Source organism: Microcebus murinus, chromosome 23 (genome assembly GCF_040939455.1).
Source record: "Microcebus murinus isolate Inina chromosome 23, M.murinus_Inina_mat1.0, whole genome shotgun sequence".
NCBI lineage: Eukaryota > Metazoa > Chordata > Mammalia > Primates > Cheirogaleidae > Microcebus > Microcebus murinus.
The window spans coordinates 99-139,142 of record NC_134126.1 but is presented as its reverse complement, the minus strand read 5'-3'; the positions used below and the strand labels follow the sequence as shown (position 1 = coordinate 139,142).

The 139,044-nt window shown below is 61.5% G+C and overlaps 17 non-coding genes and 1 pseudogene across 17 annotated transcripts; all 18 read right to left on the bottom strand.

The window, feature by feature from the left end:
* Positions 1–33,306: 33,306 nt before the first annotated feature.
* On the bottom strand, positions 33,307–33,426 carry LOC142863999 (uncharacterized; annotated as a pseudogene).
* An 11,751-nt stretch (positions 33,427–45,177) lies between these two features.
* LOC142863896 (5S ribosomal RNA) lies at positions 45,178–45,296 on the bottom strand. The gene has a single exon (XR_012914561.1). It is a non-coding gene; the product is annotated as a 5S ribosomal RNA (ribosomal RNA).
* Positions 45,297–78,298: 33,002 nt separating this feature from the next.
* Positions 78,299–78,417, bottom strand: LOC142864001 (5S ribosomal RNA). The gene has a single exon (XR_012914604.1). It is a non-coding gene; the product is annotated as a 5S ribosomal RNA (ribosomal RNA).
* Positions 78,418–82,264: 3,847 nt separating this feature from the next.
* Positions 82,265–82,383, bottom strand: LOC142864009 (5S ribosomal RNA). The gene has a single exon (XR_012914608.1). It is a non-coding gene; the product is annotated as a 5S ribosomal RNA (ribosomal RNA).
* A 3,792-nt stretch (positions 82,384–86,175) lies between these two features.
* Positions 86,176–86,294, bottom strand: LOC142864003 (5S ribosomal RNA). The gene has a single exon (XR_012914606.1). It is a non-coding gene; the product is annotated as a 5S ribosomal RNA (ribosomal RNA).
* Positions 86,295–90,087: 3,793 nt separating this feature from the next.
* LOC142864002 (5S ribosomal RNA) lies at positions 90,088–90,206 on the bottom strand. The gene has a single exon (XR_012914605.1). It is a non-coding gene; the product is annotated as a 5S ribosomal RNA (ribosomal RNA).
* Positions 90,207–93,987: 3,781 nt separating this feature from the next.
* On the bottom strand, positions 93,988–94,106 carry LOC142864000 (5S ribosomal RNA). Its single transcript, XR_012914603.1, has one exon. It is a non-coding gene; the product is annotated as a 5S ribosomal RNA (ribosomal RNA).
* A 3,781-nt stretch (positions 94,107–97,887) lies between these two features.
* Positions 97,888–98,006, bottom strand: LOC142863990 (5S ribosomal RNA). Its single transcript, XR_012914602.1, has one exon. It is a non-coding gene; the product is annotated as a 5S ribosomal RNA (ribosomal RNA).
* A 3,787-nt stretch (positions 98,007–101,793) lies between these two features.
* Positions 101,794–101,912, bottom strand: LOC142863979 (5S ribosomal RNA). The gene has a single exon (XR_012914601.1). It is a non-coding gene; the product is annotated as a 5S ribosomal RNA (ribosomal RNA).
* A 3,782-nt stretch (positions 101,913–105,694) lies between these two features.
* On the bottom strand, positions 105,695–105,813 carry LOC142863968 (5S ribosomal RNA). The gene has a single exon (XR_012914600.1). It is a non-coding gene; the product is annotated as a 5S ribosomal RNA (ribosomal RNA).
* A 3,784-nt stretch (positions 105,814–109,597) lies between these two features.
* LOC142863957 (5S ribosomal RNA) lies at positions 109,598–109,716 on the bottom strand. Its single transcript, XR_012914599.1, has one exon. It is a non-coding gene; the product is annotated as a 5S ribosomal RNA (ribosomal RNA).
* Positions 109,717–113,497: 3,781 nt separating this feature from the next.
* On the bottom strand, positions 113,498–113,616 carry LOC142863946 (5S ribosomal RNA). The gene has a single exon (XR_012914598.1). It is a non-coding gene; the product is annotated as a 5S ribosomal RNA (ribosomal RNA).
* A 3,781-nt stretch (positions 113,617–117,397) lies between these two features.
* On the bottom strand, positions 117,398–117,516 carry LOC142863935 (5S ribosomal RNA). The gene has a single exon (XR_012914597.1). It is a non-coding gene; the product is annotated as a 5S ribosomal RNA (ribosomal RNA).
* A 3,787-nt stretch (positions 117,517–121,303) lies between these two features.
* On the bottom strand, positions 121,304–121,422 carry LOC142863924 (5S ribosomal RNA). The gene has a single exon (XR_012914589.1). It is a non-coding gene; the product is annotated as a 5S ribosomal RNA (ribosomal RNA).
* A 3,782-nt stretch (positions 121,423–125,204) lies between these two features.
* Positions 125,205–125,323, bottom strand: LOC142863913 (5S ribosomal RNA). Its single transcript, XR_012914578.1, has one exon. It is a non-coding gene; the product is annotated as a 5S ribosomal RNA (ribosomal RNA).
* A 3,787-nt stretch (positions 125,324–129,110) lies between these two features.
* Positions 129,111–129,229, bottom strand: LOC142863902 (5S ribosomal RNA). The gene has a single exon (XR_012914567.1). It is a non-coding gene; the product is annotated as a 5S ribosomal RNA (ribosomal RNA).
* Positions 129,230–133,019: 3,790 nt separating this feature from the next.
* Positions 133,020–133,138, bottom strand: LOC142864074 (5S ribosomal RNA). The gene has a single exon (XR_012914667.1). It is a non-coding gene; the product is annotated as a 5S ribosomal RNA (ribosomal RNA).
* A 3,793-nt stretch (positions 133,139–136,931) lies between these two features.
* On the bottom strand, positions 136,932–137,050 carry LOC142864063 (5S ribosomal RNA). Its single transcript, XR_012914656.1, has one exon. It is a non-coding gene; the product is annotated as a 5S ribosomal RNA (ribosomal RNA).
* Between the last annotated feature and the right edge of the window lie 1,994 nt (positions 137,051–139,044).

Sequence of the window (139,044 nt, the reverse complement as noted above, 5' to 3'; positions counted from 1 at the left end):
TTTCCTCCAGCGTGTCGGTTCCCACAGACCAGACCTTTGGTCTGAGACCTGACAGTCCAGATGGCACGCATGCTGCCGCGTGGCGGCGGTGCCGCGGCTCGGGACAAGAGGAGGCCCCACGGTGTGGGCTGTGGTGGCAGGCACCCCGGGGGGCGCTGAGGGTGGGGGTGACCCGCGGGGCCCGCCGCCGCCACCGCAGTAGCACTCCCAGAAAGGGGACAGAATGAGAGGCAAAAAAAAAAGAAAAGTAAAGAAAAAAAAAAGCCTCCGGCACCCGGTATTCCCAGGCGGTCTCCCATGCAAGTACTAACCAGGACGGAAGCTGCTTAGCTTCGGAGATCAGAAGAGATGGGAAGCGTTCAGGGTGGTGTGGCCTTAGACGGCGGAGGGCGCCCCTGCCCCGCTCAAGAAGCCGAGTCTCACTGCACTTCCCCGCGATAGCTCTGCCCCGCGCCGGGCCGGGCCTGTTGAGTTGGCCGGTCGGACAGGGCCTGTTGAGTTCGCGGGACTGAGGTGAGGGACGGGGCGGGGTGGGGGGCTGTCTCTCCACACACAGACACACAGACACACAGACACACAGACACAGACACACACACACACACACGATGTGCCTCCACGGCTGGACCCGCCAAGGTGGGGACCTTCCAGCCCCCCTCCTCTCCTCACCTCGCCTCCTTCACCTACCCGCTCCCCACTCCCAGGGCGCCGGCCGCCGCTGACTGCGCACGCGTGGGGCGCTCGCCCTTTGCCCCCAGCCAGGGGCCGGCCTCGCGCACAACCCCTTTCACCTGCGCCTCCAGCCCTGTGGGTGGGCTGCCGCCTATTCCCCCGGGCCAGGGCTGCGGCACAGCGCATGGGGGAGGCGAGCGAGTGTAGGGGCGTCTCTCGGGATGTGTCCCATGGGTGGGGTGGGGTGGCGTGGCCTGTGGGGCGCTGAAGAAACCAGTCCCCTCCATCTCCTACCTCTGGAAAACCCCCAAGCCCTTGGAGAATGCCGGCACCGCGACCGTGGGGGCCGGGACCCTGCTCTGTGTCCTCCTGTGGCCCAGTCCAAGGGGCCTGGGCCTGGCCGGGGCTGCATTGGACCCCAACCACCCTGGGGTGTGGACTTGCTAAAAGTCGGCGATTAGATATTGGATTCGAGCTTCATTGAGGTCTTTTCACTAATGAATGCACCGAAAAGAGTTTCCTAATCCATCTGTGAGGGTGGCAACTGAAAGAGAATTTTAAAGCTGACAGAATAGGCGAGGAAAGGCATAGGAGATTTCCAAACCCAGTAAGGAAGCCTTTCCCGAAACGGAAGAAAGAAACGAGCAAACAGAAACACCGGTAGCCCGCCCGGATCAGAGTCTGCCCCTGAGAGAAAGTACCCTGACCAGGTTCACCCGTGGGTGGGTGGCGAGCTAGCGGCATTCAGAAGAGCGAGGCCCGCAGTCTGTGCAGAAGACACCTGCACTCGGGTGTGTGTGGCGGCACAATTCCCAAGCAGCTCCAAATGGTAATCGAAAGAGAAGCCAGGGAGTTCCCAACGCCCCAGGTGTCCGCAGCCCACGACTGGCTGCTGTGGGAATGCGAAGCCCGGCTCCTTGTCTCAGAGCGGGACAACCAGGAGGTGTGATGTCCACTCCGGGGGTTCCCAGGAGGATGAGGCTGAAGCTGGGACTTGGCCTGAAAGTGTCCCCTCGCATGGGCACCCCCTTCCGCTTCCGGCTCCTCTACCCCTGGTGCCCCTCCATCCAGGGGCCAGACCTTAAAAAATCACCCGCAAGAGAATCCTGGTCCCAAAGAAGCCCTCTGGGGGACCCGTGCTGAGAGAGCTTGTGGGCATGGCCCGCTGGGGCTCTGCCCGACCCAGGGCTGGGAGATGCAACCTCCCAGCTCTGGGTCCCTGCAGGAAGTGTTGGCAAGCACTGGGCCAGTCCTCCAAAGGCCCAGGTGCAGGGAGCCCAGGCCAAGCAGCCTGTGCAAGAAGCCACATGCCGTGCCACCCCGGGAACACGACTGCAGGTCACGGCCCCTCCCTCCCCCCACTCCTCTTCCTCCTCCTCCTCCTCCTCCTCCTCCTCCTCCTCCACCTCCTCCTCCCCACCCCCGACATGGCGCAGGGCTCAGAGACACCTCAGACGCTGCTACCAAAGTCCACAGGGCATCGGTTGCTACTCCAAAGCACCCGAGCAGACCGCGTTGTCCAGCCAGCCCCTGGGCCTCCCTGGGGTGCCCACACAAAAGTGCAGACAACCACCGGACTCGCAATGTCAGTTTGAGGATGTTTCTGCCACTCTAAGGACCCGCAGGCCAGCTGGGCCTTCGGGCAGGACAGAGAGCCCCGGAATCCGACGTGGAGAGCTGCGTGTACGTCCCCATCAGGAGGCGGTCCCCACCTCCCCGGCTCTCCCCTTGCGGGGAGCGGCAGCTGCAGGGCCTCAGGGAAGACACCAGGCTGGGCCCCCGCGGCACAGCGGGGCACCTGAGCCAGACTGCTGAGGCCGCCCTGCTGCCGGGTTCCCGGAGGGCTTCCTGGAAGCAGCGTCCACACCAAGCCCTTGGAAGGCCCAGGCGATGGAGGAGCCGGTCAGGCAGGGTCCTAGGAGGGTGACGGGCGGGGAGGAGCGTGTAAGGCAGGGGCAGAGGACGGTGACAGGCCGGGCGGGAAGGAGCCGGTCAGGCAGGGGCCCAGGACGGTGACCGGCCGGGTGGGGAGGAGCGAGTCAGGCAGGGGCCGAGGTGAGGGGCCGAGCGGGGAGGAGGGTGTCAGGCAGGGGCAGAGGACGGTGACAGGCCGGGCGGGAAGGAGCCGGTCAGGCAGGGGCCCAGGACGGTGACCGGCCGGGTGGGGAGGAGCGAGTCAGGCAGGGGCCGAGGTGAGGGGCCGGGCGGGGAGGAGGGTGTCAGGCAGGGGCAGAGGAAGGTGACAGGCCGGGCGGGAAGGAGCCGGTCAGTCAGGGGCCCAGGACAGTGACGGGCCTGGCCGGGGAGGAGCGCGTCAGGCAGGGGCAGAGGAGACGGGCTGGGTAAGGGTTAGGGTTACAGTTAGGGCACAATTCACAATCGCAAAGATGTGGAAGCGACCCGAGTGCCCATCCATCCAGGAGTGCATTAATAACATGTGGCGCGTGGACACCACGGAGTGCTATTCGGCTGTGAGGAGCAGCGGTGAGAGGGCGCCTCTCGTGCTCTCCTGGCCAGAGCTGGAACCCGTTCCAGTAAGCCAAGTATCCCAAGAATGGACACACGAGCACCACGTGAGCGCGCTCACCAGCAAATTGGTAGGAACGGATGGACACCTAAGTGGACTGAGGGGAATCACCTTCATCGGGTGGGTGTCGGGCGGGCGTGGGGAGGGGGTGGACATACACATCCATTAGGGAGGGGGTGGGTGCGCACCAACTGGGGGATGGGCGCGCTTGGAGCTCTGACCCGAGGGGGGAGGCGGGGAAAGAGCAATGCACCTGACCTTAACCTTGGTACCCTCACAATAGGCTGGGAGAAAATGAGAAATAAATGAATAAGAAAACAGGGGCTGGGGGGCAGGGGCAATACATGTCACCTCAATGCTTGGACTCCCATCATCTGCTTGGAAAGAGAGAGAAAAGAAAATGCAATAATAGAGATAAGAGACACTTTTTAAGAAAATGAATCCGAAAAGAAAAGTAAAAGGAGGCCTGTGGAGCAGGTCTGGGTGTGACTCCGGATCCCCCAACATCTGGTGCCACCACCAAAGATTCCTAGGTGTAGCCCATAGAACCCCGAAAGCAACGGGACGAGTTCTGGTCACATACTCCCTCAAATTACATCCTGGAATGCTTCCGGAACTCCCTCCCCTCTCAGACTCTCAAGGTTTCCTCCAGCGTGTCGGTTCCCACAGACCAGACCTTTGGTCTGAGACCTGACAGTCCAGATGGCACGCATGCTGCCGCGTGGCGGCGGTGCCGCGGCTCGGGACAAGAGGAGGCCCCACGGTGTGGGCTGTGGTGGCAGGCACCCCGGGGGGCGCTGAGGGTGGGGGTGATCCGCGGGACCCGCCGCCGCCACCGCAGTAGCACTCCCAGAAAGGGGACAGAATGAGAGGCAAAAAAAAAAGAAAAGTAAAGAAAAAAGAAAGCCTCCGGCACCCGGTATTCCCAGGCGGTCTCCCATGCAAGTACTAACCAGGACGGAAGCTGCTTAGCTTCGGAGATCAGAAGAGATGGGAAGCGTTCAGGGTGGTGTGGCCTTAGACGGCGGAGGGCGCCCCTGCCCCGCTCAAGAAGCCGAGTCTCACTGCACTTCCCCGCGATAGCTCTGCCCCGCGCCGGGCCTGTGGAGTTGGCCGGTCGGACAGGGCCTGTTGAGTTCGCGGGACTGAGGTGAGGGACGGGGCGGGGTGGGGGGCTGTCTCTCCACACACAGACACACAGACACACAGACACAGACACACACACACACACACACACACACACACACGATGTGCCTCCACGGCTGGACCCGCCAAGGTGGGGACCTTCCAGCCCCCCTCCTCTCCTCACCTCGCCTCCTTCACCTACCCGCTCCCCACTCCCAGGGCGCCGGCCGCCGCTGACTGCGCACGCGTGGGGCGCTCGCCCTTTGCCCCCAGCCAGGGGCCGGCCTCGCGCACAACCCCTTTCACCTGCGCCCCCAGCCCTGTGGGTGGGCTGCCGCCTATTCCCCCGGGCCAGGGCTGCGGCACAGCGCATGGGGGAGGCGAGCAAGTGTAGGGGCGTCTCTCGGGATGTGTCCCATGGGTGGGGTGGGGTGGCGTGGCCTGCGGGGCGCTGAAGAAACCAGTCCCCTCCATCTCCTACCTCTGGAAAACCCCCAAGCCCTTGGAGAATGCCGGCACCGCGACCGTGGGGGCCGGGACCCTGCTCTGTGTCCTCCTGTGGCCCAGTCCAAGGGGCCTGGGCCTGGCCGGGGCTGCATTGGACCCCAACCACCCTGGGGTGTGGACTTGCTAAAAGTCGGCGATTAGATATTGGATTCGAGCTTCATTGAGGTCTTTTCACTAATGAATGCACCGAAAAGAGTTTCCTAATCCATCTGTGAGGGTGGCAACTGAAAGAGAATTTTAAAGCTGACAGAATAGGCGAGGAAAGGCATAGGAGATTTCCAAACCCAGTAAGGAAGCCTTTCCCGAAACGGAAGAAAGAAACGAGCAAACAGAAACACCGGTAGCCCGCCCGGATCAGAGTCTGCCCCTGAGAGAAAGTACCCTGACCAGGTTCACCCGTGGGTGGGTGGCGAGCTAGCGGCATTCAGAAGAGCGAGGCCCGCAGTCTGTGCAGAAGACACCTGCACTCGGGTGTGTGTGGCGGCACAATTCCCAAGCAGCTCCAAATGGTAATCCAAGGAGAAGCCAGGGAGTTCCCAACGCCCCAGGTGTCCGCAGCCCACGACTGGCTGCTGTGGGAATGCGAAGCCCGGCTCCTTGTCTCAGAGCGGGACAACCAGGAGGTGTGATGTCCACTCCGGGGGTTCCCAGGAGGATGAGGCTGAAGCTGGGACTTGGCCTGAAAGTGTCCCCTCGCATGGGCACCCCCTTCCGCTTCCGGCTCCTCTACCCCTGGTGCCCCTCCATCCAGGGGCCAGACCTTAAAAAATCACCCGCAAGAGAATCCTGGTCCCAAAGAAGCCCTCTGGGGGACCCGTGCTGAGAGAGCTTGTGGGCATGGCCCGCTGGGGCTCTGCCCGACCCAGGGCTGGGAGATGCAACCTCCCAGCTCTGGGTCCCTGCAGGAAGTGTTGGCAAGCACTGGGCCAGTCCTCCAAAGGCCCAGGTGCAGGGAGCCCAGGCCAAGCAGCCTGTGCAAGAAGCCACATGCCGTGCCACCCCGGGAACACGACTGCAGGTCACGGCCCCTCCCTCCCCCCACTCCTCTTCCTCCTCCTCCTCCTCCTCCTCCTCCTCCTCCTCCACCTCCTCCTCCCCACCCCCGACATGGCGCAGGGCTCAGAGACACCTCAGACGCTGCTACCAAAGTCCACAGGGCATCGGTTGCTACTCCAAAGCACCCGAGCAGACCGCGTTGTCCAGCCAGCCCCTGGGCCTCCCTGGGGTGCCCACACAAAAGTGCAGACAACCACCGGACTCGCAATGTCAGTTTGAGGATGTTTCTGCCACTCTAAGGACCCGCAGGCCAGCTGGGCCTTCGGGCAGGACAGAGAGCCCCGGAATCCGACGTGGAGAGCTGCGTGTACGTCCCCATCAGGAGGCGGTCCCCACCTCCCCGGCTCTCCCCTTGCGGGGAGCGGCAGCTGCAGGGCCTCAGGGAAGACACCAGGCTGGGCCCCCGCGGCACAGCGGGGCACCTGAGCCAGACTGCTGAGGCCGCCCTGCTGCCGGGTTCCCGGAGGGCTTCCTGGAAGCAGCGTCCACACCAAGCCCTTGGAAGGCCCAGGCGATGGAGGAGCCGGTCAGGCAGGGTCCTAGGAGGGTGACGGGCGGGGAGGAGCGTGTAAGGCAGGGGCAGAGGACGGTGACAGGCCGGGCGGGAAGGAGCCGGTCAGGCAGGGGCCCAGGACGGTGACCGGCCGGGTGGGGAGGAGCGAGTCAGGCAGGGGCCGAGGTGAGGGGCCGAGCGGGGAGGAGGGTGTCAGGCAGGGGCAGAGGACGGTGACAGGCCGGGCGGGAAGGAGCCGGTCAGGCAGGGGCCCAGGACGGTGACCGGCCGGGTGGGGAGGAGCGAGTCAGGCAGGGGCCGAGGTGAGGGGCCGGGCGGGGAGGAGGGTGTCAGGCAGGGGCAGAGGAAGGTGACAGGCCGGGCGGGAAGGAGCCGGTCAGTCAGGGGCCCAGGACAGTGACGGGCCTGGCCGGGGAGGAGCGCGTCAGGCAGGGGCAGAGGAGACGGGCTGGGTAAGGGTTAGGGTTACAGTTAGGGCACAATTCACAATCGCAAAGATGTGGAAGCGACCCGAGTGCCCATCCATCCAGGAGTGCATTAATAACATGTGGCGCGTGGACACCACGGAGTGCTATTCGGCTGTGAGGAGCAGCGGTGAGAGGGCGCCTCTCGTGCTCTCCTGGCCAGAGCTGGAACCCGTTCCAGTAAGCCAAGTATCCCAAGAATGGACACACGAGCACCACGTGAGCGCGCTCACCAGCAAATTGGTAGGAACGGATGGACACCTAAGTGGACTGAGGGGAATCACCTTCATCGGGTGGGTGTCGGGCGGGCGTGGGGAGGGGGTGGACATACACATCCATTAGGGAGGGGGTGGGTGCGCACCAACTGGGGGATGGGCGCGCTTGGAGCTCTGACCCGAGGGGGGAGGCGGGGAAAGAGCAATGCACCTGACCTTAACCTTGGTACCCTCACAATAGGCTGGGAGAAAATGAGAAATAAATGAATAAGAAAACAGGGGCTGGGGGGCAGGGGCAATACATGTCACCTCAATGCTTGGACTCCCATCATCTGCTTGGAAAGAGAGAGAAAAGAAAATGCAATAATAGAGATAAGAGACACTTTTTAAGAAAATGAATCCGAAAAGAAAAGTAAAAGGAGGCCTGTGGAGCAGGTCTGGGTGTGACTCCGGATCCCCCAACATCTGGTGCCACCACCAAAGATTCCTAGGTGTAGCCCATAGAACCCCGAAAGCAACGGGACGAGTTCTGGTCACATACTCCCTCAAATTACATCCTGGAATGCTTCCGGAACTCCCTCCCCTCTCAGACTCTCAAGGTTTCCTCCAGCGTGTCGGTTCCCACAGACCAGACCTTTGGTCTGAGACCTGACAGTCCAGATGGCACGCATGCTGCCGCGTGGCGGCGGTGCCGCGGCTCGGGACAAGAGGAGGCCCCACGGTGTGGGCTGTGGTGGCAGGCACCCCGGGGGGCGCTGAGGGTGGGGGTGATCCGCGGGACCCGCCGCCGCCACCGCAGTAGCACTCCCAGAAAGGGGACAGAATGAGAGGCAAAAAAAAAAGAAAAGTAAAGAAAAAAGAAAGCCTCCGGCACCCGGTATTCCCAGGCGGTCTCCCATGCAAGTACTAACCAGGACGGAAGCTGCTTAGCTTCGGAGATCAGAAGAGATGGGAAGCGTTCAGGGTGGTGTGGCCTTAGACGGCGGAGGGCGCCCCTGCCCCGCTCAAGAAGCCGAGTCTCACTGCACTTCCCCGCGATAGCTCTGCCCCGCGCCGGGCCGGGCCTGTTGAGTTGGCCGGTCGGACAGGGCCTGTTGAGTTCGCGGGACTGAGGTGAGGGACGGGGCGGGGTGGGGGGCTGTCTCTCCACACACAGACACACAGACACACAGACACACAGACACAGACACACACACACACACACGATGTGCCTCCACGGCTGGACCCGCCAAGGTGGGGACCTTCCAGCCCCCCTCCTCTCCTCACCTCGCCTCCTTCACCTACCCGCTCCCCACTCCCAGGGCGCCGGCCGCCGCTGACTGCGCACGCGTGGGGCGCTCGCCCTTTGCCCCCAGCCAGGGGCCGGCCTCGCGCACAACCCCTTTCACCTGCGCCCCCAGCCCTGTGGGTGGGCTGCCGCCTATTCCCCCGGGCCAGGGCTGCGGCACAGCGCATGGGGGAGGCGAGCGAGTGTAGGGGCGTCTCTCGGGATGTGTCCCATGGGTGGGGTGGGGTGGCGTGGCCTGTGGGGCGCTGAAGAAACCAGTCCCCTCCATCTCCTACCTCTGGAAAACCCCCAAGCCCTTGGAGAATGCCGGCACCGCGACCGTGGGGGCCGGGACCCTGCTCTGTGTCCTCCTGTGGCCCAGTCCAAGGGGCCTGGGCCTGGCCGGGGCTGCATTGGACCCCAACCACCCTGGGGTGTGGACTTGCTAAAAGTCGGCGATTAGATATTGGATTCGAGCTTCATTGAGGTCTTTTCACTAATGAATGCACCGAAAAGAGTTTCCTAATCCATCTGTGAGGGTGGCAACTGAAAGAGAATTTTAAAGCTGACAGAATAGGCGAGGAAAGGCATAGGAGATTTCCAAACCCAGTAAGGAAGCCTTTCCCGAAACGGAAGAAAGAAACGAGCAAACAGAAACACCGGTAGCCCGCCCGGATCAGAGTCTGCCCCTGAGAGAAAGTACCCTGACCAGGTTCACCCGTGGGTGGGTGGCGAGCTAGCGGCATTCAGAAGAGCGAGGCCCGCAGTCTGTGCAGAAGACACCTGCACTCGGGTGTGTGTGGCGGCACAATTCCCAAGCAGCTCCAAATGGTAATCCAAGGAGAAGCCAGGGAGTTCCCAACGCCCCAGGTGTCCGCAGCCCACGACTGGCTGCTGTGGGAATGCGAAGCCCGGCTCCTTGTCTCAGAGCGGGACAACCAGGAGGTGTGATGTCCACTCCGGGGGTTCCCAGGAGGATGAGGCTGAAGCTGGGACTTGGCCTGAAAGTGTCCCCTCGCATGGGCACCCCCTTCCGCTTCCGGCTCCTCTACCCCTGGTGCCCCTCCATCCAGGGGCCAGACCTTAAAAAATCACCCGCAAGAGAATCCTGGTCCCAAAGAAGCCCTCTGGGGGACCCGTGCTGAGAGAGCTTGTGGGCATGGCCCGCTGGGGCTCTGCCCGACCCAGGGCTGGGAGATGCAACCTCCCAGCTCTGGGTCCCTGCAGGAAGTGTTGGCAAGCACTGGGCCAGTCCTCCAAAGGCCCAGGTGCAGGGAGCCCAGGCCAAGCAGCCTGTGCAAGAAGCCACATGCCGTGCCACCCCGGGAACACGACTGCAGGTCACGGCCCCTCCCTCCCCCCACTCCTCTTCCTCCTCCTCCTCCTCCTCCTCCTCCTCCTCCTCCACCTCCTCCTCCCCACCCCCGACATGGCGCAGGGCTCAGAGACACCTCAGACGCTGCTACCAAAGTCCACAGGGCATCGGTTGCTACTCCAAAGCACCCGAGCAGACCGCGTTGTCCAGCCAGCCCCTGGGCCTCCCTGGGGTGCCCACACAAAAGTGCAGACAACCACCGGACTCGCAATGTCAGTTTGAGGATGTTTCTGCCACTCTAAGGACCCGCAGGCCAGCTGGGCCTTCGGGCAGGACAGAGAGCCCCGGAATCCGACGTGGAGAGCTGCGTGTACGTCCCCATCAGGAGGCGGTCCCCACCTCCCCGGCTCTCCCCTTGCGGGGAGCGGCAGCTGCAGGGCCTCAGGGAAGACACCAGGCTGGGCCCCCGCGGCACAGCGGGGCACCTGAGCCAGACTGCTGAGGCCGCCCTGCTGCCGGGTTCCCGGAGGGCTTCCTGGAAGCAGCGTCCACACCAAGCCCTTGGAAGGCCCAGGCGATGGAGGAGCCGGTCAGGCAGGGTCCTAGGAGGGTGACGGGCGGGGAGGAGCGTGTAAGGCAGGGGCAGAGGACGGTGACAGGCCGGGCGGGAAGGAGCCGGTCAGGCAGGGGCCCAGGACGGTGACCGGCCGGGTGGGGAGGAGCGAGTCAGGCAGGGGCCGAGGTGAGGGGCCGAGCGGGGAGGAGGGTGTCAGGCAGGGGCAGAGGACGGTGACAGGCCGGGCGGGAAGGAGCCGGTCAGGCAGGGGCCCAGGACGGTGACCGGCCGGGTGGGGAGGAGCGAGTCAGGCAGGGGCCGAGGTGAGGGGCCGGGCGGGGAGGAGGGTGTCAGGCAGGGGCAGAGGAAGGTGACAGGCCGGGCGGGAAGGAGCCGGTCAGTCAGGGGCCCAGGACAGTGACGGGCCTGGCCGGGGAGGAGCGCGTCAGGCAGGGGCAGAGGAGACGGGCTGGGTAAGGGTTAGGGTTACAGTTAGGGCACAATTCACAATCGCAAAGATGTGGAAGCGACCCGAGTGCCCATCCATCCAGGAGTGCATTAATAACATGTGGCGCGTGGACACCACGGAGTGCTATTCGGCTGTGAGGAGCAGCGGTGAGAGGGCGCCTCTCGTGCTCTCCTGGCCAGAGCTGGAACCCGTTCCAGTAAGCCAAGTATCCCAAGAATGGACACACGAGCACCACGTGAGCGCGCTCACCAGCAAATTGGTAGGAACGGATGGACACCTAAGTGGACTGAGGGGAATCACCTTCATCGGGTGGGTGTCGGGCGGGCGTGGGGAGGGGGTGGACATACACATCCATTAGGGAGGGGGTGGGTGCGCACCAACTGGGGGATGGGCGCGCTTGGAGCTCTGACCCGAGGGGGGAGGCGGGGAAAGAGCAATGCACCTGACCTTAACCTTGGTACCCTCACAATAGGCTGGGAGAAAATGAGAAATAAATGAATAAGAAAACAGGGGCTGGGGGGCAGGGGCAATACATGTCACCTCAATGCTTGGACTCCCATCATCTGCTTGGAAAGAGAGAGAAAAGAAAATGCAATAATAGAGATAAGAGACACTTTTTAAGAAAATGAATCCGAAAAGAAAAGTAAAAGGAGGCCTGTGGAGCAGGTCTGGGTGTGACTCCGGATCCCCCAACATCTGGTGCCACCACCAAAGATTCCTAGGTGTAGCCCATAGAACCCCGAAAGCAACGGGACGAGTTCTGGTCACATACTCCCTCAAATTACATCCTGGAATGCTTCCGGAACTCCCTCCCCTCTCAGACTCTCAAGGTTTCCTCCAGCGTGTCGGTTCCCACAGACCAGACCTTTGGTCTGAGACCTGACAGTCCAGATGGCACGCATGCTGCCGCGTGGCGGCGGTGCCGCGGCTCGGGACAAGAGGAGGCCCCACGGTGTGGGCTGTGGTGGCAGGCACCCCGGGGGGCGCTGAGGGTGGGGGTGATCCGCGGGACCCGCCGCCGCCACCGCAGTAGCACTCCCAGAAAGGGGACAGAATGAGAGGCAAAAAAAAAAGAAAAGTAAAGAAAAAAGAAAGCCTCCGGCACCCGGTATTCCCAGGCGGTCTCCCATGCAAGTACTAACCAGGACGGAAGCTGCTTAGCTTCGGAGATCAGAAGAGATGGGAAGCGTTCAGGGTGGTGTGGCCTTAGACGGCGGAGGGCGCCCCTGCCCCGCTCAAGAAGCCGAGTCTCACTGCACTTCCCCGCGATAGCTCTGCCCCGCGCCGGGCCTGTGGAGTTGGCCGGTCGGACAGGGCCTGTTGAGTTCGCGGGACTGAGGTGAGGGACGGGGCGGGGTGGGGGGCTGTCTCTCCACACACAGACACACAGACACACAGACACAGACACACACACACACACACACACACACACACACGATGTGCCTCCACGGCTGGACCCGCCAAGGTGGGGACCTTCCAGCCCCCCTCCTCTCCTCACCTCGCCTCCTTCACCTACCCGCTCCCCACTCCCAGGGCGCCGGCCGCCGCTGACTGCGCACGCGTGGGGCGCTCGCCCTTTGCCCCCAGCCAGGGGCCGGCCTCGCGCACAACCCCTTTCACCTGCGCCCCCAGCCCTGTGGGTGGGCTGCCGCCTATTCCCCCGGGCCAGGGCTGCGGCACAGCGCATGGGGGAGGCGAGCGAGTGTAGGGGCGTCTCTCGGGATGTGTCCCATGGGTGGGGTGGGGTGGCGTGGCCTGCGGGGCGCTGAAGAAACCAGTCCCCTCCATCTCCTACCTCTGGAAAACCCCCAAGCCCTTGGAGAATGCCGGCACCGCGACCGTGGGGGCCGGGACCCTGCTCTGTGTCCTCCTGTGGCCCAGTCCAAGGGGCCTGGGCCTGGCCGGGGCTGCATTGGACCCCAACCACCCTGGGGTGTGGACTTGCTAAAAGTCGGCGATTAGATATTGGATTCGAGCTTCATTGAGGTCTTTTCACTAATGAATGCACCGAAAAGAGTTTCCTAATCCATCTGTGAGGGTGGCAACTGAAAGAGAATTTTAAAGCTGACAGAATAGGCGAGGAAAGGCATAGGAGATTTCCAAACCCAGTAAGGAAGCCTTTCCCGAAACGGAAGAAAGAAACGAGCAAACAGAAACACCGGTAGCCCGCCCGGATCAGAGTCTGCCCCTGAGAGAAAGTACCCTGACCAGGTTCACCCGTGGGTGGGTGGCGAGCTAGCGGCATTCAGAAGAGCGAGGCCCGCAGTCTGTGCAGAAGACACCTGCACTCGGGTGTGTGTGGCGGCACAATTCCCAAGCAGCTCCAAATGGTAATCCAAGGAGAAGCCAGGGAGTTCCCAACGCCCCAGGTGTCCGCAGCCCACGACTGGCTGCTGTGGGAATGCGAAGCCCGGCTCCTTGTCTCAGAGCGGGACAACCAGGAGGTGTGATGTCCACTCCGGGGGTTCCCAGGAGGATGAGGCTGAAGCTGGGACTTGGCCTGAAAGTGTCCCCTCGCATGGGCACCCCCTTCCGCTTCCGGCTCCTCTACCCCTGGTGCCCCTCCATCCAGGGGCCAGACCTTAAAAAATCACCCGCAAGAGAATCCTGGTCCCAAAGAAGCCCTCTGGGGGACCCGTGCTGAGAGAGCTTGTGGGCATGGCCCGCTGGGGCTCTGCCCGACCCAGGGCTGGGAGATGCAACCTCCCAGCTCTGGGTCCCTGCAGGAAGTGTTGGCAAGCACTGGGCCAGTCCTCCAAAGGCCCAGGTGCAGGGAGCCCAGGCCAAGCAGCCTGTGCAAGAAGCCACATGCCGTGCCACCCCGGGAACACGACTGCAGGTCACGGCCCCTCCCTCCCCCCACTCCTCTTCCTCCTCCTCCTCCTCCTCCTCCTCCTCCTCCTCCACCTCCTCCTCCCCACCCCCGACATGGCGCAGGGCTCAGAGACACCTCAGACGCTGCTACCAAAGTCCACAGGGCATCGGTTGCTACTCCAAAGCACCCGAGCAGACCGCGTTGTCCAGCCAGCCCCTGGGCCTCCCTGGGGTGCCCACACAAAAGTGCAGACAACCACCGGACTCGCAATGTCAGTTTGAGGATGTTTCTGCCACTCTAAGGACCCGCAGGCCAGCTGGGCCTTCGGGCAGGACAGAGAGCCCCGGAATCCGACGTGGAGAGCTGCGTGTACGTCCCCATCAGGAGGCGGTCCCCACCTCCCCGGCTCTCCCCTTGCGGGGAGCGGCAGCTGCAGGGCCTCAGGGAAGACACCAGGCTGGGCCCCCGCGGCACAGCGGGGCACCTGAGCCAGACTGCTGAGGCCGCCCTGCTGCCGGGTTCCCGGAGGGCTTCCTGGAAGCAGCGTCCACACCAAGCCCTTGGAAGGCCCAGGCGATGGAGGAGCCGGTCAGGCAGGGTCCTAGGAGGGTGACGGGCGGGGAGGAGCGTGTAAGGCAGGGGCAGAGGACGGTGACAGGCCGGGCGGGAAGGAGCCGGTCAGGCAGGGGCCCAGGACGGTGACCGGCCGGGTGGGGAGGAGCGAGTCAGGCAGGGGCCGAGGTGAGGGGCCGAGCGGGGAGGAGGGTGTCAGGCAGGGGCAGAGGACGGTGACAGGCCGGGCGGGAAGGAGCCGGTCAGGCAGGGGCCCAGGACGGTGACCGGCCGGGTGGGGAGGAGCGAGTCAGGCAGGGGCCGAGGTGAGGGGCCGGGCGGGGAGGAGGGTGTCAGGCAGGGGCAGAGGAAGGTGACAGGCCGGGCGGGAAGGAGCCGGTCAGTCAGGGGCCCAGGACAGTGACGGGCCTGGCCGGGGAGGAGCGCGTCAGGCAGGGGCAGAGGAGACGGGCTGGGTAAGGGTTAGGGTTACAGTTAGGGCACAATTCACAATCGCAAAGATGTGGAAGCGACCCGAGTGCCCATCCATCCAGGAGTGCATTAATAACATGTGGCGCGTGGACACCACGGAGTGCTATTCGGCTGTGAGGAGCAGCGGTGAGAGGGCGCCTCTCGTGCTCTCCTGGCCAGAGCTGGAACCCGTTCCAGTAAGCCAAGTATCCCAAGAATGGACACACGAGCACCACGTGAGCGCGCTCACCAGCAAATTGGTAGGAACGGATGGACACCTAAGTGGACTGAGGGGAATCACCTTCATCGGGTGGGTGTCGGGCGGGCGTGGGGAGGGGGTGGACATACACATCCATTAGGGAGGGGGTGGGTGCGCACCAACTGGGGGATGGGCGCGCTTGGAGCTCTGACCCGAGGGGGGAGGCGGGGAAAGAGCAATGCACCTGACCTTAACCTTGGTACCCTCACAATAGGCTGGGAGAAAATGAGAAATAAATGAATAAGAAAACAGGGGCTGGGGGGCAGGGGCAATACATGTCACCTCAATGCTTGGACTCCCATCATCTGCTTGGAAAGAGAGAGAAAAGAAAATGCAATAATAGAGATAAGAGACACTTTTTAAGAAAATGAATCCGAAAAGAAAAGTAAAAGGAGGCCTGTGGAGCAGGTCTGGGTGTGACTCCGGATCCCCCAACATCTGGTGCCACCACCAAAGATTCCTAGGTGTAGCCCATAGAACCCCGAAAGCAACGGGACGAGTTCTGGTCACATACTCCCTCAAATTACATCCTGGAATGCTTCCGGAACTCCCTCCCCTCTCAGACTCTCAAGGTTTCCTCCAGCGTGTCGGTTCCCACAGACCAGACCTTTGGTCTGAGACCTGACAGTCCAGATGGCACGCATGCTGCCGCGTGGCGGCGGTGCCGCGGCTCGGGACAAGAGGAGGCCCCACGGTGTGGGCTGTGGTGGCAGGCACCCCGGGGGGCGCTGAGGGTGGGGGTGATCCGCGGGACCCGCCGCCGCCACCGCAGTAGCACTCCCAGAAAGGGGACAGAATGAGAGGCAAAAAAAAAAGAAAAGTAAAGAAAAAAGAAAGCCTCCGGCACCCGGTATTCCCAGGCGGTCTCCCATGCAAGTACTAACCAGGACGGAAGCTGCTTAGCTTCGGAGATCAGAAGAGATGGGAAGCGTTCAGGGTGGTGTGGCCTTAGACGGCGGAGGGCGCCCCTGCCCCGCTCAAGAAGCCGAGTCTCACTGCACTTCCCCGCGATAGCTCTGCCCCGCGCCGGGCCTGTGGAGTTGGCCGGTCGGACAGGGCCTGTTGAGTTCGCGGGACTGAGGTGAGGGACGGGGCGGGGTGGGGGGCTGTCTCTCCACACACAGACACACAGACACACAGACACAGACACACACACACACACACACACACACACACACACGATGTGCCTCCACGGCTGGACCCGCCAAGGTGGGGACCTTCCAGCCCCCCTCCTCTCCTCACCTCGCCTCCTTCACCTACCCGCTCCCCACTCCCAGGGCGCCGGCCGCCGCTGACTGCGCACGCGTGGGGCGCTCGCCCTTTGCCCCCAGCCAGGGGCCGGCCTCGCGCACAACCCCTTTCACCTGCGCCCCCAGCCCTGTGGGTGGGCTGCCGCCTATTCCCCCGGGCCAGGGCTGCGGCACAGCGCATGGGGGAGGCGAGCGAGTGTAGGGGCGTCTCTCGGGATGTGTCCCATGGGTGGGGTGGGGTGGCGTGGCCTGTGGGGCGCTGAAGAAACCAGTCCCCTCCATCTCCTACCTCTGGAAAACCCCCAAGCCCTTGGAGAATGCCGGCACCGCGACCGTGGGGGGCGGGACCCTGCTCTGTGTCCTCCTGTGGCCCAGTCCAAGGGGCCTGGGCCTGGCCGGGGCTGCATTGGACCCCAACCACCCTGGGGTGTGGACTTGCTAAAAGTCGGCGATTAGATATTGGATTCGAGCTTCATTGAGGTCTTTTCACTAATGAATGCACCGAAAAGAGTTTCCTAATCCATCTGTGAGGGTGGCAACTGAAAGAGAATTTTAAAGCTGACAGAATAGGCGAGGAAAGGCATAGGAGATTTCCAAACCCAGTAAGGAAGCCTTTCCCGAAACGGAAGAAAGAAACGAGCAAACAGAAACACCGGTAGCCCGCCCGGATCAGAGTCTGCCCCTGAGAGAAAGTACCCTGACCAGGTTCACCCGTGGGTGGGTGGCGAGCTAGCGGCATTCAGAAGAGCGAGGCCCGCAGTCTGTGCAGAAGACACCTGCACTCGGGTGTGTGTGGCGGCACAATTCCCAAGCAGCTCCAAATGGTAATCCAAGGAGAAGCCAGGGAGTTCCCAACGCCCCAGGTGTCCGCAGCCCACGACTGGCTGCTGTGGGAATGCGAAGCCCGGCTCCTTGTCTCAGAGCGGGACAACCAGGAGGTGTGATGTCCACTCCGGGGGTTCCCAGGAGGATGAGGCTGAAGCTGGGACTTGGCCTGAAAGTGTCCCCTCGCATGGGCACCCCCTTCCGCTTCCGGCTCCTCTACCCCTGGTGCCCCTCCATCCAGGGGCCAGACCTTAAAAAATCACCCGCAAGAGAATCCTGGTCCCAAAGAAGCCCTCTGGGGGACCCGTGCTGAGAGAGCTTGTGGGCATGGCCCGCTGGGGCTCTGCCCGACCCAGGGCTGGGAGATGCAACCTCCCAGCTCTGGGTCCCTGCAGGAAGTGTTGGCAAGCACTGGGCCAGTCCTCCAAAGGCCCAGGTGCAGGGAGCCCAGGCCAAGCAGCCTGTGCAAGAAGCCACATGCCGTGCCACCCCGGGAACACGACTGCAGGTCACGGCCCCTCCCTCCCCCCACTCCTCTTCCTCCTCCTCCTCCTCCTCCTCCTCCTCCTCCTCCTCCACCTCCTCCTCCCCACCCCCGACATGGCGCAGGGCTCAGAGACACCTCAGACGCTGCTACCAAAGTCCACAGGGCATCGGTTGCTACTCCAAAGCACCCGAGCAGACCGCGTTGTCCAGCCAGCCCCTGGGCCTCCCTGGGGTGCCCACACAAAAGTGCAGACAACCACCGGACTCGCAATGTCAGTTTGAGGATGTTTCTGCCACTCTAAGGACCCGCAGGCCAGCTGGGCCTTCGGGCAGGACAGAGAGCCCCGGAATCCGACGTGGAGAGCTGCGTGTACGTCCCCATCAGGAGGCGGTCCCCACCTCCCCGGCTCTCCCCTTGCGGGGAGCGGCAGCTGCAGGGCCTCAGGGAAGACACCAGGCTGGGCCCCCGCGGCACAGCGGGGCACCTGAGCCAGACTGCTGAGGCCGCCCTGCTGCCGGGTTCCCGGAGGGCTTCCTGGAAGCAGCGTCCACACCAAGCCCTTGGAAGGCCCAGGCGATGGAGGAGCCGGTCAGGCAGGGTCCTAGGAGGGTGACGGGCGGGGAGGAGCGTGTAAGGCAGGGGCAGAGGACGGTGACAGGCCGGGCGGGAAGGAGCCGGTCAGGCAGGGGCCCAGGACGGTGACCGGCCGGGTGGGGAGGAGCGAGTCAGGCAGGGGCCGAGGTGAGGGGCCGAGCGGGGAGGAGGGTGTCAGGCAGGGGCAGAGGACGGTGACAGGCCGGGCGGGAAGGAGCCGGTCAGGCAGGGGCCCAGGACGGTGACCGGCCGGGTGGGGAGGAGCGAGTCAGGCAGGGGCCGAGGTGAGGGGCCGGGCGGGGAGGAGGGTGTCAGGCAGGGGCAGAGGAAGGTGACAGGCCGGGCGGGAAGGAGCCGGTCAGTCAGGGGCCCAGGACAGTGACGGGCCTGGCCGGGGAGGAGCGCGTCAGGCAGGGGCAGAGGAGACGGGCTGGGTAAGGGTTAGGGTTACAGTTAGGGCACAATTCACAATCGCAAAGATGTGGAAGCGACCCGAGTGCCCATCCATCCAGGAGTGCATTAATAACATGTGGCGCGTGGACACCACGGAGTGCTATTCGGCTGTGAGGAGCAGCGGTGAGAGGGCGCCTCTCGTGCTCTCCTGGCCAGAGCTGGAACCCGTTCCAGTAAGCCAAGTATCCCAAGAATGGACACACGAGCACCACGTGAGCGCGCTCACCAGCAAATTGGTAGGAACGGATGGACACCTAAGTGGACTGAGGGGAATCACCTTCATCGGGTGGGTGTCGGGCGGGCGTGGGGAGGGGGTGGACATACACATCCATTAGGGAGGGGGTGGGTGCGCACCAACTGGGGGATGGGCGCGCTTGGAGCTCTGACCCGAGGGGGGAGGCGGGGAAAGAGCAATGCACCTGACCTTAACCTTGGTACCCTCACAATAGGCTGGGAGAAAATGAGAAATAAATGAATAAGAAAACAGGGGCTGGGGGGCAGGGGCAATACATGTCACCTCAATGCTTGGACTCCCATCATCTGCTTGGAAAGAGAGAGAAAAGAAAATGCAATAATAGAGATAAGAGACACTTTTTAAGAAAATGAATCCGAAAAGAAAAGTAAAAGGAGGCCTGTGGAGCAGGTCTGGGTGTGACTCCGGATCCCCCAACATCTGGTGCCACCACCAAAGATTCCTAGGTGTAGCCCATAGAACCCCGAAAGCAACGGGACGAGTTCTGGTCACATACTCCCTCAAATTACATCCTGGAATGCTTCCGGAACTCCCTCCCCTCTCAGACTCTCAAGGTTTCCTCCAGCGTGTCGGTTCCCACAGACCAGACCTTTGGTCTGAGACCTGACAGTCCAGATGGCACGCATGCTGCCGCGTGGCGGCGGTGCCGCGGCTCGGGACAAGAGGAGGCCCCACGGTGTGGGCTGTGGTGGCAGGCACCCCGGGGGGCGCTGAGGGTGGGGGCGATCCGCGGGACCCGCCGCCGCCACCGCAGTAGCACTCCCAGAAAGGGGACAGAATGAGAGGCAAAAAAAAAAGAAAAGTAAAGAAAAAAGAAAGCCTCCGGCACCCGGTATTCCCAGGCGGTCTCCCATGCAAGTACTAACCAGGACGGAAGCTGCTTAGCTTCGGAGATCAGAAGAGATGGGAAGCGTTCAGGGTGGTGTGGCCTTAGACGGCGGAGGGCGCCCCTGCCCCGCTCAAGAAGCCGAGTCTCACTGCACTTCCCCGCGATAGCTCTGCCCCGCGCCGGGCCGGGCCTGTTGAGTTCGCCGGTCGGACAGGGCCTGTTGAGTTCGCGGGACTGAGGTGAGGGACGGGGCGGGGTGGGGGGCTGTCTCTCCACACACAGACACACAGACACACAGACACAGACACACACACACACACACACACACACACACACACGATGTGCCTCCACGGCTGGACCCGCCAAGGTGGGGACCTTCCAGCCCCCCTCCTCTCCTCACCTCGCCTCCTTCACCTACCCGCTCCCCACTCCCAGGGCGCCGGCCGCCGCTGACTGCGCACGCGTGGGGCGCTCGCCCTTTGCCCCCAGCCAGGGGCCGGCCTCGCGCACAACCCCTTTCACCTGCGCCCCCAGCCCTGTGGGTGGGCTGCCGCCTATTCCCCCGGGCCAGGGCTGCGGCACAGCGCATGGGGGAGGCGAGCGAGTGTAGGGGCGTCTCTCGGGATGTGTCCCATGGGTGGGGTGGGGTGGCGTGGCCTGTGGGGCGCTGAAGAAACCAGTCCCCTCCATCTCCTACCTCTGGAAAACCCCCAAGCCCTTGGAGAATGCCGGCACCGCGACCGTGGGGGCCGGGACCCTGCTCTGTGTCCTCCTGTGGCCCAGTCCAAGGGGCCTGGGCCTGGCCGGGGCTGCATTGGACCCCAACCACCCTGGGGTGTGGACTTGCTAAAAGTCGGCGATTAGATATTGGATTCGAGCTTCATTGAGGTCTTTTCACTAATGAATGCACCGAAAAGAGTTTCCTAATCCATCTGTGAGGGTGGCAACTGAAAGAGAATTTTAAAGCTGACAGAATAGGCGAGGAAAGGCATAGGAGATTTCCAAACCCAGTAAGGAAGCCTTTCCCGAAACGGAAGAAAGAAACGAGCAAACAGAAACACCGGTAGCCCGCCCGGATCAGAGTCTGCCCCTGAGAGAAAGTACCCTGACCAGGTTCACCCGTGGGTGGGTGGCGAGCTAGCGGCATTCAGAAGAGCGAGGCCCGCAGTCTGTGCAGAAGACACCTGCACTCGGGTGTGTGTGGCGGCACAATTCCCAAGCAGCTCCAAATGGTAATCCAAGGAGAAGCCAGGGAGTTCCCAACGCCCCAGGTGTCCGCAGCCCACGACTGGCTGCTGTGGGAATGCGAAGCCCGGCTCCTTGTCTCAGAGCGGGACAACCAGGAGGTGTGATGTCCACTCCGGGGGTTCCCAGGAGGATGAGGCTGAAGCTGGGACTTGGCCTGAAAGTGTCCCCTCGCATGGGCACCCCCTTCCGCTTCCGGCTCCTCTACCCCTGGTGCCCCTCCATCCAGGGGCCAGACCTTAAAAAATCACCCGCAAGAGAATCCTGGTCCCAAAGAAGCCCTCTGGGGGACCCGTGCTGAGAGAGCTTGTGGGCATGGCCCGCTGGGGCTCTGCCCGACCCAGGGCTGGGAGATGCAACCTCCCAGCTCTGGGTCCCTGCAGGAAGTGTTGGCAAGCACTGGGCCAGTCCTCCAAAGGCCCAGGTGCAGGGAGCCCAGGCCAAGCAGCCTGTGCAAGAAGCCACATGCCGTGCCACCCCGGGAACACGACTGCAGGTCACGGCCCCTCCCTCCCCCCACTCCTCTTCCTCCTCCTCCTCCTCCTCCTCCTCCTCCTCCTCCTCCACCTCCTCCTCCCCACCCCCGACATGGCGCAGGGCTCAGAGACACCTCAGACGCTGCTACCAAAGTCCACAGGGCATCGGTTGCTACTCCAAAGCACCCGAGCAGACCGCGTTGTCCAGCCAGCCCCTGGGCCTCCCTGGGGTGCCCACACAAAAGTGCAGACAACCACCGGACTCGCAATGTCAGTTTGAGGATGTTTCTGCCACTCTAAGGACCCGCAGGCCAGCTGGGCCTTCGGGCAGGACAGAGAGCCCCGGAATCCGACGTGGAGAGCTGCGTGTACGTCCCCATCAGGAGGCGGTCCCCACCTCCCCGGCTCTCCCCTTGCGGGGAGCGGCAGCTGCAGGGCCTCAGGGAAGACACCAGGCTGGGCCCCCGCGGCACAGCGGGGCACCTGAGCCAGACTGCTGAGGCCGCCCTGCTGCCGGGTTCCCGGAGGGCTTCCTGGAAGCAGCGTCCACACCAAGCCCTTGGAAGGCCCAGGCGATGGAGGAGCCGGTCAGGCAGGGTCCTAGGAGGGTGACGGGCGGGGAGGAGCGTGTAAGGCAGGGGCAGAGGACGGTGACAGGCCGGGCGGGAAGGAGCCGGTCAGGCAGGGGCCCAGGACGGTGACCGGCCGGGTGGGGAGGAGCGAGTCAGGCAGGGGCCGAGGTGAGGGGCCGAGCGGGGAGGAGGGTGTCAGGCAGGGGCAGAGGACGGTGACAGGCCGGGCGGGAAGGAGCCGGTCAGGCAGGGGCCCAGGACGGTGACCGGCCGGGTGGGGAGGAGCGAGTCAGGCAGGGGCCGAGGTGAGGGGCCGGGCGGGGAGGAGGGTGTCAGGCAGGGGCAGAGGAAGGTGACAGGCCGGGCGGGAAGGAGCCGGTCAGTCAGGGGCCCAGGACAGTGACGGGCCTGGCCGGGGAGGAGCGCGTCAGGCAGGGGCAGAGGAGACGGGCTGGGTAAGGGTTAGGGTTACAGTTAGGGCACAATTCACAATCGCAAAGATGTGGAAGCGACCCGAGTGCCCATCCATCCAGGAGTGCATTAATAACATGTGGCGCGTGGACACCACGGAGTGCTATTCGGCTGTGAGGAGCAGCGGTGAGAGGGCGCCTCTCGTGCTCTCCTGGCCAGAGCTGGAACCCGTTCCAGTAAGCCAAGTATCCCAAGAATGGACACACGAGCACCACGTGAGCGCGCTCACCAGCAAATTGGTAGGAACGGATGGACACCTAAGTGGACTGAGGGGAATCACCTTCATCGGGTGGGTGTCGGGCGGGCGTGGGGAGGGGGTGGACATACACATCCATTAGGGAGGGGGTGGGTGCGCACCAACTGGGGGATGGGCGCGCTTGGAGCTCTGACCCGAGGGGGGAGGCGGGGAAAGAGCAATGCACCTGACCTTAACCTTGGTACCCTCACAATAGGCTGGGAGAAAATGAGAAATAAATGAATAAGAAAACAGGGGCTGGGGGGCAGGGGCAATACATGTCACCTCAATGCTTGGACTCCCATCATCTGCTTGGAAAGAGAGAGAAAAGAAAATGCAATAATAGAGATAAGAGACACTTTTTAAGAAAATGAATCCGAAAAGAAAAGTAAAAGGAGGCCTGTGGAGCAGGTCTGGGTGTGACTCCGGATCCCCCAACATCTGGTGCCACCACCAAAGATTCCTAGGTGTAGCCCATAGAACCCCGAAAGCAACGGGACGAGTTCTGGTCACATACTCCCTCAAATTACATCCTGGAATGCTTCCGGAACTCCCTCCCCTCTCAGACTCTCAAGGTTTCCTCCAGCGTGTCGGTTCCCACAGACCAGACCTTTGGTCTGAGACCTGACAGTCCAGATGGCACGCATGCTGCCGCGTGGCGGCGGTGCCGCGGCTCGGGACAAGAGGAGGCCCCACGGTGTGGGCTGTGGTGGCAGGCACCCCGGGGGGCGCTGAGGGTGGGGGCGATCCGCGGGACCCGCCGCCGCCACCGCAGTAGCACTCCCAGAAAGGGGACAGAATGAGAGGCAAAAAAAAAAGAAAAGTAAAGAAAAAAGAAAGCCTCCAGCACCCGGTATTCCCAGGCGGTCTCCCATGCAAGTACTAACCAGGACGGAAGCTGCTTAGCTTCGGAGATCAGAAGAGATGGGAAGCGTTCAGGGTGGTGTGGCCTTAGACGGCGGAGGGCGCCCCTGCCCCGCTCAAGAAGCCGAGTCTCACTGCACTTCCCCGCGATAGCTCTGCCCCGCGCCGGGCCGGGCCTGTTGAGTTCGCCGGTCGGACAGGGCCTGTTGAGTTCGCGGGACTGAGGTGAGGGACGGGGCGGGGTGGGGGGCTGTCTCTCCACACACAGACACACAGACACACAGACACAGACACACACACACACACACACACACACACACACGATGTGCCTCCACGGCTGGACCTGCCAAGGTGGGGACCTTCCAGCCCCCCTCCTCTCCTCACCTCGCCTCCTTCACCTACCCGCTCCCCACTCCCAGGGCGCCGGCCGCCGCTGACTGCGCACGCGTGGGGCGCTCGCCCTTTGCCCCCAGCCAGGGGCCGGCCTCGCGCACAACCCCTTTCACCTGCGCCCCCAGCCCTGTGGGTGGGCTGCCGCCTATTCCCCCGGGCCAGGGCTGCGGCACAGCGCATGGGGGAGGCGAGCGAGTGTAGGGGCGTCTCTCGGGATGTGTCCCATGGGTGGGGTGGGGTGGCGTGGCCTGTGGGGCGCTGAAGAAACCAGTCCCCTCCATCTCCTACCTCTGGAAAACCCCCAAGCCCTTGGAGAATGCCGGCACCGCGACCGTGGGGGCCGGGACCCTGCTCTGTGTCCTCCTGTGGCCCAGTCCAAGGGGCCTGGGCCTGGCCGGGGCTGCATTGGACCCCAACCACCCTGGGGTGTGGACTTGCTAAAAGTCGGCGATTAGATATTGGATTCGAGCTTCATTGAGGTCTTTTCACTAATGAATGCACCGAAAAGAGTTTCCTAATCCATCTGTGAGGGTGGCAACTGAAAGAGAATTTTAAAGCTGACAGAATAGGCGAGGAAAGGCATAGGAGATTTCCAAACCCAGTAAGGAAGCCTTTCCCGAAACGGAAGAAAGAAACGAGCAAACAGAAACACCGGTAGCCCGCCCGGATCAGAGTCTGCCCCTGAGAGAAAGTACCCTGACCAGGTTCACCCGTGGGTGGGTGGCGAGCTAGCGGCATTCAGAAGAGCGAGGCCCGCAGTCTGTGCAGAAGACACCTGCACTCGGGTGTGTGTGGCGGCACAATTCCCAAGCAGCTCCAAATGGTAATCCAAGGAGAAGCCAGGGAGTTCCCAACGCCCCAGGTGTCCGCAGCCCACGACTGGCTGCTGTGGGAATGCGAAGCCCGGCTCCTTGTCTCAGAGCGGGACAACCAGGAGGTGTGATGTCCACTCCGGGGGTTCCCAGGAGGATGAGGCTGAAGCTGGGACTTGGCCTGAAAGTGTCCCCTCGCATGGGCACCCCCTTCCGCTTCCGGCTCCTCTACCCCTGGTGCCCCTCCATCCAGGGGCCAGACCTTAAAAAATCACCCGCAAGAGAATCCTGGTCCCAAAGAAGCCCTCTGGGGGACCCGTGCTGAGAGAGCTTGTGGGCATGGCCCGCTGGGGCTCTGCCCGACCCAGGGCTGGGAGATGCAACCTCCCAGCTCTGGGTCCCTGCAGGAAGTGTTGGCAAGCACTGGGCCAGTCCTCCAAAGGCCCAGGTGCAGGGAGCCCAGGCCAAGCAGCCTGTGCAAGAAGCCACATGCCGTGCCACCCCGGGAACACGACTGCAGGTCACGGCCCCTCCCTCCCCCCACTCCTCTTCCTCCTCCTCCTCCTCCTCCTCCTCCTCCTCCTCCACCTCCTCCTCCCCACCCCCGACATGGCGCAGGGCTCAGAGACACCTCAGACGCTGCTACCAAAGTCCACAGGGCATCGGTTGCTACTCCAAAGCACCCGAGCAGACCGCGTTGTCCAGCCAGCCCCTGGGCCTCCCTGGGGTGCCCACACAAAAGTGCAGACAACCACCGGACTCGCAATGTCAGTTTGAGGATGTTTCTGCCACTCTAAGGACCCGCAGGCCAGCTGGGCCTTCGGGCAGGACAGAGAGCCCCGGAATCCGACGTGGAGAGCTGCGTGTACGTCCCCATCAGGAGGCGGTCCCCACCTCCCCGGCTCTCCCCTTGCGGGGAGCGGCAGCTGCAGGGCCTCAGGGAAGACACCAGGCTGGGCCCCCGCGGCACAGCGGGGCACCTGAGCCAGACTGCTGAGGCCGCCCTGCTGCCGGGTTCCCGGAGGGCTTCCTGGAAGCAGCGTCCACACCAAGCCCTTGGAAGGCCCAGGCGATGGAGGAGCCGGTCAGGCAGGGTCCTAGGAGGGTGACGGGCGGGGAGGAGCGTGTAAGGCAGGGGCAGAGGACGGTGACAGGCCGGGCGGGAAGGAGCCGGTCAGGCAGGGGCCCAGGACGGTGACCGGCCGGGTGGGGAGGAGCGAGTCAGGCAGGGGTCGAGGTGAGGGGCCGAGCGGGGAGGAGGGTGTCAGGCAGGGGCAGAGGACGGTGACAGGCCGGGCGGGAAGGAGCCGGTCAGGCAGGGGCCCAGGACGGTGACCGGCCGGGTGGGGAGGAGCGAGTCAGGCAGGGGCCGAGGTGAGGGGCCGGGCGGGGAGGAGGGTGTCAGGCAGGGGCAGAGGAAGGTGACAGGCCGGGCGGGAAGGAGCCGGTCAGTCAGGGGCCCAGGACAGTGACGGGCCTGGCCGGGGAGGAGCGCGTCAGGCAGGGGCAGAGGAGACGGGCTGGGTAAGGGTTAGGGTTACAGTTAGGGCACAATTCACAATCGCAAAGATGTGGAAGCGACCCGAGTGCCCATCCATCCAGGAGTGCATTAATAACATGTGGCGCGTGGACACCACGGAGTGCTATTCAGCTAGGAGGAGCAGCGGTGAGAGGGCACCTCTCGTGCTCTCCTGGCCAGAGCTGGAACCCATTCCAGTAAGCCAAGTATTCCAAGAATGGACACACGAGCACCACGTGAGTGCGCTCACCAGCAAATTGGTAGGAACGGATGGACACCTAAGTGGACAGAGGGGAATCACCTTCATCGGGTGGGTTTCGGGCGGGTGGGGGGAGGGGATGGGCATACACCTCCATTAGGTATGGAGTGGGTGTGCACCGACTGCGGGATGGGCACACTTGAAGTTCTGACCTGAGGGGGGAGGTTGGGAGAGGGCAATGTACCCGACCTTAACATTGGTACCCCCACAATACGCTGGAACGACATCAGAGGTAAATGAATAAGAACACAGGGGGGAGGGGGGCACGGGCAACACATGTCACCTGAATACTTGTACTCCCATCATCTGCTTGAAAAGAGAGAGAAAAGAAAATCAATGATAGAGGTAGAGACACTTTTTAAAAATAATGAATCCGAAGAGAAAAGTAAAAGGAGGCCTGTGGAGCAGGTCTGGGTGTGACTCCGGATCCCCCAACATCAGGTGCCACCACTCTAGAATCCTACGTGTAGCCCATAGAACCCCAAAACCAATGGGACGAGTTCTGGTCACATACTCCCTCAAAATGACCTCCTGGCCTTCTTCTGGAACTCCGTCCCCTCTCAGACTCTCAAGGTTTCCTCCAGCGTGTCGGTTCCCAAAGAGCAGACGCTGTGAGGATCTTCCCGTATCCACACACCCACGGGAGACAGGCAGGCGGGGTCGTGTGTGGAACTGGATGTGTCCACACACCTATGGGTGATGGTCAGGCAGGGCACAGTGTGGAACTTGCTGTGTCCACACACCCACTGGTGATGGGCAGGAAGGGCGCTGTGTGGACATGGCTGTTTCCACTGATTCACGGCAGACGGGCAGGTAGGGCGCTGTGTGGATCTGGGTGTGTCCACACACCCACGGGAGACGGGCAGGCAGGGCGCAGTTGGAACTGGCTGTTTCCCCACACCCATGGGATACGGTCAGGCCGGGCGCGGTGTGGATCCGGCTGTGTCCACTCACCCATGAGACGGGCAGGCAGGACTCAGTGTGGATGTTGCTGTGTCCACTCACCCATGGGAGACGGGCAGGCAGAGCTCTGAGTGGAACTGGCTGTGTCCACTCACCCACGGGAGATGGGCAGGCAGGGCGCAGTGTGGATGTGGCTGTATCCACACACCCACGGGAGACGGTCAGGCAGAATGCTGTGTGGATGTGGCTTGTCCACACACCCACGGGAGATGGGCAGGCTGGGCGCCTAGTGGATCGGGCTGAGTCCACACACCCAAGGGAGACGGGCAGGTAGGGCACAGTGTGGATGTGACTGTGTCCACTCACCCCCGGTAGACCGGCAGGCTGGGTGCAGTGTGAAACTGGCTGTCGGCACACACCAAAGGGAGACGGGCAAGCAGGGCGCATTGTGGACCTGGCTGTGTCCACTCACCCATGGGTGACGGGCAGGCAGGGCGCAGTGTGGAACTGGCTGTGTCCACACACTCACGAGAGATGAGCAGGCAGGGCTCAGTGTGGAACTGGCTGTGTCCACACACCCATGAGAGACGGGCAGGCCGTGCGCTGTGCTGATCTGGGTGTGTCCACACACCCTTGGGAGACTGGCAGGCCGTGCGCTGTGTTGATCTGGCTGAGTCCACACACCCACGGGAGACGGGCAGGCAGGACGCTGTGTGTAACTGGCTGTGTCCACACACCCATGGGTGACGGGAAGGCAGGGCACAGTGTGGAACTTGCTGTGTCCACACTCCCACCGGAGACTGGCAGGAAGGGCGCTGTGTGGACATGGCTTTTTCCACTGACCCACAGGAGATGGGCAGGCAGGGCGCTCTGTGGACTTGGCTGTGTCCACTCACCCAAAGGAGACAGGCAGGCAGGGCGCTGTGTGGATCTGGGTGTGTCCACACACCAACGGGAGACGGGCATGCAGGGCGCAGTTGGAACAGGCTGTGTCCACAAACCCTTGGAAAACGGTCAGGCAGGTTGCTGTGTGGATCTGGCTGTGTCCACACACCCAAGGGAGATGGGCAGGCTGGGCGCTGTGTGGAACTGGCTGTGTCCACTCACCCACAGGAGACGGGCAGGCATGGCTCAGTGTGGAACTGGCTGTGTCCACGCACCCATGGGGGTCGGTCTGGCAGGGTGCTGTGTGGATCTGGCCGTGTCCACACACCCACGGGAGACGAGCAGTCAGGGCACAGTGTGGAACTTGCTGTGTCCACATACCCACTGGAGACTGGCAGGAAGGGCGCTTTGTGTACATGGCTGTTTCCACTGACCCACGGGAGACAGGCAGGCAGGGCGCTCTGTGGACGTGGCTGTGTCCACTCTCCCAAAGGAGAGAGGCAGGCAGGGCGCAGTGTGGATGTGCCTGTGTCCACTCACCCACGGGAGACGGGAAGGCAGTGTGCAGTGTGGATCTTGCCGTGTCCACACACCCACGGGCGACGGGCAGGCAGGGCGCAGTGTGGATGTGGCTGTTTCCACTCACCCACGGGAGACGGGAAGGTAGGGCAGAGTGTGGAACTTGCTATGTCCACTCACACATGGGCGACGGGCAGGTAGGGCAAAGTGTGGATCTTGCCGTGTCTACACACCCACCGAGGATGGGCAGGCAGGGCGCAGTGTGGAACTGGCTTTGTCCACTCACCCATGGGTGACGGGCAGACAGGGCGCAGTGTGGATGTGGCTATGTCCACTCACCCACGGGAGACTTGCAGGCAGGGCGCAGTGTGGATCGGGCTGTGTCTACTCACCCATGCCTGACGGGCAGGCAGGGAACAGTGTGGATCTTGCCCTGTCCACACACCCACGGCAGACTTGCAGGCAGGGTGCAGTGTGGATCGGGCTGTGTCCACACACCCATGCGTGACGGGCAGGCAGGGCGCTGTGTGGATGTGGCTGTGTCCACTCACCCATGGGAGACTGGCAGGCAGGGCGCTGTGTGGATGTGGCTGTGTCCACTCACCCATGGGAGACGGGCAAGCTGGGTGCCGTGTGGATCTGGCTGTGTCCACTCACCCATGGGTGATGGGCAGGCAGGGCACAGAGTGAACTAGCTGTGTCCACACAAGCACAGGAGACGGGCAGGCAGAGCTCTGTGTGGAACTTGCTGTGACCACACACGCACGCGAGACGGGCAGGCAGGGCGCAGTGTGGATCTGGCTGTGTCCACTCACTCACGGGAGACGGGCAGGCTGGGTGCCGTGTGGATCTGGCTGTGTCCACACACCCACAGGAGACGGGCAGGCAGGGCGCAGTGTGCATCTTGCTGTGTCCATACACCCACGGGAGACGGGCAGTCGGGGCGCAGTGTGGATGTGGCTGTATCCACTCACCCATGGGAGACGGGCAGGTAGGGCGCAGTGTGGAACTAGCTGTGTCCACTCAAACATGGGTGATGGGCCGGCAGGGCACAATTTGGAACTGGCTGTGTCCACACACCCACCGGAGAGGGGCAGGCAGGGCTCTGTATAGAAATGGCTATGTCCACATACCCACGGGAGACGGGCAGGCAGGGTGCAGTGTGGATCTGGCTGTGTCCACTCAACCACGGGAGACGGGCAGGCAGGGTGCAGTGTGGATCTGGCTGTGTCCACTCACCCATGGGTGATGGGCAGGCAGGGCGCAGTGTGGAACTGGCTGTGTCCACACACCCATGGGAGACGGGCAGGCCGTGCGCTGTGTTGATCTGGCTGTGTCCACTCACCCACGGGAGACGGGCAGGCTGGGCGCTGAGTTGATCTGGATGTGTCCCCACACAGATTAGAGATGGGCATGAAGGGCGCAGTGTGGAACTGGGTGTGTCCACACACCCACGGGAGTCGGGCAGGCAGGGCGCAGTGGATCTGGCTGTGTCCACTCACCCATGGGTGACAGGCAGGCAGGGCGCAGTGTGGAACTGGCTGTGACCACACACCCATGGGAGACGGCAGGCCGTGCGCTGTGTTGATCTGGGTGTGTCCACACACCCATGGGAGACTGGCAGGCCGTGCGCTGTGTTGATCTGGGTGTGTCCACACACCCACGGGAGACGGGCAGGCAGGGCGCAGTGTGGAACTGGCTGTGTCCACTCACCCACGGGAGACGGGCAAGCAGGGCTCTGTGTGGAACTGGCTGTCTACACAGCCCATGGGAGACGGTCAGGCAGGGCGCTGTGTGGAACTTGCTGTGTCCACACACTCACCAGAGACAAGCAGGCAGGGCGCAGTGTGGATCTGGCTGTGTCCAATAACCCACGGGAGACGGGCAGGCAGGGCGCTGTGTGGATCTTGCCGTGTCCACACAGCCACGGGAGATGGGCAGGCAGGGCGCTGTCTGGGTCTGGCTGTGTCCAATTACCCATGGGTGACGGGCAGGCAGGGCGCTGTGTGGATCTGGCTGTGTTCACACACCCACGGGAGACGGGCAGGCAGGGAGCAGTGTGGAACTGGCTGTGTCTACACACCCTCAGGATACGGGCAGGCACGGCGCTTTGTGGATCTAGATGTTTCCACACAACCATGGGATACGGTCAGGCAGGGTGCTGTGTGGATGTGGCTGTGTCCACACACCCACGGGAGACGGGCAGGCTGGGCGCCGTGTGGATCTGGCTGTGTCCACACACTCCCGGGAGACGGACAGGCAGGGCACATTGTGGATGTGTCTGTGTCCACTCACCCACAAGAGATGGGCAGGAAGGGCGCAGTGTGGAACCGGCTGTGTCCACTCACCCACGGGATACAGGCAGGTAGGGTGCAGTGTGGATCTTGCCGTGTCCTCACACCCACGGGAGACGGGCAGGCAAGGCACAGTGTGGAACTGGCTGTGTCCACTCACCCATGGGTGACGGGAAGGCAGGGCGCAGTGTGGATCTGGCTGTGTCCACTCACCCACGTGAGACTGGCAGGAAGGGTGCTGTGTGGATGTGGCTGTGTCCACTCACCCACACGAGATGGGCAGGCTGGGCACCGTGACAATCTGGCTGTGTCCACTCACCCACGGGAGACGGGCAGGCAGGGTGCAGTGTGGATCTGGCTGTGTCCACTCACCCACGGGAGACGGGCAGACAGGGCGCTGTATCTGGCTGTGTCCACACACCCATGGGAGACGTGCAGGCTGGGCGCCGTGTGGATCTGGTTGTGTCGACACACTCATGAGAGACGGACAGGCAGGGCACTGTGTGGATCTGGCTATGTCCACTAACCCACGGGAGACGGGCAGGCAGGTCGCGGCGCTGTGTGGATCTGGCTGTGTCTACTCACCCACGGGAGACGGGCAGGCAGGGCGCTGTGTGGATCTGCCTGTGTCTACTCAGCCATGGGAGACGGGCAGGCAGGGTGCAGTGTGGAACTGGCTGTGTCCACTCAACCACAGGAGACGGGCAGGTAGGGCACAGTGTGGATCTTGCCGTGTCCACACACTCATGGGAGACGGGCAGGCAGGGCCCAGTGTTGAACTGGCTGGTTCCACTCACCCAGGGGTGTCGGGCAGACAGGGTGCAGTGTGGAACTGGTGTGTCCACACACCCACGGGAAACGGGAGGCAGGGCGCAGTGTTGATGTGGCTGTGTCCACTCACCCACGGGAGATGGGCAGGCAGAGCGCAGTGTGGAACTTGCTGTGTCCACACACCCATGGGAGATGGTCAGGCAAGGTGCTTTGTGGATGTGGCTGTGTCCACTCACCAATGGGAGACGGGCAGGCTGGGCGCCGTGTGTATCTGGCTCTGTCCACTCACCCACTGGAGATGGGCAGGCAGCGCGCAGTGTGGATCCTGCTGTTTCCACTCAACCACGGGAGACGGGCAGGCAGGGCGCAGTGTGGATCTGACTGTGTCCACTCACCCATGGGTGATGGGCAGGCAGAGCTCTGTGTGGATCTGGCTTTGTCCACACACCCAATGGAGACGGGAAGGCAGGGCGCTGTTTGGATCTGGGTGTGTCCACTTACCCATGGGATATGGTCAGGCAGGGCGCTGTGTGGAACTGGCTGTGTCCACTCACCCACAGGAGACAGGGAGGCAGGGCGCAGTGTCGATCTTGCCGTGTCCACACAGCCACGGGAGACGGGGAGGCAGGGCGCAGTGTGGATCTTGCCGTGTCCACACACCCACGGGAGACGGGATGGCAGGTTGCAGTGTGGATGTGGCTGTGTCCACTCACCCACGGGAGATGGGTAGGCAGGGCGCAGTGTAGATCTGGCTGTTTCCACTGACTCACGGTAGACGAGCAGGCAGGGCGCTGTGGATGTGGCTGTGTCCACTCACGCACGGGAGATGGGCAGGCTGGGCGCCGTGTGGATGTTGCCGTGAACACACACTCACGGGAGACGGGCAGGGAGGGCGCTATGTGGATCTGGCTCTGTCCACTCACCCACGGCAGATGGGCAGGCAGGGCGCTGTGTGGAACATGCTGTGTCCACACATCCATGGGAGATGGTCAGAAAGGGTGCTGTGTGGATGTGGCTGTGTCCACTCACCCACCGGAGACGGGCAGGCAGGGCGCGGTGTGGATCTGGCTGTGTCCACACACCCACCGGAGACGGGCAGGCAGGGCGCGGTGTGGATCTGGCTGTGTCCACTCACCCATGGGAGACGGGCGGAAGGGTGCTGTGTGGATGTGGCTGTGTCAACACACCCACGGGAGACGGGCAGAGAGTGTGCTGTTTGGATCTGGCCAGAAAGGGTGCTGTGTGGATGTGGCTGTGTCCACTCACCCACCGGAGACGGGCAGGCAGGGCGCTGTGTAGATCTGGCTGTGTCCACACACCCACCGGAGACGGGCAGGCAGGGCGCGGTGTGGATCTGGCTGTGTCCACACACCCATGGGGGACGGTCAGACAGGGTGCCAGACTTTTGGTCTGAGACCTGAGAGTCCAGATGCCACGCATGCTGCCGCGTGGCAGTGGTGTCGCGGCTTGGGACAAGAGGAGGCCCCACGATGAGGGCTGGCGCGCCAGGCACCACGGCGGGCGCCGAGGGTGGGGGTCACCCCCACCCCGGCCGCTGCCGCCCTCCCAGAAAGGGGACAGAACAAGAGGCAAAAAAAAGAAGAAGAAGAAGAAGAAGCCTGTGGCACCCGGTATGCCCAGGCGGTCTCCCATCCAGGTACTAACGATGGCCCGACCCTGCTTAGCTTCCAAGACCAGACGAGATAAGGGGCATTCAGGGTGGTGTGGCCACCCTCTGTGCTTCCCCGCCGCCTCCTCCAGCCCCAGGCCCCGTGGGCTCCCAGGGAAGGAAGGGGGTGATGGGCGGGGCGGGGCAGGGTGGGGGGCTGTCTCTCTATACACACACACACACTCACACTAACACAAGATGCGCCTCCATGGCTGGACTCGCCAAGGTGGAGCCCTTCCAGCCCCCCTCGTCTCCTCCCCCGGCCTCCTTCACCTACCCGCTGCCCACCCCCAGCCCGTCGCCACCGCTGACTGCCCACAGCGCGCCGCGCCAGATGCTCGCCCTTTGACCCCAGCCAGGGGCCGCCCTCCCCCACAACCCCTTTCAGCTGCGCCCCCCCCTCGCCCTGTGGGTGGGCTGCCGCCTATTCCCCCGGGCCAGGGCTGGGGCACAGCGCAAGGGGGAGGGGAGCCAGTGTATGGGGACTCTCTCTGGGGATGTGTCCCATGGGTGGGGTGGGGTGGCGTGGTTTGTGGGGCGCTGAAGAAATCAGTCCCCTCCATCTCCTACCTCTGGAAAACGCCCAAGCCCGTGGAGAACTGCCGGCACCGCTTCCTGGGGGCTGGGACCCTCCTCTGTGTCCTCCTGTGGCCCGGTCCAAGGGGCCTGGGCCTGGCCGGGGCTGCATTGGACCCCGACCACCCTGGCGTGTGGACTCGCTAAAAATCGGCGATTAGATATTGGATTCCAGCTTCATTGAGGTCATTTCACTAATGAGTGCACCGGAAAGAGTTTCCTAATCCATCTGTGAGGGTGGCAACTGAAAGAGAATTTTAAAGCTGACAGAATAGGCGAGGAAAGGCATAGGAGATTTCCACACCCAAAAAGGAAGACTTTCCCGAAATGGAAGAAAGAAACGAGCAAACAGAGACACAGTTAGCCCCCCGGATCAGAGTCTGCCCCTGAGAGAAAGTACCCTGACCAGGTTCACCTGTGGGTGGGTCGCGAGCTGGCGGCACTCAGAAGAGCGAGGCCCGCAGTCTGTGCGGAAGACACCGGCACTCGGGTGTGTGTGGCGGCACAATTCACAAGCAGCTCCAGATGTTAAGCCAAGGAGAAGCCAGGGAGTTCCCAACCCCCCAGGTGTCCTCAGCCCACGACTGGCTGCTGTGGGAATGCGAAGCCCGGCTCCTTGTCTCAGAGAGGGGTTCCCAGGAGGATCAGGCTGAAGCTGGGACTTGGCCTCAAAGTGTCCCCTTGCATGGCCACCCCCTTCCCCTTCCTGCTCCTCTACTCCTGGTGCCCCTCCATCCAGGGGCCAGACCTTAAAGAGTCACCCGCAAGAGAATCCTGGTCCCAAAGGAGCCTTCTGGGGGACCCGTGCTGAGAGAGGTTGTGGGCATGGCCCGCTGGGGCTCTGCCTGACCCAGGGCTGAGAGATGCAACCTCCCAGCTCTGGGTCCCTGCAGGGGAAGCGTTGGCAAGCACAGGGCCAGTCCTCCAAAGGCCCAGGTGCAGGGAGCCCAGGCCAAGCAGCCTGTGGAAGAAGCCACCCCGGGAACACGACTGCAGGCCACGGCCCTTCCCACCTCCTCCTCCTCCTCCTCCTGCTCCTCCACCCCCCCCCCCGACCTCCCACCCCCCCCCCGACATGGCGCAGGGCTCAGAGACACTTCAGACACTTGCTACCCAAAGTGCAAAGGGCATCAGTTGCTCCTCCAAACCCCCCCCCCTGCCCAGCAGACCGCGTTGTCCAGCCAGCCCCCGGGCCTCCCTGGGGTGCCCAGCACAGAAGTGCAGACAACCACCGGACCCACAATCTCAGTTTTCGGATGTTTTTGCCACTCTAAGGACCCGCAGGCCAGCTGGGCCTTCTGGCAGGACAGAGAGCCCCGGAATCCGACATGGAGAGCTGGGTGTACGTCCCCACGAGGAGGCGGTCCCCACCTCCGCGGCGCTCCCCTTGCGGGGGGGAAAGCAGCCACGGGGCCTCATAGAAGACACCAGGCTGGGCGCCCGCCCCAAAGTGGGGGCACGTCCCCCGCAGGCCACTTAGCGACGGCCGCCGGCCGGCGGACGGTTGGGTGGCGCGAGACGCTGCGGCCGCCCTGCTACCGGGTTCCTGGGAGGGCGTCCTGGAACCAGCGTCCACACCAAGCCCTTGGAAGGCCCATGCGACGGAGGAGCCCCGTCAGGCAGGGGCCGAGGACGGTGACGGCCCGGGCGGGGAGGAGCGTGTCAGGCAGGGGCAGAGGACGGTGACAGGAGACAGCCGGGCGGGAAGGAGTCAGTCAGGCAGGGGCCGAGGAGGAGACGGGCTGGGTAAGGGTTAGGGTTAGACTCAGGGCACAAGTCACAATCGCAAAGACCTGGAAGCGACCCGAGTGCCCATCGACCCACGAGTGCGTAAATGAAATGTGGCGCGTGGACACCACGGAGTGCTATTCAGCTAGGAGGAGCAGCGGTGAGAGGGCACCTCTCGTGGTTCTCCTGGCCAGAGCTGGAACCCGTTCCAGTAAGCCAGGTAGCCCAAGAATGGACACACGAGCACCACGTGCTCGTGCTCACCAGCAAATGGGTACGAACCGATGGACACCTAAGTGGACACAGAGGAATCACCTTCATCGGGTGGGTGTCGGGCGGGTGGGGGGAGGGGATGGGCATACACCTCCATTAGGAATGGGGTGAGTGCGCACCGACTGGGGGATTGGCGCACTTGAGGCTCTGACCCGAGGGGGGAGGCTGGGAGAGGGCAACGTACCTGACCTTAACATTGGTACCCCCACAATACGCTGGAACAACATCAGAGGTAAATGAATAAGAACACAGGGGGGAGGGGGGCGCGGGCAACACATGTCACCTTCATACTTGGACTCCCATCATCTGCTTGAAAAGAGAGAGAAAAGAAAATGCAATCATAGAGATGTCGACGGAAAAAAGCCAAACTCTGTAAAATAATTTTAAAGAGATTTATTCTGAGCCAAATTTGAGGACCATGACCCGGAGCCACTGCCAAGAGGCCTTGGGCAAGTGGACTCGCTGTGGCTGGGCTACAGTTCAGTTTTATACATTTTCAGAGAGGCAGGGGTTACAGGCAAAGTCACAAATCAATACATGAGAGGCATACATTGGTTTGGCCCAAAAAAGGTGGGACATCTCGAAGCGGGGGCTTACAGGTTATAGGTGGGTTTAAAGATTCTTTGGCTGGCAATTGGCTGAGAGAGTTAGTCTTTATCTAGAAGACCAGAAAAGATATGCTTACTTTAAGATAAGGGTATGAGCACTCTGGGAGGTCCAGACAGGAGGACACTTTAAATTTACAATAGGCGCCTGCTAGGATGTTTTAAGATGGTTTAAATTTAAGAATAGGCATCTGCTAGGATGCTTGAGTTAAGACAGGGGCTTCTTATTTTTTAGGTGATGTTAATGCCATACCAGAATCAGGTCAGGAAGTAAACCACTGCTTCGTTTGGTTAACAAAAGCCGCTTAGTGGGAATTTACTGTTTGTCAGCCTAACCCTGCTGGCCTCCTTACCATTTGCCAGCCTAACCCAGCTGGCCTCCTTAGGAAGGAGTTTTTAGCAAAAAATTAGAGTTCAGTCCTCAGTTCCCCCTGTTGGCCAAAGATCATTCCATGGAATGCATATGTAGGCCAATAACTAGCATGAGGTCCCACGGTGCTAGGAAGGCTCATTCCTAGAGATGTCTGGTCCCATGGTGCTAGGAAGGCTCATTCCTAGAGTTGTCTATCTGGTCGCATGGTGTTGTGAAATAGGCGGTGTTATATCTTAGGGGGGGGACATGACTCCACTTGATTTAATAGCCAATTGTTAAAGGGGGCCAGATAGAGTCAGGCCTCCGGCCTACTCTGAAAAAAAAACATCTTGAACCAGATCTGTTTTGCGAGCTATCATGATCTGGGCCTTTGATTGATTTTTTTCCTTTTCCTGTATCTGGTATAGCATTTACAGGAAACTTAATAAGAGTCATAGGTAGAATCAGAAGGTAACAAGCAGCCTAACCAGCCAAAAAAATCCTTTGCATGCATCATCATATTTTTTTTAATCAGACTTACAATGCGTTTACCCTCTGTATCAACAGTCAATTGAACTTTATGGTAAATTTTATTTGAGGATTACAAAACTGATACCAATTCAGAATCTAATAAATTTAATTTTTCCTCTGGACAATTAGTCTCCATAGGTATAACATCCTGAGGAGGGCATAAATTAAACTTGAGAAACATTTGATCTTTAATATTTTAAAGGCAAAGTTATAAAACTAATTTACCTACAACTTGTAGCAAAATATAAGCATTATTAACAATTAAGCTAAGGAGGAAATTTAGTAATTTATAGTAAGGTGGCTGATAAATTACTTATTATATTTCTTTTTGGATAAATCCATAACTGATAAAAATTATACTTAGTAAGTTCTAAGTCTATAGGAAGCAGAGAAAGACTTTTATGATTGGGATGGCTATCTGCAGCATGTGGCCTGAAAAGACGGAGTATCTTATTTAGTATTCCTTTAGGCTTTTGTGTGTCCCTCCTTCATCTGGAGGGTCTAAACTAATTCCATCCCTCAGAATTGGCCCTTACAATCTGGCACGCCCCCTCTTCCGCGATATTCCCTGGGCTTAGAGGGAGGACATTTGAACAGGGCTTTGGCAGATTTCTATGGTTTTAAGGTCCCAGAGATCAGGTAAACTTGCTAATTACTTAAAATTTGTCAGGACTCTGGAAAACAAAATAAAAGAGTTAGTAATGTTTTAAATAAAGAGTCTTTATATGAAAATTTAGTTCCGTCTCATGAGGTTTGAATTAGCTATACTCATGGTCATATCAGATTTTTAATTAAAGTCTTGGAATTTCGTTTTCTTTTAGTCCAGTGGTATATATAATCTCCAAAGTTATTAGAAACCAGTATTTAAGTGGATTTGTCAGTCCTTTCCATGGCCTTTACTTGAAGAAGCCAATTTTAGACTTAGCCAGAAAGAATCATTTTCTGAGATGAATCAAAGTAAAATAATAACTTAAAAGATGATAAAACTTGACCAGCCATGGTTACAGAGAGTCCAAATTGGTTATTTTGTGACATATAGCAATTTACCTAATAACCATAATTATTACTGATAACACATACCAAGACATGTCAATATTTTACAATACTAGTATATTAATAATATACTTATAAGTACAGCCCAAAGAAAGTTAAACACCATTTTATATTTGATAATGTTCCCTGGATAGTTTTGACACATTAAAATAAATCTAAAGTCTGTCTTAGACTTTTGGTGATCCTAATGTGTAAAAAGCTAGTTTAAGGTCAAAAGGCTGGATTCAGAATTTAAGTTTTGGAAAGGTTGTCAAATATCAAAGGCTTAAAGCATTTGTGCATATATAATCACAAACCACTATAAAATAATTTAACAAAGAGATAGATATCAAATAAATCTAAAGGTGATAAAGTTATATGGATACAAATCTTAACCCTTTTTTAGTTTTTCTAGTTAGTCAAAACCTAATAAAGAGAGCACAGAGATTATCTGACAAAGTATAAAATGTTTTACCAAAGCATAAAATGCCAATTACCAAAATTAAACAAAAACCTTTTGTACTACACTACCTTTTATATTAAGAGGAAAAAAAACATGTTATAAAATCAAAATGAGTACACATCATGTTATTTCATTAAGAGTAAATTAATATTGACAGAAATCTTTGTTTTAGCCAAAATTTTTTAATAAATTTTTTATAAACTTCATCCTCACCTGCACGTACCACAAACCATTTACAAAACATACCTTAAAACTTTCGATTTTGTCCTAACATTCCCTTTTTCTAAATAACCATTCATTTTAGGACAAAAATTTCATGCAAGATCCTTTCTTTACATTATTCTTTCTGTTTAACCTTTCTTACCAAAATATATTTCTATATTCATTGTCCCTTTACATCTTTTTCTTACACAAGTGGAATTTTGTATTTTCTTTCTAAATTTATTTTGATTCAGCCCTTATTAGACAAAGTTACACATTTTAATAAGAACATTCTGTTTTATATTCTTTGGTACACCTTATATGTAGAATTACATACAATGACTAGAATTTTTATTTTTAGTAACTTTAAATTTTAGTGAAAACTTTAAAAAGTAGGAAGTCATGAATTGTTTATCCTAAGACACTTGTCATGAAACAAGATTGTAGGTTACTGTAAAATTATAGCCAAATTAATAATTCAAATATATATATATTTTTTTAAGTGCCAAAATCCTATTTTTTTAGAGAAAGGAGACTCAGTGTCTCAAACAAGTATAAGACCTAAATAGACAGACTGCAGTACAAGTTAATAAGGAAGCTGAATCTGTGTCTTTTTTGCAGTTTATTAAAAGATGAATAAAAAATCTTGTTATTCCTATTAATATCATATGACAATCTAGTTTAAAAGAGAAAGCCAAATTTCATTGTGTTAGTGTACTAATCATCAAAGTTAATTTTAATAAAATCTTATAAACAAATCAATCTAATTTTAACCTATAAGACTATAAGACTTTTATAAACCTTTTATAACCTTTAACTTTTATATCTACTTAATTTTTAATGATCATTTACATATTGGATAAGTAGTTTCAAAAAACCAATTAAACAAAATAATGGACTTAAACAGAACTCTAGAACAATTGGGCCTGACTTACATTTTATAGGACATTCTACCTCAAAACCACTGAATACACATTCTTCTCATTAACTCATAGGTCATTCTCTAAGATTGACCATATCCTAGGACAAAGCATATCTCAAACAATTTTTTTTTTTTTTAAAAAATAGAAATTATACCGTGTCTTTTTTCAGATCACAATGGAGTAAATGTAGAGATCGACCCTAACAGGAACTCTCATTTTTACACAAAATCATGGAAACTAAACAACCTTCTACTAAATGATCACTTCATAAATGAGGAAATCAAGATGGAAATCAAAAGATTTTTTTTTTTTTTAACACAAGTTATCAAACACAAGTTGTCAAAACCTGTGGGACACAGCTAAAGCAGTCCTGAGAGGAAAGTTTGTTTCCATAAATGCCTATAAACAAAATTATCTTTTAACAAACTAATACTTATGCTGTATAACATTTTATTAAAAGAATTTTTGTACAGAGTTGTTCTTCTTTTATCTAGAAGTTTTAATTACACGTACTAATCATAATGTCAACTCTTAGAAAAACTTAGGAAGTTAAATTAACTTTGAACTATTAGTCACCAATTGTATTAGTATTCCTAAATATAAGGCTATGAAGGTATAAACTTAAACTTATATTTAAGAACTGATGTTCTAGTACTTTACCTTATAAATGACCCATTTCTAAGGGACATATAATGACATTTTATGATTATTTTTTAACTTAACATGACTTTAAGATTTATTTGTATTTATTGCATTTGTATTTACGTAATTCATCTATATTAGCAGCTTACTTAGATCCTAGCTATTAAAAGTTTAAGTTACTTTATTAACCATTTTTATACCCTGTAAATTAGATATATATAACAGAACACGGATTAAAATACAAACTCAAATCTTATCAGAAACAATAAGCATTTAAATAAGACTTGTTATTTTAAACAAAATATAACATCACTTCTAAATTTTGTAAACATAGTAGTCATTTTAGAATATCTTGTTTAAAGGTATTTGCTAATTAGATCCTTCCAAAACATCACATCCCCAAACAAAATCTATTGGCATCATAGGGGAATGTCTCTGGCACCCAAAGTTTGGGAGCAAAGGCCACTGTTCTCCTAAAGGCTTGCTGAAAATCTACTGACATTAAAAGTAATAGGATTAATAAGAGAAGGACTTAAAACTTATACATGGACGTTTTTAGAATGAACACAAAGATGCAGGGGAAATTGTCCATTTTTTATGTTTAAAGTATGGACAGCTGTGTAGAAAGATGATTGGACAAAAAGGATATGAGCTAATTCTAACAGGCTTAGTGGCAGAACCAGCAAGGCATTTTATATTTAGATTTTGCTTGGCCTCTTGAGTGTGCATTTTTCCCTTTTGGGTGTAGGACAAAGCCCTTTCTGGCATGGGGTTTTACAGTAAAACAAAGTAAAAACAAAGTAGGTCAGATAATTGCTTTATGGGCATTTTACATGAATAATTTTAGGTTTTATGGCTAGCTTTAGGGAAGAATTGGCACAAGAGGTGAGCAAGGTCAGAAAATTTTGCTTTTGAAGCCTTTATTTTAAGCTAGTTTTTTTTTTTTTTTTAAATCCCATCAACATAAGATCTCCTGGCTGTAGACTGAGGAAAAAAACTTTCAGCACCATTTGTTAGCACCTCAAACAATGATACAAAGTGGTAACATGCTTTTTACATGAGGTTCAAGATTAAGCTGTTAAAAAAAACAAACTATCTAAATGATCTCAAAACAATGTTTAGTGCATAAACTTTAGCACATTTATAGAGTAAGATTACTTTGAGAGTCTCATGGATTTTAACCATCAGTCACTTTTTATCTTAAATTGCTATATAAAAATTAATAATTTAGAATTTTTTTTTAGGCAAAAACTCTATTACAGTAACACAATGTAATCATAACCAGCTAGATTGTAAAGAGTAGGACAAAAATGGACAAGACCAAGGTAAAACTAAAGCTTTCAATTTAAGTTCTTTACAACTTTCAGGACAACTTTGAATTCCTAACAGTACTGTTAAATGAGTTGAACACACCTTGTGCACCTCTCTACAGGCATTGAATGAGTGGAGGTAAACTATTTCTGCAGTTAGGATTAAAAGACCAAAACCAAAATGTTTTTTTTTTTTTATACACCTTTAACAATTAAATTTGGATTTTTTTTTCCTCTACTTGGTGTTTTATTTATTCTAATTTGTTGACTCAGGTACATTTGCATTTTTACCTTAAAGTTAAACACATAAGTATTTTTGTTGGTAACCCAGATTCAGTTAATATCATTTGACCAAATATTAAATTTACTTAACAAAAATCACCCATTACATTTTTATCAAACCTTTACACCTCAAGAACTTAAAAATGTCCAGTAAAAGCCAGGCAAAAACAAATGTATGCTGACAGTTTGAAAGCATTTTTACTATTACTTTACTAATAACACCTTATTTATTAATAATAACACAGCTTATTTACCAACAGTTACTAAATTCACATGAAGCATTTGGGTTTAATTTATGAGCGCTTCCTTAATTTTAAAACAGTCTGAAACCTATAAGCACAAACATGTGATACATGGACAGACATAAAACATACCCAAACATATACACTCTCTCAGACGCATACATACACACAAAGTTTCTGATAAATTTTACCTTAGAATGTTAGCCATGAAATGGTAACACAAACTCACCAGTCTGTAACAGAAAGCTGGATCTAAATTTCTTCTGATGAGACTGGAACTTGTACACCTGGCAAACTTTAGTTGACCTGATAGGTAACTTAATTAGACCTGTGGATCAAAGTTTTGGGTAAAGCAGTTTCTATGGCAGTTTGATTTTTTTCTTCAGTGCAAAATGAGTATTCTGTGTTAGCATTTTAGCTAGAACTGGCTGCAAGGTCTCCAGGCAGCCTTTCAATTGTAAATACCACAAACAATGAGTTATCTTAACATCACTAGAAAAAGTTAGCAGATTTTAGAGTAGCCAGAAAGGAAGAGAGATAGCTTGAGACATTTTAATAGTGGGGGGTCGACCATTTCAGCTCTGAATTTTTCTTGATGTAATTTTGCCCTTTCTTAAAACCTTGTGCACAAGAATTAGCTATAACCAGCTGGAGCCCTAGAAAACCTGGCATGCCTTTGAATCTTTTTGTTTACAAAAATACTTGCAAGTAGAGGTACCACAAACCAACTGGGGTGCCCCCAAAAGAGTCATTTTCCTTGCCCTTCCTCTTCTTTTTTTTTTCTTCAAGGAACCGAACTGCGGTCTAGGGTTTGGTGTCCTGGATCACAGTGTGCTGCTTGTGGGTGGGGCTCCTCAATGTTTCACCATTGAGTCGGTCCCACCCTCTTAGGTGTCTCAGTTTCTCTCTCGGGGGTCTAGTACCTCCGAGAGGGCTCAAAACGCTGAGTGATCAGCTCTTATGTGCGTTTCCTGAACGAGCCTTTTTTTAATTAATTTGTTGGGGGGTTCCCTGTGGGGCTACTCACGCCTTGGGGAATCGCCCCAGGCAACTCCCATTCAGGGCCCTGGTCACCCAGAGCTGCCTTAGGTCTGGGAGGAGAAAGCTGCCCCTTTTCTTCGGAGCTGAGAAACTCAGTCTCTCATCTATCTACAAATAGGACAGTTGGGTTCCTTGCCAAATGCGCAGACAAGCCAATTGAAACTAGTTTTGAGAGGAAAAAAAAAGGCAACGGAGAAAGCCCTTTAGAGTGCACCTCCAAACCTAAATTAGGATCCCAAACAACAATTCCTAGGAAAAGAACCAGCTCAGAATAAACCAAGACCATCAACCAAAAGCGGGAGGTCCGGATCTCAGGAGGACTTACCAGTCCCGCTGAAGGAGAAGCTCGGAGTCGGAGGCCTAAAAGGGCCGTGCCGGTACCTGGCGCCGAGTCCGCGCTGCTCCTTAGGCGGTCCTGAGTCTTCTCTGAGATCCTGCCGGCTACGCCAAAATTGTCGACGGAAAAAAGCCAAACTCTGTAAAATAATTTTAAAGAGATTTATTCTGAGCCAAATTTGAGGACCATGACCCGGAGCCACTGCCAAGAGGCCTTGGGCAAGTGGACTCGCTGTGGCTGGGCTACAGTTCAGTTTTATACATTTTCAGAGAGGCAGGGGTTACAGGCAAAGTCACAAATCAATACATGAGAGGCATACATTGGTTTGGCCCAAAAAAGGTGGGACATCTCGAAGCGGGGGCTTACAGGTTATAGGTGGGTTTAAAGATTCTTTGGCTGGCAATTGGCTGAGAGAGTTAGTCTTTATCTAGAAGACCAGAAAAGATATGCTTACTTTAAGATAAGGGTATGAGCACTCTGGGAGGTCCAGACAGGAGGACACTTTAAATTTACAATAGGCGCCTGCTAGGATGTTTTAAGATGGTTTAAATTTAAGAATAGGCATCTGCTAGGATGCTTGAGTTAAGACAGGGGCTTCTTATTTTTTAGGTGATGTTAATGCCATACCAGAATCAGGTCAGGAAGTAAACCACTGCTTCGTTTGGTTAACAAAAGCCGCTTAGTGGGAATTTACTGTTTGTCAGCCTAACCCTGCTGGCCTCCTTACCATTTGCCAGCCTAACCCAGCTGGCCTCCTTAGGAAGGAGTTTTTAGCAAAAAATTAGAGTTCAGTCCTCAGAGATAAGAGACACTTTTAAAAAATAATGAATCCGAAGAGAAAAGTAAAAGGAGGCCTGTGGAGCAGGTCTGGGTGTGACTCCGGATCCCCCAACATCAGGTGCCACCACCAAAGATTCCTAGGTGTAGCCCATAGAACCCCAAAAGCAACGGGACGAGTTCTGGTCACATACTCCCTCAAAATGACATCCTGGCCTTCTTCTGGAACTCCCTCCCCTCTCAGACTCTCAAGGTTTCCTCCAGCGTGTCGGTTCCCACAGAGCAGACCTTTGGTCTGAGACCTGACAGTCCAGAAGCCACGCATGCTGCCGCGTGACGGCGGTGTCGCGGCTTGGGACAAGAGGAGGCCCCACGGTGCGGGCTGGGGCGCCAGGCACCGCGGCGGGCGCTGAGGGTGGGGGTGACCCCCACCCCGGGCCGCCGCCTCGCTCCCAGAGAGGGGACAGAACAAGAGGCAAAACAAAAAAAAAAAAAAAAGAAGACGCCTACGGCACCCGGTATTCCCAGGCGGTCTCCCATCCAAGTACTAACCAGGCCCGACCCTGCTTAGCTTCCGAGATCAGACGAGATCGGGCGCGTTCAGGGTGGTGTGGCCCTAGACGGCGGAGGGCGCCCCTGCCCCGCTCAAGAAGCCGAGCCTCTCTGCGCTTCCCCGCCGCCTCCTCCCGCCCCAGGCCCCGCGCCGGCGCTGACCCGCACCGGGCGGGCCTGTTGAGTTCACCGGCCGGGTCCGGCGGGCTCCGAGGGACGGGGGTGACAGGCGGGGCGGGGCGGGGCGGGCAGGGAGCGGCGGGCCGGGGTGGGGGGCTGTCTCTCTATACACACACACACACACACACACACTCACACTCACACTCACACAAGATGCGCCTCCACGGCTGGACTCACCGAGGTGGAGACATTCCAGCCCCCTTCCTCTCCTCGCCTGGCCTCCTTCACCTACCCGCCCCCCACCCCCAGCTCGTGGCCGCTGCCGCCGCCGCCGCCGCCCCGATTGCGCATGCGCGGGTCGCCCGCCCTTTGACCCCAGGCAGGGGCCGCCCTCCCCGACAACCCCTTTCAGCTGCGCCCCCCACCCTGTGGGTGGGCTGCTGCCTATTCCCTCGAGCCCGGGCTGGGGCACAGCGCATGGGGGAGGGGAGCGAGTGTATGGGGCGTCTCTCTCTCTCTCTAGGGATGTGTCCCATGGGTGTGGTGGCGTGGTTTGTGGGGCGCAGAAGAAATCAGTCCCCTCCATCTCCTACCTCTGGAAAACGCCCAAGCCCTTGGAGAACTGCCGGCAACGCGACCGTGGGGGCCGGGACCCTCCTCTGTGTCCTCCTGTGGCCCAGTCCAAGGGGCCTGGGCCTGGCCGGGGCTGCATTGGACCCCGACCACCCTGGCGTGTGGACTCGCTAAAAATCGGCGATTAGATATTGGATTCCAGCTTCATTGAGGTCATTTCACTAATGAGTGCACCGGAAAGAGTTTCCTAATCCATCTGTGAGGGTGGCAACTGAAAGAGAATTTTAAAGCTGACAGAATAGGCGAGGAAAGGCATAGGAGATTTCCACACCCAGTAAGGAAGCCTTTCCCGAAATGGAAGAAAGAAACGAGCAAACAGAGACACCGGTAGCCCGCCAGGATCAGAGTCTGCCCCCGAGAGAAAGTACCCTGACCAGGTTCACCCGTGGGTGGGTGGCGAGCTAGCGGCATTCAGAAGAGCGAGGCCCGCAGTCTGTGCAGAAGACACCTGCACTCGGGTGTGTGTGGCGGCACGATTCACAAGCAGCTCCAGATGTTAAGCCAAGGAGAAGCCAGGGAGTTCCCAATGCCCCAGGTGTCCTCAGCCCACGACTGGCTGCTGGGGGAATGCGAAGCCCGGCTCCTTGTCTCAGAGCGGGACAACCAGGAGATGTGACGTACACCCCGGGGTTCCCAGAGGATCAGGCTGAAGCTGGGACTTGGCCTGAAAGTGTCCCCTCGCATGGCCACCCCCTTCCCCTTCCTGCTCCTCTACTCCTGGTGCCCCTCCATCCAGGGGCCAGACCTTAAAGAGTCACCCGCAAGAGAATCCTGGTCCCAAAGGAGCCTTCTGGGGGACCCGTGCTGAGAGAGGTTGTGGGCATGGCCCGCTGGGGCTCTGCCTGACCCAGGGCTGAGAGATGCAACCTCCCAGCTCTGGGTCCCTGCAGGGGAAGCGTTGGCAAGCACAGGGCCAGTCCTCCAAAGGCCCAGGTGCAGGGAGCCCAGGCCAAGCAGCCTGTGGAAGAAGCCACCCCGGGAACACGACTGCAGGCCACGGCCCTTCCCACCTCCTCCTCCTCCTCCTCCTGCTCCTCCACCCCCCCCCCGACCTCCCACCCCCCCCCGACATGGCGCAGGGCTCAGAGACACCTCAGACACTTGCTACCCAAAGTGCAAAGGGCATCAGTTGCTCCTCCAAACCCCCCCCCCCTGCCCAGCAGACCGCGTTGTCCAGCCAGCCCCCGGGCCTCCCTGGGGTGCCCAGCACTAAAGTGCAGACACCCACCGGACCCTCAATCTCAGTTTTCGGATGTTTTTGCCACTCTAAGGACCCGCAGGCCAGCTGGGCCTTCTGGCAGGACAGAGAGCCCCGGAATCCGACGTGGAGAGCTGGGTGTACGTCCCCACGAGGAGGCGGTCCCCACCTCCGAGGCTCTCCCCTTGCGGGGAGTGGCAGCTGACAGCCGTAGGGCCTCTGGGAAGACACCAGGCTGAGTCCCCGAGGCACAGTGGGGGCACGTCCCCCGCACGCGTCTTAGGGACGGCTGCAGGAGACTGCTGCGGCCACCCTGCTGCCGGGTTTCTGGAGGGCTTCCTGGAAGCAGCGTCCACACCAAGCCCTTGGAAGGCCCAGGAGACGGAGGAGCCGGTCAGGCAGGGGCCGAGGACGGTGACAGGCCAGGCGGCAAGGAATATGTCAGACAGGGGCAGAGGACGGTGACAGGCCGGGCGGGAATGTGTCGCTCAGGCAGGGGCCGAGGAGGGTGACGGGCCTGGTGGGGAGGAGCGAGTCAGGCAGGGGCAGAGGATGGTGACAGGCCGGGTGGGAAGGAGCAGGTCAGGCGGGGGCCCAGGACAGTGACGGGCCTCGCCGGGGAGGAGCGCGTCAGGCAGGGGCAGAGGAGACGGGCTAGGTAAGGGTTAGGGTTACAGTTAGGGCACAATTCACAATCGCAAAGATGTGGAAGCGACCCGAGTGCCCATCCATCCCAGAGTGTATTAATAAAATGTGGGGCGTGGACACCACAGAGTGCTATTCGGCTGTGAGGGGCAGCGGTGAGAGGGCACCTCTCGTGGTTCTCCTGGCCAGAGCTGGAACCCGTTCCAGTAAGCCAAGTATCCCAAGAATGGACACATGAGCACCACGTGAGCGCGCTCACCAGCAAATTGGTACGAACGGATGGACACCTAAGTGGACAGAGAGGAATCACCTTCATCGGGTGGGTGTCGGGCGGGTGGAGGGAGGGGATGGGCAGACACCTCCATTAGGAATGGAGTGGGTGCGCACCGACTGGGGGTTGGGCACACTTGAAGCTCTGACCCGAGGGGGGAGGTTGGGAGAGGGCAATGTTACCGACCTTAACATTGGTACCCCCACAATACGCTGGAACAACATCCGAGGTAAATGAATAAGAACACAGGGGAGAGGGGGGCACGGGCAACACATGTCACCTGAATACTTGTATTCAGGGCGCAGTGTGGATCTGGCTGTGTCCACTCACCCATGGGTGACGGGCAGGCAGGGCGCAGTGTGGAACTGGCTGTGACCACACACCCATGGGAGACGGGCAGGCCGTGTGCTGTGTTGATCTGGGTGTGTCCACACACCCATGGGAGACTGGCAGGCCATGCGCTGTGTTGATCTGGGTGTGTCCACACACCCACGGGAGACGGGCAGGCAGGGCGCAGTGTGGAACTGGCTGTGTCCAGTCACCCACGGGAGTCGGGCAGGCAGGGCGCTGTGTGGAACTTGCTGTGTCCACACACTCACCAGAGACAAGCAGGCAGGGCGCATGTGGATCTGGCTGTGTCCACACAGCCACAGGAGATGAGCAGGCAGGGCTCTGTGTGGGTCTGGCTGTGTCCAATAACCTATGGGGGATGGGCAGGCAGGGCGCTGTGTGGATCTTGCTGTGTTCACACAGCCACGGGAGTTGGGCAGGCAGGGCGCTGTGTGGGTCTGCCTGTGTCCAATTACCCATGGGGGACAGGCAGGCAGGGCGCTGTGTAGATCTGGCTCTGTCCACACACCCATGGGAGACGGTCAGGCAGGGCAGTGTTGGATCTGGCTGTGTCCACACACCCACGGGAGACGGGCAGGCAGGGCGCTGTGTAGATCTGCCCGTATCCACACACCCACGGGAGATGGGCAGGCAGGGTGCAGTGTGGATGTGGCCGTGTCCACACATCCACGGGAGATAGGCAGGCAGGGCGCAGTGTGGATGTGGCTGTGTCCACTCACCCACGGGAGACCGGCAGGTAGGGCGCAGTGTGAAACAGGCTGTGTGCACACACCAAAGGGAGATGGGCAGGCAGGGCGCAGTGTGGAACTGGCTGTGTCCACACACCCATGGGAGACGGGCAGGCCGTGCGCTGTGTTGATCTGGGTGTGTCCACACACCCACGGGAGTCGGGCAGGAAGGGCGCTGTGTGGAACTTGCTGTGTCCACACACTCACCAGAGACAAGCAGGCAGGGCGCAGTGTGGATCTGCCTGAGTCCACTCACACACGGGAGACGAGCAGGCAGGCGCTGTGTGGATCTGGCTTTTCCACACACCCAAGGGATACGGTCAGGCAGGGCACTGTGTGGATCTGGCTGTGTCCATTCACTCACGGTAGATGGGCAGACAGGGTGCTCTGTGGATCTGGCATGTCCACTCACCCACGTGAGACGGGAAGGCAGGGCGCAGTGTGGAACTGGCTGTGTCCACTCACCCACGGGAGACGGGCAAGCAGGGCTCTGTGTGGAACTGGCTGTCTACACAGCCCATGGGAGACGGTCAGGCAGGGCGGTGTGTGAATCTGGCTTGTCCACACACCCACGGGAGTCGGGCAGGCAGGGCGCTGTGTGGAACTTGCTGTGTCCACACACTCACCAGAGACAAGCAGGCAGGGCGCAGTGTGGATCTGGCTGTGTCCACTAACCCACGGGAGACGGGCAGGCAGGGCGCTGTGTGGATCTTGCCGTGTTCACACAGCCACGGGAGATGGGCAGGCAGGGCGCTGTGTAGATCTGGCTCTGTCCACACACCCATGGGAGACGGGCAGGCAGGGCAGTGTTGGATCTGGCTGTGTCCACACACCCACAGGAGATGGGTAGGCAGGCACTGTGTGTATCTGGCCATGTCCACACATCCACGGGAGACAGGCAGGCAGGGCGCAGTGTGGATGTGGCCGTGTCCACACACCCACGGGAGACGGGCAGGCCGGGCGCTGTGTGGATCTGGCTGTGTCCACTCACCCACGGGAGACGAGCAGGCAGGGCTCTGTGTGGAACTGGCTGTGTCCGCACACCCACAGGAGATGGGTAGGCAGGGCGCTGAGTGGATCTGGCTGTGTCCACTCACTCACGGGAGACGGGCAGGCAGGGCACTGTGTAGATCTGGCCGTGTCCACACACCCATGGGAGATGAGCAGGCAGGGCGCAGTGTGGATGTGGCCGTGTCCACTCACCCATGGGTGAAGGGCAGGCAGGGCGCAGAGTGGAAATGGCTGTGTCCACACATCCTTCGGAGACGGGCAGGCAGGGTACCGTGTGGATCTGGCTGTGTCCACTCCCCCACGGGAGATGGGCAGGCAGGGCGCAGTGTGGATGTGGCTGTATCCACACACCCACGGGAGACGGGCAGGCTGGGCGCCTAGTGGATCGGGCTGAGTCCACACACCCAAGGGAGACGGGCAGGTAGGGCACAGTGTGGATGTGACTGTGTCCACTCACCCCGGTAGACCGGAAGGCAGGGCACAGTGTGGAACTGGCTGTGTCCAATGACCCAAGTGAGACGGGCAGGCCGGGTGCAGTGTGGATGTGGCTGTGTCCACTCACCCACGGGAGACCGGCAGGTAGGGCGCAGTGTGAAACAGGCTGTGTGCACACACCAAAGGGAGATGGGCAAGCAGGGAGCATTGTGGATCTGGCTGTGTCCACTCACCCATGGGTGACGGGCAGGCAGGGCGCAGTGTGGAACTGGCTGTGTCCACACACCCTCGGGAGACGGGCAGATAGGGCGCTGTGTTGATCTGGGTGTGTCCACTCACCCACGGGAGATGGGCAGGCAGGGCGCAATGTGGAACAGGCGCTGCCCACTCACCCATGGTAGAGAGGCAGGTAGGGCGCTCTGTGGGACAGGCTGTGTCCACTGACCCACGGTTGACGGGCCGGTAGGGTGCTGTTTGGAACTGGCTCTGTCCACTGACCCACGGGTGACAGGCAGGTAGAGAGCTGTGTGGAACTGGCAGTGTCCACTCACCCACGGGAGACAGGCAGGCAGGTCGCTGTGTTGAACTGGCTGTGTCCACTCACACACGGGACACGGGTAAGAAGGGCGCGGTGTGGAACTGGCGCTGTCCAATCACCCATGGTAGAGAGGCAGGTAGGGCGCTCTGTGGGACGGGCTGTGTCCAATGTCCCACGGGTAACGGGTAGGTAAGGCACTGTGTGGAACTGGCTTTGTCCACTCACCCACGGGGGACGGGCAGGCAGGGCGCTGTGTTGAACATGCTGTGTCCACTCACACAGGAGAGATGGGCAGGCAAGGCGCTGTGTTGAAATGGCAGTGTCCATTTACCCACGGGAGACGGGCAGGCAGGTCACTGGGTTGACCTTGCTGTGTCTACTGACCCACGGGAGACTGGCAGATAGGGAGCTGTGTGGAACTGGCTGTGTCCACTCACCGACGGGAGACGGGCAGGCAGGCCGCAATGTGGAACAGGCGCTATCCACTCACTCATGGTAGAGAGGCAGGTACGGCGGTCTGTGGGACGGGCTGTGTCCACTGACCCACGGTTGATGGGCAGGTAGGGCGCTTTGTGGAACTGGCTGTGTCCACTGATCCACGGCTGACAGGCAGGTAGGGAGCTGTGTGGAACTGGCATGTCCACTCAGCCACTGGGACGGGCAGGTAGGGCGCTGTATTGTACTGGCAGTGTCCACTCACCCACGGGACACGGGCAGGCAGGGCGTGGTGTGGAACTGGCAGTGTCTCCTCACCCACGGATGACGGGCACGTAAGGCGCAGTGTGGACCTGGCTGTGTCCACTGACCCACGGGTGACAGGCAGGTAGGGCGCTGTGTGGAACTGGCAGTGTCCACTCACCCACGGTTGATGGGCAGGTAGGGCGCTGTGTGGAACTGGCTGTGTCCACTGACCCATGGGTGATGGGCAGGTAGGGCGCTGTGTGGAACTGGCTGTGTCCACTGATCCACGGCTGACAGGCAGGTAGGGAGCTGTGTGGAACTGGCAGTGTCCACTCACCCACTGGGACGGGCAGGTAGGGCGCTGTTTTGTACTGGCAGTGTCCACTCACCCACGGGACACGGGCAGGCAGGGCGTGGTGTGGAACTGGCAGTGTCCACTCACTCACGGCTGACGGGCAGGTAGGGCGCTGTGTGGAACTGGCAGTGTCCACTCACCCACGGGAGTCGGGCAGGCAATTCGCTGTGATGAACTGGCAGTGTCCACTCAACGACGGGAAACGGACAGGCAGGGCCCTATGTGGAACAGGCGCTGTCCACTCACCCATGGTAGAGAGGCAGGTAGGGCGCTCTGTGGCACGGGCTGTGTCCACTGACCCACGGGTGACGGGCAGGTAGGGCGCTGTGTGGAACTGGCTGTGTCCACTGACCAACGGGTGACAGGCAGGCAGGTCGCTGTGTGGAACTGGCAGTGTCCAGTCACCCACGGGAGATGGGCAGGCAGGTCACTGTGTTGACCTGGCTGTGTCCACTGACCCACGGGATACGGGCAGATAGGGCGCTGTGTGGAACTGGCTGTGTCCACTGACCCACGGGAGACGGGTAGGTAAGGCACTGTGTGGAACTGGCTTTGTCCACTGACCCACGGGAGACGGGCAGATAGTGTGCTGTGTGGAACTGGCTGTGTCCACTCACCGACGGTAGACGGGCAGGCAGGGCACAATGTGGAACAGGCACTGTCCACTCACCGATGGTAGACAGGCAGATAGGGCGCTCTGTGGAACGGGCTGTGTCCACTGACCCACGGGTGACCGGCAGGTAGGGCGCTGTGTGGAACTGGCAATGTTCACTCACCCACGGGAGATGGGCAGGCAGGGCATGGTGTGGAGCTGGTGCTGCACACTCACCCATGGTAGAGAGGAATGTAGGGCGCTCTTTGGGACGGGCTGTGTCCACTGACGCACGGGTGACGGGTAGGTAAGGCACTGTGTGCAACTGGCTTTGTCCACTCACCCACGGGGGACGGACAGGCAGGGCGCAGTTTTGTACTGGCAGTGTCCACTCACCCACGGGACACGGGCAGGCAGGGCGCTGTTTGGAAATGCCAGTGTCCAACACCCATGGGAGACGGGCAGGCAGGTCACTGTGTTGACCTGGCTGTGTCCACAGACCCACGGGAGACGGGCAGATAGGGCGCTGTGTGGAACTGGCTGTGTCCACTCACCGACGGGAGACGGGCAGGCAGGGCGCAATGTGGAACAGGCCTTGTCCACTCACCCATGGTAGAGAGGCAGGTAGGGCGCTCTGTGGAACGGGCTGTGTCCACTGACCCACGGGTGACGGGTAGGTAAGGCACTGTGTGGAACTGGCTTTGTCCATGCACCTACGGGGGACGGACAGGCAGGGCGCTGTTTTGTACTGGCAGTGTCCACTCACCCCCGGGACACGGGCAGGCAGGGCGTGGTGTGGAACTGGCAGTGTCCAATCACCCACGGCTGACGGGCATGTAGGGCACTGTGTGGAACTGGCTCTGTCCACTGACCCACGGGTGTCGGGCAGGTAGGGTGCTGTGTGGAACTGGCAGTGTCCACTCACCCACGGGAGACGGGCAGGCAGGTCGCTGTGTTGAACTGGCTGTGTCCACTCACACACGGGAGACGGGCAGGCAGGGCGCTGTGTTGAAATTGCTGAGTCCACTCACACATGGGAGATGGGCAGGCAGGCCGCTGTTCTGAACTGGCAGTGTCCACTCACCCAAGGGAGACGGGCAGGCAGGTCACTGTGTTGACCTGGCTGTGTCCACTGACCCACGGGAGACGGGCAGATAAGGCGCTGTGTGGAACTGGCAGTTTCCACTCAACCACGGGAACCGGGCAGGCAGGTCACTGTATTGACCTGGCTGTGTCCACTCACGCATGGTAAACGGGCAGGCAGGGCGCTGTGTGGAACTGACAGTGTCCACTCACCCATGGGAGACGGGCAGGCAGCGCGCAATGTGGAACAGGCCCTGTCCAGTCACCCATGGTAGAGAGGCAGGTAGGGCGCTCTGTGGAATGGGCTGTGTCCACTGACACACGGGTGATGGGTAGGTAAGGCACTGTGTGGAACTGGCTTTGTCCACTCACCAACGTGAGACGGGCAGGCAGGGCGTGGTGTGGAACTGGCAGTGTCCACTCACTCACGGCTGACGGGCAGGTAGGGCGCTGTGTGGAACTGGCAGTGTCCACTCACCCACGGGAGACGGGCATGCAGGGCGCTGTGTTGAACTGGCAATGTCAACTCACCCACGGGAGACGGGCAGGAAGGTCACTGTGTTGACCTGGCTGTATCCACTGACCGATGGGATACGGGCAGATAGGGCGCTGTGTGGAACTGCCTGTGTCCACTCACCGATGGGAGACGGGCAAGCAGGGCACAATGTGGAACAGGCCCTGTCCACTCACCCATGGTACAGAGGCAGGTAGGGTGCTCTGTGGGACGTGCTGTGTCCACTGATTCACGGGTGACGGGCAGGTAGGGCGCTGTGTGGAACTGGCTGTGTCCACTCACCCACGGGACACAGGCAGGCAGGGCGTGGTGTGGAACTGGCAGTGTCCACTCACCTACGGGAGATGGGCAGGCAGGGCGCGATGTGGAACTGGTTGTGTCCACTCACACACGGTAGATGGGCATGAAGGGCGATGTGTGGAACGAGCTGTGTCCACTGACCCACGGGTAATGGGCAGGCAGGGCCCGGTGTGGAACTGGCAGTTTCCACTCATCTAGACGGGTTGGACAGGCAGGGCGCGTTGTGGATCTGGCTGTGTCCACTGAGCCACGGTAGACGGGCAGTTAGGGCCCTGTGTGGAACTGGCTGTTTCCACTCACCTAGGAAAGGCGGGCAGGCAGGGCACTGTGTTGGACTGGCAGTGTCCACTCACCCATGGGACACGGGCAGGCAGGGCGCGGTGTGGAACTGGCAGTGTCCACTCAACCACGGTAGACGCCAGGTAGGGCGCTGTGTGGAAATGGCTGTGTCCACTGACCCACGGGTGACGGTCAGGTAGGGCGCTGTGTGGAACTGGCTGTATCCACTGACACACAAGTGGCAGGCAGGTAGGGCGCTGTGTGGAACTGTCAGTGTCCACTCACCCACGGGAGATGGGCATGCAGGTCGCTGTGTTGAACTGGCTGTGTCCACTCACACATGGGAGACGGGCAGGCAGGGCGCTGTGTTGAACTGGCAGTGTCCACTCACCCACGGGAGATGGCAGGCAAGTCACTGTGTTGACCTGGCTGTGTCCACTCACCCACGGGACACGGGCAGGCAGGGCGCGGTGGGGAACTGGCAGTGTCCACTCACCCACGGGACACGGGCAGGCAGGGCGCAGTGTGGAACTGGTAGTGTCCACTCACCCACGGTTGACCGGCAGGTAGGGCGCTGTATGGAACTGGCTGTGTCCACTGACCCACGGGACACGGGCAGGCAGGGCGCAGTGTGGAACTGGTAGTGTCCACTCACCCACGGTTGACCGGCAGGTAGGGCGCTGTATGGAACTGGCTGTGTCCACTGACCCGTGGGTGAAGGGCAGGTAGGGCGCTGTGTGGAACTGGCAGTGTCCACTCACCCACGGGAGACAGGCAGGCAGGTCGCTGTGTTGAACTGGCAGTGTACACTCACCCACGGGTCACGGGCAGGCAGGGCGCTGTGTGGAACTGGCAGTGTCCACTCACCCACGGTTGATGGGCAGGTAGGGCGCTGTGTGGAAATGGCTTTGTACACTCACCCCGGGGAGACAGGCAGGCAGGTCGCTGTGTTGAACTGGCTGTGTCCACTCACACACGGGAGACGGGCAGGCAGGGTGCTGTGTTGAATTGGCAATGTCCTCTCACCCACGGGAGACGGGCAGGCAGGTCACTGTGTTTACCTGGCTGTGTCCACTGACCCACGGGAGACGGGCAGAAAGGGCGCTGTGTGGAACTGGCAGTGTCCCCTAACCGACTATTGACGGGCAGGTAGGGTGCTCTCTGGAACTCGCTTTGTCCACCGACACACGGGTGACGGGCAGGTAGGGCGCTGTGTGGAACTTCCAGTGTCCACTCACCCACGGGAGACAGGCAGGCAGTGCACGGTGTGGAACTGGCGCTGTCAACTCACCCATGGTAGAGAGGCAGGTAGGGCGCTCTGTGGGACGGGCTGTGTCCACTGACCCATGGGTGAGGGGTAGGTAAGGCACTGTGTGGAAGTGGCTTTCTCCACTCACCCACGGGACACGGGCAGGCAGGGCACGGTGTGGAACTGGCAGTGTCCACTCACCCACAGTTGACGGGCAGGTAGGACGCTGTGTGGAACTGGCTGTGTCCACTGTCCCACGGGTGACGGGCAGGTAGGGCGCTTTGTGGAACTGGCAGGGTACACTCACCCACGGTTCACGGGCAGGTTGGGCGCTGTGTGGAACTGGCAGTGTCCACTTTCCCATGGGTGACGGGCTGGTAGGGCGCTGTGTGGTACTGGCAGTGTCCACTCACCCACGGGATACGGGCAGGCAGGGCGCGGTGTGGAACTGGCGCTGTCCACTCACCCATGGTAGAGAGGCATGTAGGGCGCTCTGTGGGACGGGCTGTGTCCACTGACCCATGGGTGACGGGTAGGTAAGGCACTGTGTGGAAGTGGCTTTCTCCAATCACCCACGGGCGACGGGCAGGCAGGGCGCTCTTTTGTACTGGCAGTGTCCACTCACCCACGGAACACGGGCAGGCAGGGCGCTGTGTGGAACTGGCAGTGTCCACTCACCCACGGTTGATGGGCAGGTAGGGCGCTGTGTAGAATTGGCTGTGTCCACTGACCCACGGGTGACGGGCAGGCAGGGCGCGGTGTGGAACTGTCGCTGTCAACTCACCCATGGTTGAGAGGCAGGTTGGGCGCTCTGTGGGACGTGCTGTGTCCACTGACTCACAGGTGACGGGCAGGTAGGGCGCTGTGTGGAACTGTTTGTGTCGACTGACCCACGGGTGACGGGCAGGTAGGGCGCTGTGTGGAACTGGAAGTGTCCACTCACCCACGGGAGACGGGCAGGCAGGTCACTGTGTTGACCTTCCTGTTTCCACAGACCCACGGGTGACGGGCAGGTAGGGCACTGTGTGGAACTGGCAGTGTCCACTCACCCACAGGAGAAGGGCAGGCAGGGCGCGGTGTGGAACTGGTGCTGTCCACTCACCCATGGTAGAGAGGCAGGTAGGGCGCTCTGTGGGACGGGCTGTGTCCAGTGACACACTGGTGACTGGTAGGTAAGGCACTGTGTGGAACTGGCTTTGTCCACTCACCCACGGGGGACAGGCAGGCAGGGCGCTGTTTTGTACTGGCAGTGTCCACTCACCCACGGGACACAGGAAGGCAGGGCGTGGTTTGGAACTGGCAGTGTCCACTCACCCACGGCTGACGGGCAGGTGGGGCGCTGTGTGGAACTGGCAGTTTCCACTCACCCACGGGAGACGGGCAGGCAAGGCGCGTTGTGGAACTGGCACTGTCCCCTCACCCATGGTAGAGAGGCAGGTAGTGCGCTCTGTGGGACGGGCTGTGTCCACTGACCCACGGGTGACGGGTAGGTAAGGCACTGTGTGGAACTGGCTTTGTGCACTCACCCCGGGGAGACAGGCAGGCAGGTCACTGTGTTGAACTGGCTGTGTCCACTCACACACGGGAGACTGGCAGGCAGGGTGCTGTGTTGAATTGGCAATGTTCTCTCACCCAGGGGAGACGGGCAGGCAGGTCACTGTGTTTACCTGGCTGTGTCCACTGACCCACGGGAGACGGGCAGATAGGGCGCTGTGTGGAACTGGCTGTGTCCACTCACCGACGGGAGACGGGCAGGCAGGGCGCAATGTGGAACAGGCGCTGTCCACTCACCCATGGTAGAGAGGCAGGTAGGGCACTCTGTGGGACGGGCTGTGTCCACTGACCCACGGGTGACGGGCAGGTAGGGCGCTGTGTGGAACTGGCAGTGTCCACTCACCCACGGGAGACAGGCAGGCAGGTCGCTGTGTTGAACTGGCTGTGTCCACTCACACACGGGACACGGACAGACAGAGCGCTGTGTTGAACTGGCAGTGTCCACTCACCCACGGGACACGAGCATTCAGAGCGTGGTGTGGAACTGGCAGTGTCCACTAACCGACGTTTGACGGGCAGGTAGGGCGCTGTGTGGAACTGGCTGTGTCCACTGACCCACGGGTGAAGGGCAGGCAGGACGCTGTGTGGAACTGGCAGTGTCCACTCACCCACGGGAGACGGGCAGGCAGGTCGCTGTGTTTAACTGGCAGTGTCCACTCACCAACGAGAAACGGACATGCAGGGCACAATGTGGAACAGGCGCTGTCCACTCACCCATGGTAGAGAGGCAGATAGGGCGCTCTGTGGGACGGGCTGTGTCCACTGACGAACGGGTGACGGGCAGGTAGGGCACTGTGTGGAACTGGCTGTGTCCACTGACCCACGGGTGACAGGCAGGTAGGGCGCTGTGTGGAATTGGCAGTGTCCACTCACCACGGTTGTCGGGCAGGTAGGGCGCTGTGTGGAACTGGCAATGTCCACTCACCCACGTTTGACAGGCAGGTAGGGTGCTGTGTGGAACTGGCAGTGTCCACTCACCCACGGTTGATGCGCAGGTAGGGCGCTGTGTGGAACTTGCTGTGTCCATTGACCACGGATGATGGGCAGGTAGGGCGCTGTCTGGAACTGGCAGTGTCCACTCTCCCACGGGAGATGGGCAGGCAGGGCACGGTGTGGAACTGGTGCTGTCCACTCACCCACAGTTGAAGGGCAGGTGGGGTGCTGTGTGGAACTGGCTGTGTCCACTCACCCACGGGAGACGGGCATGCTGGTCACTGTGTTGACCTGGCTGTGTCCACTGACGCACGGGAGACGGTCATATAGGGTGCTGTGTGGAACTGGCTGTGTCCACTCACCCACGGGAGACGTGCAGGCAGGGCGCAATGTGGAACAGGCGCTGTCCACTCACCCATGGTAGAGAGGCAGGTAGGGCGCTCTGTGGGACGGGCTGTGTCCACTGACCCACGGGTAACGGGGAGGTAAGGCACTGTGTGGAACTGGCTTTGTCCACTCACCCACGGGGGATGGACAGGCAGGGCGCTGTTTTGTACTGGCAGTGTCCACTCACCCACGGGAGACGGGCAGGCCGGTCACTGTGTTGACCTGGCTGTGTCCACTCACCCACGGGAGACAGGCAGGCACGTCACTCTGTTGAACTGGCTGTGTCCACTCACACACGGGAGACGGGCAGGCAGGTCACTGTGTTGACCTGGCTGTGTCCACTCACGCACAGGACACGGGCCGTTAGGGCGCGGTGTGGAACTGGCAGTGTCCACTCACCGACGGTTGACGGGCAGGTAGGGCGCTATGTGGAACTGGCTGTGTCCACAGACCCACGGGTGACGGGCAGGTACGGCGCTATGTGGAACTGGCAGTGTCCACTCACCCACGGGAGACGGGCAGGCAGGGCACGGTGTGGAACTGGCGCTGTCCACTCACCCATGGTAGAGAGGCAGGTAGGGCGCTCTGTGGGTCGGGCTGTGTCCACTGACCCACGGGTGACGGGTCGGTAAGGCACTGTGTGGAACTGGCTTTGTCCACTCACCCACGGGACACGGGGAGGTAGGGCGTGATGTAGAACTGGCAGTGTCCACTCACCCACGGTTGACGGGCAGGTAGGGCGCTGTGTGGAACTGGCTGTGTCCACTGTCCCACGGGTGACGGGCAGGTAGTGCGCTGTTTGGAACTGGCTGTGTCCACTCACACACGGGAGACGGGCAGGCAGGGCACTGTTTTGAACTGGCTGAGTCCACTCACACACGGGAGACGGGCAGGCAGTGCGCTGTGTGGAATTGGCTGTGTCCACTCACCCACGGGTGACAGGCAGGTAGGGCGCTGTGTGGAACTGGCAGTGTCCACTCACCCATGGGAGACGGGCAGGCAGGTCACTGTGTTGAACTGGCTGTGTCCACTCACACACGGGAGACAGTCAGGCAGGGCGCTGTGTTGAACTGGCAGTGTCCACTCACTCACGAGAGACGGGCAGGCAGGTCAATGTGTTTACCTGGCTGTGTCCACTCACCCACGGGACACGAGCAGTCAGGGCGCGGTGTGGAACTGGCAGTGTCCACTCACCGACGGTTGACGGGCAGGTAGGGTGCTGTGTGGAACTGGCTGTGTCCACAGACCCATGGGTGATGGGCAGGTAGGGCGCTGTGTGGAACTGGCCTTGTCCACTCACCCACGGGAGACGGGCTGGCAGGGCACGGTGTGGATCTGGCGCTGTCCACTCACCCATGGTAGAGAGGCAGGTAGGGCGCTCTGTGGGACGGGCTGTGTCCACTGACACACGGGTGACGGGTAGGTAAGGCACTGTGTGGAAGTGGCTTTGTCCACACACCCACGGGGAACGGGCAGGCATGGCGCTGTTTTTTACTGGCAGTGTCCACTCACCCACGGGAAATGGGCAGGCAGGGCGTGGTGTGGAACTGGCAGTGTCCACTCACCCACAGCTGACGGGCAGGTAGGGCACTGTGTGGAACTGGCTGTGACCACTGACCCACAGGTGACGGGCAGGCAGGGTGCTGTCTGGAACTGGCAGTGTCCACTCACCTACGGGAGACTGGCAGGCAGGTCACTGTGTAGATCTGGCTGTGTCCACTCACGCACGGGACACGGGCAGGCAGGGCGCGGTGTGGAACTGGCAGTTTCCACTCACCCACGGTTGACGGGTAGGTAGGGCGCTGTGTGGAACTGGCTGTGTCCACTGACCCACGGGTGATGGGCAGGTAGGGCGCTATGTGGTACTGGAAGTGTCCACTCACCCACGGGAGTCGGGCCGGCAGGGCATGGTGTGGAGCTGGCGCTGTCCACTCACCCATGGTAGAGAGGAAGGTAGGGCGCTCTGTGGGACGGGCTGTGTCCACTGACCCACGGGTGACAGGTAGATAAGGCACTGTGTTTAACTGGCTTTGTCCACTCACCCACGGGGGACGAACAGGCAGGGCGCTGTTTTGTACTGGCAGTGTCCACTCACCCACGGGTCATGGGCAGGCAGGGCATGGTGTGGAACTGGCAATGTCCACTCACCCACGGAAGACGGACAGGCAGGTCACAGTGTTGACCTGGCTGTGTCCACTGACCCACGGGAGACGGGCAGATAGGGCGCTGTGTGTAACTGGCTGTGTCCACTCACCGACGGGAGACGGGCAGGCAGGGCGCAATGTGGAACAGGCGCTGTCCACTCACCCATGGTAGAGAGGCAGATAGGGCGCTCTGTGGGACGGGCTGTGTCCACTGACCCACGGGTGACGGGTAGGTAAGGCACTGTGTGGAACTGGCTTTGTCCACTCACCCACGCAAGATGGGCAGACAAGGCGCTGTGTTGGACTGGCTGTGTCCACTCACACACGGGAGACGGGCATGCAGGGCGCTGTGTTGAACTGGCAGTGTCCACTCACCCACGGGAGACGGGCAGGCAGGTCACTGTGTTGACCTGGCTGTGTCCACTCACCCACGGGACACGGGCAGGCAGGGCACGGTGTGGAACTGGCAGTGTCCACTCACCCACAGTTGACGGGCAGGTAGGACGCTGTGTGGAACTGGCTGTGTCCCCTGACCCATGCGTGACAGGCAGGTAGGTCGCTTTGTGGAACTGGCAGGGTACACTCACCCACGGTTCACGGGCAGGTTGGGCGCTGTGTGGAACTGGCAGTGTCCACTTTCCCATGGGTGACGGGCTGGTAGGGCGCTGTGTGGTACTGGCAGGTCCACTCACCCACGGGATACGGGCAGGCAGGGCGCGGTGTGGAACTGGCGCTGTCCACTCACCCATGGTAGAGAGGCAGGTAGGGCGCTCTGTGGGACGGGCTGTGTCCACTGACCCACGGGTGACGGGTAGGTAAGGCACTGTGTGGAACTGGCTTTGTCCACTCACCCACGGGGGACGGGCATGCAGGTCACTGTGTTGAACTGGCTGTGTCCACTCACACACGGGAGACGGGCAGGCAGGGCACATTGTGGAACATGCGCTGTCCACTCACCCATGGAACAGAGGAAGGTAGGGCACTCTGTGGGACGAGCTGTGTCCACTGACCCACGGGTGACGGGCAGGTAGGGGGCTGAGTGGACCTTACTGTGTCCACTCACCCAGGAAAGACGGGCACGCAGGGCGCTGTGTTGGACTGGCAGTCTCCACTCACCCACGGGACACGGGCAGGCAGGGCGCGGTGTGGAACTGGCAGTGTCCACTCACCTACGGTAGACGGGCAGGCAGGTCACTGTGTTGACCTGGCTGTGTCCACTCACCCACAGTTGAAGGGCAGGTAGGGCGCTCTGTGGAACTGGCTGTGTCCACTCACCCACGGGAGACGGGTAGGCTGGTCACTGTGTTGACCTGGCTGTGTCCACTGACGCACGGGAGACGGGCATATAGGGCGCTGTGTGGAACTGGCTGTGTCCACTCACCCACGGGAGACGTGCAGGCAGGGCGCAATGTGGAACAGGCGCTGTCCACTCACCCATGGTAGAGAGGCAGGTAGGGCGCTCTGTGGGACAGGCTGTGTCCACTGACCCACGGGTAACGGGGAGGTAAGGCACTGTGTGGAACTGGATTTGTGCACTCACCCACGGGGGATGGACAGGCAGGGCGCTGTTTTGTACTGGCAGTGTCCACTCACCCACGGGAGACAGGCAGGCCGGTCACTGTGTTGACCTGGCTGTGTCCACTCACCCACGGGAGACAGGCAGGCACGTCACTCTGTTGAACTGGCTGTGTCCACTCACACACGGGAGACGGGCAGGCAGGTCACTGTGTTGACCTGGCTGTGTCCACTCACGCACAGGACACGGGCCGTTAGGGCGCAGTGTGGAACTGGCAGTGTCCACTCACCGACGGTTGACGGGCAGGTAGGGCGCTATGTGGAACTGGCTGTGTCCACAGACCCACGGGTGACGGGCAGGTAGGGCGCTATGTGGAACTGGCAGTGTCCACTCACCCACGGGAGACGGGCAGGCAGGGCACGGTGTGGAACTGGCGCTGTCCACTCACCCATGGTAGAGAGGCATGTAGGGCGCTCTGTGGGACGGGCTGTGTCCACTGACCCACGGGTGACGGGTCGGTAAGGCACTGTGTGGAACTGGCTTTGTCCACTCACCCACGGGACACGGGGAGGTAGGGCGTGATGTAGAACTGGCAGTGTCCACTCACCCACGGCTGACGGGCAGGTAGGGCGCTGTGTGGAACTGGCTGTGTCCACTGTCCCACGGGTGACGGGCAGGTAGTGCGCTGTTTGGAACTGGCTGTGTCCACTCACACACGGGAGACGGGCAGGCAGTGCGCTGTGTGGAACTGGCTGTGTCCACTGACCCACGGGTGACAGGCAGGTAGGGCGCTGTGTGGAACTGGCAGTGTCCACTCACCCACGGTTGTCGGGCAGGTAGGGCGCTGTGTGGAACTGGCTGTGTCCACTGCCCACGGGTGACGGGCACGTAGGGCGCTCTTAGGAACTGGCTGTGTCCAGTCACACACGGAATACGGGCAGGCAGGGTGCTGTTCTGAACTGGCATTGTCCACTCACCCATAGGAGACGGGCAGGCAGGTCACTGTGTTGACCTGGCTGTGTCCACTGACCCACGGCAGACGGGCAGATAGGGCGCTGTGTGGAACTGGCAGTGTCCACTCAACCACGGGATCCGTGCAGGCAGGTCACTGTGTTGACCTGGCTGTGTCCACTCACGCACGGTATACTGGCAGGCAGGCGCAGTGTGGAACTGGCAGTGTCCACTCACCCACAGGAGACGGGTAGGCAGGTCACTGTGTTGACCTGGCTGTGTCCACTGACCCAAGGGAGACGGGCAGATAGGGCGCTGGGTGGAACTGGCTGTGTCCACTCACCCACGGGAGACGGGCAGGCAGGGCGCAGTGTGGATCTGGCAGTGTCCACTCACCCATGGTAGAGAGGAAGGTAGGGCGCTCTGTGGGACGGGCTGTGTCCACTGACCCACGGGTGACCGGTCGGTAAGGCACTGTGTGGAACTGGCTTTGTCCACTCACCCACGGGGAACGGGCAGGCAGGGCGCCGTTTTGTACTGGCAGTGTCCACTCACCCATGGGACACGGGCAGGCAGGGCGCTGTTTGGAAATGCCAGTGTCCACTTACCCACGGGAGACGGGCAGGCAGGTCACTGAGTTGAACTGGCTGTGTCCACTGACCCAAGGGAGACGGGCAGATAGGGCGCTGTGTGGAACTGGCTGTGTCCACTCACCGACGGGAGACGGGCAGGCAGGGCGCAATGTGGAACAGGCCCTGTCCACTCACCCATGGTAGAGAGGCAGGTAGGGCGCTCTGTGGAACGGGCTGTGTCCACTGACCCACGGGTGACCGGCAGCTAGGGCGCTGTGTGGAACTGACTGTGACCACTGACCGACGGGTGACAGGCAGGTAGGGCGCAGTGTGGAACTGGCTGTGTCCACTCACCCACGGGAGATGGGCTGGCAGAGCGCAGTGTGGATCTTGTCGTGTCCACACTCCCACGGGAGACGGGCACGCAGGGCGCAGTGTGGATCTGGCTGTGTCCACTCACCCACGGGAGATGATCTGGCAGGACGCAGTGTAGATTTGTCGTGTCCAAACACCCACGGGAAATGGACAGGCAGGGCGCAGTGTGGATCTGGCTTGTCCACACACCCTCAGGAGACGGTCAGGCAGGGGGCAGTCTGGATGTGGCCGTGTCCACACACCCACTGTAGACGGGCAGGCAGGGCGCAGTGTTGATCTGACTATGTCTACTCACCCACAGGAGATGGGCAGGCAGGGTGCAGTTTGGATCTGACTGTTTCCACTCACCCATGGGTTACGGGCAGGCAGAGCTCTGTGTGGATCTGATTGTGTCCACACAACCACTGGAGATGGGCAGGTTGGGCGCTGTGTGGATCTGGCTCTCTCCAAACACCCAAGGGATACGGTCAGGCAGGGCACTGTGTGGAACTGGCTGTGGCCACTCACGGTAGACGGGCAGGCAGGGCGCTCTGTGGATCTGGCTTGTCCACTCACGCACAGGAGATGGGCAGGCAGGGCGCAGTGTGGAACTGGCTGTGTCCACTCACCCACGGGAGATGGGCTGGCAGAGCGCAGTGTGGATCTTGTCGTGTCCACACTCCCACGGGAGACGGGCAGGCAGGGCGCTGTTTTGTACTGGCAGTGTCCACTCACCCACGGGACACGGGCAGGCAGGGCGTGGTGTGGAACTGGCAGTTTCCACTCACCCACGGCTGACGGGCATGTAGGGTGCTATGTGGAACTGGCCATGTCCACTGACCCTCAGGTGACAGGAAGGTAGGGTGCTGTGTGGAACTGGCTGTGTCCAATGACCCACAGGTGACGGGCAGGTAGGGCGCTGTGTGGAACTGGCAGTGTCCACTCACCCACGGGAGAGGGGCAGGCAGGGCGCAGTGTGGAACTGGCGCTGTCCACTCACCCATGGTAGAGAGGCAGGTAGTGCGCCCTGTGGGACGGGCTGTGTCCACTGACCCACAGGTGACGGGTAGGTAAGGCACTGTGTGGAACTGGCTTTGTCCACTCACCGACGGGAGACGGGCAGGCAGGTCGTTGTGTTGAACTGGCTGTGTCCGCTCACACATGGGAGACGGGCAGGCAGGGCGCTGTGTTGAACTGGCAGAGTCCACTCACCCACGGGAGACGGGCAGGCAGGTCACTGTGTTCACCTGGCTGTGTCCACTCACACACGGGACACAGGCAGTCAGGGCGCGGTGTGGAACTGGCAATGTACACTCAAAGACAGTTGACGGGCAGGTAGGGCACTGTGGGGAACTGGCTGTGTCCACAGACCCACGGGTGACGGGCAGGTAGGGCGCTGTGTGGAACTGGCAGTGTCTACTCACCCACGGGAGATGGGCAGGCAGGGCACGGTGTGGAACTGGCGCTGTCCACTCACCCATGGTAGAGAGGCAGGTTGGGCGCTGTGTGGAACTGGCTGTGTCCCCGGACCCACGGGTGACAGGCAGGTAGGGTGCTGTGTGGAACTGGCAGTGTCCACTCACCCACGGTTGCTGGGCAGGTAGGGCGCTGTGTGGAACTGGCAGTGTCCACTCACCCACGGGATACGGGGAGGCAGGGCGCGGTGTGGAAGTGGCGCTGTCCACTCACCCATGGTAGAGAGGCAGGTAGTGTGCCCTGTGGGACGGGCTGTGTCCACTGACCCACGGGAGACAGGCAGGCAGGTCGCTGTGTTGAACTGGCTGTGTCCACTCACACACGGGAGACGGGCAGGCAGGGAGATGTGTTGAACTGGCAGTGTCCACTCACCCACGGGAGACGGGCAGGCAAGTCACTGTGTTGACCTGGCTGTGTCCACTCACCGATGGGAGACGGGCAGGCAGGGCGCAATATGGAACAGGCGCTGTCCACTCACAAATGGTAGAGAGGCAGGTGGGGCGCTCTGTGGGACAGGCTGAGTCCACTGACCCACGGGTGACGGGCAGGTAGGGCGCTGTGTGGAACTGGCTCTGTCCACTGACCCACGGGTGACAGGCCGGTAGGGCGCGGTGTGGAACTGGCAGTGTCCACTCACCCATGGGAGACGGGCAGGCAGATCGCTGTGTTGAACTGGCTGTGTCCACTCACACACGGGAGACGGGCAGGCAGGGCGCTGTTTTTTACTGGCAGTGTCCACTCACCAATGGGACACGGGCAGGCAGGGCGCGGTGTGGAACTGGCAGTGTCCACTCACCCACGGCTGACGGGCAGGTAGGGCGCTGTGTGGAACTGGCTGTGTCCACTGACCCACGGGTGACAGGCAGGTAGGGCGCTCTGTGGAAGTAGCAGTGTCCATTCACACACGGGAGACGGGCAGGCAGGGTGCTGTGTTCAACTGGCAGTGTCCAATCACCCACGGGAGACGGGCAGGCAGGGCTCGGTGTGGAACTGGCGCTGTCCACTCACCCATGATAGAGTGGCAGGTAGGGCGCTCTGTGGGACGGGCTGTGTCCACGGACACACGGGTGACGGGTAGGTAAAGCACTGTGTGGAACTGGCTTTGTCCACTCACCCACGGGGGACGGGCAGGCAGGGCGCTGTTTTGTTCTGGCAGTGTCCACTCACCCACGAGACACGGGCAGGCAGGGCGTGGTGTGGATCTGGCAGTGTCCACACTCCCACGTGTGACGGGCAGGTGGGGCGCTGTGTGGAACTGGCTGTGTCCACTGACCCATGGGTGACGGGCAGGTAGGGCGCTGTGTGGAACTGGCAGTGTCCACTCACCCACGGGAGACGGGCAGGCAGGGCGCTGTTTTGTACTGGCAGTGTCCAATCAACGACGGGAAACGGACAAGCAGGGCACTATGTGGAAGAGGCGCTGTCCACTCACCGTGGTAGAGAGGCAGGTAGGGCTCGCTGTGGGCCGGGCTGTGTCCATTGACCCACGGGTGACAGGTAGGTAAGGCACTGTGTGGAACTGGCTGTGTCCACTCACCCACGGGAGACGGGCAGGCAGGGCGCTGTTTTGTACTGGCAGTGTCCACTACCCACAGGACACGGGCAGGCAGGGTGCGGTGTGGAACTGGCAGTGTCCACTCACCCACGGCTGACGGGCAGGTAGGGCGCTGTGTGGAACTCGCTGTGTCTACTGACACACCGGTTATGGGCAGGTAGGGCACTGTATGGAACTGGCAGTGTCCACTCACCCACGGGAGACGGGCAGGCAGGGTGCGGTGTGAAAGTGGCGCTGTCCACTCACCCATTGTAGAGAGGAAGGTAGGGTGCTCTGTGGGATGGGCTGTGTCCACTGACCCACGGGTGATGGGTAGGTAAGGCACTGTGTGGAACTGGCTTCGTCCACTCACCCACGCGGGACGGGCAGGCAGGGGGCTGTGTTGAACTGGCAGTGTCACTCACCCACGGATGATGGCAGGTAGGGCGCTGTGTGGAATTGGTTCTGTCCACTGACCCATGGGTGACAGGCTAGTAGGGCGCTGTGTGGAACTAGCAGTGTCCACTCACCCACGGGACACAGGCAGGCAGGTCACTGTGTTGAACTGGCTGAGTCCACTCACACACGGGACACGGGCTGTCATGGCGCAGTGTGGAACTGGCAATGTCCACACAAAGACGGTTGACGGGCAGGTAGGGGACTGTGGGGAACTGGCTGTGTCCACAGACCCACGGGTGACGGGCAGGTAGGGCGCTGTGTGGAACTGGCAGTGTCCATTCACCCACGGGAGACGGGCAGGCAGGGCACGGTGTGGAACTGGAACTGTTCACTCATCCATGGTAGAGAGGCAGGTTGGGCGCTGTGTGGAACTGGCTGTGTCCCCTGACCCACGGGTGACAGGCAGGTAGGGTGCTGTGTGGAACTGGCAGTGTCCAATCACCGATGGTTGATGGGCAGGTAGGGCGCTGTGTAGAACTGGCAGTGTCCACTCACCCACGGGATACGGGGAGGCAGGGCACGGTGTGGAACTGGCGCTGTCCACTCACCCGTGGTAGAGAGGCAGGTTGGGCGCTGTGTGGAACTGGCTATGTCCCCTGACCCACGGGTGACAGGCTGGTAGGGCGCTGTGTGGAACTGGCAGTGTCCACTCACCTACGGCTGATGGGCAAGTAGGGCCCTGTGTGGAACTGGCTGTGTCCACTGACCCACGGGTGACGGGCAGGCAGGGTGCTGTGTGGTTTTGGCTGTGTCCACTCACCCACGGGAGATGGGCAGGCAGGGCGCTGTGTGGATCTGGCTGTGTCCACACACCAATGGGAGACGGGCAGGCAGGGTGCAGTGTGGTTTTGCTGTGTCCACTCACCCATGGGAGACGGGCAGGCAGGGCGCTGTGTGGATCTGGCTGTGTCCACTGACCCACGGCAGATGGGCAGGCAGGGCGCAGTGCGGATCTGGCTGTGTACACTCAGCCACGGAAGACGGGCAGGCGGGGCGCATTGCGGATCTGGGTGTGTCCACTCTCCAACGGGAGACGGGCAGGCAAGGCACAGTGTGGATCTGGCTGTGACCACTCACCCACGGGAGACGGGCAGAGAGGGTGCTGTGTGGATCTGAATATGTCCACGGACCGACGGCAGACGGGCAGGCAGGCCGCAGTGCGGATCTGACTGTGTCCGCTCACCCACGGGAGACGGGCAGGCAGGGTGCAGTGTGGATCTGGCTGTGTCCACTCACCCACGGGAGAGGGTCAGGCATGGCGCAGTGCGGATCTGGCTGTGTCCACTCACCCACGGCAGACGGGCAGGCAGGGCGCAGTGTGGATCTGGCTGTGTCCACTCACCCACGGCAGACGGGCAGGCAGGGCGCAGTGCGCATCTGGCTGTGTCCACTCACCCACGGCAGACGATCAGGCATTGCGCAGTGCAGATCTGACTGTGTCCACTCACCCACGGGAGACTGGCATGCAGGGCGCAGTGCGTATCTGGCTGTGTCCACTCACCCACGGGAGATGGGCAGGCAGGGTGTAGTGCGGATGTGGCTGTGTCCACACACCCACGGCAGATGGTCAGGCAGGGCGCAGTGCGTATCTGGCTGTGTCCACTCTCCCACGGGAGACGGGTAGGCAATGCGCAGTGTGGATCTGGCTGTGTCCACTACCCACGGGAGACGGGTAGAGAGGGTGATGTGTGGATCTGGCCATGTCCACTGACCCACGGCAGACGGGCACTCAGGGCGCAGTGCGGATCTGGCTGTGTCCACTCTTCCACGGGAGAGGGGCATGCAGGGCGCAGTGCGGATCTGGCTGTGTCCACTCACCCACGGGAGACGGGCAGGCAGGGCGCAGTGCGGATCTGGCTCTGTCCACTCACCCAGGGGAGACGGGTAGGCAAGGCGCAGTGTGGATCTGGCTGTGTCCACTCACCCACGGGAGACGGGCAGAGAGGGTGCTGTGTGGATATGGCTATGTCCACTGACCCACGGCAGACGGGCAGGCAGGGCGCAGTGCGGATCTGGCTGTGTTCACTCACCCACGGCAGACTGTCAGGCAGGGCGCAGTGCGGATCTGGCTGTGTCAACTCACACACGGGGGATGGGCAGGCAGGGCGCAGTGCGGATCTGGCTGTGTCCACTCACCCACGGGAGACGGGCAGGCAAGGCGCAGTGTGGATCTGGCTGTGTCCACTCACCCACGGGAGACGGGCAGAGAGGGCGCTGTATGTATCTGGCTATGTCCAGTGACTCACGGCAGACGGGCAGGCTGGGCGCAGTGCGGATCTGGCTGTGTCCAATCACCCACGGCAGACGGGTAGGCAGGGCGCAGTGCGGATCTGGCTGTGTCCACTCACCCACGGCAGACGGTCAGGAAGGGCGCAGTGCGGATCTGGCTGTGTCCACTCACCCACGGGAGACGGGCAGGCAAGGCGCAGTGCGGATCTGGCTGTGTCCACTCACCCACGGGAGACGGGCAGGCAGGACGCAGTGCGGATCTCGCTGTGTCCACTAACCCACGGGAGACGGGCAGGCAGGGCGCAGTGTGGATCTGGCTGTGTCCACTCACCCACGGGAGACGGGCAGAGAGGGTGCTGTGTGGATCTGGCTGTGTCCACTCACCCACGGGAGACGGGCAGGCAGGGAGCAGTGCGGATCTGGCTGTGTACACTCACCCACGGGAGACGGGCAGGCAGGACGCAGTGCGGATCTCGCTGTGTCCACTCACCCACGGGAGACGGGCAGGCAGGGCGCAGTGTGGATCTGGCTGTGTCCACTCACCCACAGGAGACGGGCAGGCAGGGCGCAGTGCGGATCTGGCTGTGTCCACTCACCCACGGGAGACGGGCAGGCAGGGCGCAGTGTGGATCTGGCTGAGTCCACTCACCCACGGGAGACGGGCAGGCAGGGCGCAGTGCGGATCTGGCTGTGTCCACTCACCCACGGGAGACGGGCAGGCAGGGCGCAGTGAGGATCTGGCTGAGTCCACTCACCCACGGGGGAAGGGCAGGCAAGGTGCAGTGCGGATCTGGCTGTGTCCACTCACCCACGGCAGACGGGCAGGCAGGGCGCAGTGCGGATCTGGCTGTGTCCACTCACCCATGGGAGACGGGCAGGCAGGGCGCAGTGCGGATCTGGCTGTGTCCAATAACCCAGGGGAGACGGGCAGGCAAGGTGCAATGCAGATCTGGCTGTGTCCACTCACCCACAGGAGACGGGCAGAGAGGATGCTGTGTGGATCTGGCTATGTCCACTGACCCATGGCAGACGGGCAGGCAGGGCGCAGTGCGGATCTGGCTGTGTCCAATCACCCACGGCAGACGGGCCGGCAGGGCGCAGTGCGGATCTGGCTGTGTCCACTCACCCACGGGAGACTGGCAGGCAGGGCGCAGTGCGGATCTGGCTGTGTCCACTCACCCACGGCAGACTGGCAGGCAGGGCGCAGTGCGGATCTGGCTGTGTCCACTCACCCACGGCAGACGGTAAGGCAGGGTGCAGTGCGGATCTGGCTGTGTCCACTCACCCACGGCAGACGGTCAGGCAGGGCGCAGTGGGGATCTGGCTGTGTCCACTCACCCACGGAAGACGGGCAGGCAAGGCGCAGTGCGGATCTGGCTGTGTCCACTCACCCACGGCAGACGGGCAGAGAGGGTGCTGTGTGGATCTGGCTATGTCCACTCACCCACGGCAGACGGGCAGGCAAGGCGCAGTGTGGATCTGGCTGTGTCCACTCACCCACGGGAGACGGGCAAAGAGGGTGCTGTGTGGATCTGGCTATGTCCACGGACCGACGGCAGACGGGCAGGCAGGGCGCAATGTGGATCTGGCTGTGTCCACTCAAATACGGGGGATGGGCAGGCAGGGCGCAGTGTGGATCTGGCTGTGTCCACTCACCCACGGGGGATGGGCAGGCAGGGCGCAGTGTGGATCTGGCTGTGTCCACTCACCCACGGGAGACGGGCAGGCAGGGCGCAGTGCGGATCTGGCTGTGTCCACTCACCCACGGCAGACGGGCAGGCAGGGCGCAGTGCGGATCTGGCTGTGTCCACTCACCCACGGCAGACGGGCAGGCAGGGCGCAGTGCGGATCTGGCTATGTCCACTCACCCACGGGAGACGGGCAGGCAAGGCGCAGTGCGGATCTGGCTGTGTCCACTCACCCACGGGAGACGGGCAGGCAGGGCGCAGTGCGGATCTGGCTGTGTACACTCACCCACGGGAGACGGGCAGGCAGGACGCAGTGCGGATCTCGCTGTGTCCACTAACCCAAGGGAGACGGGCAGGCAGGGCGCAGTGTGGATCTGGCTGTGTCCACTCACCCACGGGAGACGGGCAGGCAGGGCGCAGTGCGGATCTGGCTGTGTCCACTCACCCACGGCAGACGGGCAGGCAGGGCGCAGTGCGGATCTGGCTGTGTCCACTCACCCTCGGGAGACGGGCAGGCAAGGCGCAGTGCGGATCTGGCTGTGTCCACTCACACACGGCAGACGGGCAGGCAGGGCGCAGTAGGGATCTGGCTGTGTCCACTCACCCACGGCAGGGGGTCAGGCAGGGCACAGTGTGGATCTAGCTGTGTCCACTCACCCACAGGAGACGGGCAGGCAGGGCGCAGTGCAGATATGGCTGTGTCCACTCACCCACGGGAGACGGGCAGGCAGGGCGCAGTGTGGATCTGGCTGGTCCACTCACCCACGGGGGATGGGCAGGCAGGGTGCAGTGCGGATCTGGCTGTGTCCACTCACCCACGGCAGACGGGCAGGCAGGGCGCAGTGCGGATCTGGCTGTGTCCACTCACCCATGGGAGACGGGCAGGCAGGGCGCAGTGCGGATCTGGCTGTGTCCACTCACCCAGGGGAGACGGGCAGGCAAGGTGCAATGCAGAACTGGCTGTGTCCACTCACCCACGGGAGACGGGCAGAGAGGATGCTGTGTGGATCTGGCTATGTCCACTGACCCATGGCAGACGGGCAGGCAGGGCGCAGTGCGGATCTGGCTGTGTCCAATCACCCACGGCAGACGGGCCGGCATTGCGCAGTGCGGATCTGGCTGTGACCACTCACCCATGGGAGACGGGCAGGCAAGGCACAGTGTGGATCTGGCTGTGTCCACTCACCCACGGGAGACGGGCAGAGAGGGTGCTGTGTGGATCTGGCTGTGTCCTTTGACCCACGGCAGACGGGCAGGCAAGGCGCAGTACGGATCTGGCTGTGTCCACTCACCCACGGCAGACGGTCAGGCAGGGCGCAGTGGGGATCTGGCTGGGTCCACTCACCCACGGAAGACGGGCAGGCAATGCGCAGTGCGGATCTTCCTGTGTCTACTCACCCACGGGAGACGGGCAGGCAGGGCGCAGTGCGGATCTGGCTGTGTCAACTCACCCACGGGGGATGGGCAGCCAGGGCTCAGTGCGGATCTGGCTGTGTCCACTCACCCACGGGAGGTGGTCAGGCAAGGCGCAGTGTGGATCTGGCTGTGTCCACTCACCCACGGGAGACGGGCAGAGAGTGTGCTGTTGGATCTGTCTATGTCCACTGTCCCACGGGAGACAGGCAGGCAGGGCGCAGTGCGGATCTGGCTGTGTCCACTCACCCACGGCAGACTGACATGCAGGGTGCAGTGCGAATCTGGCTGTGTCCACTCACCCACGGGAGGCGAGCAGGCAAGGCGCAGTGTGGATCTGGCTGTGTCCATTCACCCATGGGAGACGGGCAGAGAGGGTGCTGTGTGGATCTGGCTATGTCCACTGACCCACGGCAGACTGGCAGGCAGGGCGCAGTGCGGATCTGGCTGTGTCCACTCACCCACGGCAGACGGTAAGGCAGGGTGCAGTGCGGATCTGGCTGTGTCCACTCAACCACGGGAGACGGGTAGGCAGGGCGCAGTGCGGATCTGGCTGTGTCCACTCACCCACGGGAGACGGGCAGGCAAGGCGCAGTGTGGATCTGGCTGTGACCACTCACCCACGGGAGACGGGCAGAGAGGGCGCTGTATGTATCTGGCTATGTCCACTGACTCACGGCAGACGGGCAGGCTGGGCGCAGTGCGGATCTGGCTGTGTCCAATCACCCACGGCAGACGGGCAGGCAGGGCGCAGTGCGGATCTGGCTTTGTCCACTCACCCACGGCAGACGGTCAGGCAGGGGGCAGTGCGGATCTGGCTGTGTCCACTCACCCACGGGAGACGGGCAGGCAAGGCGCAGTGTGGATCTGGCTGTGTCCACTCACCCACGGGAGACGGGCAGAGAGGATGCTGTGTGGATCTGGCTATGTCCACTGACCCATGGCAGACGGGCAGGCAGGGCGCAGTGCGGATCTGGCTGTGTCCAATCACCCACGGCAGACGGCCCGGCAGGGCGCAGTGCGGATCTGGCTGTGACCACTCACCCATGGGAGACGGGCAGGCAAGTCACAGTGTGGATCTGGCTGTGTCCACTCACCCACGGGAGACGGGCAGAGAGGGTGCTGTGTGGATCTGGCTGTGTCCTTTGACCCACGGCAGACGGGCAGGCAAGGCGCAGTACGGATCTGGCTGTGTCCACTCACCCACGGCAGACGGTCAGGCAGGGCGCAGTGGGGATCTGGCTGGGTCCACTCACCCACGGAAGACGGGCAGGCAAGGCGCAGTGCGGATCTTCCTGTGTCTACTCACCCACGGGAGACGGGCAGGCAGGGCGCAGTGTGGATCTGGCTGTGTCAACTCACCCACGGGGGATGGGCAGCCAGGGCTCAGTGCGGATCTGGCTGTGTCAACTCACGCACCGTGGATGGGCAGGAAGGGCGCAGTGCGGATCTGGCTGTGTCCACTCACCCACGGGAGACGGGCAGGCAGGGCGCAATGTGGATCTGGCTGTGTCCACTCACACACGGGGGATGGGCAGGCAGGGCGCAGTGTGGATCTGGCTGTGTCCACTCACCCACGGGAGACGGGCAGGCAGGGCGTAGTGCGGATCTGGCTGTGTCCACTCACCCACGGCAGACGGGCAGGCAGGGCGCAGTGCGGATCTGGCTGTGTCCACTCACCCACGGCAGACGGGCAGGCAGGGCGCAGTGCGGATCTGGCTGTGTCCACTCACCCACGGGAGACGGGCAGGCAGGGCGCAGTGCGGATCTGGCTGTGTCCACTCACCCACGGGAGGCGGTCAGGCAAGGCGCAGTGTGGATCTGGCTGTGTCCACTCACCCAAGTGAGACGGGCAGAGAGGGTGCTGTGTGGATCTGGCTGTGTCCACTCACCCACGGCAGACGGGCAGGCCGGGCGCAATGCGGATCTGGCTGTGTCCACTCACCCACGGGAGGCGAGCAGGCAAGGCGCAGTGAGGATCTGGCTGTGTCCAGTCACCCACGGGAGACGGGCAGAGAGGGTGCTGTGTGGATCTGGCTATGTCCACTGACCCACGGCAGACTTGCAAGCAGGGCGCAGTGCGGATCTGGCGGTGTCCACTCACCCACGGCAGACGGGCAGGCAGGGCGCAATGCGGATCTGGCTGTGTCCACTCACCCACGGGAGACGGGCAGGCAGGGCGCAGTGCGGATCTGGCTGTGTCCACTAACCCAGGGGAGACGGGCAGGCAAGGTGCAATGCGATTCTGGTTGTGTCCACTCACCCACGGGAGACGGGCAGAGAGGATGCTGTGTGGATCTGCCTATGTCCACTAACCCATGGCAGACGGGCAGGCAGGGCGCAGTGCGGATCTGGCTGTGTCCACTCACCCACGGAGACGGGCAGAGAGGGTGCTGTGTGGATATGGCATTGTCCACTGACCCACGGCAAACTGGCAGGCAGGGCTCAGTGCGGATCTGGCTGAGTCCACTCACCCACGGCACACCGTCAGGCAAGGCGCAGTGCGGATCTGGCTGTTTCCACTCACCCAAGGGAGACGGGCATGCAGGGCGCAGTGCGGATCTGGCTGTGTCCACTCACCCATGGGAGACGGGCAGAGAGGGTGCTGTGTGGATCTGGCTATGTCCACTGACCCACGGCAGACGGGCAGGCAGGGCGCAGTGCGGATCTGGCTGTGTCCACTCACCCACGGCAGACGGGCAGGCAGGGCGCAGTGCGGATCTGGCTGTGTCAACTCACCCACGGGAGGCGGTCAGGCAAGGCGCAGTGCGGATCTGGCTGTGTCCACTCACCCACGGGAGACGGGCAGAGAGGGTGCTGTGTGGATCTGGCTATGTCCACAGACCCACGGCAGACGGGCAGGCAGGGCGCAGTGCGGATCTGGCTGTGTCCACTCACCCACGGCAGACGGGCAGGCAGGGCGCAGTGCGGATCTGGCTGTGTCAACTCACCCATGGGAGGTGGTCTTGCAAGGCGCAGTGTGGATCTGGCTGTGTCCACTCACCCACGGGAGACGGGCAGAGAGTGTGCTGTTGGATCTGGCTATGTCCACTGTCCCACGGGAGACAGGCAGGCAGGGCGCAGTGCGGATCTGGCTGTGTCCACTCACCCACGGCAGACTGACATGCAGGGTGCAGTGCGAATCTGGCTGTGTCCACTCACCCACGGGAGGCGAGCAGGCAAGGCGCAGTGTGGATCTGGCTGTGTCCATTCACCCACGGGAGACGGGCAGAGAGGGTGCTGTGTGGATCTGGCTATGTCCACTGACCCACGGCAGACTGGCAGGCAGGGCGCAGTGCGGATCTGGCTGTGTCCACTCACCCACGGCAGACGGTAAGGCAGGGTGCAGTGCGGATCTGGCTGTGTCCACTCACCCACGGCAGACGGGCAGGCAGGGCGCAGTGCGGATCTGGCTGTGTCCACTCACCCACGGGAGGCGGTCAGGCAAGGCGCAGTGTGGATCTGGCTGTGTCCACTCACCCATGGGATACTTTCAGGCAGGGCACTGTGTGGATCTGGCTGTGTCCACACACCCATGGGAGATGGACAGGAAGGGCGCTGTGTGGAACTTGCTGTGTCCACACACCCACCCGAGACGGGCAGGCTGGGCGTAGTGTGGAACTGGCTGTGTCCACACACCCATGGAAGACTGTCAGGCAGGGTGCTGTGTGGATGTGGCTGTGTCTACTCACCCACCGGAGTTGGGCAGGCTGGGCACCGTGATGATTTGGCTGTGTCCACTCACCGATGGGAGACGGGCAGGCTGGGCGATATGGGGATCTGTCTGTGTCCACTCACCCACGGGAGATGGGCAGGCAGGGCGCAGTGTGGAACTGGCTGTGTCCACACACCCATGGGAGGCGGTCAGCCAGGGTGCTGTGTGGATGTGGCTGTGTCCACACACCCATGGGAGACGGTCAGGTAGGGCGCATTGTGGAACTTGCAATGTGCACTCTCCCACGGGAGACGGGCTGGCAGGTCACAGTGTGCATGTGGCTGTGTCCACTCACCCACGGGAGACGGGCAGGAAGGGCGCTGTGTGGATGTGGCTGTGTCCACTCACCCACGGGTGACGGGCAGGCAGGGTGCTGTGTGGATGTGGCTGTGTCCACTCACCCACCAGAGACAGGCAGTCAGGGCGCAGTGTGGAACTAGCTGTGTCCACAAACCAATGGGAGGCGGGCAGGCTGGGCTATGTGTGGAACTGTCATTGTCCACACACCCACGGGACACGGGCAGACAGGGAGCAGTGTGGAACTTGCTGTGTCCACACATCAAACAGACGGGTAGGCAGGACGCTGCGTGGACGTGGCTGTGTCTACTCACCCACGGGAGACATGTAGGCTGGGCGCCGTGTGGATTTATTGTGTCCCCTCACCCACGGGAGACGGGTGGCAGGGCGCTGTGTGGAACTTGTTGTGTCCACACACCCAGCAGAGACAGGCGGACAGGGGGCAGTGTGGATGTGACTGTGTAAACTCACCCACGGGAGACGGGCAGTCAGGGCGCAGTGTGTAACTGGTTGTGTCCACACACCAAAGGGACACAGGCAGGCAGGGCGCAGTGTGGATCAGGCTGTGTCCACTCACCCATGGGAGATGGGCAGGCCGTGCGCTGTGTCGATCTGGGTGTGTCCACACACCCATGGGGGACGATAAGACAGGGTGCCAGAACTTTGGTCTGAGACCTCAAAATCCAGAAGCCACGCATGCTGCCGCGTGACGACGGTATCGCGGCTTGGGACAAGCCCACAGTGCGGGCTGGGGCTCCAGGCACCGCGGCGGGCGCTGAGGGTGGGGGTGACCCCCACCCCGGGCCGCCGCCCCGCTCCCAGAAAGGGGACAGAACAAGAGGCAAAACAAAAAAAGAAAAAAGAAGAAGCCTACGGCACCCGGTATTCCCAGGCGGTCTCCCATCCAAGTACTAAACAGGCCCAACCCTCCTTAGCTTCCGAGATCAGACGGGATCGGGCGCGTTCAGGGTGGTGTGGCCGTGGACAGCGGAGGGCGCCCCTGCCCTGCTCAAGAAGCCGAGCCTCTCTGCGCTTCCCCGCCGCCGCCTCCCGCCCCAGGCTCCGCGCCGAGCCAGGCCTGTTGAGTTTGACAGCCCGGTACGCAGGGCTCCGAGGGAAAGGGGTGACAGGCGGGGCGGGGCGGGCAGGGAGCGGCGGGCCGGGGTGGGGGGCTGTCTCTCTATACACACACACACACACACACACACACACTCACACTCACTCACTCACACTCACACAAGATGCGCCTCCACGGCTGGACTCGCCAAGGTGGAGACCTTCCAGCCCCCTTCCTCTCCTCACCTGGCCTCCTTCACCTCCCCGCCCCCCACCCCTAGGTCTTGATCGCAACCGCCACCACCACGGCCGCCGGCGCCGCCACCGCCCATTGCGCACGCGTGGGTCGCCTGGCCTTTGACCCCAGGCAGGGGCCGCCCTCCCCCACAACCCCTTTCAGCTGGGCCCCCCACCCTGTGGGTGGGCTGCCGCCTATTCCCCTGGGCCAGGGCTGGGGCACAGCACATGGGGGAGGGGAGCGAGTGTATGGGGCGTCTCTCTCTCTCTCTCGGGATGTGTCCCATGGGTGGGATGGGGTGGCTTGGTTTAGGGGGCGCTGAAGAAATCAGTCCCCTCCATCTCCTACCTCTGGAAAACGCCCAAGCCCGTGGAGAACTGCCGGCACCGCTTCGTGGGGGCCGGGACCCTCCTCCGTGTCCTCCTGTGGCCCAGTCCAAGGGGCCTGGGCCTGGCCGGGGCTGCATTGGACCCCGACCACCCTGGCGTGTGGACTCGCTAAAAATCGGCCATTAGATATTGGATTCCAGCTTCCTGGAGGTCATTTCACTAATGAGTGCACCGGAAAGAGTTTCCTAATCCATCTGTGAGGGTGGCAACTGAAAGAGAATTTGAAAGCTGACAGAATAGGCGAGGGAAGGCATAGGAGATTTCCACACCCAGCAAGGAAGACTTTCCCGGAATGGAAGAAAGAAACGAGCAAGCAGAGACACCGGTAGCCCGCCCGGAAAAGAGTCTGCCCCTGAGAGAAAGCACCCTGACCAGGTTCACCCGTGGGTGGGTGGCGAGCTAGCGGCATTCAGAAGAGCGAGACCCGCAGTCTGTGCGGAAGACACCTGCGCTCGGGTGTGTGTGGCGGCGCGATTCACAAGCAGCTCTAGATGTTAAACCAAGGAGAAGCCAGGGAGTTCCCAACGCCCCAGGTGTCCTCAGCCCACGACTGGCTGCTGTGGGAATGCGAAGCCCGGCTCCTTGTCTCAGAGCGGGGTTCCCAGGAGGATCAGGCTGAAGCTGGGACTTGGCCTCAAAGTGTCCCCTCGCATGGCCACCCCCTTCCCCTTCCTGCTCCTCTACTCCTGGTGCCCCTCCATCCAGGGGCCAGACCTTAAAGAGTCACCGCAAGAGAATCCTGGTCCCAAAGGAGCCTTCTGGGGGACCGGTGCTGAGAGAGGTTGTGGGCATGGCCCGCTGGGGCTCTGCCCGACCCAGGGCTGAGAGATGCCACCTCCCAGCTCTGGGTCCCTGCAGGAAGTGTTGGCAAGCACAGGGCCGGTCCTCCAAAGGCCCGGTGCAGGGAGCCCAGGCCAAGCAGCCTGTGGAAGAAGCCACTTGCCGTGCCACCCCGGGAACAGGACTGCAGGCCCCGGCCCTTCCCACCTCCTCCTCCTCCTCCTCCTCCTCCTCCCCCCCGCCCCGCCCCCACAGGGCACAGGGCTCAGAGACACCTCAGACTCTTGCTACCCAAAGTGCAAAGGGCATCAGTTGCTCCTCCAACCCACCCCCCGGCCGAGCAGACCGCGTTGTCCAGCCAGCCCCCGGGCCTCCCTGGGGTGCCCAGCACAAAAGTGCAGACACCCACCGGACCCTCAGTCTCAGTTTTCGGAGGTTTTTGCCACTCTAAGGACCCGCAGGCCAGCTGGGCCTTCGGGCAGGACAGAGAGCCCCGGAATCCGACGTGGAGAGCTGCGTGTACGTCCCCATCAGGAGGCGGTCCCCACCTCCGCGGCTCTCCCCTTGCGGGGAGCCGCAGCCCAGCCGGCAGCCGCAGGGCCTCAGGGAAGACACCAGGCTGGGCCCCCGCGGCACAGCGGGGGCACGTCCCCCGCACTCACGCGACTTAGGGACGGCTGCTGGAGACTGCTGCGGCCACCCTGCTGCCGGGTTTCTGGAGGGCTTCCTCGAAGCAGCATCCACACCAAGCCCTTGGAAGGCCCAGGCGAAGGAGGAGCCGGTCAGGCAGGGGCCGAGGACGGTGAGAGGCCGGGCGGGAAGGAGCGTGTCAGGCAGGGGCAGAGGATGGTGACCGGCCGGGCGGGGAGGAGCCGGTCAGGCGGGGGCCCAGGACAGTGACGGGCCTGGCCGGGGAGGAGTGCGTCAGGCAGGGGCAGAGGAGACGGGCTGGGTAAGGGTTAGGGTTACAGTTAGGGCACAATTCACAATCCCAAAGACGTGGAAGCGACCCGAGTGCCCATCCATCCAGGAGTGCATCAATAAAATGTGGCGCGTGGACACCACGGAGTGCCATTCGGCTGTGAGGAGCAGCGGTGAGAGGGCGCCTCTCGTGTTCTCCTGGCCAGAGCTGGAACCCGTTCCAGTAAGCCAGGTAGCCCAAGAATGGACACACGAGCACCAGGTGAGCGCGCTCACCAGCAAATTGGTACGAACGGATGGACGCCTAAGTGGACAGAGAGGAGTCACTTTCATCGGGTGGGTGTCGGGCGGGTGGGGGGAGGGGAGGGGCATACACATCCATTAGGCATGGGGTGGGTGCGCACCGACTGGGGGATGGGCGCACTTGAAGCTCTGACCCGAGGGGGGAGGCTTGGAGAGGGCAAGGCACCCGACCTTAACATTGGTACCCCCACAATACGCTGGAACAACATGAGAGGTATATGAATAAGAACACAGGGGGGGCCGGGCGCGGTGGCTCACGCCTGTAATCCTAGCTCTCTGGGAGGCCGAGGCGGGCGGATTGCTCCAGGTCAGGAGTTCGAAACCAGCCTGAGCAAGAGCGAGACCCCGTCTCTACTAAAAATAGAAAGAAATTAATTGGCCAACTAATATATATAGAAAAACACAGCCGGGCGTGGTGGTGCATGCCTGTAGTCCCAACTACTCGGGAGGCTGAGGCAGCAGGATTGCTTGAGCCCGGAGATTGAGGTTGCTGTGAGCTAGGCTGACGCCATGGCACTCACTCTAGCCTGGGCAGCAAAACGAGACTCTGTCTCAAAAAAAAAAAAAAAAAAGAACACAGGGGGGAGGGCGGCACGGGCAACACATGTCACCTGAATACTTGTACTCCCATCATCTGCTTGAAAAGAGAGAGAAAAGAAAATGCAATCCTAGAGGTAAGAGACACTTTTTAAAAATAATGAATCCGAAGAGAAAAGTAAAAGGAGGCCTGTGGAGCAGGTCTGGGTGTGACTCCGGATCCCCCAACATCAGGTGCCACCACCAAAGATTCCTGCGTGTAGCCCATAGAACCCCAAAAGCAACGGGACGAGTTCTGGTCACATACTCCCTCAAAATGACATCCTGGCCTTCTTCTGGAACTCCCTCCCCTCTCAGACTCTCAAGGTTTCCTCCAGCGTGTCGGTTCCCACAGAGCAGACCTTTGGTCTGAGACCTGACAGTCCAGATGCCACGCATGCTGCCGCGTGGCGGCGGTGTCGCGGCTTGGGACAAGAGGAGGCCCCACGGTGCGGGCTGGGGCGCCAGGCACCGCGCGGGCGCTGAGGGTGGGGGTGACCCCCACCCCGGGCCGCCGCCGCGCTCCCAGAAAGGGGACAGAACAAGAGGCAAAAAAAAAAAAAAAGCAGCAGCCTGTGGCACCCGGTATTCCCAGGCGGTCTCCCATCCAAGTACTAACCAGGCCCGACCCTGCTTAGCTTCCGAGACCAGACGAGATCGGGGGCGTTCAGGGTGGTGTGGCCCTAGACGGCGGCGGAGGGCGCCCCTGCCCCGCTCGAGAAGCCGAGCCTCTCTGGGCTTCCCCGCCGCCGCCTCCCGCCCCAGGCCCCGCGCCGGGCCGGGCCGGGCCGGTTGAGTTCGCCGGCCGGGTCCCGCTGGCTCCCAGGGACGGGGGTGATGGGCGGGGCGGGGCGGGGCGGGGCGGGGCGGGGCGGGGTGGGGGGCTGTCTCTCTATACACACACACACACACTCACACTCACTCACACTCACACAAGATGCGCCTCCACGGCTGGACTCGCCAAGGTGGAGCCCTCCCAGCCCCCCTCGTCTCCTCGCCCGGCCTCCTTCACCTACCCGCTGCCCACCCCCAGCGCGTCGCTGCCTGCCGCTGACTGCGCACGCGCGGGACGCTCGCCCTTTGACCCCAGCCAGGGGCCGCCCTCCCCCACAACCCCTTTCAGCTGTGCCCCCCCCCTCGCCCTGTGGGTGGGCTGCCGCCTATTCCCCCGGGCCAGGGCTGGGGCACAGCCAGTGTATGGGGCGTCTCTCTCTGGGGATGTGTCCCATGGGTGGGGTGGGGTGGCGTGGTTTGGGGGGTGCTGAAGAAATCAGTCCCCTCCATCTCCTACCTCTGGAAAACGCCCAAGCCCGTGGAGAACTGCCGGCACCGCTTCGTGGGGGCCGGGACCCTCCTCCGTGTCCTCCTGTGGCCCAGTCCAAGGGGCCTGGGCCTGGCCGGGGCTGCATTGGACCCCGACCACCCTGGCGTGTGGACTCGCTAAAAATCGGCCATTAGATATTGGATTCCAGCTTCCTGGAGGTCATTTCACTAATGAGTGCACCGGAAAGAGTTTCCTAATCCATCTGTGAGGGTGGCAACTGAAAGAGAATTTGAAAGCTGACAGAATAGGCGAGGGAAGGCATAGGAGATTTCCACACCCAGCAAGGAAGACTTTCCCGAAATGGAAGAAAGAAACGAGCAAACAGAGACACCGGTAGCCCGCCCGGAAAAGAGTCTGCCCCTGAGAGAAAGCACCCTGACCAGGTTCACCCGTGGGTGGGTGGCGAGCTAGCGGCATTCAGAAGAGCGAGGCCCGCAGTCTGTGCGGAAGACACCTGCGCTCGGGTGTGTGTGGCGGCGCGATTCACAAGCAGCTCTAGACGTTAAACCCAGGAGAAGCCAGGGAGTTCCCAACGCCCCAGGTGTCCTCAGCCCACGACTGGCTGCTGTGGGAATGCGAAGCCCGGCTCCTTGTCTCAGAGCGGGGTTCCCAGGAGGATCAGGCTGAAGCTGGGACTTGGCCTCAAAGTGTCCCCTCGCATGGCCACCCCCTTCCCCTTCCTGCTCCTCTACTCCTGGTGCCCCTCCATCCAGGGGCCAGACCTTAAAGAGTCACCGCAAGAGAATCCTGGTCCCAAAGGAGCCTTCTGGGGGACCGGTGCTGAGAGAGGTTGTGGGCATGGCCCGCTGGGGCTCTGCCCGACATAGGGCTGAGAGATGCCACCTCCCAGCTCTGGGTCCCTGCAGGAAGTGTTGGCAAGCACAGGGCCGGTCCTCCAAAGGCCCAGGTGCAGGGAGCCCAGGCCAAGCAGCCTGTGGAAGAAGCCACTTGCCGTGCCACCCCGGGAACAGGACTGCAGGCCCCGGCCCTTCCCACCTCCTCCTCCTCCTCCTCCTCCTCCCCCCCGCCCCGCCCCCACAGGGCACAGGGCTCAGAGACACCTCAGACTCTTGCTACCCAAAGTGCAAAGGGCATCAGTTGCTCCTCCAACCCCCCCCCCCCGCCCAGCAGACCACGTTGTCCAGCCAGCCCCCGGGCCTCCCTGGGGTGCCCAGCACAAAAGTGCAGACACCCACCGGACCCTCAGTCTCAGTTTTCGGAGGTTTTTGCCACTCTAAGGACCCGCAGGCCAGCTGGGCCTTCGGGCAGGACAGAGAGCCCCGGAATCCGACGTGGAGAGCTGCGTGTACGTCCCCATCAGGAGGCGGTCCCCACCTCCGCGGCTCTCCCCTTGCGGGGAGCGGCAGCCCAGCCGGCAGCCGCAGGGCCTCAGGGAAGACACCAGGCTGGGCCCCCGCGGCACAGCGGGGGCACGTCCCCCGCACTCACGCGACTTAGGGACGGCTGCTGGAGACTGCTGCGGCCACCCTGCTGCCGGGTTTCTGGAGGGCTTCCTGGAAGCAGCATCCACACCAAGCCCTTGGAAGGCCCAGGCGACGGAGGAGCCGGTCAGGCAGGGGCCGAGGACGGTGAGAGGCCGGGCGGGAAGGAGCGTGTCAGGCAGGGGCAGAGGACGGTGACCGGCCGGGCGGGGAGGAGCCGGTCAGGCGGGGGCCCAGGACAGTGACGGGCCTGGCCGGGGAGGAGTGCGTCAGGCAGGGGCAGAGGAGACGGGCTGGGTAAGGGTTAGGGTTACAGTTAGGGCACAATTCACAATCCCAAAGACGTGGAAGCGACCCGAGTGCCCATCCATCCAGGAGTGCATCAATAAAATGTGGCGCGTGGACACCACGGAGTGCCATTCGGCTGTGAGGAGCAGCGGTGAGAGGGCGCCTCTCGTGTTCTCCTGGCCAGAGCTGGAACCCGTTCCAGTAAACCAAGTATCCCAAGAATGGACACACGAGCACCACGTGAGCGCGCTCACCAGCAAATTGGTACGAACGGATGGACGCCTAAGTGGACGGAGAGGAATCACCTTCATCGGGTGGGTGTCGGGCGGGTGGGGGGAGGGGAGGGGCATACACATCCATTAGGCATGGGGTGGGTGCGCACCGACTGGGGGATGGGCGCACTTGAAGCTCTGACCCGAGGGGGGAGGCTTGGAGAGGGCAAGGCACCCGACCTTAACATTGGTACCCCCACAATACGCTGGAACAACATGAGAGGTATATGAATAAGAACACAGGGGGGGCCGGGCGCGGTGGCTCACGCCTGTAATCCTAGCTCTCTGGGAGGCCGAGGCGGGCGGATTGCTCCAGGTCAGGAGTTCGAAACCAGCCTGAGCAAGAGCGAGACCCCGTCTCTACTAAAAATAGAAAGAAATTAATTGGCCAACTAATATATATAGAAAAACACAGCCGGGCGTGGTGGTGCATGCCTGTAGTCCCAACTACTCGGGAGGCTGAGGCAGCAGGATTGCTTGAGCCCGGAGATTGAGGTTGCTGTGAGCTAGGCTGACGCCATGGCACTCACTCTAGCCTGGGCAGCAAAACGAGACTCTGTCTCAAAAAAAAAAAAAAAAAAGAACACAGGGGGGAGGGCGGCACGGGCAACACATGTCACCTGAATACTTGTACTCCCATCATCTGCTTGAAAAGAGAGAGAAAAGAAAATGCAATCCTAGAGGTAAGAGACACTTTTTAAAAATAATGAATCCGAAGAGAAAAGTAAAAGGAGGCCTGTGGAGCAGGTCTGGGTGTGACTCCGGATCCCCCAACATCAGGTGCCACCACCAAAGATTCCTGCGTGTAGCCCATAGAACCCCAAAAGCAACGGGACGAGTTCTGGTCACATACTCCCTCAAAATGACATCCTGGCCTTCTTCTGGAACTCCCTCCCCTCTCAGACTCTCAAGGTTTCCTCCAGCGTGTCGGTTCCCACAGAGCAGACCTTTGGTCTGAGACCTGACAGTCCAGATGCCACGCATGCTGCCGCGTGGCGGCGGTGTCGCGGCTTGGGACAAGAGGAGGCCCCACGGTGCGGGCTGGGGCGCCAGGCACCGCGCGGGCGCTGAGGGTGGGGGTGACCCCCACCCCGGGCCGCCGCCGCGCTCCCAGAAAGGGGACAGAACAAGAGGCAAAAAAAAAAAAAAAGCAGCAGCCTGTGGCACCCGGTATTCCCAGGCGGTCTCCCATCCAAGTACTAACCAGGCCCGACCCTGCTTAGCTTCCGAGACCAGACGAGATCGGGGGCGTTCAGGGTGGTGTGGCCCTAGACGGCGGCGGAGGGCGCCCCTGCCCCGCTCGAGAAGCCGAGCCTCTCTGGGCTTCCCCGCCGCCGCCTCCCGCCCCAGGCCCCGCGCCGGGCCGGGCCGGGCCGGTTGAGTTCGCCGGCCGGGTCCCGCTGGCTCCCAGGGACGGGGGTGATGGGCGGGGCGGGGCGGGGCGGGGCGGGGCGGGGCGGGGTGGGGGGCTGTCTCTCTATACACACACACACACACTCACACTCACTCACACTCACACAAGATGCGCCTCCACGGCTGGACTCGCCAAGGTGGAGCCCTCCCAGCCCCCCTCGTCTCCTCGCCCGGCCTCCTTCACCTACCCGCTGCCCACCCCCAGCGCGTCGCTGCCTGCCGCTGACTGCGCACGCGCGGGACGCTCGCCCTTTGACCCCAGCCAGGGGCCGCCCTCCCCCACAACCCCTTTCAGCTGTGCCCCCCCCCTCGCCCTGTGGGTGGGCTGCCGCCTATTCCCCCGGGCCAGGGCTGGGGCACAGCCAGTGTATGGGGCGTCTCTCTCTGGGGATGTGTCCCATGGGTGGGGTGGGGTGGCGTGGTTTGGGGGGTGCTGAAGAAATCAGTCCCCTCCATCTCCTACCTCTGGAAAATGCCCAAGCCCGTGGAGAACTGCCGGCACCGCTTCGTGGGGGCCGGGACCCTCCTCCGTGTCCTCCTGTGGCCCAGTCCAAGGGGCCTGGGCCTGGCCGGGGCTGCATTGGACCCCGACCACCCTGGCGTGTGGACTCGCTAAAAATCGGCCATTAGATATTGGATTCCAGCTTCCTGGAGGTCATTTCACTAATGAGTGCACCGGAAAGAGTTTCCTAATCCATCTGTGAGGGTGGCAACTGAAAGAGAATTTGAAAGCTGACAGAATAGGCGAGGGAAGGCATAGGAGATTTCCACACCCAGCAAGGAAGACTTTCCCGAAATGGAAGAAAGAAACGAGCAAACAGAGACACCGGTAGCCCGCCCGGAAAAGAGTCTGCCCCTGAGAGAAAGCACCCTGACCAGGTTCACCCGTGGGTGGGTGGCGAGCTAGCGGCATTCAGAAGAGCGAGGCCCGCAGTCTGTGCGGAAGACACCTGCGCTCGGGTGTGTGTGGCGGCGCGATTCACAAGCAGCTCTAGACGTTAAACCCAGGAGAAGCCAGGGAGTTCCCAACGCCCCAGGTGTCCTCAGCCCACGACTGGCTGCTGTGGGAATGCGAAGCCCGGCTCCTTGTCTCAGAGCGGGGTTCCCAGGAGGATCAGGCTGAAGCTGGGACTTGGCCTCAAAGTGTCCCCTCGCATGGCCACCCCCTTCCCCTTCCTGCTCCTCTACTCCTGGTGCCCCTCCATCCAGGGGCCAGACCTTAAAGAGTCACCGCAAGAGAATCCTGGTCCCAAAGGAGCCTTCTGGGGGACCGGTGCTGAGAGAGGTTGTGGGCATGGCCCGCTGGGGCTCTGCCCGACCCAGGGCTGAGAGATGCCACCTCCCAGCTCTGGGTCCCTGCAGGAAGTGTTGGCAAGCACAGGGCCGGTCCTCCAAAGGCCCAGGTGCAGGGAGCCCAGGCCAAGCAGCCTGTGGAAGAAGCCACTTGCCGTGCCACCCCGGGAACAGGACTGCAGGCCCCGGCCCTTCCCACCTCCTCCTCCTCCTCCTCCTCCTCACCCCCGCCCCGCCCCCACAGGGCACAGGGCTCAGAGACACCTCAGACTCTTGCTACCCAAAGTGCAAAGGGCATCAGTTGCTCCTCCAACCCCCCCCCCCCCGCCCAGCAGACCACGTTGTCCAGCCAGCCCCCGGGCCTCCCTGGGGTGCCCAGCACAAAAGTGCAGACACCCACCGGACCCTCAGTCTCAGTTTTCGGAGGTTTTTGCCACTCTAAGGACCCGCAGGCCAGCTGGGCCTTCGGGCAGGACAGAGAGCCCCGGAATCCGACGTGGAGAGCTGCGTGTACGTCCCCATCAGGAGGCGGTCCCCACCTCCGCGGCTCTCCCCTTGCGGGGAGCCGCAGCCCAGCCGGCAGCCGCAGGGCCTCAGGGAAGACACCAGGCTGGGCCCCCGCGGCACAGCGGGGGCACGTCCCCCGCACTCACGCGACTTAGGGACGGCTGCTGGAGACTGCTGCGGCCACCCTGCTGCCGGGTTTCTGGAGGGCTTCCTGGAAGCAGCATCCACACCAAGCCCTTGGAAGGCCCAGGCGACGGAGGAGCCGGTCAGGCAGGGGCCGAGGACGGTGAGAGGCCGGGCGGGAAGGAGCGTGTCAGGCAGGGGCAGAGGACGGTGACCGGCCGGGCGGGGAGGAGCCGGTCAGGCGGGGGCCCAGGACAGTGACGGGCCTGGCCGGGGAGGAGTGCGTCAGGCAGGGGCAGAGGAGACGGGCTGGGTAAGGGTTAGGGTTACAGTTAGGGCACAATTCACAATCCCAAAGACGTGGAAGCGACCCGAGTGCCCATCCATCCAGGAGTGCATCAATAAAATGTGGCGCGTGGACACCACGGAGTGCCATTCGGCTGTGAGGAGCAGCGGTGAGAGGGCGCCTCTCGTGTTCTCCTGGCCAGAGCTGGAACCCGTTCCAGTAAACCAAGTATCCCAAGAATGGACACACGAGCACCACGTGAGCGCGCTCACCAGCAAATTGGTACGAACGGATGGACGCCTAAGTGGACGGAGAGGAATCACCTTCATCGGGTGGGTGTCGGGCGGGTGGGGGGAGGGGAGGGGCATACACATCCATTAGGCATGGGGTGGGTGCGCACCGACTGGGGGATGGGCGCACTTGAAGCTCTGACCCGAGGGGGGAGGCTTGGAGAGGGCAAGGCACCCGACCTTAACATTGGTACCCCCACAATACGCTGGAACAACATGAGAGGTATATGAATAAGAACACAGGGGGGGCCGGGCGCGGTGGCTCACGCCTGTAATCCTAGCTCTCTGGGAGGCCGAGGCGGGCGGATTGCTCCAGGTCAGGAGTTCGAAACCAGCCTGAGCAAGAGCGAGACCCCGTCTCTACTAAAAATAGAAAGAAATTAATTGGCCAACTAATATATATAGAAAAACACAGCCGGGCGTGGTGGTGCATGCCTGTAGTCCCAACTACTCGGGAGGCTGAGGCAGCAGGATTGCTTGAGCCCGGAGATTGAGGTTGCTGTGAGCTAGGCTGACGCCATGGCACTCACTCTAGCCTGGGCAGCAAAACGAGACTCTGTCTCAAAAAAAAAAAAAAAAAAGAACACAGGGGGGAGGGCGGCACGGGCAACACATGTCACCTGAATACTTGTACTCCCATCATCTGCTTGAAAAGAGAGAGAAAAGAAAATGCAATCCTAGAGGTAAGAGACACTTTTTAAAAATAATGAATCCGAAGAGAAAAGTAAAAGGAGGCCTGTGGAGCAGGTCTGGGTGTGACTCCGGATCCCCCAACATCAGGTGCCACCACCAAAGATTCCTGCGTGTAGCCCATAGAACCCCAAAAGCAACGGGACGAGTTCTGGTCACATACTCCCTCAAAATGACATCCTGGCCTTCTTCTGGAACTCCCTCCCCTCTCAGACTCTCAAGGTTTCCTCCAGCGTGTCGGTTCCCACAGAGCAGACCTTTGGTCTGAGACCTGACAGTCCAGATGCCACGCATGCTGCCGCGTGGCGGCGGTGTCGCGGCTTGGGACAAGAGGAGGCCCCACGGTGCGGGCTGGGGCGCCAGGCACCGCGCGGGCGCTGAGGGTGGGGGTGACCCCCACCCCGGGCCGCCGCCGCGCTCCCAGAAAGGGGACAGAACAAGAGGCAAAAAAAAAAAAAAAGCAGCAGCCTGTGGCACCCGGTATTCCCAGGCGGTCTCCCATCCAAGTACTAACCAGGCCCGACCCTGCTTAGCTTCCGAGACCAGACGAGATCGGGGGCGTTCAGGGTGGTGTGGCCCTAGACGGCGGCGGAGGGCGCCCCTGCCCCGCTCGAGAAGCCGAGCCTCTCTGGGCTTCCCCGCCGCCGCCTCCCGCCCCAGGCCCCGCGCCGGGCCGGGCCGGGCCGGTTGAGTTCGCCGGCCGGGTCCCGCTGGCTCCCAGGGACGGGGGTGATGGGCGGGGCGGGGCGGGGCGGGGCGGGGTGGGGGGCTGTCTCTCTATACACACACACACACACTCACACTCACTCACACTCACACAAGATGCGCCTCCACGGCTGGACTCGCCAAGGTGGAGCCCTCCCAGCCCCCCTCGTCTCCTCGCCCGGCCTCCTTCACCTACCCGCTGCCCACCCCCAGCGCGTCGCTGCCTGCCGCTGACTGCGCACGCGCGGGACGCTCGCCCTTTGACCCCAGCCAGGGGCCGCCCTCCCCCACAACCCCTTTCAGCTGTGCCCCCCCCCTCGCCCTGTGGGTGGGCTGCCGCCTATTCCCCCGGGCCAGGGCTGGGGCACAGCCAGTGTATGGGGCGTCTCTCTCTGGGGATGTGTCCCATGGGTGGGGTGGGGTGGCGTGGTTTGGGGGGTGCTGAAGAAATCAGTCCCCTCCATCTCCTACCTCTGGAAAACGCCCAAGCCCGTGGAGAACTGCCGGCACCGCTTCGTGGGGGCCGGGACCCTCCTCCGTGTCCTCCTGTGGCCCAGTCCAAGGGGCCTGGGCCTGGCCGGGGCTGCATTGGACCCCGACCACCCTGGCGTGTGGACTCGCTAAAAATCGGCCATTAGATATTGGATTCCAGCTTCCTGGAGGTCATTTCACTAATGAGTGCACCGGAAAGAGTTTCCTAATCCATCTGTGAGGGTGGCAACTGAAAGAGAATTTGAAAGCTGACAGAATAGGCGAGGGAAGGCATAGGAGATTTCCACACCCAGCAAGGAAGACTTTCCCGAAATGGAAGAAAGAAACGAGCAAACAGAGACACCGGTAGCCCGCCCGGAAAAGAGTCTGCCCCTGAGAGAAAGCACCCTGACCAGGTTCACCCGTGGGTGGGTGGCGAGCTAGCGGCATTCAGAAGAGCGAGGCCCGCAGTCTGTGCGGAAGACACCTGCGCTCGGGTGTGTGTGGCGGCGCGATTCACAAGCAGCTCTAGACGTTAAACCCAGGAGAAGCCAGGGAGTTCCCAACGCCCCAGGTGTCCTCAGCCCACGACTGGCTGCTGTGGGAATGCGAAGCCCGGCTCCTTGTCTCAGAGCGGGGTTCCCAGGAGGATCAGGCTGAAGCTGGGACTTGGCCTCAAAGTGTCCCCTCGCATGGCCACCCCCTTCCCCTTCCTGCTCCTCTACTCCTGGTGCCCCTCCATCCAGGGGCCAGACCTTAAAGAGTCACCGCAAGAGAATCCTGGTCCCAAAGGAGCCTTCTGGGGGACCGGTGCTGAGAGAGGTTGTGGGCATGGCCCGCTGGGGCTCTGCCCGACATAGGGCTGAGAGATGCCACCTCCCAGCTCTGGGTCCCTGCAGGAAGTGTTGGCAAGCACAGGGCCGGTCCTCCAAAGGCCCAGGTGCAGGGAGCCCAGGCCAAGCAGCCTGTGGAAGAAGCCACTTGCCATGCCACCCCGGGAACAGGACTGCAGGCCCCGGCCCTTCCCACCTCCTCCTCCTCCTCCTCCTCCTCCCCCCCGCCCCGCCCCCACAGGGCACAGGGCTCAGAGACACCTCAGACTCTTGCTACCCAAAGTGCAAAGGGCATCAGTTGCTCCTCCAACCCCCCCCCCCCCGCCCAGCAGACCACGTTGTCCAGCCAGCCCCCGGGCCTCCCTGGGGTGCCCAGCACAAAAGTGCAGACACCCACCGGACCCTCAGTCTCAGTTTTCGGAGGTTTTTGCCACTCTAAGGACCCGCAGGCCAGCTGGGCCTTCGGGCAGGACAGAGAGCCCCGGAATCCGACGTGGAGAGCTGCGTGTACGTCCCCATCAGGAGGCGGTCCCCACCTCCGCGGCTCTCCCCTTGCGGGGAGCGGCAGCCCAGCCGGCAGCCGCAGGGCCTCAGGGAAGACACCAGGCTGGGCCCCCGCGGCACAGCGGGGGCACGTCCCCCGCACTCACGCGACTTAGGGACGGCTGCTGGAGACTGCTGCGGCCACCCTGCTGCCGGGTTTCTGGAGGGCTTCCTGGAAGCAGCATCCACACCAAGCCCTTGGAAGGCCCAGGCGACGGAGGAGCCGGTCAGGCAGGGGCCGAGGACGGTGAGAGGCCGGGCGGGAAGGAGCGTGTCAGGCAGGGGCAGAGGACGGTGACCGGCCGGGCGGGGAGGAGCCGGTCAGGCGGGGGCCCAGGACAGTGACGGGCCTGGCCGGGGAGGAGTGCGTCAGGCAGGGGCAGAGGAGACGGGCTGGGTAAGGGTTAGGGTTACAGTTAGGGCACAATTCACAATCCCAAAGACGTGGAAGCGACCCGAGTGCCCATCCATCCAGGAGTGCATCAATAAAATGTGGCGCGTGGACACCACGGAGTGCCATTCGGCTGTGAGGAGCAGCGGTGAGAGGGCGCCTCTCGTGTTCTCCTGGCCAGAGCTGGAACCCGTTCCAGTAAACCAAGTATCCCAAGAATGGACACACGAGCACCACGTGAGCGCGCTCACCAGCAAATTGGTACGAACGGATGGACGCCTAAGTGGACGGAGAGGAATCACCTTCATCGGGTGGGTGTCGGGCGGGTGGGGGGAGGGGAGGGGCATACACATCCATTAGGCATGGGGTGGGTGCGCACCGACTGGGGGATGGGCGCACTTGAAGCTCTGACCCGAGGGGGGAGGCTTGGAGAGGGCAAGGCACCCGACCTTAACATTGGTACCCCCACAATACGCTGGAACAACATGAGAGGTATATGAATAAGAACACAGGGGGGGCCGGGCGCGGTGGCTCACGCCTGTAATCCTAGCTCTCTGGGAGGCCGAGGCGGGCGGATTGCTCCAGGTCAGGAGTTCGAAACCAGCCTGAGCAAGAGCGAGACCCCGTCTCTACTAAAAATAGAAAGAAATTAATTGGCCAACTAATATATATAGAAAAACACAGCCGGGCGTGGTGGTGCATGCCTGTAGTCCCAACTACTCGGGAGGCTGAGGCAGCAGGATTGCTTGAGCCCGGAGATTGAGGTTGCTGTGAGCTAGGCTGACGCCATGGCACTCACTCTAGCCTGGGCAGCAAAACGAGACTCTGTCTCAAAAAATAAAAAAAAAAGAACACAGGGGGGAGGGCGGCACGGGCAACACATGTCACCTGAATACTTGTACTCCCATCATCTGCTTGAAAAGAGAGAGAAAAGAAAATGCAATCCTAGAGGTAAGAGACACTTTTTAAAAATAATGAATCCGAAGAGAAAAGTAAAAGGAGGCCTGTGGAGCAGGTCTGGGTGTGACTCCGGATCCCCCAACATCAGGTGCCACCACCAAAGATTCCTGCGTGTAGCCCATAGAACCCCAAAAGCAACGGGACGAGTTCTGGTCACATACTCCCTCAAAATGACATCCTGGCCTTCTTCTGGAACTCCCTCCCCTCTCAGACTCTCAAGGTTTCCTCCAGCGTGTCGGTTCCCACAGAGCAGACCTTTGGTCTGAGACCTGACAGTCCAGATGCCACGCATGCTGCCGCGTGGCGGCGGTGTCGCGGCTTGGGACAAGAGGAGGCCCCACGGTGCGGGCTGGGGCGCCAGGCACCGCGCGGGCGCTGAGGGTGGGGGTGACCCCCACCCCGGGCCGCCGCCGCGCTCCCAGAAAGGGGACAGAACAAGAGGCAAAAAAAAAAAAAAGCAGCAGCCTGTGGCACCCGGTATTCCCAGGCGGTCTCCCATCCAAGTACTAACCAGGCCCGACCCTGCTTAGCTTCCGAGACCAGACGAGATCGGGGGCGTTCAGGGTGGTGTGGCCCTAGACGGCGGCGGAGGGCGCCCCTGCCCCGCTCGAGAAGCCGAGCCTCTCTGGGCTTCCCCGCCGCCGCCTCCCGCCCCAGGCCCCGCGCCGGGCCGGGCCGGGCCGGGCCGGTTGAGTTCGCCGGCCGGGTCCCGCTGGCTCCCAGGGACGGGGGTGATGGGCGGGGCGGGGCGGGGCGGGGCGGGGTGGGGGGCTGTCTCTCTATACACACACACACACACTCACACTCACTCACACTCACACAAGATGCGCCTCCACGGCTGGACTCGCCAAGGTGGAGCCCTCCCAGCCCCCCTCGTCTCCTCGCCCGGCCTCCTTCACCTACCCGCTGCCCACCCCCAGCGCGTCGCTGCCGCTGACTGCGCACGCGCGGGACGCTCGCCCTTTGACCCCAGCCAGGGGCCGCCCTCCCCCACAACCCCTTTCAGCTGTGCCCCCCCCCTCGCCCTGTGGGTGGGCTGCCGCCTATTCCCCCGGGCCAGGGCTGGGGCACAGCCAGTGTATGGGGCGTCTCTCTCTGGGGATGTGTCCCATGGGTGGGGTGGGGTGGCGTGGTTTGGGGGGTGCTGAAGAAATCAGTCCCCTCCATCTCCTACCTCTGGAAAACGCCCAAGCCCGTGGAGAACTGCCGGCACCGCTTCGTGGGGGCCGGGACCCTCCTCCGTGTCCTCCTGTGGCCCAGTCCAAGGGGCCTGGGCCTGGCCGGGGCTGCATTGGACCCCGACCACCCTGGCGTGTGGACTCGCTAAAAATCGGCCATTAGATATTGGATTCCAGCTTCCTGGAGGTCATTTCACTAATGAGTGCACCGGAAAGAGTTTCCTAATCCATCTGTGAGGGTGGCAACTGAAAGAGAATTTGAAAGCTGACAGAATAGGCGAGGGAAGGCATAGGAGATTTCCACACCCAGCAAGGAAGACTTTCCCGAAATGGAAGAAAGAAACGAGCAAACAGAGACACCGGTAGCCCGCCCGGAAAAGAGTCTGCCCCTGAGAGAAAGCACCCTGACCAGGTTCACCCGTGGGTGGGTGGCGAGCTAGCGGCATTCAGAAGAGCGAGGCCCGCAGTCTGTGCGGAAGACACCTGCGCTCGGGTGTGTGTGGCGGCGCGATTCACAAGCAGCTCTAGACGTTAAACCCAGGAGAAGCCAGGGAGTTCCCAACGCCCCAGGTGTCCTCAGCCCACGACTGGCTGCTGTGGGAATGCGAAGCCCGGCTCCTTGTCTCAGAGCGGGGTTCCCAGGAGGATCAGGCTGAAGCTGGGACTTGGCCTCAAAGTGTCCCCTCGCATGGCCACCCCCTTCCCCTTCCTGCTCCTCTACTCCTGGTGCCCCTCCATCCAGGGGCCAGACCTTAAAGAGTCACCGCAAGAGAATCCTGGTCCCAAAGGAGCCTTCTGGGGGACCGGTGCTGAGAGAGGTTGTGGGCATGGCCCGCTGGGGCTCTGCCCGACATAGGGCTGAGAGATGCCACCTCCCAGCTCTGGGTCCCTGCAGGAAGTGTTGGCAAGCACAGGGCCGGTCCTCCAAAGGCCCAGGTGCAGGGAGCCCAGGCCAAGCAGCCTGTGGAAGAAGCCACTTGCCGTGCCACCCCGGGAACAGGACTGCAGGCCCCGGCCCTTCCCACCTCCTCCTCCTCCTCCTCCTCCTCCCCCCCGCCCCGCCCCCACAGGGCACAGGGCTCAGAGACACCTCAGACTCTTGCTACCCAAAGTGCAAAGGGCATCAGTTGCTCCTCCAACCCCCCCCCCCCGCCCAGCAGACCACGTTGTCCAGCCAGCCCCCGGGCCTCCCTGGGGTGCCCAGCACAAAAGTGCAGACACCCACCGGACCCTCAGTCTCAGTTTTCGGAGGTTTTTGCCACTCTAAGGACCCGCAGGCCAGCTGGGCCTTCGGGCAGGACAGAGAGCCCCGGAATCCGACGTGGAGAGCTGCGTGTACGTCCCCATCAGGAGGCGGTCCCCACCTCCGCGGCTCTCCCCTTGCGGGGAGCGGCAGCCCAGCCGGCAGCCGCAGGGCCTCAGGGAAGACACCAGGCTGGGCCCCCGCGGCACAGCGGGGGCACGTCCCCCGCACTCACGCGACTTAGGGACGGCTGCTGGAGACTGCTGCGGCCACCCTGCTGCCGGGTTTCTGGAGGGCTTCCTGGAAGCAGCATCCACACCAAGCCCTTGGAAGGCCCAGGCGACGGAGGAGCCGGTCAGGCAGGGGCCGAGGACGGTGAGAGGCCGGGCGGGAAGGAGCGTGTCAGGCAGGGGCAGAGGACGGTGACCGGCCGGGCGGGGAGGAGCCGGTCAGGCGGGGGCCCAGGACAGTGACGGGCCTGGCCGGGGAAGAGTGCGTCAGGCAGGGGCAGAGGAGACGGGCTGGGTAAGGGTTAGGGTTACAGTTAGGGCACAATTCACAATCCCAAAGACGTGGAAGCGACCCGAGTGCCCATCCATCCAGGAGTGCATCAATAAAATGTGGCGCGTGGACACCACGGAGTGCCATTCGGCTGTGAGGAGCAGCGGTGAGAGGGCGCCTCTCGTGTTCTCCTGGCCAGAGCTTGAACCCGTTCCAGTAAACCAAGTATCCCAAGAATGGACACACGAGCACCACGTGAGCGCGCTCACCAGCAAATTGGTACGAACGGATGGACGCCTAAGTGGACGGAGAGGAATCACCTTCATCGGGTGGGTGTCGGGCGGGTGGGGGGAGGGGAGGGGCATACACATCCATTAGGCATGGGGTGGGTGCGCACCGACTGGGGGATGGGCGCACTTGAAGCTCTGACCCGAGGGGGGAGGCTTGGAGAGGGCAAGGCACCCGACCTTAACATTGGTACCCCCACAATACGCTGGAACAACATGAGAGGTATATGAATAAGAACACAGGGGGGGCCGGGCGCGGTGGCTCACGCCTGTAATCCTAGCTCTCTGGGAGGCCGAGGCGGGCGGATTGCTCCAGGTCAGGAGTTCGAAACCAGCCTGAGCAAGAGCGAGACCCCGTCTCTACTAAAAATAGAAAGAAATTAATTGGCCAACTAATATATATAGAAAAACACAGCCGGGCGTGGTGGTGCATGCCTGTAGTCCCAACTACTCGGGAGGCTGAGGCAGCAGGATTGCTTGAGCCCGGAGATTGAGGTTGCTGTGAGCTAGGCTGACGCCATGGCACTCACTCTAGCCTGGGCAGCAAAACGAGACTCTGTCTCAAAAAATAAAAAAAAAAGAACACAGGGGGGAGGGCGGCACGGGCAACACATGTCACCTGAATACTTGTACTCCCATCATCTGCTTGAAAAGAGAGAGAAAAGAAAATGCAATCCTAGAGGTAAGAGACACTTTTTAAAAATAATGAATCCGAAGAGAAAAGTAAAAGGAGGCCTGTGGAGCAGGTCTGGGTGTGACTCCGGATCCCCCAACATCAGGTGCCACCACCAAAGATTCCTGCGTGTAGCCCATAGAACCCCAAAAGCAACGGGACGAGTTCTGGTCACATACTCCCTCAAAATGACATCCTGGCCTTCTTCTGGAACTCCCTCCCCTCTCAGACTCTCAAGGTTTCCTCCAGCGTGTCGGTTCCCACAGAGCAGACCTTTGGTCTGAGACCTGACAGTCCAGATGCCACGCATGCTGCCGCGTGGCGGCGGTGTCGCGGCTTGGGACAAGAGGAGGCCCCACGGTGCGGGCTGGGGCGCCAGGCACCGCGCGGGCGCTGAGGGTGGGGGTGACCCCCACCCCGGGCCGCCGCCGCGCTCCCAGAAAGGGGACAGAACAAGAGGCAAAAAAAAAAAAAAGCAGCAGCCTGTGGCACCCGGTATTCCCAGGCGGTCTCCCATCCAAGTACTAACCAGGCCCGACCCTGCTTAGCTTCCGAGACCAGACGAGATCGGGGGCGTTCAGGGTGGTGTGGCCCTAGACGGCGGCGGAGGGCGCCCCTGCCCCGCTCGAGAAGCCGAGCCTCTCTGGGCTTCCCCGCCGCCGCCTCCCGCCCCAGGCCCCGCGCCGGGCCGGGCCGGGCCGGTTGAGTTCGCCGGCCGGGTCCCGCTGGCTCCCAGGGACGGGGGTGATGGGCGGGGCGGGGCGGGGCGGGGCGGGGCGGGGCGGGGTGGGGGGCTGTCTCTCTATACACACACACACACACTCACACTCACTCACACTCACACAAGATGCGCCTCCACGGCTGGACTCGCCAAGGTGGAGCCCTCCCAGCCCCCCTCGTCTCCTCGCCCGGCCTCCTTCACCTACCCGCTGCCCACCCCCAGCGCGTCGCTGCCGCTGACTGCGCACGCGCGGGACGCTCGCCCTTTGACCCCAGCCAGGGGCCGCCCTCCCCCACAACCCCTTTCAGCTGTGCCCCCCCCCTCGCCCTGTGGGTGGGCTGCCGCCTATTCCCCCGGGCCAGGGCTGGGGCACAGCCAGTGTATGGGGCGTCTCTCTCTGGGGATGTGTCCCATGGGTGGGGTGGGGTGGCGTGGTTTGGGGGGTGCTGAAGAAATCAGTCCCCTCCATCTCCTACCTCTGGAAAACGCCCAAGCCCGTGGAGAACTGCCGGCACCGCTTCGTGGGGGCCGGGACCCTCCTCCGTGTCCTCCTGTGGCCCAGTCCAAGGGGCCTGGGCCTGGCCGGGGCTGCATTGGACCCCGACCACCCTGGCGTGTGGACTCGCTAAAAATCGGCCATTAGATATTGGATTCCAGCTTCCTGGAGGTCATTTCACTAATGAGTGCACCGGAAAGAGTTTCCTAATCCATCTGTGAGGGTGGCAACTGAAAGAGAATTTGAAAGCTGACAGAATAGGCGAGGGAAGGCATAGGAGATTTCCACACCCAGCAAGGAAGACTTTCCCGAAATGGAAGAAAGAAACGAGCAAACAGAGACACCGGTAGCCCGCCCGGAAAAGAGTCTGCCCCTGAGAGAAAGCACCCTGACCAGGTTCACCCGTGGGTGGGTGGCGAGCTAGCGGCATTCAGAAGAGCGAGGCCCGCAGTCTGTGCGGAAGACACCTGCGCTCGGGTGTGTGTGGCGGCGCGATTCACAAGCAGCTCTAGACGTTAAACCCAGGAGAAGCCAGGGAGTTCCCAACGCCCCAGGTGTCCTCAGCCCACGACTGGCTGCTGTGGGAATGCGAAGCCCGGCTCCTTGTCTCAGAGCGGGGTTCCCAGGAGGATCAGGCTGAAGCTGGGACTTGGCCTCAAAGTGTCCCCTCGCATGGCCACCCCCTTCCCCTTCCTGCTCCTCTACTCCTGGTGCCCCTCCATCCAGGGGCCAGACCTTAAAGAGTCACCGCAAGAGAATCCTGGTCCCAAAGGAGCCTTCTGGGGGACCGGTGCTGAGAGAGGTTGTGGGCATGGCCCGCTGGGGCTCTGCCCGACCCAGGGCTGAGAGATGCCACCTCCCAGCTCTGGGTCCCTGCAGGAAGTGTTGGCAAGCACAGGGCCGGTCCTCCAAAGGCCCAGGTGCAGGGAGCCCAGGCCAAGCAGCCTGTGGAAGAAGCCACTTGCCGTGCCACCCCGGGAACAGGACTGCAGGCCCCGGCCCTTCCCACCTCCTCCTCCTCCTCCTCCTCCTCCCCCCCGCCCCGCCCCCACAGGGCACAGGGCTCAGAGACACCTCAGACTCTTGCTACCCAAAGTGCAAAGGGCATCAGTTGCTCCTCCAACCCCCCCCCCCCCGCCCAGCAGACCACGTTGTCCAGCCAGCCCCCGGGCCTCCCTGGGGTGCCCAGCACAAAAGTGCAGACACCCACCGGACCCTCAGTCTCAGTTTTCGGAGGTTTTTGCCACTCTAAGGACCCGCAGGCCAGCTGGGCCTTCGGGCAGGACAGAGAGCCCCGGAATCCGACGTGGAGAGCTGCGTGTACGTCCCCATCAGGAGGCGGTCCCCACCTCCGCGGCTCTCCCCTTGCGGGGAGCGGCAGCCCAGCCGGCAGCCGCAGGGCCTCAGGGAAGACACCAGGCTGGGCCCCCGCGGCACAGCGGGGGCACGTCCCCCGCACTCACGCGACTTAGGGACGGCTGCTGGAGACTGCTGCGGCCACCCTGCTGCCGGGTTTCTGGAGGGCTTCCTGGAAGCAGCATCCACACCAAGCCCTTGGAAGGCCCAGGCGACGGAGGAGCCGGTCAGGCAGGGGCCGAGGACGGTGAGAGGCCGGGCGGGAAGGAGCGTGTCAGGCAGGGGCAGAGGACGGTGACCGGCCGGGCGGGGAGGAGCCGGTCAGGCGGGGGCCCAGGACAGTGACGGGCCTGGCCGGGGAGGAGTGCGTCAGGCAGGGGCAGAGGAGACGGGCTGGGTAAGGGTTAGGGTTACAGTTAGGGCACAATTCACAATCCCAAAGACGTGGAAGCGACCCGAGTGCCCATCCATCCAGGAGTGCATCAATAAAATGTGGCGCGTGGACACCACGGAGTGCCATTCGGCTGTGAGGAGCAGCGGTGAGAGGGCGCCTCTCGTGTTCTCCTGGCCAGAGCTGGAACCCGTTCCAGTAAACCAAGTATCCCAAGAATGGACACACGAGCACCACGTGAGCGCGCTCACCAGCAAATTGGTACGAACGGATGGACGCCTAAGTGGACGGAGAGGAATCACCTTCATCGGGTGGGTGTCGGGCGGGTGGGGGGAGGGGAGGGGCATACACATCCATTAGGCATGGGGTGGGTGCGCACCGACTGGGGGATGGGCGCACTTGAAGCTCTGACCCGAGGGGGGAGGCTTGGAGAGGGCAAGGCACCCGACCTTAACATTGGTACCCCCACAATACGCTGGAACAACATGAGAGGTATATGAATAAGAACACAGGGGGGGCCGGGCGCGGTGGCTCACGCCTGTAATCCTAGCTCTCTGGGAGGCCGAGGCGGGCGGATTGCTCCAGGTCAGGAGTTCGAAACCAGCCTGAGCAAGAGCGAGACCCCGTCTCTACTAAAAATAGAAAGAAATTAATTGGCCAACTAATATATATAGAAAAACACAGCCGGGCGTGGTGGTGCATGCCTGTAGTCCCAACTACTCGGGAGGCTGAGGCAGCAGGATTGCTTGAGCCCGGAGATTGAGGTTGCTGTGAGCTAGGCTGACGCCATGGCACTCACTCTAGCCTGGGCAGCAAAACGAGACTCTGTCTCAAAAAATAAAAAAAAAAGAACACAGGGGGGAGGGCGGCACGGGCAACACATGTCACCTGAATACTTGTACTCCCATCATCTGCTTGAAAAGAGAGAGAAAAGAAAATGCAATCCTAGAGGTAAGAGACACTTTTTAAAAATAATGAATCCGAAGAGAAAAGTAAAAGGAGGCCTGTGGAGCAGGTCTGGGTGTGACTCCGGATCCCCCAACATCAGGTGCCACCACCAAAGATTCCTGCGTGTAGCCCATAGAACCCCAAAAGCAACGGGACGAGTTCTGGTCACATACTCCCTCAAAATGACATCCTGGCCTTCTTCTGGAACTCCCTCCCCTCTCAGACTCTCAAGGTTTCCTCCAGCGTGTCGGTTCCCACAGAGCAGACCTTTGGTCTGAGACCTGACAGTCCAGATGCCACGCATGCTGCCGCGTGGCGGCGGTGTCGCGGCTTGGGACAAGAGGAGGCCCCACGGTGCGGGCTGGGGCGCCAGGCACCGCGCGGGCGCTGAGGGTGGGGGTGACCCCCACCCCGGGCCGCCGCCGCGCTCCCAGAAAGGGGACAGAACAAGAGGCAAAAAAAAAAAAAAGCAGCAGCCTGTGGCACCCGGTATTCCCAGGCGGTCTCCCATCCAAGTACTAACCAGGCCCGACCCTGCTTAGCTTCCGAGACCAGACGAGATCGGGGGCGTTCAGGGTGGTGTGGCCCTAGACGGCGGCGGAGGGCGCCCCTGCCCCGCTCGAGAAGCCGAGCCTCTCTGGGCTTCCCCGCCGCCGCCTCCCGCCCCAGGCCCCGCGCCGGGCCGGGCCGGGCCGGTTGAGTTCGCCGGCCGGGTCCCGCTGGCTCCCAGGGACGGGGGTGATGGGCGGGGCGGGGCGGGGCGGGGCGGGGCGGGGTGGGGGGCTGTCTCTCTATACACACACACACACACTCACACTCACTCACACTCACACAAGATGCGCCTCCACGGCTGGACTCGCCAAGGTGGAGCCCTCCCAGCCCCCCTCGTCTCCTCGCCCGGCCTCCTTCACCTACCCGCTGCCCACCCCCAGCGCGTCGCTGCCGCTGACTGCGCACGCGCGGGACGCTCGCCCTTTGACCCCAGCCAGGGGCCGCCCTCCCCCACAACCCCTTTCAGCTGTGCCCCCCCCCTCGCCCTGTGGGTGGGCTGCCGCCTATTCCCCCGGGCCAGGGCTGGGGCACAGCCAGTGTATGGGGCGTCTCTCTCTGGGGATGTGTCCCATGGGTGGGGTGGGGTGGCGTGGTTTGGGGGGTGCTGAAGAAATCAGTCCCCTCCATCTCCTACCTCTGGAAAACGCCCAAGCCCGTGGAGAACTGCCGGCACCGCTTCGTGGGGGCCGGGACCCTCCTCCGTGTCCTCCTGTGGCCCAGTCCAAGGGGCCTGGGCCTGGCCGGGGCTGCATTGGACCCCGACCACCCTGGCGTGTGGACTCGCTAAAAATCGGCCATTAGATATTGGATTCCAGCTTCCTGGAGGTCATTTCACTAATGAGTGCACCGGAAAGAGTTTCCTAATCCATCTGTGAGGGTGGCAACTGAAAGAGAATTTGAAAGCTGACAGAATAGGCGAGGGAAGGCATAGGAGATTTCCACACCCAGCAAGGAAGACTTTCCCGAAATGGAAGAAAGAAACGAGCAAACAGAGACACCGGTAGCCCGCCCGGAAAAGAGTCTGCCCCTGAGAGAAAGCACCCTGACCAGGTTCACCCGTGGGTGGGTGGCGAGCTAGCGGCATTCAGAAGAGCGAGGCCCGCAGTCTGTGCGGAAGACACCTGCGCTCGGGTGTGTGTGGCGGCGCGATTCACAAGCAGCTCTAGACGTTAAACCCAGGAGAAGCCAGGGAGTTCCCAACGCCCCAGGTGTCCTCAGCCCACGACTGGCTGCTGTGGGAATGCGAAGCCCGGCTCCTTGTCTCAGAGCGGGGTTCCCAGGAGGATCAGGCTGAAGCTGGGACTTGGCCTCAAAGTGTCCCCTCGCATGGCCACCCCCTTCCCCTTCCTGCTCCTCTACTCCTGGTGCCCCTCCATCCAGGGGCCAGACCTTAAAGAGTCACCGCAAGAGAATCCTGGTCCCAAAGGAGCCTTCTGGGGGACCGGTGCTGAGAGAGGTTGTGGGCATGGCCCGCTGGGGCTCTGCCCGACCCAGGGCTGAGAGATGCCACCTCCCAGCTCTGGGTCCCTGCAGGAAGTGTTGGCAAGCACAGGGCCGGTCCTCCAAAGGCCCAGGTGCAGGGAGCCCAGGCCAAGCAGCCTGTGGAAGAAGCCACTTGCCGTGCCACCCCGGGAACAGGACTGCAGGCCCCGGCCCTTCCCACCTCCTCCTCCTCCTCCTCCTCCTCCCCCCCGCCCCGCCCCCACAGGGCACAGGGCTCAGAGACACCTCAGACTCTTGCTACCCAAAGTGCAAAGGGCATCAGTTGCTCCTCCAACCCCCCCCCCCCCGCCCAGCAGACCACGTTGTCCAGCCAGCCCCCGGGCCTCCCTGGGGTGCCCAGCACAAAAGTGCAGACACCCACCGGACCCTCAGTCTCAGTTTTCGGAGGTTTTTGCCACTCTAAGGACCCGCAGGCCAGCTGGGCCTTCGGGCAGGACAGAGAGCCCCGGAATCCGACGTGGAGAGCTGCGTGTACGTCCCCATCAGGAGGCGGTCCCCACCTCCGCGGCTCTCCCCTTGCGGGGAGCGGCAGCCCAGCCGGCAGCCGCAGGGCCTCAGGGAAGACACCAGGCTGGGCCCCCGCGGCACAGCGGGGGCACGTCCCCCGCACTCACGCGACTTAGGGACGGCTGCTGGAGACTGCTGCGGCCACCCTGCTGCCGGGTTTCTGGAGGGCTTCCTGGAAGCAGCATCCACACCAAGCCCTTGGAAGGCCCAGGCGACGGAGGAGCCGGTCAGGCAGGGGCCGAGGACGGTGAGAGGCCGGGCGGGAAGGAGCGTGTCAGGCAGGGGCAGAGGACGGTGACCGGCCGGGCGGGGAGGAGCCGGTCAGGCGGGGGCCCAGGACAGTGACGGGCCTGGCCGGGGAGGAGTGCGTCAGGCAGGGGCAGAGGAGACGGGCTGGGTAAGGGTTAGGGTTACAGTTAGGGCACAATTCACAATCCCAAAGACGTGGAAGCGACCCGAGTGCCCATCCATCCAGGAGTGCATCAATAAAATGTGGCGCGTGGACACCACGGAGTGCCATTCGGCTGTGAGGAGCAGCGGTGAGAGGGCGCCTCTCGTGTTCTCCTGGCCAGAGCTGGAACCCGTTCCAGTAAACCAAGTATCCCAAGAATGGACACACGAGCACCACGTGAGCGCGCTCACCAGCAAATTGGTACGAACGGATGGACGCCTAAGTGGACGGAGAGGAATCACCTTCATCGGGTGGGTGTCGGGCGGGTGGGGGGAGGGGAGGGGCATACACATCCATTAGGCATGGGGTGGGTGCGCACCGACTGGGGGATGGGCGCACTTGAAGCTCTGACCCGAGGGGGGAGGCTTGGAGAGGGCAAGGCACCCGACCTTAACATTGGTACCCCCACAATACGCTGGAACAACATGAGAGGTATATGAATAAGAACACAGGGGGGGCCGGGCGCGGTGGCTCACGCCTGTAATCCTAGCTCTCTGGGAGGCCGAGGCGGGCGGATTGCTCCAGGTCAGGAGTTCGAAACCAGCCTGAGCAAGAGCGAGACCCCGTCTCTACTAAAAATAGAAAGAAATTAATTGGCCAACTAATATATATAGAAAAACACAGCCGGGCGTGGTGGTGCATGCCTGTAGTCCCAACTACTCGGGAGGCTGAGGCAGCAGGATTGCTTGAGCCCGGAGATTGAGGTTGCTGTGAGCTAGGCTGACGCCATGGCACTCACTCTAGCCTGGGCAGCAAAACGAGACTCTGTCTCAAAAAATAAAAAAAAAAGAACACAGGGGGGAGGGCGGCACGGGCAACACATGTCACCTGAATACTTGTACTCCCATCATCTGCTTGAAAAGAGAGAGAAAAGAAAATGCAATCCTAGAGGTAAGAGACACTTTTTAAAAATAATGAATCCGAAGAGAAAAGTAAAAGGAGGCCTGTGGAGCAGGTCTGGGTGTGACTCCGGATCCCCCAACATCAGGTGCCACCACCAAAGATTCCTGCGTGTAGCCCATAGAACCCCAAAAGCAACGGGACGAGTTCTGGTCACATACTCCCTCAAAATGACATCCTGGCCTTCTTCTGGAACTCCCTCCCCTCTCAGACTCTCAAGGTTTCCTCCAGCGTGTCGGTTCCCACAGAGCAGACCTTTGGTCTGAGACCTGACAGTCCAGATGCCACGCATGCTGCCGCGTGGCGGCGGTGTCGCGGCTTGGGACAAGAGGAGGCCCCACGGTGCGGGCTGGGGCGCCAGGCACCGCGCGGGCGCTGAGGGTGGGGGTGACCCCCACCCCGGGCCGCCGCCGCGCTCCCAGAAAGGGGACAGAACAAGAGGCAAAAAAAAAAAAAAGCAGCAGCCTGTGGCACCCGGTATTCCCAGGCGGTCTCCCATCCAAGTACTAACCAGGCCCGACCCTGCTTAGCTTCCGAGACCAGACGAGATCGGGGGCGTTCAGGGTGGTGTGGCCCTAGACGGCGGCGGAGGGCGCCCCTGCCCCGCTCGAGAAGCCGAGCCTCTCTGGGCTTCCCCGCCGCCGCCTCCCGCCCCAGGCCCCGCGCCGGGCCGGGCCGGGCCGGTTGAGTTCGCCGGCCGGGTCCCGCTGGCTCCCAGGGACGGGGGTGATGGGCGGGGCGGGGCGGGGCGGGGCGGGGCGGGGTGGGGGGCTGTCTCTCTATACACACACACACACACTCACACTCACTCACACTCACACAAGATGCGCCTCCACGGCTGGACTCGCCAAGGTGGAGCCCTCCCAGCCCCCCTCGTCTCCTCGCCCGGCCTCCTTCACCTACCCGCTGCCCACCCCCAGCGCGTCGCTGCCGCTGACTGCGCACGCGCGGGACGCTCGCCCTTTGACCCCAGCCAGGGGCCGCCCTCCCCCACAACCCCTTTCAGCTGTGCCCCCCCCCTCGCCCTGTGGGTGGGCTGCCGCCTATTCCCCCGGGCCAGGGCTGGGGCACAGCCAGTGTATGGGGCGTCTCTCTCTGGGGATGTGTCCCATGGGTGGGGTGGGGTGGCGTGGTTTGGGGGGTGCTGAAGAAATCAGTCCCCTCCATCTCCTACCTCTGGAAAACGCCCAAGCCCGTGGAGAACTGCCGGCACCGCTTCGTGGGGGCCGGGACCCTCCTCCGTGTCCTCCTGTGGCCCAGTCCAAGGGGCCTGGGCCTGGCCGGGGCTGCATTGGACCCCGACCACCCTGGCGTGTGGACTCGCTAAAAATCGGCCATTAGATATTGGATTCCAGCTTCCTGGAGGTCATTTCACTAATGAGTGCACCGGAAAGAGTTTCCTAATCCATCTGTGAGGGTGGCAACTGAAAGAGAATTTGAAAGCTGACAGAATAGGCGAGGGAAGGCATAGGAGATTTCCACACCCAGCAAGGAAGACTTTCCCGAAATGGAAGAAAGAAACGAGCAAACAGAGACACCGGTAGCCCGCCCGGAAAAGAGTCTGCCCCTGAGAGAAAGCACCCTGACCAGGTTCACCCGTGGGTGGGTGGCGAGCTAGCGGCATTCAGAAGAGCGAGGCCCGCAGTCTGTGCGGAAGACACCTGCGCTCGGGTGTGTGTGGCGGCGCGATTCACAAGCAGCTCTAGACGTTAAACCCAGGAGAAGCCAGGGAGTTCCCAACGCCCCAGGTGTCCTCAGCCCACGACTGGCTGCTGTGGGAATGCGAAGCCCGGCTCCTTGTCTCAGAGCGGGGTTCCCAGGAGGATCAGGCTGAAGCTGGGACTTGGCCTCAAAGTGTCCCCTCGCATGGCCACCCCCTTCCCCTTCCTGCTCCTCTACTCCTGGTGCCCCTCCATCCAGGGGCCAGACCTTAAAGAGTCACCGCAAGAGAATCCTGGTCCCAAAGGAGCCTTCTGGGGGACCGGTGCTGAGAGAGGTTGTGGGCATGGCCCGCTGGGGCTCTGCCCGACCCAGGGCTGAGAGATGCCACCTCCCAGCTCTGGGTCCCTGCAGGAAGTGTTGGCAAGCACAGGGCCGGTCCTCCAAAGGCCCAGGTGCAGGGAGCCCAGGCCAAGCAGCCTGTGGAAGAAGCCACTTGCCGTGCCACCCCGGGAACAGGACTGCAGGCCCCGGCCCTTCCCACCTCCTCCTCCTCCTCCTCCTCCTCCCCCCCGCCCCGCCCCCACAGGGCACAGGGCTCAGAGACACCTCAGACTCTTGCTACCCAAAGTGCAAAGGGCATCAGTTGCTCCTCCAACCCCCCCCCCCCCGCCCAGCAGACCACGTTGTCCAGCCAGCCCCCGGGCCTCCCTGGGGTGCCCAGCACAAAAGTGCAGACACCCACCGGACCCTCAGTCTCAGTTTTCGGAGGTTTTTGCCACTCTAAGGACCCGCAGGCCAGCTGGGCCTTCGGGCAGGACAGAGAGCCCCGGAATCCGACGTGGAGAGCTGCGTGTACGTCCCCATCAGGAGGCGGTCCCCACCTCCGCGGCTCTCCCCTTGCGGGGAGCGGCAGCCCAGCCGGCAGCCGCAGGGCCTCAGGGAAGACACCAGGCTGGGCCCCCGCGGCACAGCGGGGGCACGTCCCCCGCACTCACGCGACTTAGGGACGGCTGCTGGAGACTGCTGCGGCCACCCTGCTGCCGGGTTTCTGGAGGGCTTCCTGGAAGCAGCATCCACACCAAGCCCTTGGAAGGCCCAGGCGACGGAGGAGCCGGTCAGGCAGGGGCCGAGGACGGTGAGAGGCCGGGCGGGAAGGAGCGTGTCAGGCAGGGGCAGAGGACGGTGACCGGCCGGGCGGGGAGGAGCCGGTCAGGCGGGGGCCCAGGACAGTGACGGGCCTGGCCGGGGAGGAGTGCGTCAGGCAGGGGCAGAGGAGACGGGCTGGGTAAGGGTTAGGGTTACAGTTAGGGCACAATTCACAATCCCAAAGACGTGGAAGCGACCCGAGTGCCCATCCATCCAGGAGTGCATCAATAAAATGTGGCGCGTGGACACCACGGAGTGCCATTCGGCTGTGAGGAGCAGCGGTGAGAGGGCGCCTCTCGTGTTCTCCTGGCCAGAGCTGGAACCCGTTCCAGTAAACCAAGTATCCCAAGAATGGACACACGAGCACCACGTGAGCGCGCTCACCAGCAAATTGGTACGAACGGATGGACGCCTAAGTGGACGGAGAGGAATCACCTTCATCGGGTGGGTGTCGGGCGGGTGGGGGGAGGGGAGGGGCATACACATCCATTAGGCATGGGGTGGGTGCGCACCGACTGGGGGATGGGCGCACTTGAAGCTCTGACCCGAGGGGGGAGGCTTGGAGAGGGCAAGGCACCCGACCTTAACATTGGTACCCCCACAATACGCTGGAACAACATGAGAGGTATATGAATAAGAACACAGGGGGGGCCGGGCGCGGTGGCTCACGCCTGTAATCCTAGCTCTCTGGGAGGCCGAGGCGGGCGGATTGCTCCAGGTCAGGAGTTCGAAACCAGCCTGAGCAAGAGCGAGACCCCGTCTCTACTAAAAATAGAAAGAAATTAATTGGCCAACTAATATATATAGAAAAACACAGCCGGGCGTGGTGGTGCATGCCTGTAGTCCCAACTACTCGGGAGGCTGAGGCAGCAGGATTGCTTGAGCCCGGAGATTGAGGTTGCTGTGAGCTAGGCTGACGCCATGGCACTCACTCTAGCCTGGGCAGCAAAACGAGACTCTGTCTCAAAAAAAAAAAAAAAAAAGAACACAGGGGGGAGGGCGGCACGGGCAACACATGTCACCTGAATACTTGTACTCCCATCATCTGCTTGAAAAGAGAGAGAAAAGAAAATGCAATCCTAGAGGTAAGAGACACTTTTTAAAAATAATGAATCCGAAGAGAAAAGTAAAAGGAGGCCTGTGGAGCAGGTCTGGGTGTGACTCCGGATCCCCCAACATCAGGTGCCACCACCAAAGATTCCTGCGTGTAGCCCATAGAACCCCAAAAGCAACGGGACGAGTTCTGGTCACATACTCCCTCAAAATGACATCCTGGCCTTCTTCTGGAACTCCCTCCCCTCTCAGACTCTCAAGGTTTCCTCCAGCGTGTCGGTTCCCACAGAGCAGACCTTTGGTCTGAGACCTGACAGTCCAGATGCCACGCATGCTGCCGCGTGGCGGCGGTGTCGCGGCTTGGGACAAGAGGAGGCCCCACGGTGCGGGCTGGGGCGCCAGGCACCGCGCGGGCGCTGAGGGTGGGGGTGACCCCCACCCCGGGCCGCCGCCGCGCTCCCAGAAAGGGGACAGAACAAGAGGCAAAAAAAAAAAAAAAGCAGCAGCCTGTGGCACCCGGTATTCCCAGGCGGTCTCCCATCCAAGTACTAACCAGGCCCGACCCTGCTTAGCTTCCGAGACCAGACGAGATCGGGGGCGTTCAGGGTGGTGTGGCCCTAGACGGCGGCGGAGGGCGCCCCTGCCCCGCTCGAGAAGCCGAGCCTCTCTGGGCTTCCCCGCCGCCGCCTCCCGCCCCAGGCCCCGCGCCGGGCCGGGCCGGGCCGGTTGAGTTCGCCGGCCGGGTCCCGCTGGCTCCCAGGGACGGGGGTGATGGGCGGGGCGGGGCGGGGCGGGGCGGGGTGGGGGGCTGTCTCTCTATACACACACACACACACTCACACTCACTCACACTCACACAAGATGCGCCTCCACGGCTGGACTCGCCAAGGTGGAGCCCTCCCAGCCCCCCTCGTCTCCTCGCCCGGCCTCCTTCACCTACCCGCTGCCCACCCCCAGCGCGTCGCTGCCTGCCGCTGACTGCGCACGCGCGGGACGCTCGCCCTTTGACCCCAGCCAGGGGCCGCCCTCCCCCACAACCCCTTTCAGCTGTGCCCCCCCCCTCGCCCTGTGGGTGGGCTGCCGCCTATTCCCCCGGGCCAGGGCTGGGGCACAGCCAGTGTATGGGGCGTCTCTCTCTGGGGATGTGTCCCATGGGTGGGGTGGGGTGGCGTGGTTTGGGGGGTGCTGAAGAAATCAGTCCCCTCCATCTCCTACCTCTGGAAAACGCCCAAGCCCGTGGAGAACTGCCGGCACCGCTTCGTGGGGGCCGGGACCCTCCTCCGTGTCCTCCTGTGGCCCAGTCCAAGGGGCCTGGGCCTGGCCGGGGCTGCATTGGACCCCGACCACCCTGGCGTGTGGACTCGCTAAAAATCGGCCATTAGATATTGGATTCCAGCTTCCTGGAGGTCATTTCACTAATGAGTGCACCGGAAAGAGTTTCCTAATCCATCTGTGAGGGTGGCAACTGAAAGAGAATTTGAAAGCTGACAGAATAGGCGAGGGAAGGCATAGGAGATTTCCACACCCAGCAAGGAAGACTTTCCCGAAATGGAAGAAAGAAACGAGCAAACAGAGACACCGGTAGCCCGCCCGGAAAAGAGTCTGCCCCTGAGAGAAAGCACCCTGACCAGGTTCACCCGTGGGTGGGTGGCGAGCTAGCGGCATTCAGAAGAGCGAGGCCCGCAGTCTGTGCGGAAGACACCTGCGCTCGGGTGTGTGTGGCGGCGCGATTCACAAGCAGCTCTAGACGTTAAACCCAGGAGAAGCCAGGGAGTTCCCAACGCCCCAGGTGTCCTCAGCCCACGACTGGCTGCTGTGGGAATGCGAAGCCCGGCTCCTTGTCTCAGAGCGGGGTTCCCAGGAGGATCAGGCTGAAGCTGGGACTTGGCCTCAAAGTGTCCCCTCGCATGGCCACCCCCTTCCCCTTCCTGCTCCTCTACTCCTGGTGCCCCTCCATCCAGGGGCCAGACCTTAAAGAGTCACCGCAAGAGAATCCTGGTCCCAAAGGAGCCTTCTGGGGGACCGGTGCTGAGAGAGGTTGTGGGCATGGCCCGCTGGGGCTCTGCCCGACATAGGGCTGAGAGATGCCACCTCCCAGCTCTGGGTCCCTGCAGGAAGTGTTGGCAAGCACAGGGCCGGTCCTCCAAAGGCCCAGGTGCAGGGAGCCCAGGCCAAGCAGCCTGTGGAAGAAGCCACTTGCCATGCCACCCCGGGAACAGGACTGCAGGCCCCGGCCCTTCCCACCTCCTCCTCCTCCTCCTCCTCCTCCCCCCCGCCCCGCCCCCACAGGGCACAGGGCTCAGAGACACCTCAGACTCTTGCTACCCAAAGTGCAAAGGGCATCAGTTGCTCCTCCAACCCCCCCCCCCCCGCCCAGCAGACCACGTTGTCCAGCCAGCCCCCGGGCCTCCCTGGGGTGCCCAGCACAAAAGTGCAGACACCCACCGGACCCTCAGTCTCAGTTTTCGGAGGTTTTTGCCACTCTAAGGACCCGCAGGCCAGCTGGGCCTTCGGGCAGGACAGAGAGCCCCGGAATCCGACGTGGAGAGCTGCGTGTACGTCCCCATCAGGAGGCGGTCCCCACCTCCGCGGCTCTCCCCTTGCGGGGAGCGGCAGCCCAGCCGGCAGCCGCAGGGCCTCAGGGAAGACACCAGGCTGGGCCCCCGCGGCACAGCGGGGGCACGTCCCCCGCACTCACGCGACTTAGGGACGGCTGCTGGAGACTGCTGCGGCCACCCTGCTGCCGGGTTTCTGGAGGGCTTCCTGGAAGCAGCATCCACACCAAGCCCTTGGAAGGCCCAGGCGACGGAGGAGCCGGTCAGGCAGGGGCCGAGGACGGTGAGAGGCCGGGCGGGAAGGAGCGTGTCAGGCAGGGGCAGAGGACGGTGACCGGCCGGGCGGGGAGGAGCCGGTCAGGCGGGGGCCCAGGACAGTGACGGGCCTGGCCGGGGAGGAGTGCGTCAGGCAGGGGCAGAGGAGACGGGCTGGGTAAGGGTTAGGGTTACAGTTAGGGCACAATTCACAATCCCAAAGACGTGGAAGCGACCCGAGTGCCCATCCATCCAGGAGTGCATCAATAAAATGTGGCGCGTGGACACCACGGAGTGCCATTCGGCTGTGAGGAGCAGCGGTGAGAGGGCGCCTCTCGTGTTCTCCTGGCCAGAGCTGGAACCCGTTCCAGTAAACCAAGTATCCCAAGAATGGACACACGAGCACCACGTGAGCGCGCTCACCAGCAAATTGGTACGAACGGATGGACGCCTAAGTGGACGGAGAGGAATCACCTTCATCGGGTGGGTGTCGGGCGGGTGGGGGGAGGGGAGGGGCATACACATCCATTAGGCATGGGGTGGGTGCGCACCGACTGGGGGATGGGCGCACTTGAAGCTCTGACCCGAGGGGGGAGGCTTGGAGAGGGCAAGGCACCCGACCTTAACATTGGTACCCCCACAATACGCTGGAACAACATGAGAGGTATATGAATAAGAACACAGGGGGGGCCGGGCGCGGTGGCTCACGCCTGTAATCCTAGCTCTCTGGGAGGCCGAGGCGGGCGGATTGCTCCAGGTCAGGAGTTCGAAACCAGCCTGAGCAAGAGCGAGACCCCGTCTCTACTAAAAATAGAAAGAAATTAATTGGCCAACTAATATATATAGAAAAACACAGCCGGGCGTGGTGGTGCATGCCTGTAGTCCCAACTACTCGGGAGGCTGAGGCAGCAGGATTGCTTGAGCCCGGAGATTGAGGTTGCTGTGAGCTAGGCTGACGCCATGGCACTCACTCTAGCCTGGGCAGCAAAACGAGACTCTGTCTCAAAAAATAAAAAAAAAAGAACACAGGGGGGAGGGCGGCACGGGCAACACATGTCACCTGAATACTTGTACTCCCATCATCTGCTTGAAAAGAGAGAGAAAAGAAAATGCAATCCTAGAGGTAAGAGACACTTTTTAAAAATAATGAATCCGAAGAGAAAAGTAAAAGGAGGCCTGTGGAGCAGGTCTGGGTGTGACTCCGGATCCCCCAACATCAGGTGCCACCACCAAAGATTCCTGCGTGTAGCCCATAGAACCCCAAAAGCAACGGGACGAGTTCTGGTCACATACTCCCTCAAAATGACATCCTGGCCTTCTTCTGGAACTCCCTCCCCTCTCAGACTCTCAAGGTTTCCTCCAGCGTGTCGGTTCCCACAGAGCAGACCTTTGGTCTGAGACCTGACAGTCCAGATGCCACGCATGCTGCCGCGTGGCGGCGGTGTCGCGGCTTGGGACAAGAGGAGGCCCCACGGTGCGGGCTGGGGCGCCAGGCACCGCGCGGGCGCTGAGGGTGGGGGTGACCCCCACCCCGGGCCGCCGCCGCGCTCCCAGAAAGGGGACAGAACAAGAGGCAAAAAAAAAAAAAAGCAGCAGCCTGTGGCACCCGGTATTCCCAGGCGGTCTCCCATCCAAGTACTAACCAGGCCCGACCCTGCTTAGCTTCCGAGACCAGACGAGATCGGGGGCGTTCAGGGTGGTGTGGCCCTAGACGGCGGCGGAGGGCGCCCCTGCCCCGCTCGAGAAGCCGAGCCTCTCTGGGCTTCCCCGCCGCCGCCTCCCGCCCCAGGCCCCGCGCCGGGCCGGGCCGGGCCGGGCCGGTTGAGTTCGCCGGCCGGGTCCCGCTGGCTCCCAGGGACGGGGGTGATGGGCGGGGCGGGGCGGGGCGGGGCGGGGTGGGGGGCTGTCTCTCTATACACACACACACACACTCACACTCACTCACACTCACACAAGATGCGCCTCCACGGCTGGACTCGCCAAGGTGGAGCCCTCCCAGCCCCCCTCGTCTCCTCGCCCGGCCTCCTTCACCTACCCGCTGCCCACCCCCAGCGCGTCGCTGCCGCTGACTGCGCACGCGCGGGACGCTCGCCCTTTGACCCCAGCCAGGGGCCGCCCTCCCCCACAACCCCTTTCAGCTGTGCCCCCCCCCTCGCCCTGTGGGTGGGCTGCCGCCTATTCCCCCGGGCCAGGGCTGGGGCACAGCCAGTGTATGGGGCGTCTCTCTCTGGGGATGTGTCCCATGGGTGGGGTGGGGTGGCGTGGTTTGGGGGGTGCTGAAGAAATCAGTCCCCTCCATCTCCTACCTCTGGAAAACGCCCAAGCCCGTGGAGAACTGCCGGCACCGCTTCGTGGGGGCCGGGACCCTCCTCCGTGTCCTCCTGTGGCCCAGTCCAAGGGGCCTGGGCCTGGCCGGGGCTGCATTGGACCCCGACCACCCTGGCGTGTGGACTCGCTAAAAATCGGCCATTAGATATTGGATTCCAGCTTCCTGGAGGTCATTTCACTAATGAGTGCACCGGAAAGAGTTTCCTAATCCATCTGTGAGGGTGGCAACTGAAAGAGAATTTGAAAGCTGACAGAATAGGCGAGGGAAGGCATAGGAGATTTCCACACCCAGCAAGGAAGACTTTCCCGAAATGGAAGAAAGAAACGAGCAAACAGAGACACCGGTAGCCCGCCCGGAAAAGAGTCTGCCCCTGAGAGAAAGCACCCTGACCAGGTTCACCCGTGGGTGGGTGGCGAGCTAGCGGCATTCAGAAGAGCGAGGCCCGCAGTCTGTGCGGAAGACACCTGCGCTCGGGTGTGTGTGGCGGCGCGATTCACAAGCAGCTCTAGACGTTAAACCCAGGAGAAGCCAGGGAGTTCCCAACGCCCCAGGTGTCCTCAGCCCACGACTGGCTGCTGTGGGAATGCGAAGCCCGGCTCCTTGTCTCAGAGCGGGGTTCCCAGGAGGATCAGGCTGAAGCTGGGACTTGGCCTCAAAGTGTCCCCTCGCATGGCCACCCCCTTCCCCTTCCTGCTCCTCTACTCCTGGTGCCCCTCCATCCAGGGGCCAGACCTTAAAGAGTCACCGCAAGAGAATCCTGGTCCCAAAGGAGCCTTCTGGGGGACCGGTGCTGAGAGAGGTTGTGGGCATGGCCCGCTGGGGCTCTGCCCGACATAGGGCTGAGAGATGCCACCTCCCAGCTCTGGGTCCCTGCAGGAAGTGTTGGCAAGCACAGGGCCGGTCCTCCAAAGGCCCAGGTGCAGGGAGCCCAGGCCAAGCAGCCTGTGGAAGAAGCCACTTGCCGTGCCACCCCGGGAACAGGACTGCAGGCCCCGGCCCTTCCCACCTCCTCCTCCTCCTCCTCCTCCTCCCCCCCGCCCCGCCCCCACAGGGCACAGGGCTCAGAGACACCTCAGACTCTTGCTACCCAAAGTGCAAAGGGCATCAGTTGCTCCTCCAACCCCCCCCCCCCGCCCAGCAGACCACGTTGTCCAGCCAGCCCCCGGGCCTCCCTGGGGTGCCCAGCACAAAAGTGCAGACACCCACCGGACCCTCAGTCTCAGTTTTCGGAGGTTTTTGCCACTCTAAGGACCCGCAGGCCAGCTGGGCCTTCGGGCAGGACAGAGAGCCCCGGAATCCGACGTGGAGAGCTGCGTGTACGTCCCCATCAGGAGGCGGTCCCCACCTCCGCGGCTCTCCCCTTGCGGGGAGCGGCAGCCCAGCCGGCAGCCGCAGGGCCTCAGGGAAGACACCAGGCTGGGCCCCCGCGGCACAGCGGGGGCACGTCCCCCGCACTCACGCGACTTAGGGACGGCTGCTGGAGACTGCTGCGGCCACCCTGCTGCCGGGTTTCTGGAGGGCTTCCTGGAAGCAGCATCCACACCAAGCCCTTGGAAGGCCCAGGCGACGGAGGAGCCGGTCAGGCAGGGGCCGAGGACGGTGAGAGGCCGGGCGGGAAGGAGCGTGTCAGGCAGGGGCAGAGGACGGTGACCGGCCGGGCGGGGAGGAGCCGGTCAGGCGGGGGCCCAGGACAGTGACGGGCCTGGCCGGGGAAGAGTGCGTCAGGCAGGGGCAGAGGAGACGGGCTGGGTAAGGGTTAGGGTTACAGTTAGGGCACAATTCACAATCCCAAAGACGTGGAAGCGACCCGAGTGCCCATCCATCCAGGAGTGCATCAATAAAATGTGGCGCGTGGACACCACGGAGTGCCATTCGGCTGTGAGGAGCAGCGGTGAGAGGGCGCCTCTCGTGTTCTCCTGGCCAGAGCTTGAACCCGTTCCAGTAAACCAAGTATCCCAAGAATGGACACACGAGCACCACGTGAGCGCGCTCACCAGCAAATTGGTACGAACGGATGGACGCCTAAGTGGACGGAGAGGAATCACCTTCATCGGGTGGGTGTCGGGCGGGTGGGGGGAGGGGAGGGGCATACACATCCATTAGGCATGGGGTGGGTGCGCACCGACTGGGGGATGGGCGCACTTGAAGCTCTGACCCGAGGGGGGAGGCTTGGAGAGGGCAAGGCACCCGACCTTAACATTGGTACCCCCACAATACGCTGGAACAACATGAGAGGTATATGAATAAGAACACAGGGGGGGCCGGGCGCGGTGGCTCACGCCTGTAATCCTAGCTCTCTGGGAGGCCGAGGCGGGCGGATTGCTCCAGGTCAGGAGTTCGAAACCAGCCTGAGCAAGAGCGAGACCCCGTCTCTACTAAAAATAGAAAGAAATTAATTGGCCAACTAATATATATAGAAAAACACAGCCGGGCGTGGTGGTGCATGCCTGTAGTCCCAACTACTCGGGAGGCTGAGGCAGCAGGATTGCTTGAGCCCGGAGATTGAGGTTGCTGTGAGCTAGGCTGACGCCATGGCACTCACTCTAGCCTGGGCAGCAAAACGAGACTCTGTCTCAAAAAATAAAAAAAAAAGAACACAGGGGGGAGGGCGGCACGGGCAACACATGTCACCTGAATACTTGTACTCCCATCATCTGCTTGAAAAGAGAGAGAAAAGAAAATGCAATCCTAGAGGTAAGAGACACTTTTTAAAAATAATGAATCCGAAGAGAAAAGTAAAAGGAGGCCTGTGGAGCAGGTCTGGGTGTGACTCCGGATCCCCCAACATCAGGTGCCACCACCAAAGATTCCTGCGTGTAGCCCATAGAACCCCAAAAGCAACGGGACGAGTTCTGGTCACATACTCCCTCAAAATGACATCCTGGCCTTCTTCTGGAACTCCCTCCCCTCTCAGACTCTCAAGGTTTCCTCCAGCGTGTCGGTTCCCACAGAGCAGACCTTTGGTCTGAGACCTGACAGTCCAGATGCCACGCATGCTGCCGCGTGGCGGCGGTGTCGCGGCTTGGGACAAGAGGAGGCCCCACGGTGCGGGCTGGGGCGCCAGGCACCGCGCGGGCGCTGAGGGTGGGGGTGACCCCCACCCCGGGCCGCCGCCGCGCTCCCAGAAAGGGGACAGAACAAGAGGCAAAAAAAAAAAAAAGCAGCAGCCTGTGGCACCCGGTATTCCCAGGCGGTCTCCCATCCAAGTACTAACCAGGCCCGACCCTGCTTAGCTTCCGAGACCAGACGAGATCGGGGGCGTTCAGGGTGGTGTGGCCCTAGACGGCGGCGGAGGGCGCCCCTGCCCCGCTCGAGAAGCCGAGCCTCTCTGGGCTTCCCCGCCGCCGCCTCCCGCCCCAGGCCCCGCGCCGGGCCGGGCCGGGCCGGTTGAGTTCGCCGGCCGGGTCCCGCTGGCTCCCAGGGACGGGGGTGATGGGCGGGGCGGGGCGGGGCGGGGCGGGGCGGGGCGGGGTGGGGGGCTGTCTCTCTATACACACACACACACACTCACACTCACTCACACTCACACAAGATGCGCCTCCACGGCTGGACTCGCCAAGGTGGAGCCCTCCCAGCCCCCCTCGTCTCCTCGCCCGGCCTCCTTCACCTACCCGCTGCCCACCCCCAGCGCGTCGCTGCCGCTGACTGCGCACGCGCGGGACGCTCGCCCTTTGACCCCAGCCAGGGGCCGCCCTCCCCCACAACCCCTTTCAGCTGTGCCCCCCCCCTCGCCCTGTGGGTGGGCTGCCGCCTATTCCCCCGGGCCAGGGCTGGGGCACAGCCAGTGTATGGGGCGTCTCTCTCTGGGGATGTGTCCCATGGGTGGGGTGGGGTGGCGTGGTTTGGGGGGTGCTGAAGAAATCAGTCCCCTCCATCTCCTACCTCTGGAAAACGCCCAAGCCCGTGGAGAACTGCCGGCACCGCTTCGTGGGGGCCGGGACCCTCCTCCGTGTCCTCCTGTGGCCCAGTCCAAGGGGCCTGGGCCTGGCCGGGGCTGCATTGGACCCCGACCACCCTGGCGTGTGGACTCGCTAAAAATCGGCCATTAGATATTGGATTCCAGCTTCCTGGAGGTCATTTCACTAATGAGTGCACCGGAAAGAGTTTCCTAATCCATCTGTGAGGGTGGCAACTGAAAGAGAATTTGAAAGCTGACAGAATAGGCGAGGGAAGGCATAGGAGATTTCCACACCCAGCAAGGAAGACTTTCCCGAAATGGAAGAAAGAAACGAGCAAACAGAGACACCGGTAGCCCGCCCGGAAAAGAGTCTGCCCCTGAGAGAAAGCACCCTGACCAGGTTCACCCGTGGGTGGGTGGCGAGCTAGCGGCATTCAGAAGAGCGAGGCCCGCAGTCTGTGCGGAAGACACCTGCGCTCGGGTGTGTGTGGCGGCGCGATTCACAAGCAGCTCTAGACGTTAAACCCAGGAGAAGCCAGGGAGTTCCCAACGCCCCAGGTGTCCTCAGCCCACGACTGGCTGCTGTGGGAATGCGAAGCCCGGCTCCTTGTCTCAGAGCGGGGTTCCCAGGAGGATCAGGCTGAAGCTGGGACTTGGCCTCAAAGTGTCCCCTCGCATGGCCACCCCCTTCCCCTTCCTGCTCCTCTACTCCTGGTGCCCCTCCATCCAGGGGCCAGACCTTAAAGAGTCACCGCAAGAGAATCCTGGTCCCAAAGGAGCCTTCTGGGGGACCGGTGCTGAGAGAGGTTGTGGGCATGGCCCGCTGGGGCTCTGCCCGACCCAGGGCTGAGAGATGCCACCTCCCAGCTCTGGGTCCCTGCAGGAAGTGTTGGCAAGCACAGGGCCGGTCCTCCAAAGGCCCAGGTGCAGGGAGCCCAGGCCAAGCAGCCTGTGGAAGAAGCCACTTGCCGTGCCACCCCGGGAACAGGACTGCAGGCCCCGGCCCTTCCCACCTCCTCCTCCTCCTCCTCCTCCTCCCCCCCGCCCCGCCCCCACAGGGCACAGGGCTCAGAGACACCTCAGACTCTTGCTACCCAAAGTGCAAAGGGCATCAGTTGCTCCTCCAACCCCCCCCCCCCCGCCCAGCAGACCACGTTGTCCAGCCAGCCCCCGGGCCTCCCTGGGGTGCCCAGCACAAAAGTGCAGACACCCACCGGACCCTCAGTCTCAGTTTTCGGAGGTTTTTGCCACTCTAAGGACCCGCAGGCCAGCTGGGCCTTCGGGCAGGACAGAGAGCCCCGGAATCCGACGTGGAGAGCTGCGTGTACGTCCCCATCAGGAGGCGGTCCCCACCTCCGCGGCTCTCCCCTTGCGGGGAGCGGCAGCCCAGCCGGCAGCCGCAGGGCCTCAGGGAAGACACCAGGCTGGGCCCCCGCGGCACAGCGGGGGCACGTCCCCCGCACTCACGCGACTTAGGGACGGCTGCTGGAGACTGCTGCGGCCACCCTGCTGCCGGGTTTCTGGAGGGCTTCCTGGAAGCAGCATCCACACCAAGCCCTTGGAAGGCCCAGGCGACGGAGGAGCCGGTCAGGCAGGGGCCGAGGACGGTGAGAGGCCGGGCGGGAAGGAGCGTGTCAGGCAGGGGCAGAGGACGGTGACCGGCCGGGCGGGGAGGAGCCGGTCAGGCGGGGGCCCAGGACAGTGACGGGCCTGGCCGGGGAGGAGTGCGTCAGGCAGGGGCAGAGGAGACGGGCTGGGTAAGGGTTAGGGTTACAGTTAGGGCACAATTCACAATCCCAAAGACGTGGAAGCGACCCGAGTGCCCATCCATCCAGGAGTGCATCAATAAAATGTGGCGCGTGGACACCACGGAGTGCCATTCGGCTGTGAGGAGCAGCGGTGAGAGGGCGCCTCTCGTGTTCTCCTGGCCAGAGCTGGAACCCGTTCCAGTAAACCAAGTATCCCAAGAATGGACACACGAGCACCACGTGAGCGCGCTCACCAGCAAATTGGTACGAACGGATGGACGCCTAAGTGGACGGAGAGGAATCACCTTCATCGGGTGGGTGTCGGGCGGGTGGGGGGAGGGGAGGGGCATACACATCCATTAGGCATGGGGTGGGTGCGCACCGACTGGGGGATGGGCGCACTTGAAGCTCTGACCCGAGGGGGGAGGCTTGGAGAGGGCAAGGCACCCGACCTTAACATTGGTACCCCCACAATACGCTGGAACAACATGAGAGGTATATGAATAAGAACACAGGGGGGGCCGGGCGCGGTGGCTCACGCCTGTAATCCTAGCTCTCTGGGAGGCCGAGGCGGGCGGATTGCTCCAGGTCAGGAGTTCGAAACCAGCCTGAGCAAGAGCGAGACCCCGTCTCTACTAAAAATAGAAAGAAATTAATTGGCCAACTAATATATATAGAAAAACACAGCCGGGCGTGGTGGTGCATGCCTGTAGTCCCAACTACTCGGGAGGCTGAGGCAGCAGGATTGCTTGAGCCCGGAGATTGAGGTTGCTGTGAGCTAGGCTGACGCCATGGCACTCACTCTAGCCTGGGCAGCAAAACGAGACTCTGTCTCAAAAAATAAAAAAAAAAGAACACAGGGGGGAGGGCGGCACGGGCAACACATGTCACCTGAATACTTGTACTCCCATCATCTGCTTGAAAAGAGAGAGAAAAGAAAATGCAATCCTAGAGGTAAGAGACACTTTTTAAAAATAATGAATCCGAAGAGAAAAGTAAAAGGAGGCCTGTGGAGCAGGTCTGGGTGTGACTCCGGATCCCCCAACATCAGGTGCCACCACCAAAGATTCCTGCGTGTAGCCCATAGAACCCCAAAAGCAACGGGACGAGTTCTGGTCACATACTCCCTCAAAATGACATCCTGGCCTTCTTCTGGAACTCCCTCCCCTCTCAGACTCTCAAGGTTTCCTCCAGCGTGTCGGTTCCCACAGAGCAGACCTTTGGTCTGAGACCTGACAGTCCAGATGCCACGCATGCTGCCGCGTGGCGGCGGTGTCGCGGCTTGGGACAAGAGGAGGCCCCACGGTGCGGGCTGGGGCGCCAGGCACCGCGCGGGCGCTGAGGGTGGGGGTGACCCCCACCCCGGGCCGCCGCCGCGCTCCCAGAAAGGGGACAGAACAAGAGGCAAAAAAAAAAAAAAGCAGCAGCCTGTGGCACCCGGTATTCCCAGGCGGTCTCCCATCCAAGTACTAACCAGGCCCGACCCTGCTTAGCTTCCGAGACCAGACGAGATCGGGGGCGTTCAGGGTGGTGTGGCCCTAGACGGCGGCGGAGGGCGCCCCTGCCCCGCTCGAGAAGCCGAGCCTCTCTGGGCTTCCCCGCCGCCGCCTCCCGCCCCAGGCCCCGCGCCGGGCCGGGCCGGGCCGGTTGAGTTCGCCGGCCGGGTCCCGCTGGCTCCCAGGGACGGGGGTGATGGGCGGGGCGGGGCGGGGCGGGGCGGGGCGGGGTGGGGGGCTGTCTCTCTATACACACACACACACACTCACACTCACTCACACTCACACAAGATGCGCCTCCACGGCTGGACTCGCCAAGGTGGAGCCCTCCCAGCCCCCCTCGTCTCCTCGCCCGGCCTCCTTCACCTACCCGCTGCCCACCCCCAGCGCGTCGCTGCCGCTGACTGCGCACGCGCGGGACGCTCGCCCTTTGACCCCAGCCAGGGGCCGCCCTCCCCCACAACCCCTTTCAGCTGTGCCCCCCCCCTCGCCCTGTGGGTGGGCTGCCGCCTATTCCCCCGGGCCAGGGCTGGGGCACAGCCAGTGTATGGGGCGTCTCTCTCTGGGGATGTGTCCCATGGGTGGGGTGGGGTGGCGTGGTTTGGGGGGTGCTGAAGAAATCAGTCCCCTCCATCTCCTACCTCTGGAAAACGCCCAAGCCCGTGGAGAACTGCCGGCACCGCTTCGTGGGGGCCGGGACCCTCCTCCGTGTCCTCCTGTGGCCCAGTCCAAGGGGCCTGGGCCTGGCCGGGGCTGCATTGGACCCCGACCACCCTGGCGTGTGGACTCGCTAAAAATCGGCCATTAGATATTGGATTCCAGCTTCCTGGAGGTCATTTCACTAATGAGTGCACCGGAAAGAGTTTCCTAATCCATCTGTGAGGGTGGCAACTGAAAGAGAATTTGAAAGCTGACAGAATAGGCGAGGGAAGGCATAGGAGATTTCCACACCCAGCAAGGAAGACTTTCCCGAAATGGAAGAAAGAAACGAGCAAACAGAGACACCGGTAGCCCGCCCGGAAAAGAGTCTGCCCCTGAGAGAAAGCACCCTGACCAGGTTCACCCGTGGGTGGGTGGCGAGCTAGCGGCATTCAGAAGAGCGAGGCCCGCAGTCTGTGCGGAAGACACCTGCGCTCGGGTGTGTGTGGCGGCGCGATTCACAAGCAGCTCTAGACGTTAAACCCAGGAGAAGCCAGGGAGTTCCCAACGCCCCAGGTGTCCTCAGCCCACGACTGGCTGCTGTGGGAATGCGAAGCCCGGCTCCTTGTCTCAGAGCGGGGTTCCCAGGAGGATCAGGCTGAAGCTGGGACTTGGCCTCAAAGTGTCCCCTCGCATGGCCACCCCCTTCCCCTTCCTGCTCCTCTACTCCTGGTGCCCCTCCATCCAGGGGCCAGACCTTAAAGAGTCACCGCAAGAGAATCCTGGTCCCAAAGGAGCCTTCTGGGGGACCGGTGCTGAGAGAGGTTGTGGGCATGGCCCGCTGGGGCTCTGCCCGACCCAGGGCTGAGAGATGCCACCTCCCAGCTCTGGGTCCCTGCAGGAAGTGTTGGCAAGCACAGGGCCGGTCCTCCAAAGGCCCAGGTGCAGGGAGCCCAGGCCAAGCAGCCTGTGGAAGAAGCCACTTGCCGTGCCACCCCGGGAACAGGACTGCAGGCCCCGGCCCTTCCCACCTCCTCCTCCTCCTCCTCCTCCTCCCCCCCGCCCCGCCCCCACAGGGCACAGGGCTCAGAGACACCTCAGACTCTTGCTACCCAAAGTGCAAAGGGCATCAGTTGCTCCTCCAACCCCCCCCCCCCCGCCCAGCAGACCACGTTGTCCAGCCAGCCCCCGGGCCTCCCTGGGGTGCCCAGCACAAAAGTGCAGACACCCACCGGACCCTCAGTCTCAGTTTTCGGAGGTTTTTGCCACTCTAAGGACCCGCAGGCCAGCTGGGCCTTCGGGCAGGACAGAGAGCCCCGGAATCCGACGTGGAGAGCTGCGTGTACGTCCCCATCAGGAGGCGGTCCCCACCTCCGCGGCTCTCCCCTTGCGGGGAGCGGCAGCCCAGCCGGCAGCCGCAGGGCCTCAGGGAAGACACCAGGCTGGGCCCCCGCGGCACAGCGGGGGCACGTCCCCCGCACTCACGCGACTTAGGGACGGCTGCTGGAGACTGCTGCGGCCACCCTGCTGCCGGGTTTCTGGAGGGCTTCCTGGAAGCAGCATCCACACCAAGCCCTTGGAAGGCCCAGGCGACGGAGGAGCCGGTCAGGCAGGGGCCGAGGACGGTGAGAGGCCGGGCGGGAAGGAGCGTGTCAGGCAGGGGCAGAGGACGGTGACCGGCCGGGCGGGGAGGAGCCGGTCAGGCGGGGGCCCAGGACAGTGACGGGCCTGGCCGGGGAGGAGTGCGTCAGGCAGGGGCAGAGGAGACGGGCTGGGTAAGGGTTAGGGTTACAGTTAGGGCACAATTCACAATCCCAAAGACGTGGAAGCGACCCGAGTGCCCATCCATCCAGGAGTGCATCAATAAAATGTGGCGCGTGGACACCACGGAGTGCCATTCGGCTGTGAGGAGCAGCGGTGAGAGGGCGCCTCTCGTGTTCTCCTGGCCAGAGCTGGAACCCGTTCCAGTAAACCAAGTATCCCAAGAATGGACACACGAGCACCACGTGAGCGCGCTCACCAGCAAATTGGTACGAACGGATGGACGCCTAAGTGGACGGAGAGGAATCACCTTCATCGGGTGGGTGTCGGGCGGGTGGGGGGAGGGGAGGGGCATACACATCCATTAGGCATGGGGTGGGTGCGCACCGACTGGGGGATGGGCGCACTTGAAGCTCTGACCCGAGGGGGGAGGCTTGGAGAGGGCAAGGCACCCGACCTTAACATTGGTACCCCCACAATACGCTGGAACAACATGAGAGGTATATGAATAAGAACACAGGGGGGGCCGGGCGCGGTGGCTCACGCCTGTAATCCTAGCTCTCTGGGAGGCCGAGGCGGGCGGATTGCTCCAGGTCAGGAGTTCGAAACCAGCCTGAGCAAGAGCGAGACCCCGTCTCTACTAAAAATAGAAAGAAATTAATTGGCCAACTAATATATATAGAAAAACACAGCCGGGCGTGGTGGTGCATGCCTGTAGTCCCAACTACTCGGGAGGCTGAGGCAGCAGGATTGCTTGAGCCCGGAGATTGAGGTTGCTGTGAGCTAGGCTGACGCCATGGCACTCACTCTAGCCTGGGCAGCAAAACGAGACTCTGTCTCAAAAAATAAAAAAAAAAGAACACAGGGGGGAGGGCGGCACGGGCAACACATGTCACCTGAATACTTGTACTCCCATCATCTGCTTGAAAAGAGAGAGAAAAGAAAATGCAATCCTAGAGGTAAGAGACACTTTTTAAAAATAATGAATCCGAAGAGAAAAGTAAAAGGAGGCCTGTGGAGCAGGTCTGGGTGTGACTCCGGATCCCCCAACATCAGGTGCCACCACCAAAGATTCCTGCGTGTAGCCCATAGAACCCCAAAAGCAACGGGACGAGTTCTGGTCACATACTCCCTCAAAATGACATCCTGGCCTTCTTCTGGAACTCCCTCCCCTCTCAGACTCTCAAGGTTTCCTCCAGCGTGTCGGTTCCCACAGAGCAGACCTTTGGTCTGAGACCTGACAGTCCAGATGCCACGCATGCTGCCGCGTGGCGGCGGTGTCGCGGCTTGGGACAAGAGGAGGCCCCACGGTGCGGGCTGGGGCGCCAGGCACCGCGCGGGCGCTGAGGGTGGGGGTGACCCCCACCCCGGGCCGCCGCCGCGCTCCCAGAAAGGGGACAGAACAAGAGGCAAAAAAAAAAAAAAGCAGCAGCCTGTGGCACCCGGTATTCCCAGGCGGTCTCCCATCCAAGTACTAACCAGGCCCGACCCTGCTTAGCTTCCGAGACCAGACGAGATCGGGGGCGTTCAGGGTGGTGTGGCCCTAGACGGCGGCGGAGGGCGCCCCTGCCCCGCTCGAGAAGCCGAGCCTCTCTGGGCTTCCCCGCCGCCGCCTCCCGCCCCAGGCCCCGCGCCGGGCCGGGCCGGGCCGGTTGAGTTCGCCGGCCGGGTCCCGCTGGCTCCCAGGGACGGGGGTGATGGGCGGGGCGGGGCGGGGCGGGGCGGGGCGGGGTGGGGGGCTGTCTCTCTATACACACACACACACACTCACACTCACTCACACTCACACAAGATGCGCCTCCACGGCTGGACTCGCCAAGGTGGAGCCCTCCCAGCCCCCCTCGTCTCCTCGCCCGGCCTCCTTCACCTACCCGCTGCCCACCCCCAGCGCGTCGCTGCCGCTGACTGCGCACGCGCGGGACGCTCGCCCTTTGACCCCAGCCAGGGGCCGCCCTCCCCCACAACCCCTTTCAGCTGTGCCCCCCCCCTCGCCCTGTGGGTGGGCTGCCGCCTATTCCCCCGGGCCAGGGCTGGGGCACAGCCAGTGTATGGGGCGTCTCTCTCTGGGGATGTGTCCCATGGGTGGGGTGGGGTGGCGTGGTTTGGGGGGTGCTGAAGAAATCAGTCCCCTCCATCTCCTACCTCTGGAAAACGCCCAAGCCCGTGGAGAACTGCCGGCACCGCTTCGTGGGGGCCGGGACCCTCCTCCGTGTCCTCCTGTGGCCCAGTCCAAGGGGCCTGGGCCTGGCCGGGGCTGCATTGGACCCCGACCACCCTGGCGTGTGGACTCGCTAAAAATCGGCCATTAGATATTGGATTCCAGCTTCCTGGAGGTCATTTCACTAATGAGTGCACCGGAAAGAGTTTCCTAATCCATCTGTGAGGGTGGCAACTGAAAGAGAATTTGAAAGCTGACAGAATAGGCGAGGGAAGGCATAGGAGATTTCCACACCCAGCAAGGAAGACTTTCCCGAAATGGAAGAAAGAAACGAGCAAACAGAGACACCGGTAGCCCGCCCGGAAAAGAGTCTGCCCCTGAGAGAAAGCACCCTGACCAGGTTCACCCGTGGGTGGGTGGCGAGCTAGCGGCATTCAGAAGAGCGAGGCCCGCAGTCTGTGCGGAAGACACCTGCGCTCGGGTGTGTGTGGCGGCGCGATTCACAAGCAGCTCTAGACGTTAAACCCAGGAGAAGCCAGGGAGTTCCCAACGCCCCAGGTGTCCTCAGCCCACGACTGGCTGCTGTGGGAATGCGAAGCCCGGCTCCTTGTCTCAGAGCGGGGTTCCCAGGAGGATCAGGCTGAAGCTGGGACTTGGCCTCAAAGTGTCCCCTCGCATGGCCACCCCCTTCCCCTTCCTGCTCCTCTACTCCTGGTGCCCCTCCATCCAGGGGCCAGACCTTAAAGAGTCACCGCAAGAGAATCCTGGTCCCAAAGGAGCCTTCTGGGGGACCGGTGCTGAGAGAGGTTGTGGGCATGGCCCGCTGGGGCTCTGCCCGACATAGGGCTGAGAGATGCCACCTCCCAGCTCTGGGTCCCTGCAGGAAGTGTTGGCAAGCACAGGGCCGGTCCTCCAAAGGCCCAGGTGCAGGGAGCCCAGGCCAAGCAGCCTGTGGAAGAAGCCACTTGCCGTGCCACCCCGGGAACAGGACTGCAGGCCCCGGCCCTTCCCACCTCCTCCTCCTCCTCCTCCTCCTCCCCCCCGCCCCGCCCCCACAGGGCACAGGGCTCAGAGACACCTCAGACTCTTGCTACCCAAAGTGCAAAGGGCATCAGTTGCTCCTCCAACCCCCCCCCCCCCCCCCCGCCCAGCAGACCACGTTGTCCAGCCAGCCCCCGGGCCTCCCTGGGGTGCCCAGCACAAAAGTGCAGACACCCACCGGACCCTCAGTCTCAGTTTTCGGAGGCTTTTGCCACTCTAAGGACCCGCAGGCCAGCTGGGCCTTCGGGCAGGACAGAGAGCCCCGGAATCCGACGTGGAGAGCTGCGTGTACGTCCCCATCAGGAGGCGGTCCCCACCTCCGCGGCTCTCCCCTTGCGGGGAGCGGCAGCCCAGCCGGCAGCCGCAGGGCCTCAGGGAAGACACCAGGCTGGGCCCCCGCGGCACAGCGGGGGCACGTCCCCCGCACTCACGCGACTTAGGGACGGCTGCTGGAGACTGCTGCGGCCACCCTGCTGCCGGGTTTCTGGAGGGCTTCCTGGAAGCAGCATCCACACCAAGCCCTTGGAAGGCCCAGGCGACGGAGGAGCCGGTCAGGCAGGGGCCGAGGACGGTGAGAGGCCGGGCGGGAAGGAGCGTGTCAGGCAGGGGCAGAGGACGGTGACCGGCCGGGCGGGGAGGAGCCGGTCAGGCGGGGGCCCAGGACAGTGACGGGCCTGGCCGGGGAGGAGTGCGTCAGGCAGGGGCAGAGGAGACGGGCTGGGTAAGGGTTAGGGTTACAGTTAGGGCACAATTCACAATCCCAAAGACGTGGAAGCGACCCGAGTGCCCATCCATCCAGGAGTGCATCAATAAAATGTGGCGCGTGGACACCACGGAGTGCCATTCGGCTGTGAGGAGCAGCGGTGAGAGGGCGCCTCTCGTGTTCTCCTGGCCAGAGCTGGAACCCGTTCCAGTAAACCAAGTATCCCAAGAATGGACACACGAGCACCACGTGAGCGCGCTCACCAGCAAATTGGTACGAACGGATGGACGCCTAAGTGGACGGAGAGGAATCACCTTCATCGGGTGGGTGTCGGGCGGGTGGGGGGAGGGGAGGGGCATACACATCCATTAGGCATGGGGTGGGTGCGCACCGACTGGGGGATGGGCGCACTTGAAGCTCTGACCCGAGGGGGGAGGCTGGGAGAGGGCAAGGCACCCGACCTTAACATTGGTACCCCCACAATACGCTGGAACAACATGAGAGGTATATGAATAAGAACACAGGGGGGGCCGGGCGCGGTGGCTCACGCCTGTAATCCTAGCTCTCTGGGAGGCCGAGGCGGGCGGATTGCTCCAGGTCAGGAGTTCGAAACCAGCCTGAGCAAGAGCGAGACCCCGTCTCTACTAAAAATAGAAAGAAATTAATTGGCCAACTAATATATATAGAAAAACACAGCCGGGCGTGGTGGTGCATGCCTGTAGTCCCAACTACTCGGGAGGCTGAGGCAGCAGGATTGCTTGAGCCCGGAGATTGAGGTTGCTGTGAGCTAGGCTGACGCCATGGCACTCACTCTAGCCTGGGCAGCAAAACGAGACTCTGTCTCAAAAAATAAAAAAAAAAGAACACAGGGGGGAGGGCGGCACGGGCAACACATGTCACCTGAATACTTGTACTCCCATCATCTGCTTGAAAAGAGAGAGAAAAGAAAATGCAATCCTAGAGGTAAGAGACACTTTTTAAAAATAATGAATCCGAAGAGAAAAGTAAAAGGAGGCCTGTGGAGCAGGTCTGGGTGTGACTCCGGATCCCCCAACATCAGGTGCCACCACCAAAGATTCCTGCGTGTAGCCCATAGAACCCCAAAAGCAACGGGACGAGTTCTGGTCACATACTCCCTCAAAATGACATCCTGGCCTTCTTCTGGAACTCCCTCCCCTCTCAGACTCTCAAGGTTTCCTCCAGCGTGTCGGTTCCCACAGAGCAGACCTTTGGTCTGAGACCTGACAGTCCAGATGCCACGCATGCTGCCGCGTGGCGGCGGTGTCGCGGCTTGGGACAAGAGGAGGCCCCACGGTGCGGGCTGGGGCGCCAGGCACCGCGCGGGCGCTGAGGGTGGGGGTGACCCCCACCCCGGGCCGCCGCCGCGCTCCCAGAAAGGGGACAGAACAAGAGGCAAAAAAAAAAAAAAGCAGCAGCCTGTGGCACCCGGTATTCCCAGGCGGTCTCCCATCCAAGTACTAACCAGGCCCGACCCTGCTTAGCTTCCGAGACCAGACGAGATCGGGGGCGTTCAGGGTGGTGTGGCCCTAGACGGCGGCGGAGGGCGCCCCTGCCCCGCTCGAGAAGCCGAGCCTCTCTGGGCTTCCCCGCCGCCGCCTCCCGCCCCAGGCCCCGCGCCGGGCCGGGCCGGGCCGGTTGAGTTCGCCGGCCGGGTCCCGCTGGCTCCCAGGGACGGGGGTGATGGGCGGGGCGGGGCGGGGCGGGGCGGGGCGGGGTGGGGGGCTGTCTCTCTATACACACACACACACACTCACACTCACTCACACTCACACAAGATGCGCCTCCACGGCTGGACTCGCCAAGGTGGAGCCCTCCCAGCCCCCCTCGTCTCCTCGCCCGGCCTCCTTCACCTACCCGCTGCCCACCCCCAGCGCGTCGCTGCCGCTGACTGCGCACGCGCGGGACGCTCGCCCTTTGACCCCAGCCAGGGGCCGCCCTCCCCCACAACCCCTTTCAGCTGTGCCCCCCCCCTCGCCCTGTGGGTGGGCTGCCGCCTATTCCCCCGGGCCAGGGCTGGGGCACAGCCAGTGTATGGGGCGTCTCTCTCTGGGGATGTGTCCCATGGGTGGGGTGGGGTGGCGTGGTTTGGGGGGTGCTGAAGAAATCAGTCCCCTCCATCTCCTACCTCTGGAAAACGCCCAAGCCCGTGGAGAACTGCCGGCACCGCTTCGTGGGGGCCGGGACCCTCCTCCGTGTCCTCCTGTGGCCCAGTCCAAGGGGCCTGGGCCTGGCCGGGGCTGCATTGGACCCCGACCACCCTGGCGTGTGGACTCGCTAAAAATCGGCCATTAGATATTGGATTCCAGCTTCCTGGAGGTCATTTCACTAATGAGTGCACCGGAAAGAGTTTCCTAATCCATCTGTGAGGGTGGCAACTGAAAGAGAATTTGAAAGCTGACAGAATAGGCGAGGGAAGGCATAGGAGATTTCCACACCCAGCAAGGAAGACTTTCCCGAAATGGAAGAAAGAAACGAGCAAACAGAGACACCGGTAGCCCGCCCGGAAAAGAGTCTGCCCCTGAGAGAAAGCACCCTGACCAGGTTCACCCGTGGGTGGGTGGCGAGCTAGCGGCATTCAGAAGAGCGAGGCCCGCAGTCTGTGCGGAAGACACCTGCGCTCGGGTGTGTGTGGCGGCGCGATTCACAAGCAGCTCTAGACGTTAAACCCAGGAGAAGCCAGGGAGTTCCCAACGCCCCAGGTGTCCTCAGCCCACGACTGGCTGCTGTGGGAATGCGAAGCCCGGCTCCTTGTCTCAGAGCGGGGTTCCCAGGAGGATCAGGCTGAAGCTGGGACTTGGCCTCAAAGTGTCCCCTCGCATGGCCACCCCCTTCCCCTTCCTGCTCCTCTACTCCTGGTGCCCCTCCATCCAGGGGCCAGACCTTAAAGAGTCACCGCAAGAGAATCCTGGTCCCAAAGGAGCCTTCTGGGGGACCGGTGCTGAGAGAGGTTGTGGGCATGGCCCGCTGGGGCTCTGCCCGACATAGGGCTGAGAGATGCCACCTCCCAGCTCTGGGTCCCTGCAGGAAGTGTTGGCAAGCACAGGGCCGGTCCTCCAAAGGCCCAGGTGCAGGGAGCCCAGGCCAAGCAGCCTGTGGAAGAAGCCACTTGCCGTGCCACCCCGGGAACAGGACTGCAGGCCCCGGCCCTTCCCACCTCCTCCTCCTCCTCCTCCTCCTCCCCCCCGCCCCGCCCCCACAGGGCACAGGGCTCAGAGACACCTCAGACTCTTGCTACCCAAAGTGCAAAGGGCATCAGTTGCTCCTCCAACCCCCCCCCCCCCCCCCCCCCGCCCAGCAGACCACGTTGTCCAGCCAGCCCCCGGGCCTCCCTGGGGTGCCCAGCACAAAAGTGCAGACACCCACCGGACCCTCAGTCTCAGTTTTCGGAGGTTTTTGCCACTCTAAGGACCCGCAGGCCAGCTGGGCCTTCGGGCAGGACAGAGAGCCCCGGAATCCGACGTGGAGAGCTGCGTGTACGTCCCCATCAGGAGGCGGTCCCCACCTCCGCGGCTCTCCCCTTGCGGGGAGCGGCAGCCCAGCCGGCAGCCGCAGGGCCTCAGGGAAGACACCAGGCTGGGCCCCCGCGGCACAGCGGGGGCACGTCCCCCGCACTCACGCGACTTAGGGACGGCTGCTGGAGACTGCTGCGGCCACCCTGCTGCCGGGTTTCTGGAGGGCTTCCTGGAAGCAGCATCCACACCAAGCCCTTGGAAGGCCCAGGCGACGGAGGAGCCGGTCAGGCAGGGGCCGAGGACGGTGAGAGGCCGGGCGGGAAGGAGCGTGTCAGGCAGGGGCAGAGGACGGTGACCGGCCGGGCGGGGAGGAGCCGGTCAGGCGGGGGCCCAGGACAGTGACGGGCCTGGCCGGGGAGGAGTGCGTCAGGCAGGGGCAGAGGAGACGGGCTGGGTAAGGGTTAGGGTTACAGTTAGGGCACAATTCACAATCCCAAAGACGTGGAAGCGACCCGAGTGCCCATCCATCCAGGAGTGCATCAATAAAATGTGGCGCGTGGACACCACGGAGTGCCATTCGGCTGTGAGGAGCAGCGGTGAGAGGGCGCCTCTCGTGTTCTCCTGGCCAGAGCTGGAACCCGTTCCAGTAAACCAAGTATCCCAAGAATGGACACACGAGCACCACGTGAGCGCGCTCACCAGCAAATTGGTACGAACGGATGGACGCCTAAGTGGACGGAGAGGAATCACCTTCATCGGGTGGGTGTCGGGCGGGTGGGGGGAGGGGAGGGGCATACACATCCATTAGGCATGGGGTGGGTGCGCACCGACTGGGGGATGGGCGCACTTGAAGCTCTGACCCGAGGGGGGAGGCTTGGAGAGGGCAAGGCACCCGACCTTAACATTGGTACCCCCACAATACGCTGGAACAACATGAGAGGTATATGAATAAGAACACAGGGGGGGCCGGGCGCGGTGGCTCACGCCTGTAATCCTAGCTCTCTGGGAGGCCGAGGCGGGCGGATTGCTCCAGGTCAGGAGTTCGAAACCAGCCTGAGCAAGAGCGAGACCCCGTCTCTACTAAAAATAGAAAGAAATTAATTGGCCAACTAATATATATAGAAAAACACAGCCGGGCGTGGTGGTGCATGCCTGTAGTCCCAACTACTCGGGAGGCTGAGGCAGCAGGATTGCTTGAGCCCGGAGATTGAGGTTGCTGTGAGCTAGGCTGACGCCATGGCACTCACTCTAGCCTGGGCAGCAAAACGAGACTCTGTCTCAAAAAATAAAAAAAAAAGAACACAGGGGGGAGGGCGGCACGGGCAACACATGTCACCTGAATACTTGTACTCCCATCATCTGCTTGAAAAGAGAGAGAAAAGAAAATGCAATCCTAGAGGTAAGAGACACTTTTTAAAAATAATGAATCCGAAGAGAAAAGTAAAAGGAGGCCTGTGGAGCAGGTCTGGGTGTGACTCCGGATCCCCCAACATCAGGTGCCACCACCAAAGATTCCTGCGTGTAGCCCATAGAACCCCAAAAGCAACGGGACGAGTTCTGGTCACATACTCCCTCAAAATGACATCCTGGCCTTCTTCTGGAACTCCCTCCCCTCTCAGACTCTCAAGGTTTCCTCCAGCGTGTCGGTTCCCACAGAGCAGACCTTTGGTCTGAGACCTGACAGTCCAGATGCCACGCATGCTGCCGCGTGGCGGCGGTGTCGCGGCTTGGGACAAGAGGAGGCCCCACGGTGCGGGCTGGGGCGCCAGGCACCGCGCGGGCGCTGAGGGTGGGGGTGACCCCCACCCCGGGCCGCCGCCGCGCTCCCAGAAAGGGGACAGAACAAGAGGCAAAAAAAAAAAAAAGCAGCAGCCTGTGGCACCCGGTATTCCCAGGCGGTCTCCCATCCAAGTACTAACCAGGCCCGACCCTGCTTAGCTTCCGAGACCAGACGAGATCGGGGGCGTTCAGGGTGGTGTGGCCCTAGACGGCGGCGGAGGGCGCCCCTGCCCCGCTCGAGAAGCCGAGCCTCTCTGGGCTTCCCCGCCGCCGCCTCCCGCCCCAGGCCCCGCGCCGGGCCGGGCCGGGCCGGTTGAGTTCGCCGGCCGGGTCCCGCTGGCTCCCAGGGACGGGGGTGATGGGCGGGGCGGGGCGGGGCGGGGCGGGGCGGGGCGGGGTGGGGGGCTGTCTCTCTATACACACACACACACACTCACACTCACTCACACTCACACAAGATGCGCCTCCACGGCTGGACTCGCCAAGGTGGAGCCCTCCCAGCCCCCCTCGTCTCCTCGCCCGGCCTCCTTCACCTACCCGCTGCCCACCCCCAGCGCGTCGCTGCCGCTGACTGCGCACGCGCGGGACGCTCGCCCTTTGACCCCAGCCAGGGGCCGCCCTCCCCCACAACCCCTTTCAGCTGTGCCCCCCCCCTCGCCCTGTGGGTGGGCTGCCGCCTATTCCCCCGGGCCAGGGCTGGGGCACAGCCAGTGTATGGGGCGTCTCTCTCTGGGGATGTGTCCCATGGGTGGGGTGGGGTGGCGTGGTTTGGGGGGTGCTGAAGAAATCAGTCCCCTCCATCTCCTACCTCTGGAAAACGCCCAAGCCCGTGGAGAACTGCCGGCACCGCTTCGTGGGGGCCGGGACCCTCCTCCGTGTCCTCCTGTGGCCCAGTCCAAGGGGCCTGGGCCTGGCCGGGGCTGCATTGGACCCCGACCACCCTGGCGTGTGGACTCGCTAAAAATCGGCCATTAGATATTGGATTCCAGCTTCCTGGAGGTCATTTCACTAATGAGTGCACCGGAAAGAGTTTCCTAATCCATCTGTGAGGGTGGCAACTGAAAGAGAATTTGAAAGCTGACAGAATAGGCGAGGGAAGGCATAGGAGATTTCCACACCCAGCAAGGAAGACTTTCCCGAAATGGAAGAAAGAAACGAGCAAACAGAGACACCGGTAGCCCGCCCGGAAAAGAGTCTGCCCCTGAGAGAAAGCACCCTGACCAGGTTCACCCGTGGGTGGGTGGCGAGCTAGCGGCATTCAGAAGAGCGAGGCCCGCAGTCTGTGCGGAAGACACCTGCGCTCGGGTGTGTGTGGCGGCGCGATTCACAAGCAGCTCTAGACGTTAAACCCAGGAGAAGCCAGGGAGTTCCCAACGCCCCAGGTGTCCTCAGCCCACGACTGGCTGCTGTGGGAATGCGAAGCCCGGCTCCTTGTCTCAGAGCGGGGTTCCCAGGAGGATCAGGCTGAAGCTGGGACTTGGCCTCAAAGTGTCCCCTCGCATGGCCACCCCCTTCCCCTTCCTGCTCCTCTACTCCTGGTGCCCCTCCATCCAGGGGCCAGACCTTAAAGAGTCACCGCAAGAGAATCCTGGTCCCAAAGGAGCCTTCTGGGGGACCGGTGCTGAGAGAGGTTGTGGGCATGGCCCGCTGGGGCTCTGCCCGACATAGGGCTGAGAGATGCCACCTCCCAGCTCTGGGTCCCTGCAGGAAGTGTTGGCAAGCACAGGGCCGGTCCTCCAAAGGCCCAGGTGCAGGGAGCCCAGGCCAAGCAGCCTGTGGAAGAAGCCACTTGCCGTGCCACCCCGGGAACAGGACTGCAGGCCCCGGCCCTTCCCACCTCCTCCTCCTCCTCCTCCTCCTCCCCCCCGCCCCGCCCCCACAGGGCACAGGGCTCAGAGACACCTCAGACTCTTGCTACCCAAAGTGCAAAGGGCATCAGTTGCTCCTCCAACCCCCCCCCCCCCCCCCCCGCCCAGCAGACCACGTTGTCCAGCCAGCCCCCGGGCCTCCCTGGGGTGCCCAGCACAAAAGTGCAGACACCCACCGGACCCTCAGTCTCAGTTTTCGGAGGTTTTTGCCACTCTAAGGACCCGCAGGCCAGCTGGGCCTTCGGGCAGGACAGAGAGCCCCGGAATCCGACGTGGAGAGCTGCGTGTACGTCCCCATCAGGAGGCGGTCCCCACCTCCGCGGCTCTCCCCTTGCGGGGAGCGGCAGCCCAGCCGGCAGCCGCAGGGCCTCAGGGAAGACACCAGGCTGGGCCCCCGCGGCACAGCGGGGGCACGTCCCCCGCACTCACGCGACTTAGGGACGGCTGCTGGAGACTGCTGCGGCCACCCTGCTGCCGGGTTTCTGGAGGGCTTCCTGGAAGCAGCATCCACACCAAGCCCTTGGAAGGCCCAGGCGACGGAGGAGCCGGTCAGGCAGGGGCCGAGGACGGTGAGAGGCCGGGCGGGAAGGAGCGTGTCAGGCAGGGGCAGAGGACGGTGACCGGCCGGGCGGGGAGGAGCCGGTCAGGCGGGGGCCCAGGACAGTGACGGGCCTGGCCGGGGAGGAGTGCGTCAGGCAGGGGCAGAGGAGACGGGCTGGGTAAGGGTTAGGGTTACAGTTAGGGCACAATTCACAATCCCAAAGACGTGGAAGCGACCCGAGTGCCCATCCATCCAGGAGTGCATCAATAAAATGTGGCGCGTGGACACCACGGAGTGCCATTCGGCTGTGAGGAGCAGCGGTGAGAGGGCGCCTCTCGTGTTCTCCTGGCCAGAGCTGGAACCCGTTCCAGTAAACCAAGTATCCCAAGAATGGACACACGAGCACCACGTGAGCGCGCTCACCAGCAAATTGGTACGAACGGATGGACGCCTAAGTGGACGGAGAGGAATCACCTTCATCGGGTGGGTGTCGGGCGGGTGGGGGGAGGGGAGGGGCATACACATCCATTAGGCATGGGGTGGGTGCGCACCGACTGGGGGATGGGCGCACTTGAAGCTCTGACCCGAGGGGGGAGGCTTGGAGAGGGCAAGGCACCCGACCTTAACATTGGTACCCCCACAATACGCTGGAACAACATGAGAGGTATATGAATAAGAACACAGGGGGGGCCGGGCGCGGTGGCTCACGCCTGTAATCCTAGCTCTCTGGGAGGCCGAGGCGGGCGGATTGCTCCAGGTCAGGAGTTCGAAACCAGCCTGAGCAAGAGCGAGACCCCGTCTCTACTAAAAATAGAAAGAAATTAATTGGCCAACTAATATATATAGAAAAACACAGCCGGGCGTGGTGGTGCATGCCTGTAGTCCCAACTACTCGGGAGGCTGAGGCAGCAGGATTGCTTGAGCCCGGAGATTGAGGTTGCTGTGAGCTAGGCTGACGCCATGGCACTCACTCTAGCCTGGGCAGCAAAACGAGACTCTGTCTCAAAAAATAAAAAAAAAAGAACACAGGGGGGAGGGCGGCACGGGCAACACATGTCACCTGAATACTTGTACTCCCATCATCTGCTTGAAAAGAGAGAGAAAAGAAAATGCAATCCTAGAGGTAAGAGACACTTTTTAAAAATAATGAATCCGAAGAGAAAAGTAAAAGGAGGCCTGTGGAGCAGGTCTGGGTGTGACTCCGGATCCCCCAACATCAGGTGCCACCACCAAAGATTCCTGCGTGTAGCCCATAGAACCCCAAAAGCAACGGGACGAGTTCTGGTCACATACTCCCTCAAAATGACATCCTGGCCTTCTTCTGGAACTCCCTCCCCTCTCAGACTCTCAAGGTTTCCTCCAGCGTGTCGGTTCCCACAGAGCAGACCTTTGGTCTGAGACCTGACAGTCCAGATGCCACGCATGCTGCCGCGTGGCGGCGGTGTCGCGGCTTGGGACAAGAGGAGGCCCCACGGTGCGGGCTGGGGCGCCAGGCACCGCGCGGGCGCTGAGGGTGGGGGTGACCCCCACCCCGGGCCGCCGCCGCGCTCCCAGAAAGGGGACAGAACAAGAGGCAAAAAAAAAAAAAAGCAGCAGCCTGTGGCACCCGGTATTCCCAGGCGGTCTCCCATCCAAGTACTAACCAGGCCCGACCCTGCTTAGCTTCCGAGACCAGACGAGATCGGGGGCGTTCAGGGTGGTGTGGCCCTAGACGGCGGCGGAGGGCGCCCCTGCCCCGCTCGAGAAGCCGAGCCTCTCTGGGCTTCCCCGCCGCCGCCTCCCGCCCCAGGCCCCGCGCCGGGCCGGGCCGGGCCGGTTGAGTTCGCCGGCCGGGTCCCGCTGGCTCCCAGGGACGGGGGTGATGGGCGGGGCGGGGCGGGGCGGGGCGGGGCGGGGCGGGGTGGGGGGCTGTCTCTCTATACACACACACACACACTCACACTCACTCACACTCACACAAGATGCGCCTCCACGGCTGGACTCGCCAAGGTGGAGCCCTCCCAGCCCCCCTCGTCTCCTCGCCCGGCCTCCTTCACCTACCCGCTGCCCACCCCCAGCGCGTCGCTGCCGCTGACTGCGCACGCGCGGGACGCTCGCCCTTTGACCCCAGCCAGGGGCCGCCCTCCCCCACAACCCCTTTCAGCTGTGCCCCCCCCCTCGCCCTGTGGGTGGGCTGCCGCCTATTCCCCCGGGCCAGGGCTGGGGCACAGCCAGTGTATGGGGCGTCTCTCTCTGGGGATGTGTCCCATGGGTGGGGTGGGGTGGCGTGGTTTGGGGGGTGCTGAAGAAATCAGTCCCCTCCATCTCCTACCTCTGGAAAACGCCCAAGCCCGTGGAGAACTGCCGGCACCGCTTCGTGGGGGCCGGGACCCTCCTCCGTGTCCTCCTGTGGCCCAGTCCAAGGGGCCTGGGCCTGGCCGGGGCTGCATTGGACCCCGACCACCCTGGCGTGTGGACTCGCTAAAAATCGGCCATTAGATATTGGATTCCAGCTTCCTGGAGGTCATTTCACTAATGAGTGCACCGGAAAGAGTTTCCTAATCCATCTGTGAGGGTGGCAACTGAAAGAGAATTTGAAAGCTGACAGAATAGGCGAGGGAAGGCATAGGAGATTTCCACACCCAGCAAGGAAGACTTTCCCGAAATGGAAGAAAGAAACGAGCAAACAGAGACACCGGTAGCCCGCCCGGAAAAGAGTCTGCCCCTGAGAGAAAGCACCCTGACCAGGTTCACCCGTGGGTGGGTGGCGAGCTAGCGGCATTCAGAAGAGCGAGGCCCGCAGTCTGTGCGGAAGACACCTGCGCTCGGGTGTGTGTGGCGGCGCGATTCACAAGCAGCTCTAGACGTTAAACCCAGGAGAAGCCAGGGAGTTCCCAACGCCCCAGGTGTCCTCAGCCCACGACTGGCTGCTGTGGGAATGCGAAGCCCGGCTCCTTGTCTCAGAGCGGGGTTCCCAGGAGGATCAGGCTGAAGCTGGGACTTGGCCTCAAAGTGTCCCCTCGCATGGCCACCCCCTTCCCCTTCCTGCTCCTCTACTCCTGGTGCCCCTCCATCCAGGGGCCAGACCTTAAAGAGTCACCGCAAGAGAATCCTGGTCCCAAAGGAGCCTTCTGGGGGACCGGTGCTGAGAGAGGTTGTGGGCATGGCCCGCTGGGGCTCTGCCCGACATAGGGCTGAGAGATGCCACCTCCCAGCTCTGGGTCCCTGCAGGAAGTGTTGGCAAGCACAGGGCCGGTCCTCCAAAGGCCCAGGTGCAGGGAGCCCAGGCCAAGCAGCCTGTGGAAGAAGCCACTTGCCGTGCCACCCCGGGAACAGGACTGCAGGCCCCGGCCCTTCCCACCTCCTCCTCCTCCTCCTCCTCCTCCCCCCCGCCCCGCCCCCACAGGGCACAGGGCTCAGAGACACCTCAGACTCTTGCTACCCAAAGTGCAAAGGGCATCAGTTGCTCCTCCAACCCCCCCCCCCCCCCCCCGCCCAGCAGACCACGTTGTCCAGCCAGCCCCCGGGCCTCCCTGGGGTGCCCAGCACAAAAGTGCAGACACCCACCGGACCCTCAGTCTCAGTTTTCGGAGGTTTTTGCCACTCTAAGGACCCGCAGGCCAGCTGGGCCTTCGGGCAGGACAGAGAGCCCCGGAATCCGACGTGGAGAGCTGCGTGTACGTCCCCATCAGGAGGCGGTCCCCACCTCCGCGGCTCTCCCCTTGCGG